This window comes from Ylistrum balloti, unplaced genomic scaffold, assembly GCF_031769215.1.
Source record: "Ylistrum balloti isolate Yb309-2 unplaced genomic scaffold, AGI_CSIRO_Ybal_v1 Utg370418, whole genome shotgun sequence".
NCBI lineage: Eukaryota > Metazoa > Mollusca > Bivalvia > Pectinida > Pectinidae > Ylistrum > Ylistrum balloti.
The window spans coordinates 243871-358294 of record NW_026782283.1 but is presented as its reverse complement, the minus strand read 5'-3'; the positions used below and the strand labels follow the sequence as shown (position 1 = coordinate 358294).

The 114424-nt window shown below is 35.0% G+C and overlaps 6 protein-coding genes across 7 annotated transcripts; 2 read left to right on the top strand and 4 right to left on the bottom strand.

The window, feature by feature from the left end:
- Positions 1-14147: 14147 nt before the first annotated feature.
- LOC132554600 (uncharacterized) lies at positions 14148-33574 on the bottom strand. Its single transcript, XM_060218923.1, has 7 exons — positions 32602-33574; positions 31480-31627; positions 31165-31334; positions 30188-30459; positions 29211-29302; positions 28323-28440; positions 14148-18081 (listed from the first exon to the last, which is right to left on the bottom strand). Exons 1-7 carry the CDS (start codon positions 33572-33574, stop codon positions 14242-14244), a joined length of 5613 nt encoding a protein of 1870 aa, XP_060074906.1. The 3' UTR covers positions 14148-14241.
- A 2065-nt stretch (positions 33575-35639) lies between these two features.
- Positions 35640-39152, bottom strand: LOC132554599 (perlucin-like). Its single transcript, XM_060218922.1, has 4 exons — positions 39101-39152; positions 38498-38589; positions 37273-37363; positions 35640-35938 (listed from the first exon to the last, which is right to left on the bottom strand). Exons 1-4 carry the CDS (start codon positions 39150-39152, stop codon positions 35640-35642), a joined length of 534 nt encoding a protein of 177 aa, XP_060074905.1.
- Positions 39153-41792: 2640 nt separating this feature from the next.
- Positions 41793-64054, top strand: LOC132554613 (lysine-specific histone demethylase 2-like). Of its 2 annotated transcripts, none has more exons than XM_060218934.1 (19): positions 41793-41879; positions 42750-42845; positions 45730-45870; positions 46188-46277; positions 47739-47958; positions 48793-48834; positions 49079-49238; positions 49993-50174; positions 52297-52476; positions 54543-54620; positions 56150-56284; positions 56508-56679; positions 57264-57322; positions 57843-58043; positions 58402-58476; positions 59160-59399; positions 60794-60922; positions 61084-61236; positions 63007-64054. In XM_060218934.1, exons 2-19 carry the CDS (start codon positions 42823-42825, stop codon positions 63106-63108), a joined length of 2382 nt encoding a protein of 793 aa, XP_060074917.1. In that variant the 5' UTR covers positions 41793-41879; positions 42750-42822; the 3' UTR covers positions 63109-64054. The 2 variants fall into 2 exon arrangements, with proteins under 2 accessions (XP_060074917.1, XP_060074916.1); XM_060218933.1 differs by lacking the exon at positions 41793-41879 and adding an exon at positions 42400-42487.
- Positions 64055-66935: 2881 nt separating this feature from the next.
- Positions 66936-77111, bottom strand: LOC132554618 (nucleoporin NUP42-like). Its single transcript, XM_060218940.1, has 8 exons — positions 77027-77111; positions 74939-75128; positions 73901-73995; positions 73581-73657; positions 73323-73409; positions 72077-72114; positions 70655-70671; positions 66936-67700 (listed from the first exon to the last, which is right to left on the bottom strand). The coding sequence occupies exons 1-8, from the start codon at positions 77109-77111 to the stop codon at positions 67012-67014; spliced, it is 1278 nt and encodes a 425-aa protein (XP_060074923.1). The 3' UTR covers positions 66936-67011.
- A 3422-nt stretch (positions 77112-80533) lies between these two features.
- On the bottom strand, positions 80534-98341 carry LOC132554612 (NADPH oxidoreductase A-like). The gene is made up of 14 exons (XM_060218932.1): positions 98264-98341; positions 96818-96993; positions 96016-96163; positions 94308-94438; positions 92235-92379; positions 90382-90586; positions 89600-89699; positions 89385-89507; positions 88112-88248; positions 87276-87437; positions 83574-83808; positions 83188-83271; positions 82078-82202; positions 80534-81408 (listed from the first exon to the last, which is right to left on the bottom strand). Exons 2-14 carry the CDS (start codon positions 96969-96971, stop codon positions 81235-81237), a joined length of 1923 nt encoding a protein of 640 aa, XP_060074915.1. The 5' UTR covers positions 96972-96993; positions 98264-98341; the 3' UTR covers positions 80534-81234.
- Positions 98342-98874: 533 nt separating this feature from the next.
- Positions 98875-112053, top strand: LOC132554622 (dnaJ homolog subfamily C member 27-like). Its single transcript, XM_060218943.1, has 7 exons — positions 98875-98955; positions 102034-102116; positions 106358-106427; positions 107797-107961; positions 109559-109675; positions 110251-110411; positions 111913-112053. The coding sequence occupies exons 1-7, from the start codon at positions 98875-98877 to the stop codon at positions 112040-112042; spliced, it is 807 nt and encodes a 268-aa protein (XP_060074926.1). The 3' UTR covers positions 112043-112053.
- The last annotated feature ends 2371 nt before the right edge of the window (positions 112054-114424 follow it).

Here is a 114424-nt window from a genome sequence, read left to right as displayed (position 1 = left end):
ACTTTTTCTGGTATTTTGTTGCATATTTTAAAAACAGTTTCTTTGATGATTTGAAAGTCAAAGCATTTTATTCTTTAATGTTATACTTAAAAATAGGTTATTGTGGTTTTTATGTGATATTTGTGAACATCTGTCTCAAGAAAAAAAATCTCTTTTATAATGTTGTATTGTATTGTAAGCTATAATTAATTAAAAAAAATTCAGATGAAACGACTTCCTATATAGGTTAGAAATTCAGCTGTTAAAGTGCATCGTTTACAAAGTTATATCCGTTATGTGATAACAGCTTGTTCTTACCTATTTCTTCTGCTTCTTCATCCTTGAAAGGGAAATCTTCTGTGATGGTCGAGAAAGGGGAGATGTGATGGTCCTGTCAGACATTATATACAATAATTACTTAAAGTGATACCTATCTAGTTTAATTAATTAGTTGAGCATATTAATGGCATTTTTATAGTTGGAGATTAAGGCAACGATCAGAAGCCTAGGATCTGTGAAGACCTGTGTATTACTGGACGTTCGGGGTCATGATCTTTTGGAATCCTGGATGGAGTTGTGGTGCTCAGTGGTATAGGTTTTTATTAACATTAGGGTTTTAACCATCAGTATGGAATGTGATATATAGGATAGTTAGCCAATGGTGAGGATTTGTAAGGTGTGAACTTCAGGATAAATTCTATTAAGAAGTTGCATATTTTCGATGGGTTTATATTGATATTGTTGGTGCTGTCATGCTGAATATGTTTGATTTTGTGATAAGGTTTTACTGTTGACCCTGAATACAGGACAAGTTTAATCTAATGCAATGAAGAGTAATGAAGGCTGTTTAGAAATGTGATCCAGAACTTATTTTACAATTGTGTGATAAAACCAAAAATTAAGGCTGGAATTAAAGACTTAAAACAGCAAATTCCTTCAAATAGAAATCACCAGGTGATCGGAACTTGATTCTAGAATATTTTTTGAATTTATTCCATGAATAGAGTTTGATTCTAGCCATGATAATTAACTGTGAAATGAGAAAGTGATAAGGACAAACTGGATATAACATGTGATGTTTCTGTAGACCGAAGTTGTGATTGCTGAAAGCACCTATATAAAATGGTAAGTTAGTTTTGTGATATGGAAAAAGTTGAGTTGATTTAAGTTCTTGAATGTTGGGTTTCAAGTCAGAATGTCAGGTTTCAAATTAAACATTGTAAGAAAAGAAATAAGTTTGGTGATTTACACACTAAGCATGTTGAGAAGATACGTTGTTATTTGTCATTACAGCTGTATCAAATAAATACTTAGTGTGCGAGTGTCCAGTCACAGTGTGTTGTAGGTGACAAGAGTCTCATTGTGATAAATATTACCGAGTGTTTGACGCTCGGTACCAGGACTGTGATGTACAAGTCAGATCAACATTTCCATGAACACTAATTACCAGTGATGTAGAGTGATCCTAATACCCAAGGTCTACATTGTGATACAGTAGGGGTGATAATCCAGGTTCCTGTATGTCAAGGAGAAATGATAGAGATGCACGTTTAACAAAGGGAGTTATCAACGCAGTTCAACTGGAAGGTTTTTTATAAAGACACTTCATTTCAACATTTCAAAACAGTTGCCAACAGAAGCTTAATCAGTTTTAAGTGCATTAGAGAATGATTTGATTGACTAGGTAAAATAGAGAAGATTATTGAGATAAAACTAACTTAAAAAGACTTTAAGGTTTTAAAAATTCTATTTTTTCACAAGTTTGAATGTTCTTGATGAACATTTGTGAGTTTAGAAAACATAGGAGTGGATTCCCAACAATTTATGCAATTAGTGAAAGTGAAAAGGTCAAAAACATGATAATACAGGGTTTTGTTGAACCTAGTCAGAAGTACAACATGCTTTGTGCTTTATAACATGCTATAATCAGCAGTGTTTTACTAGCACTGTACCATTGTATATTGTTGGCAGTGTCTATATATGGTGTAAACTATATTGATGTTGTGTTCAGTGTTGTACGCTCAATGATATAAGTTTTGATAGGTGAAGGCACTAATTAATTCATCATATGGAAGTATGATTTCATATGTCTTATATTTTCACACTAAGCATCATCATTCATTGTACATGTTATCTTCTGAAATATTTTATTTTTGTTTAACATTGATAAAGTATGTTTGGTGAAGCCATCGAAGGCAACAATACATTATATAGATAGTAGATACAAAAGGATATATCGGTTTTAAAACCTATATATATTGTTGATGACCTTTGACCATGGTTTGATTCTACACATTAGACACTAGAAGTATTTGTATAGTAGAATTTCCAGACCAATATCTGCTGATCTTCTTCCTCGCTATAGTACCAGACCAAAGAGTAATTTTTTTCGTAAATCACCTTGTATTAAAACGTATCATCTAAAACTGTTAAAGGGTTTTATCATGCAGTGTTTTTATCTTATCCTCATGTTTCTGTATGGTATCAACATTTGTAACTATTATCCTGTTACCATGGTATCAACATTTGTAACTATAGTATCCTGTTACCATGGTATCAACATTTGTAACTATGTTATCCTGTTGCTAGGGTAACAACATTTGTAATTATAGTATCCTGTTACTAGGGTAACAGCATTTGTAACTATAGCATCATGTTACAATCTTTGTTACATGTTTGTTACTATAGTATCATAATGTTGCTGTTTGGTTATGATGATATGTTATGAGTTACTTTTGTGTCGTTAGTATGGTATCATGTTACTATGATGGTATCATCCTGTTACTAGGTTGTTACTTTTGGTACTGAAATAGTAGACTACTCCGTAGGTCGTCAGATCAGTAGGAGACATGAAGTCACTTTAGTGATGAGAACAATCATGTTTGTTTGGTAGTTGAAGGTACTTTACATATTATGTATATACACCCTGACCAGTAATTCAGACTGACCAATCCCATTCAGACTGACCAATCCCATTCTATAATCAAGCTTCCCTACAATTATCATCTCAATTTCCCCAATTTTTTTAACCAAATCACACAAATTTAAGTCAGGAGCAGCTATGCAATGATTTGCCTTTATTTATCTAAATTATAGGTCACTTTTTATTAGCCCAATATGTATGTCAAATCATTGATTGTTTAGCATTAGAAACATTATCCTGGGTTCGGATAAACATTATCCTGGGTTAGGGTAAACATTATCCTGGGTTAGGGTAAACATTATCCTGGGTTCAGATAAACATTATCCTGGGTTCAGATAAACATTATCCTGGGTTCGGGTAAACATTATCCTGGGTTAGGGTAAACATTATCCTGGGTTCAGATAAACATTATCCTGGGTTCAGATAAACATTATCCTGGGTTCAGATAAACATTATCCTGGGTTAGGGTAAACATTATCCTGGGTTCAGATAAACATTATCCTGGGTTAGGGTAAACATTATCCTGGGTTAGGGTAAACATTATCCTGGGTTCAGATAAACAATATCCTGGGTTCAGATTAACATTATCCTGGGTTCAGATAAACATTATTCTGGGTTCGGGTAAACATTATCCTGGCTTCAGATAAACAATATCCTGGGTTCGGGTAAACATTATCCTGGGTTCAGATAAACATTATCCTGGGTTCGGGTAAACATTATCCTGGGTTCATATAAACATTATCCTGGGTTCAGATAAACAATATTACAGAACTGTACTAGCAGTACATAGAGAAGTCTTAAGTTCTATGTATTTATTGATTGAACTTTTAACATAATTGTTGAATAGTGTTTCTCTTCCCCCGGTGAAATAACAGTATTGTTGTGTATGGACTATTTTACTTGAAAATTACCTGTAAGATTTTAAGGAATTCTCCCAACATCTTATCGGATTGAAAGTTTTAAGAAAACTTCACAAATCTATGCTAAATACAAATACGACTGTAAAACAAAAATTCATGTTTAAAATATTACTGAAATAATTTATTTGATGATTTATAAAGATATCCTTTGGTGTGTGCTTCAGCCTTCAAAAGTCACCTCAATTTTGCTGTTGATGTAAAGTTTATCCATTACTAATTACCAAACATAGCAATGTAACTTTCACAATGCCTTAATATTGTAATTATGTTGAGTTATGAGAATGATGGGGCCATTTTGTACTTAATGTTCACGAGATGTTTTAAGATATTGAATGTTTAATGTGTTCCTGAAAAGATTATTATTATAGAAGTACAGATGGCATGAAGTATTAGAAAAAAAGTACTTGTAGTGTTTGTTTATTATACTTGATTCTGTGTAGTTATCACATCAGTTCTCTACCCTCTCCTTGTTAGGTCACCTGAGACAAAGTCTTAACACTTTCGACTTCTTCTCCAAAACCCCTGATCCAATTTCAATGAAATTTCGCAGAAACCTTCCCTTGCCTAAGATTAACCAAAATTGTGAATTATACAGTCTTCACCTCCCAGGGGCCTGATGGTTGGGGCCAAAAGGGGTCAAATTGACTCAGATTTCAAAAATCTTCTTCTCAAGACCCAGATATGGTAGAATTAAATGCTCCTTATGAAAGGAAGCATATTAAGGTGCTTTAATTACCAAAATGGTCTTACATTTCTTCCTGGGGAGGAATTTTATTTTTAGACTTTACTGTAATTTTCATAGAAAAATTGCATTTTTTAGCATAACTTTGGTTATTTCCGACTGGAAATAACTTTATAAGAATTATCAGTATAGGATGACAGTTCTGATGGTATGCATGTATTGACACTGTCTATATTCAGTGTCACAATTTCTGTTTCATGACACTTTATAACTATTCTTAAATCTATTCAATATTGCTTATCTCGGGTGACCATCAAGGCTGCTAGCCTCTTGTTCATTTTTTTTACTATAGCTAGCTCTCACATTAGTCCTCTGTACCATTTCCTGTTATATTTTATACTATAGCTTGACAAGGTAGGCAGGGTTATTAATATTTTGCACACAAGTGCTACCTAATATTTTTGTTTTTGTTTTACACTATATGAGATTTGCACTTAGGATGTTTTTTCCTTAAAACAAGTTTTATGAAATGTGCTAATAAGTCCCATGTATGGATTAATAATACTTTAGTTCACTTCCCGGTTGATTTCATGAGGTTTTTTGGTAACACTTTCAAAATATTAAAAATGCCTGGCAGAATGAAGATAAGGCTTTAATGCCAGGGTACACATACCAGATGTGTTTACAGTCAAGCTATAGTAGGAATTGAAATGTGAACAAATTAGTGTAATTCTTTCTTTCCCTCTTTTGAAAGTTATTTTTGTTGAAAAAAGTGACGAAATCCTTTGCTAGTGAATAAATGTTATACATTTGTACTCTTTATCATGTCCAGTAGTGACAGATGAGAATGTTGTTAGAGAAATATTGTTTGTGTCTAAATGATGAAGTTTGAATGTTATGAGCAGAAATTAAAAAAAAGAACCTTATTAAATATTGTGATTGGTGTTATTTTTATATATACATTGTGATTGTTGGGTTTATCAGCCTGTGAACAGACACTCCCAATTGAGTATGGATCTCCTGGTAGCAGCTTTTGACTTCTTCGCTGAACGCAATACTATGAGATCCGTCACATTCCATACAGATATATTATGGGATTATCAGCCTGTGAACAGCCACTCTCAATGAACACAATACGAGAGGCACGTCATTTCCATCCAGATATATTGTGATATACTGACCAGTGATGAAAGCTGTTGAATAGTAGGGGTATTAAGTGTATTCAAGGTAGAAGACCGAACTTGGCTGTTATTGAAAGGATACAGTGATAGTGATTTGACCCGATTTCTAGAATTTACAGTTGGGGCAAGAAATACATTCCAGCGCGATTATGATACCAAGCCGTCATCAGTCAGCATTCAGACATTTAGTTCACTATCATTGAATTTTTACTTTCGAGTATCAAACAAGCTGTAAAGTATAAATTTCACAGGTTGTGATAGCAAGATTTGGTTTTAATTTGCTTAACGTTTTATCAACATTTATGATTCTTCAATGACGGGAGTACGCTGGAATGTTACCATTGAGAAATGGAGAATATGACTAAGCGTTACGTTTATATGACTAAGCGTTATGTTTATTTGACTTAGCATTACGTTTATATAACTTAGCGGTACGTTAATTTGACTTAGCGTTACGTTTATATGACTTAGCGTTACGTTTATATGACTAAGCGTTACGTTTATATGACTTAGCGTTACGTTTATATGACTTAGCGTTACGTTTATACAACTTAGCGTTACGTTTATATGACTTAGCATTACGTTTATATAACTTAGCGTTACGTTTATATAACTTAGCGTTACGTTTATATAACTAAGCGTTACGTTTATATAACTTAGCATTACGTTTATATAACTTAGCGTTACGTTTATATAACTTAGCGTTACGTTTATATAACTAAGCGTTACGTTTATATGACTAAGCGTTATGTTTATTTGACTTAGCATTACGTTTATATAACTTAGCGGTACGTTAATTTGACTTAGCGTTACGTTTATATGACTTAGCGTTAGCGTTACGTTTATATAACTTAACGTTACGTTTATATAACTTAGCGTTACGTTTATATGACTTAGCATTACGTTTATATAACTTAGCGTTACGTTAATTTGACTTAGCGTTAAGTTTATATAACTAAGCGTTACGTTTATATGACTAAGCGTTATGTTTATTTGACTTAGCATTACGTTTATATAACTTAGCGGTACGTTTATATAACTTAGCGTTACGTTTATATAACTTAGCGTTACGTTAATTTGACTTAGCGTTAAGTTTATATAACTAAGCGTTACGTTTATATGACTAAGCGTTATGTTTATTTGACTTAGCATTACGTTTATATAACTTAGCGGTACGTTAATTTGACTTAGCGTTACGTTTATATGACTAAGCGTTACGTTTATATGACTAAGCGTTACGTTTATATGACTTAGCGTTACGTTTATATAACTAAGCGTTACGTTTATATGACTAAGCGTTACGTTTATATGACTTAGCGTTACGTTTATATAACTTAGCGTTACGTTTATATAACTTAGCGTTAGGTTTATATAACTTAGCGTTACGTTAATTTGACTTAGCGTTAAGTTTATATAACTAAGCGTTACGTTTATATGACTAAGCGTTATGTTTATTTGACTTAGCATTACGTTTATATAACTTAGCGGTACGTTTATATAACTTAGCGTTACGTTTATATAACTTAGCGTTACGTTAATTTGACTTAGCGTTAAGTTTATATAACTAAGCGTTACGTTTATATGACTAAGCGTTATGTTTATTTGACTTAGCATTACGTTTATATAACTTAGCGGTACGTTAATTTGACTTAGCGTTACGTTTATATGACTTAGCGTTACGTTTATATGACTTAGCGTTACGTTTATATAACTTAGCGTTACGTTTATATGACTTAGCATTACGTTTATATAACTTAGCGTTACGTTAATTTGACTTAGCGTTAAGTTTATATAACTAAGCGTTACGTTTATATGACTAAGCGTTACGTTTATATAACTTAGCGTTAGGTTTATATAACTTAGCGTTACGTTAATTTGACTTAGCGTTAAGTTTATATAACTAAGCGTTACGTTTGTATGACTAAGCGTTATGTTTATTTGACTTAGCATTACGTTTATATAACTTAGCGGTACGTTAATTTGACTTAGCGTTACGTTTATATGACTAAGCGTTACGTTTATATGACTTAGCATTACGTTTATATGACTTAGCGTTACGTTAATTTGACTTAGCGTTAGCGTGATTAAAGATTGCACCGTAGGAAAAAAAACCTGATAGACTTTAAATTGTTTTTCAGTCCTTAACTAACGTTTTGAATAAAGTGTTTATTTGTTTGATACAAACATAGTGATGGTTTTTACTGTGAAATTGTCTTTATCGTTTACCTGAGCTTCCGGGGTACCTTTGATTAGCAAGTTCTGAATAATGTCTGCCCTGCCCGATATATAATTCTAAATACATAAATATAATGCCTTCAAAGCTTCAAATGAACAAATTACTAGGCACGACCCATTGTATCCATAGCAACTGCTAAATAAATACAACGTACGTGTACGCGCGTGTTAAATATAGGTACCCTAATAACACACGAATGCGGGCTACAGTTCAATGTTCTTTTATATACATCGATCTTTTCGTGAGTTTCTCTATATTACACCTTTAGATTAAGACTGTAAAGTCGGAATTTAAATAAGTAATTCAATTTGAATAGAATCGTGGTCCGAGCTGCGGGATATCTACCAGAGACTATTAGCCTTCTTCCAGCCTTGTCAAATGGTCATAGCTGTTTAACAGGACGTTAAGCAATACTAACCAGACTTCTGTAGTATGCATGCAATTAGTTTGTTTTGCATTCCAGACTGGGATTTCAAAAGCAAATGTTTCTCATGACATTATGTTTAAAAAAAAGTCATTTTGTCGAAATCTAACCCGATTTAGATATGCACCCCTTTACCCAAATCAATATTATTATCAAAGCAGATTAGAAAAGAAAATATGAATGAGGGTAAATGTTTGTGTTCGGGAGATGAAATTTACTCAATACTTTGTGTAATAGAATATACGTCAACAAAAAAACTTATTTGTCACGCTTCATTGCATCCAGGGAAAATTCTAACCTTTTAAAAAGTAAATTGGCCCCAAGGTGATTAGTAGACATAATTAGCTGTTGAGAATACGTATAAACCTGACATTATTACATACTTCATTAAAAATTCTGTAAATCAATTGAATTTCACTGGTAAATTAACATAATACTGCAAAGTTTACGTTATATATATATGTGTACATAATTAAAAAGATGAAATTAACACGGAAGTTCACTAACGTTAAGTTCAGGCCTAGCGGCCATCTTCAGGGGGTTGATAGGATGCAAAAGAAAAAAAAATAGTTTAACTTGTAAAGATGCACCGATGCACAACATATTTACAAAACGCAAAATAACTTTAGGGAATGTGTGTCGCAAAATGAAAAATGAAGACAATTTATCATTTCTTGTATTTGATGGAATTACTTATTGCAGAAAATAGCAGGGTTCCTGTAAGTAAAGAAGAAGAAGAAGAAGAAGTTAGAATTTCGGCAGTTTATTGTACTAATTGATGACCGAATTCGTTACTGATTAGAAAACACATCAACGGATTGCAAACTGACCGCTCTTGAAAAAAAGACTCCCTCGATCGCTTTAAGGATTTACATTTATCAATATTTGAATTCATATTCAAAAAGATGAAATATCAATTTTAATAACTTTCTAAACGGAGAACAATATTGCGAAAGTATTTAAAATCATGAAAAAAATACCTACAAAAATATCTTAGGAACATGAATTGAACTTCAGTAAGTCTGCAGTACACTCGACGAGGATGTACACGTTGTATTACGGTTAATAATTTCAACCCACGTGATGGGGATATAAGGCAATCAATGTAGAATATTAAATTGCCATCTATATATGTCATTTAACACCTGGTACAACGCAAAACTCGGTCGTGGTGTGTTCTGTATACATCGTTTCAATAATAATACCAAACTCAAATCACAAAGGCAAGACTATCTTTTGAAAACCAAAATATATTTCAAAGTCCATACCGACATTAAAGAACTTAAACAAATATATATAACGACGGGGCGTGATGAGGTTATCTATAGATAGACATTTTCGTTGTCCTTTTGGCTGCGGACACATGTAAAATGTAACAGACATTTGATTACTTCGCTCTGAGACCATGAGAAATCTACTACAGCCGACGACGAATTTTACAAGTGTAAACGTCAGTGAATGGGAAAATAGTAACGCTATATAAATAACCCATCACTCCGACACGGATGGGTGCCTGTTGAAGTTAAATGTCTGGGGTTGGTTACATGTGTAGTTTAGAAAGGATCATCAGTGATTGGAGGTTCATTTGCAAAGCTGCGACCCCGAATGATTTGTACTTTCTCGGAATATTCTGAAACTGGATTGAAATCAGACTGTCTACACTAAAATCTATAAAACAAAAGTGTGTTGATGAAGTCGTTACACAGCTTTTGAAAATCATTATTGAATCTTATATCAAAAGATTGTGAAAGGGTAAGTTTAATAAAAAAAATTTTATAGTCGTGATACAGAATACGATACATCATAAATAATTTAACTATATACTCTCTTTTTCGTAAAGTACTTCGATATTAATTTTAATCTAACAAAATGGTCACGTGTTCAATAACTATTTAAGGAGTCAAGAGCAATATGACTTTACTAGGTGACGAGTTTTTTTTTTAAATTTTTTAGATGATTTTTAAATATACATAATACATGTGTGAAATACTTGCAGTAAAATGGTAATATTTGCTAAACTGTGGATGTATGCTTGTATCCATTTATGTTTATGTAAATAACAAAAAAATAGCTTTAATTAAAACACATATTTCTTGTTACTCAGTATATCTGCTTTATCTATTTATTGTCATCATTTATTTTCTTTATTTATTGTTTTTGTCAGTGACGACACAGTTGACGAGAAACAGCAGCGTCGACGTCACGTGACAGTCACTCCGGGCACTGCCTGGGTCCAGATCTGCCATGGACAGTTGGAAACCTTACCACAGTAAACTACACGAGTACAAGCCACACACCTATGATAGAGTACACGAGTATCGGAAAGTGCACGAGTACAATCACATCCACGTACACACTTACCAAGAGTATAAGTCATCTTACAGACCTGAGTACCATGACTACACAACGAGTACAAAGAACAAAACTCTAAGACTTACCCACCCTTCCCCGCCACCTAAAGAAGTTCGGAAAAAAGTAAAGAAGAGATATGGCAATTTACACTCGTGTTACACACTGCCCACGGGACCTGATATAAAAGTAAAAGAGCACGTGTATAAGGAGTACCACAAAAGTGAGTATCAGCCGATGTATAGGGAGTACAATACGAGTACCGAACCATATATGAACAAAAAGTGGACACAGTATAATGGTAAGGTTGGATACGTCCTTACATCGTGTAACCATTATCCATTCAGATGGGGACGATATGACAGACGTGCTGTAGACGAAAATGACAACTTTACGAAAGAATCAACACAAACCAGTATATCGAAAGTCAACCCCGTTGTCTATGTGGAAGAACCTACCGCGAAAACTGAACAGGATATAAAAGACGAGACCGTAACAACAGAACGGGATGTTCATACAGAACCGGTGCCATTTGTCGCGGCTGCTGTGTCAAAGGATGATGTAGCTTCAGTACAAGAGAGCGCTATTGAAGAACCCATAGAAGAATCGGGGAGATGGTCGGCTCTCACCTCACATGGCTCAGAGGAAAATGTAGATGGCAATTTGATTCCTGTTGAGGCGTTAGTGGCAGGTGCTGTTGTCGGAGGTGCTGCGGCAAGCCAAGGAGAACCTGTGCCATCTAACGCGGAAACAGTGGATAAGGCCCCAACCACCGAGAGCTCCGCACCGGCCGCTGAAACTGCAACTGTTCTTGTACAGTCTGCGCCCACGGTGGCAACTGTAGCGATGGTAACAGAATCAGCGCCACCTGATGTTTCTACAGGGTCGACTAATTCCGGAAGTAAATTACCCCCAGAGGTTGTGGCGAATATTGAAGCCTACAATTATGTTCATGTTTCAGAGGTACATATCCAACAAACCATGTATTGAATATCAATCTCGTTACTCAAAGAATTACGATCACTTTCGCTCTCCTCATCCATGTAACATTTCCTGGCAAAATTCGAGGCACAAGTGAAGTAAATTGATTGGTATAGAGCGGGTTTCGGGAGAAAAAAAAACTGACCAATCACAGTGTAATACGCACTTTCGAAGATTACAACGGAGCGACACCCAACTTCCTCGTCTTATCCGAAAGGTTTTGCAATGGAACCTCCAATTTTGCCAGGAAATGCTCCGGGGCTGAAGAGAGATGTCCATATCTAGTAAGTAAAATATTTTACATTAATAACCCCTCCTTCTGTTCGATTCCTCTTGAAACCTCCCAGTTTTCTATCGCCTATTAATGGTTTAGCGAATAACATTATTCTACAAAACATTAATGCGTCTTCGACAAGGTCAGATTTGTCAGGAAAAACATTTACCATGTATAATTACAATTTAGAGAAGCCCCGAAGACCACATGAAATTGAAAACATTCAATTTGATTTAAAATTTTAGCATAGCCACATATATTCATTCCGGAACGGGGTGGGTCCTACAGTTATGAATAATTCTACATATTTCTACAATTTCGAATGTTTTTATTTTCATGTACAGAATGAAATGAATCACTGATGATTGGTTCGATACGCCTCAATGACTCGGTACACATTACTTCTGAATTCGCTGCCATTAGGCTATTACCACGTGAAAGGAAACTGTATGTTAATGTGATGTTCTAACGACTTAATCATACTATCTTTATCATTCATAAAATACTCCGAGAGAAAAAATTATTTGATGTTATGTTGTGTACAGTACTGGTTTTCAGAAATCTTAATATTATTTTAACTGTATTTTACGGAATATGTTCTCAATAGACATAAAACACAGCAAACGGATGATTTTAAGTTTTAAGCTTAAAGTTAAGTTGTTGTGTTCGGCATCATATCCAACTCCCCCCGAGTAAGTGAACTTAAAGATAATCCAATGTAGGACATATTTTCAAACAGTTTTGAAATGAAAAAAAGAACAAACAAAAATAAGATTAAACAGATGTAAGGGGACGTAATTCACGATAAAAACGTCTGTTTACATCAAAGACAGATATTGGCAAACCTAGATCAACTTTATTGTGGTTTGATGTAAAGCGATGCAAAAATGTTGATTTATACATTACTATTAGTATTTAGGTATTACAGTCGAACTACGTTATTTCGAAGTCGATGGGGCCGTCGGAAAACTTTGAGTTATCCGAGTATTCGACTTAAATGAGGTGGTGAAAAGTTTGGCCGGAACTTACGAAATACTTCGAATTTAACAAGGTCTTCGAGTTACAAGAGTTTGAGATAACGATGTTCGACTGTATTAGATTTGTACTTAAAATATATTTGTGTTTTGTTTCATTCTAGCAATCATCGATTGGAACGGTGAAGAGAACCCTGGATATTATCTAAAGATATAATCAACCATTCATGATCAACAAAACGAATCTGTGTGTACACAAATGACGGAATCGTACATGTAAAGCAATGCATTGTTGTGTAATTAAACCAGTCTACGTTGGAGTCACAATACTGTTTCGCTCTAATTTGTTCTAGATAAACACAGTGATTTGTTATCTATTCTCAGGTTGTCGAACAAATTGGCCCCTATTTGAGAAAGGAATTATTCTAAGCTTGTTTTCCGATCTCCATTATAACGTTAAGATTAATGAGTTTCTACATTTTGTTGAAACTCCATATTTTATGTGGCAGCAGATTTGCGGAGAAATACGGTTTATGTATTTTTTGTGGTTCAAACTTTCATTGTTTTCCAAAAGGTTAAGTAAAAATGTGTATTTTTGAATCATAAGAGCGACAACGTTGTAAATCGAATGCATTTCCGTGTTTTTTCTTGTGATTTCATTCCGAAAAATACAACACATGAAAAGAAATAGAAAATCAATTTATCTGCTACCGCAAATTCGTGGCGCACATTCGTCTAAGTCAATGAATACATTGTATTTAAATATTTCAAATGTTGGATTAACACCTTTTAATGAAATATAGTAGATAAAGTAGATCCAATTAATAATAACTACATCATACAGCTGTTTCACCATTGTAGGACGCATCAGAGGTGCTAAGGGCCTAAATTTTGAAGCCTAGGAAGCGACTGGGGAAAATCCGAAGCGATCGAAAGAAATGTCAGAATCTAGATGGGGAGATGCACTTCTTCCATAAATCTATCAATTTCGATTTTTTTCCGATACCTGAAAAATTCAGAAGATCAGGTACATGTGTACTCTGAACAATGCCACTATTCGAATTTAAAACATGGTATACAGGTTGCGCTGTATACTCTTGCAGATTTATCAATATAGTTGAGGGTACACGTTTAAAACTTTGTTCGGGCTACACGTCTTCTATTTATAAACTCCATATGTGAAGAGTAGGGGCTATATTAGTAAAATCAGAACACGAGATCTCGTACTTCATATCTTTGTTTATTTTATGGGTATTTCTTCAACTGACTAGACGTAATCGGATCGTTCCGAATAAAATACTGTTTTCGTTATCCTTTTTTAAGAAACATATTGACTCGCTGTATTCGACGTTTGGTGCGACAAAACATGTATACCTAAGTCTGACCTATTACGATAAGTATGTCCACAAATAGAACAGGTATGTACGTTAACCAAGTGTTTCTTCAAAGTCGCCCTTTCCTTGAACGTTTTCTTGCATATCAAGCACGCAAAGGGTTTTTCGCCCGTGTGGGTTCTCGTATGTGCGGTCAGATCGTTTTTACAGGTGAAACCTTTTCCACATTTCACACACCTGTAAGGCCGATATCCTGTATGGAACATTGTATGTTTATGTAAGTACGAGTTCGTACGGAATGTTTTGCCACAAATTTTACATGTATACGGTTTCTCTCCAGTGTGAGTACGAATGTGGTATTTTAGTCCAGATTTATGACGGAATTGTTTGCCACAGTACTCACATGAGAAAGCTTTATCATTGGTATGAATGGTTTCGTGTATCCTACAGTCATTTTTGTTCAGAAATGTGCTGTCACAGTACATGCATTTATGCGTTCGTCGGTCACGGTTATGGATATCCATGTGTTTCTCAAAATGTTCCATTCTGCCGAACACTTTCCCGCAGACGACACATTTGTGGGCTTCCCGTCCATGTGCAGTAATGTGGGATAATAGTTCCTGATTGTCCATGAATTCCATACCGCAGTCATCACATTTAAATGCCTTGTCAGGTGCATGCTGTTTCTTGTGACTCGTGAGCTGGGCCTGCTGAGTGAACCGCATACCACATACATCACATTGGAAGGGTTTATTTCCTGTGTGGGTCCGAATATGTGGTTTTAGCAAGTTTTGACTGGTAAAATCTTTACTACAATACGGACATCGGTAGGGATTTTCGTCCGTATGAATGACCATGTGTCGCCTTAGATACGCTGGCCGATGGAACAGTTTATTGCATACTGGACACGCATGCTCAGTTGCATTGTGCATCCGAACATGAACTTGTAGACTGAGTTTACTAGGATATATTTTACCACATGTCCCGCAACTGAATTCTGTATTGCTCAAGCCAGATGGATGTTTGGACACCATATGTCGCTGTAGGTTTTTTTGACTGGGCAGTTGTTTGTTACATATTGTACATAAAATTTCCCCCCGTTTTTTAGACTTCAATTTAATTTGATTTGTGTTAAGCAATGAAGTACGTTTATTATTGACAACTTCACCAGGAACTTGTGAATCACTCAGGTTTGGTCCTTCTTTGTGGACTTTCTCGTGACTGTTGAGCGCCTTAATGCTACTGTACGACTTACCACAATAGCGACATGCATATATCCTGGAATTAAGACTTGTTTTTTGTTTTCTTTTTCCGTTTGCGAATTTGGGTGTAATACTATCTGTGCATCTATTTTTAGGATATTTTTCTAAAATTTTTACAAATTTATCGACTTTTTGACATGAATTCCCATCACATAGCACAGCATCTGGAGACGTATGTCTATTTTCCGTACCGCCCTCCCTCCACTTAATTGACTGTTTATCCAGCTGGTTATCGTTCCCGTTCTCCGTGGGATCTAGAGTGGCTTCATTTTCACAATCCGAATCCCTGTTTTCCATATCCGTATCCTCGTTCATATTATACTCTTTACGGCCGCCAACACTATAAATAGCACCACGCGGAGAGTTGTCTCTATCACAGCTACCCGTTCTCCCTTCCGATCCAGATATAACTCGTGGCTCTGTTTCTAGTTCTGCCGAAATATCCTGAGAACCTCTTCCTAACGAACTGTCGCGTGCCGGTCTAGCGTCACAAACGTCTCGAGCGCTGCTTTCTGGTACCGATCCACACCTATACATGGATAAATCACCTCGGTTTAGGATTTGATCTCCTACAGACATATCTGCTGAGCAGTTTGATTCATGTCTGGGCGAATCTTCTGGTTGAGCCTTTGATTTACTGTCGAGTGTTCGTTCATTTTCTTTTTGCGGTGAACGTTTTGTGATGGGCGTTACTGGTGTTTCTGAATATTGTAAGGGGACACCCGGTTGTCTTGTACTGTCACATGTTGATACAGAACCGAAATTCATCGCCTGTTCGATGGTTTTATCTCTATCATACTGAACGCCATGGGAAACGGGCATTTCTTGTCTGTTCTCGTTTTCTCCAAATTGTTCCTCGTGTTGGTTATTAGCGAGATAACGTACTGGGTGAAGCGAGATGTTCACGTCACTGCGCAGATTAGATTCAAAATCATTAATCCAACCCGACGTGGTGTCCGCTTGATTACTGGATTGGTACGGGAAAGACACAGGATCTTTTTCACAAGACCCTTTGTTGTCTGCTACAAATGTATCTTTTACGTAACCATATACATTAGCACTGGCGTTATTTGGAAGTACTTCGTATTGGCAGATATTTGAAATTCCACACTCACCTAAAATATTACGGTCGGTACGTTGGACGTTATCTCTGTCAAGATATGACGATATGGGTACATGACTTGAGCTTATAACAGGTATTCCAGGCAAAATAACGGCCGAGTCATCTCTGACGCATTGTTGAAGATCTACTGATGATTGGACGCCAGTATTATCTCCAGCAATCCTATCTTTTATCGTGTTATCACGAACAGAGTCACATGTCGTTGAATCTCTTTGTTCATACAAGGTATCCTTAGATGATTTCGACAGAGTCTTGTCTGCAGCTCTACCATTGACCTGACCACGTTCTACAGCATTCTGATGAACGTTCTTCCGATGTCTGTTCAATTCGGATTGAACAATGAACGTTTTGAAACACTGTGAACACTGATATGGCCTATTCCCCGAGTGCGTTCGTTTGTGAATTACTAAAGCACGATTGTCCCGGAAAACCTTGGGGCACTGATCGCAACTGAACGGTTTGTAATTGGTATGACTCAACATGTGCTTGCTTCTATTCGATGACGTTCGGAACGCCTTTCCACAAATATCACACGTATATGGCTTGACTCCCGTGTGAATCCTTTGATGATATTTTAGCGACGACTTGTAGCTGAAGCCACGCCCACATACATCACAGACATAACCTTGTGCCGTATTATGCGTTTCGAGATGACATTTTAAATCAGAGTTCTTTTTGTAGGTATTCCCACAAATATCACAATTAAACGGCCGAGTTTCCTTGTGAAGATCTTTGTGTTTCTCAAAGTGTTCTTTTGTCCCAAACATCTTACCACATTCGAAGCATTTCAGAATTTTACCATCGTTATGAGTCAAAACATGAGAAATCAAATCTCTGTTTTGCTCGAATTCAATCAAACAAATATCACATTTAAAGATACTTTCTGGCGCATGGACATTCTTTTTGTGTAATCTTAAATTTCCAATCTGTGTAAAATTTCTTCCACAAATATCACACTGGTAAGGTTTGACCCCTGAATGTGTCCTCAAATGCAGAGTAAAACGTTCCTTGGACTTTGAGGTTTTTCCACATGTCAGACACTTGTACGGACTGTCGTCCGAGTGCAACACACCATGTTTGCGTAAAGAACTTTGACGACGAAATACTTTGCCACATGTATCACATTTATATTGCTTTGATTTATGAGCTCGAATGTGTCTGTTTAAACCTAAACTGGAATCAAACACTCTTTGACAAAGATCACATGTATAGTGAATAACTTCGTCAGTTATATCCGAACATTCTTCACCTTTAGCAACAGCCTTGACCTTTCTGTCACCTTTCTTTAATCCGTCTGACCTTCCTCTGGCGCCAACACGTGAGATTCTTTTGGTCCTTGGTCGTTTTCCTTCCCAGTCAACACAATTAGCATATGTTTCCTTGTTTTTCCCTCTCTCCTTCGTTCCCTTTGTCCGATTTGTCTTCATGACTGACTCTTTCTTGTTTCAGCAGTCATCAAACCGACTGATCATCAAATTTCTCTCAACAATGGATGTTCACCAATCCCAAGTCATCACTTTGATTTACATACGTGTAAAGCGCCTTTATGATTCCGGTACACTTGGTACTTTCACTTGAGTTTACATCTCTCCTATGGTCCGACGAGGACGTAGTTTTTACAGGAAACAGACGCTGGTCGTTTCCAGCAATACAGGATGACGTCATTCAATTCTTCTTTGATGTCATACATCATGAGCGACGAAACACTGTATTATCAAAAATTAAAATTAAACAAAATATCTGTAGTCAGACAAAACCCGCCATTTTAAAACGAATCAACACATATGCATTGGAATTTCTCAATCTCTAACTACTGATCATGACTATCTCGGATTTAAAAAAAAACCCACCTGTTCTGATATATTGTATAAATGTTCAAAGCAAATCAAGTTTAAAAGACGTTTTAGTTTCAAAGTTATAAAGTTTCAGTCATTTTTTAATTCAGATATTTTTCTGTGGGACTGGTTCAAATTTACAGAATTCTCTTTATCATATAGCATTGTCATTTGACAAAATTTTGATATTGACATTTGACACCCTTAAAAGCTCCAAAACAGTTTCATCTCTACCACTTCTAAATAGAACTGTCAACCTGATGATAACTAATACTCCCTACAGTACTAACTAGAACTGATGATAACTAATACTCCCTACAGTACTAACTAGAACTGATGATAACTAATACTCCCTACAGTACTAACTAGAACTTATAACTAATACTCCATACAGTACTAACTAGAACTGATGATAACTAATACTCCCTACAGTACTAACTAGAACTGATGATAACTAATACTCCCTACAGTACTAACTAGAACTGATGATAACTAATACTCCCTACAGTACTAACTAGAACTGATGATAACTAATACTAGAACTGATGATAACTAATACTCAGTACTAACTAGAACTGATGATAACTAATACTCCCTACAGTACTAACTAGAACTGATGATAACTAATACTCCCTACAGTAACTAGAACTATAACTAATACTCCAACTACAGTACTAACTAGAACTGATGATAACTAATACTCCCTACAGTACTAACTAGAACTGATGATAACTAATACTCCCTACAGTACTAACTAGAACTGATGATAACTAATACTCCCTACAGTACTAACTAGAACTGATAACTAATACTGCCTACAGTACTAACTAGAACTGATAACTAATACTCCCTACAGTACTAACTAGAACTGATAACTAATACTCCCTACAGTACTAACTAGAACTGATAACTAATACTCCCTACAGTACTAACTAGAACTGATGATAACTAATACTCCCTACAGTACTAACTAGAACTGATGTTAACTAATACTCCCTACAGTACTAACTAGAACTGATGATAACTAATACTCCCTACAGTACTAACTAGAACTGATAACTAATACTCCCTACAGTACTAACTAGAACTGATAACTAATACTCCCTACAGATAACTAGAACTAACTAATACTCCCTACAGTACTAACTAGAACTGATGATAACTAATACTCCCTACAGTACTAACTAGAACTGATGATAACTAATACTACAGTACTAACTACAGTACTCCCTACTCCCTACAGTACTAACTAGAACTGATGATAACTAATACTCCCTACAGTACTAACTAGAACTGATGATAACTAATACTCCCTACAGTACTAACTAGAACTGATAACTAATACTCCCTACAGTACTAACTAGAACTTCACACTAATACTCCCGACAGTACTAACTAGAACTGATGATAACTAATACTCCCTACAGTACTAACTAGAACTGATGATAACTAATACTCCCTACAGTACTAACTAGAACTGATAACTAGAACTAACTAATACTCCCTACAACTAGTACTAACTAGAACTAGAACTGATAACTAATACTCCCTACAGTACTAACTAGAACTGATAACTAATACTCCCTACAGTACTAACTAGAACTGATGATAACTAATACTCCCTACAGTACTAACTAGAACTGATGATAACTAATACTCCCTACAGTACTAACTAGAACTGATAACTAATACTCCCTACAGTACTAACTAGAACTGATGATAACTAATACTCCCTACAGTACTAACTAGAACTGATGTACTAACTAGAACTACTAATACTCCCTACAGTACTAACTAGAACTAATACTCCCTACAGTACTAACTAGAACTGATGATAACTAATACTCCCTACAGATGATAACTAATACTCCCTACAGTACTAACTAGAACTGATGATAACTAATACTCCCTACAGAACTACTAATACTCCCTACAGTACTAACTAGAACTGATGATAACTAATACTCCCTACAGTACTAACTAGAACTGATGATAACTAATACTAGAACAGTAACTAACTAGAACTGATGATAATACTCCCTACAGTACTAGAACTGATGATACTAATACTCTACAGTACTAACTCCCTAGAACTGATGATAACTAATACTCCCTACAGTACTAACTAGAACTGATAACTAATACTCCCTACAGTACTAACTAGAACTGATGATAACTAATACTCCCTACAGTACTAACTAGAACTGATGATAACTAATACTCCCTACAGTACTAACTAGAACTGATGATAACTAATACTCCCTACAGTACTAACTAGAACTGATGATAACTAATACTCCCTACAGTACTAACTAGAACTGATGATAACTAATACTCCCTACAGTACTAACTAGAACTGTCATCCTGATGATAACTAATATTCCCAACAGTACTAACTAGAACTGATGATAACTAATACTCCCTACAGTACTAACTAGAACTGATCTAATACTCCCTACAGTACTAACTAGAACTGATGATAACTAATACTCCCTACAGTACTAACTAGAACTGATGATAACTAATACTCCCTACAGAACTAACTAGAACTTATAACTAATACTCCCTACAGAACTAACTAGAACTGATGATAACTAATACTCCCTACAGTACTAACTAGAACTGATGATAACTAATACTCCCTACAGTACTAACTAGAACTTATAACTAATACTCCCTACAGTACTAACTAGAACTGATGATAACTAATACTCCCTACAGTACTAACTAGAACTGATGATAACTAATACTCCCTACAGTACTAACTAGAACTGATAACTAATACTCCCTACAGTACTAACTAGAACTGATGATAACTAATACTCCCTACAGTACTAACTAGAACTGATGATAACTAATACTCCCTACAGTACTAACTAGAACTGATGATAACTAATACTCCCTACAGTACTAACTAGAACTGATGATAACTAATACTCCCTACAGTACTAACTAGAACTGATGATAACTAATACTCTAACCTGATGATAACTAATACAGTACTAACTAGAACTGATGATAACTAATACTCCCTACAGTACTAACTGAGAACTGATGATAACTAATACTCCCTACAGTACTAACTAGAACTGATAACTAATACTCCCTACAGTACTAACTAGAACTGATGATAACTAATACTCCCTACAGTACTAACTAGAACGGATAACTAATACTCCCTACAGTACTAACTAGAACTGATGATAACTAATACTCCCTACAGTACTAACTAGAACTGATGATAACTAATACTCCCTACAGTACTAACTAGAACTGATGATAACTAATACTCCCTACAGTACTAACTAGAACTGATGATAACTAATACTCCCTTCACAACTAAGTAGAACTGTGTATCTGAGACTCGCTGTAGATGTGGAAACATTACACATTAATTGTTTTTCTTTCAGTCACATTAGACATGTACCATTCTCTTGTCATTTCCCATCTTCTTACAACAGATTACAAAGTCAATTCCATATGTGGCTCATTTGAGAATTAATATTTCCTAACACTTGAGATTAAAAAATCATCCGACTTCCAACCATTAAACACAGATATAAAAGAAAGTAAAATGGAATTGATAAAAGAATCAATCAGACCATGCTACATCATGATATGTACATTGTCTAAGTCAAAAAAAGTTCATTGACAAACAATATCTCATTTCTATCAATCAGGAGCTTCCATTTTGTTTCCACACTAACAATTCTGGAAACATTTGATGTGTCAAACATCCGCTTTGAGAAGTACCACAATTTATTAGTTTTAAAAATACTGTTCTAAAGACTTAAGGACTATTGGCCAATACACAAACACATATGTAAAGAGGATCTACATAAAGAGGCAACCAAACATTTTGCAAACATCTACACACATCTTCATATGATCCATAATATTATTGTATACCTGAAGTTTCATTAAAATTTGTGCCAAAGATGAAAAGAAGTTAGGACAATATCCCTCTTATTGTATGTCTTATATGGTTACCATGACAACCAAATGACATTGGTGTTAAGACAAGGGAAATGGAAGAACCAAGATCACATTAGAGTTTGTGACAGAAGAAAAGGATATGAGGATTAAAACTGACAACAACCTCAATTTCGACCAATATTTTGATGATCTAGTCAATAAAGCCAATGGAATAATGGACACTATCTGTAGTACATACATGTAATCAGACAATAAGTTGTTCTTTCTTTTATACAAAGCACTTGTATGCCCACACTTCAATATGGGGCCTGCTAATGGAACTCTTATCTGCTAAAAGATGCAAGTGAGATAGAAAACATGCAAAGTAGAGCAACAAAACAAATAGCAGCAATGAAATATCTAAGCTATGAAAACCGGCTGCGGATCCTTATTTTACCAACACTGAGGCACAGAAGATTGAGAGGAGACATGATAGAAGTATACAAACTAGATCTAAGTTATGAATACAGGCTAAGGATCCTTAATTTACCGACACTGAGGCTCAGAGGATTGAGAGGAGACATGATAGAAGTATACAAACTAACACATATGATAGAGCTGTCACTGAGGCTTTGTTGATTCCAAACAATAATGAGATAACAAGGTGACACAGTCTGTCACTAATAAAAAGAAAGAGCAGGCTAACATTGAGAAAATATTCTTTATGTGAACGGGCTGTTAACCAGTGGAACTTTCTTCTAAATGATGTGGTAATGTCACCAACTATCAAAACACTTGAAAATCCATATTGGATGAACATGTTCTTATAATCACAAGATGAAGAATAAAAAAACTTGTCAATAATAATAATAATAATAGATTGTAACTCTGATCTGGATATATACTGGCTCAACACCTACATCTTGTGTTATTATTATTATTATGTCATATTTATTTTCAGCATAATCAGACAGTATCTCAATTTTGACCAGTTAGAAGCATCCATTATGTTTCCATAGTAATGTTTCTGTAAACCCTTGATGTGTCTAATTATAAGCTTTAATAAGTTACACCATTTGACCAAAATTGAAAGGGCACTACACGGGAAAAAGTTGAACCTTTACCATTCTATTTTTTCAAGGCATATCTGATGTAAAGTACATGTAGCATTATCAAAATACAAGAAGGCCACTTCTCAGCTACTTTCTTTTCCTGACCAGTCTCAAAATCAGTTGGGCACAATTAAGAACCAAGGGGAGTCAACATGTGAAATTCGACATCAACCTTGTACTTCCCCACAAAAAACAATAACAAATTTTTGTTGCCATACCCCATAGTGGTTACCTGTCGGTCATATTATTTTCTTTGTTCAGTCATGATCATAAAATTGAAAGGGAAAAAGGAGAAATCTCATAAAGATCAATCCTGTACTTTTCCAGAAATAGCAACATGAATCTCTCACTGTCACAAAATCAAAGATGGCCACGTGTCAGCCATATTGTTTTTTCCCTAATCAGCCACAAAATTAAAGAAATATCCATCTGGCCCTTTTCAAAAAGCTATGACAACAAACTTTCATTATAAAAATAAAAAAAATGGCCTTCTCTCTGACAATTATATTGTTTCATCAGGATCAGTATCAAAATTAAAAGCACACAACAGGAAACAAAGAGAAATCTTTAGATGACATTTGAGAAAGATCTATCCAGTATGTTTTCAGAAATAGAGATACTTGTAATAAAGTTTCATTATGAAATCCAAGATAGGTGTGTGTCAGCCTTATTGGTTTTCTTGGATCAGTCTCAAAAAATTAAAACTTTAAAATAAAAGATTTACTTTTAACTTCTACAAGTAGGTACATCTGACTTCTCACCTGTGTAAATAAATTTGTGGTGACAATCCACATTACATGATCTCGGTTTTTATGCAATCATAAAATTTTCTTTTTGATTTAGAAGTTCTATATAATATAACTGACAATGTCTCTCAGTGGTACAAATGTTTCAGTCACAATCAGCCGATAGATAACCTGGTTGGGCACAACTCTGCATGTGGGTAATTGAGGAATGCGTATTGAGGAATAGTTACTGCTTTCAGTAATCAATTATATATTCAAATGCAGATTCGTTTTGAAAACCAAATATACTGAATTGCCTTGTCGTAATATACGTAGACTTCTGGCAAAATCGGGATAATCTCCACTTTCCTAAGGCCCATTCCCAACCTGTTAGCATAGTAGGCTACATGTACCACGGGGACATTTTTTTTATCTTCGATAAACAGTACTTACCTTTGGAAGTATATTGTTTCTAGGCTTGCGTATGCCTGTTATATAAAAGTATTTAACACAGTTAACTCAGCAGAACTGTTTGTACCAGTTCATTTCTTTTTTTAAGTTTTGACAACTAGATACCGGAAGTGAAAAGTAGCAATGAAGCGGTGTATTAAATACTAACTGGACTATGATACCGACAACAAGCGTCAAGAAATTAAAATAATATATGAAATATGTCATAATCACGAATGTTCCGAGCGGCGACTAAGTTGTAATATGTTTATATTAATTGAATATTAATGAAAATATAAATAAAATCAATTGGTGAAAATCGATCAAGCGTAGGTATGACAAAATTTCACACTATCCGTAATACCGCCCTTTACTCAGACTCTTCTGTATAACTTGATCCTAACGTTACATGATCTCCTGACATAGGTGCGACTTTCTACACAATGTCACGCGGTTTCAAGTTGATATTTTTAACCTCGAATTACAATGATACACTTGGTACTTTGCAGATTTTCTTTTCTTTATGTCAACAATGATAAATTATTCCTGACAGACCCTTGTAACCCACCAATGTATGATCTTTATCAATACATCTTTCATGACAACATGCATTGCCTATATATAGCTTCTCCATTAATGGTATATGGATATCTACATTATAAGTACACACAACTTATGAGATTTTTATGAATCAATTTTATTTCACTCTCATCCATTCATTCGACTCAAATTTGGAATCTCCTAGCCTGTAGACTGAAATGTACCGGGATAATATTTCTCAAACTTGATGTACATTATCCATGATCACCATTCACACCCATTCATTTTTGCGTTTTCTAAAGAAAACTAAGTGTCTGACCCAAGTCCATCTGGGATTGTTACAGTTTAATATGTTTGCTCTGAAAGTTCTTGTTAGATCTTTCAAAGATTTTATATAAAGGATTCCATTGAGAAAAAAAACCAGTCTTACATATAGAGTCAATATCATTCAGTGATGGAGGCAAAGATTCATCCAGGATTTCTTTTATCAGATGTAACATTAGAAAAAAGTCGATATCCTTTGGTTGTATATAACCCATTAAGTTCAGAATGTGATTGTTAATCTGAAATATTTACACAAAAGAAAGACTAAAATTATCACATGTATTGTATGTGTTAACAAGAAAATGGCTAACAGATAGCCATGGTTGATTTTTAGATTTTAGATCATCTGATATTGGACCTTTTCATATCATCTTTAATTAGATAAAAATTGTATTGCTCTCTTGGGGTGAATTTGATAATCGATCACAGGTACTATAGACAGGCTTTCCTATCTTATGTAGTTACATATGCATGTAACCCTGGAAAAAAATACCAGCCGCAATATACCACTCGGCTAGAGAGAACTTCTCTTTAGCTCGAAATAAATAATGACCTCTGTTACATGCAGATAAACACGAATCAGTCACTGCTGTTCCTCCAATGTGCAGATGGAGCTTCTGGTTTCGCTATTTCTTGGGAAGTATTAGGTGGTTTCCCTTGGTCCGTAGTTATGCCCGTAGTTATTTTACGACATATCAGAAAAAAATGGCTGACAGACTGCCATCTTGGATTTTATCAATGAAAATTTGTTATCGCAGTTTCTTGAGAAGTTTGGATGGATTTTCTCTGAAATTTCATATGTAGGTCCCCCTAGCTTGGTCCCTGGTTGTGCCTGTTTGTATATACCATCTGGCAAAAGCTTATTATCGATATTTTTTTGTTCTCAAATATCTATAACAAATCAAAACAAAACAAAAATCAGGAATACTCCGTTTAAATTTTCCGCTTAACCAAATACTGACGTCAGTAAGTCCATTTTCGGTAACAGCCTGTAATAATTTAGTTCCTCGTGTCATTATATATAGCAAATGTATGAAATATATAGTTACACATTTGACTTGATTAGAGAAATTTTACTGAAACTCTGGATTTTTTTAAAAATAATTAGATCATGATTTTATGGTTTATTTTTCGTTTTGTTTACCTTGGGGATATCTAGATTTATTTATTTCAACACCGACTGAATCTCTGTAAATCATAGAATACAGTCTTATATACTACAATTTGTCATATTAATGTGATATGGAGGAATACAACACAGAATGTAAATATTACATTTATATCTACCAGGACTACTTTTTTGAGGACGTCTCACCTTGACTACCGAATGTGTATTCGTACGCTTGGACATTCACAGCCTCATGTTTATATAGAACTAAACGGAAAACTGGTGGTAGAGTGGAAACATAACTTTATGAAGCGTAAAATCTAATTTACATTCCAACTGGAAATTACCAGGAAAGTGTATTTACTATATATTCTATATCTAAGTCCATGATTCAGGTATTTTGTGAAATCGCGTGAAACGTCGTCTGCTTTCTGGCTTGCGGTAACAAGATGACGTCGTGGATGTAGAATCCTTGTGAATCGGTAACAAAAGTTTGTTGAGTAGAGGTATTTTCAGTTCATAGAACTTATACATGTATTATATACCCCTTATGAATGATTTCCATGGGACATGCATCAATGACAAGGTTAGGTAATCGTAAAATGAAGGCATAATTCAGATAGAACTGGCGAACTTCGAAATAGCCTGAACGAGGTGACCGGTTGCGACTCAAGAGTTCGATGCTCAGCTGGGGCAATTTTTTATACGTATATATTTTTTCCCTCTTAATATAGTTTTCGAATAAACTGATGAATACATAAATAAAGTACAAAAAAACCCAGTTCATATTCATGAACTGTATCAGAAAATCATTGGTCATTTTCGGAGAAAATCATAGTTTTGCCAGGGACATGTCAAATATTGAGAAAATGAACGATTGTGTGTTATCGGCATGCTAAAGGATGCATTATCTCATAACAAGGTGGCATGACAGTTTGGGATGCACATTAATGTATAATGTATACGGTGAATATTTTCTGGAGGCGTTCTCAGCAGACCCCGATTGGACCGCCTACGAACAGAATGTCTGCACGTGACGTCATGTAGGAAAGATATACGGACGTCATATTTTCGTTATCGGTTTCGGAACCGTTCGATTGGGAAAGGCTAACATCCGCCCTCGACACTTCCCTATCCGTCAAATTCTGCCTCATAATCACAGAGTTACGTGCTAAGCATGATGTAGGAGATTCACCGAAAGGGACAGATCTGAAGTGATATTCACAGACGAGTCCAGATTTGATATTGACGCGTGGCATGAATCAATGCAAATCTGGACAGAACAGTACTGAGCTTGCGGAGATGGATTTGCAACCCTTGCCTTTATGCTGCTATAAATTTTAAGCCCCGAGTGACCGACTGTCTTATTCATTATTGAGATAATGCGTTGTAAAGAAAGATTTGTTACGAAATGTATTATTTTGCGGATGAATTGATAAATTGATACACAATTTCTTTTCTACACTAGTATATGTTGAGGTGAGCATCTAGTAGCCCGCGGGTTTTATGTTATACTTTTAAAAGAAATGAATCTAAGATACTGGTTGAAGTTAGTACATCATTATAGATATTTATTATCATTTTCTAAATAATATATATTTCCTTTGTCTATTTCTTCTTTTTCTCGATCTATGTATTTTTCTTGTGGTTTTTTCTTTATTTCCTCCCAGCTTGTTTACTCTCTTTGGGTTTTGTCACTTTGTAAGTGTAATCTTGGACGTTTGGTAGCCCGTTCACGATGCAGGCACTTAGCCCACTTCTGTCAACATTCATCTCGGTGGCATCAAACCTGGTAAAATAAATAAATAAAATAAGAGAGAAATTTTGTCAACAGTATTTTCCCATTTTTTAAGGTATCACACAAAAACGTCCATCCTGGAGATAGAAAAATAAAATTAAAATTTCTCACTGTCCGAAACCGAACTTTGGCACACCAGATTGATTCTCTCAGTGATAAACGATGGTGATGATAATTTTCTATTTTTCCACGAAGTAAAGGTGTATTATGACAACATGACTATTATGATTAAAGGTATTGTCATTCAATTGCTTCAAGCCTGTCATCAAATAATTATAAAGCATTTCACCATAGGTATGGAAATCAATATATGTATCTATGTCATATGACATTTCCATGAAGCTTTGTCATATCAAATATTAAACATCTCATATCAAATTAATGTGATTTATAAGCTAGTTCGCTCGTTATAGTTTGGTACAGGTTTTCTGTCTCCGCGACGCCTGCCGTTGCCGGGTGTCACCGACGAACGTCAGTTTTCTGGCGACATGCCCCGAACTCGGTTGGTTACAGGGTTTCCGTCTCCCTGCGCGACGCCTCCTGTTGCCGGGTATCGTTTCATTGACGGACGTCAGTGTTCAGGTGACGTGAGATTAATGTGATCTACAGATGTATGTACGACTCTATAGCTGTGTACCAAACAGAAATACGAAATCTACAAGGACCTTTGGCAGTACGAATGGAAGTTTAAACTGACTTGGAGGGGAGGGGGCGATCTAAACAGCTCCGTATTTCACGTCTGGCGAACTTTCGCAACTCACCATTGTTCTGAGCTCTTGTCGAAACACTCCACGTTGCTGATGGACGTCACAGCATTAAAACCTCCAATAGTAAAGATCATGTCGTCGATCACCTTCCAAAAGTAAATGGTTGAAACAATTTGTATATTCAAATAAACATTCGAAAGATTACTTAAAATGTAAAAAAAAAAAAAAAAAACTCGAAACTGTCAGTATGACATTTAGAAAGATCTGATCACTCGCCTCTCACCTAGATGACAATTGATTTCTAATTTACTCACACAGTAACGTTAACCGTTCTGTAATACCGGTACAAACTATAGATATTGACTCACTGGGAAATATTTGTAAAAGAACAGGTATATACATATACCAAACTGTTGATGAAAATGGAATCAAAATTGGAAAGAAAAAGTGTTGCATCAAGTGCATGCTGTATGCACCCCTCTCCGCCTCTCTCTGGTTTGCTGAACTTGGAGGAAACACCAGACTATGGGCATGTTTTAGTTCCTCACGCACGTTTTATTTCTCAGACATAAACATTAATAAGCAAAGTCGATTGAGCAAATCACTTTTATAGAGAGTAAATATTGTACAACTTGTTTTGTTACCGTTGAGAATATATGAACACCCTTTGTAAATTTATTTATTTACGCATAATCAGCCAGCTACCAGATAATTCGTCTACGTGACATTTTTGTGCACACGTCACAAGTGTATTATATCGTGGATATATTTTTCATTGGCCGAGCCAGTCAGAAATCGATTGTGATGTGATAATGTTGATGCGTCATGAAAAATAGGACAACAAAATGGCTGTCTTCGTTTGATTTGATCTTTCACATTTTGACTTTTCTGACTCGTTTCATAATATATCATATGTAAATTAAGATTCTTTATTTAGGTTTGGGGATATAGGTAATCTCCATATGTCTGTATAGAATGGTGTCCTTTTCTGGAGGGAATAACATTTTTTAAAAATTGTTTGCGAAAATTACCTCCACGCCAAAATTGGTTCGCGGGTCGAACATTTCTGGGATAGTCTGCCACCGAGCGGTAGTCGGGTTATATCTCTCAGCCGTGTTCATCCGGGCAATTCCGTTAAACCCGCCAAGCGCGTAGATTTGATCACCATATGCAATCACTCCCACTCCACTACGTCGGTTGCGCATGGGCGTAATCATCGTCCACTGATTTGTCTTCGGGTCGTAACATTCTGCCGAATTCAAACATTCTTGTCCGTTGGAGCCACCACAGATGTAGATCTTGTCTGTATAAGTAAGAGGTCTTAGTTTCAATATCTGGTCAAGTTAGTGTACAATCACATATTTTCGTTTACTCAATTTTCGTGGTTTAAAAATGCTACTTCGTGGTCACTTGATTTCGTGGATGAATATAGCTCAATAAATCTAGTTACACAAATTTCAATTGTGGATCGAGGAAAATAAATCCCCATGAAAATGAATGACTTCACAGTAATTGTCTAGGTGGATCATCAAAATTTGTTACAGCAACTTGAAACATAAAACAATTGTTTCCATAGTTACATCAATTGAGTTTTGTGTTAACTGTAGTGAGCGGATTATATATTAACCAAATACTGTTTTCTGTGACGGCGTATTATAATCATTCGTCTTGTTAAGAAATTCGGGCTATAATTTCAATCAAACTCTCGAAGATTTCATCGTCTTTCGATAATATTGAAGAAGAATAAAATTTCTTTTTTTCCGATTTCCTTCCTTACTTTCTCATTACCACTTTATTTTCATTGGGCGAAAATTTCGTGATTTTAAAGAAAAAATGCATTTCCGTTTGCTCTTCTTTAAGATAAATCTTAAGAAATCCACCAATGCTAAAATCCATGTAAATCTTTACTTGTGGACATATTCCCACGAAATCAACGAAAATGAAACTCCCATTATTGATAGAAATGTATCCGGTGATTACTGGAGGTGTTCCTATAGTTACAAGTTACCATGGAGAGTAGTAGCGCTAGCGTCACTACGTTGGTGGTTCATTGGTGCGATTAGACTCCATTGGTTTCGACCGGGGAAGTATTGCTCTGCCGTATTTAGTCTTACGTGACCGTCATAACCTCCCATAGCATATATGTAGACTCCCAGCACAGCAGTACTAACGTAGCATCTGTGGAAAATAATAATAAAAAACAATTTCGGAAAGTAAGTGTAGGGAACTTCCGGACTGCATGTGCAAAAATCGATAATTGCCATGTGACATTAAAGCTGAAAGAAATCGAAAAATGTTTTTTTATGTTAAAAATTGTACTGACCGTTTTGAGTTCATGGGCGCGGCTTCGGACCAGAGCTTGCTGACGGGGTCAAAGCACCGAACATTGTTGAAGTACTGTGTTCCGTCGAAACCTCCAATGACGTAGATTTTGAGGTCAATTGTTACCGTGCCGTGGTAGGCTCGGGGAACTGAGAAAAATCACAAAAAACCCTTAACAATCCAGTAGTCACGCTGTCGGTATAGAAATCATGGCGCTCTTTGATTATTTAATGGCTAAATATGTCGATATAGAAATATTATTTTCGTCCTTGGTCATTAAATGGATTTTAATTCACTACATGAGTACCTTGAGACATAAAAAAATACCAAAAATCTTACTTTTCTCTGTTATCAAAATACATCAAAATTACGGTCGACCAGCTGTATCGGTATAATACTATACTGACGAATGTTTCCACTTTTATCAAATAGAGTTATCTACAAACTATCTTGGCTCTATTATGACTTATTCCAAACACGAAGGCAAACTCAGTATGCCTTGAACGTGGTTACACTCAAGGATTTCGCAGAATTAATAAGTAATAGATATGATTTAGAAGAATCAGATGAAAAACTCGCCACGAAACCGCTCAGCTATTTTCCCTTTTAATTGTTGAAAATACGTAACTCCAACGGATATTTATTCGGGGTAATATATATGTAGAGGTATTGTGACGTAATATCCAACCGTTGCAACTAATTGTAGCGTGGAACTTCCTCACGGAGTCAAATATATAATACTGTCTCCTGTCTCTCAGTAAGTGTCCTACACAATAGCACCAGACACCAGCCACAATACCCGATTTTAGATAAAGTCAAGAGTGGGTCAATGAAAAATACAATTCAACACCAATCCTTAGTTTCGAACTTCTGTATTCAGAATTATCAACATGAAGGGGAATAGTTACAGTTCATATGTACAGTACGCGCCATAACTCTCGCCGATATAGGGTGATATCCCTCTCTTACAGCCCAGTTCTATCAAACAAAGCAACGCTTCGACATGTCAAAGGGTGTCCGAGACAGCAAATACCAATTGAACTACGAGATATAAATCCAATAAGTGTCACACTGACAAACAGTTGACATATAAGTGATGTAAAGTATGAATTTAAATACTCACCTTCATCTGTGGAATCGCACATAATCCATTTATCTGCACGTGTGTCGTACGTTTCCATGATATTAGTGGGGGCCCCACCGCTCCATCCACCGACCACAAACATGACCTCATGTGGTACCCGAGGGAGCGTGAGCGGATTTGTAATGTCAAGGTCTTTTTCCTCGTTCATGTCGAGCGCATAAAGACATTTAAGAGTTTCGATGACAAGGGGTTTGCATTCTGCATTTTCCTTTACATACGGGTGAGATTTCACTTTCTCAACAAAGAACTGAGTTGAAAGCAGTCCCAGTCGAACAGTCCGAAGTAAAGTGGCGATGTGACACTTCCTGTTTTCGGGGTCGTGATCAATCCAGCGTAACAACGCCGTAAAAGTCATTTCTTCGTTTTTCACATTTAGATCGTCAGAAGACAGTATTTCGCAGACTTCCTCAACGCTGAGATCGTAATATTCTGAATTGGTAGCTAGAACGTTGCTAAAATTGTGCATCAAGAAGCGGTATGCACTCTTAACCAATTTATGACAAAAGTAGGCACGTGCGAAATTGTAAATACCGATACAATTTTCAGCCTCTAATTCACCAGCGAGGAAATCACAACAGCCAGTAACTAAGCCGTGTACAAGAAGCCGATCAGCCGCCGGAAGTAGACGTTCCACATTGGTCTCGTCGATTCTTGCATGACGTGTGTACGCATAGTCGATGATGATTTGCATTATATCTGCTGAAACTCCGGGTATATAGACCTCTCGTTTTTCCACTGAATCGAAGGAGTTAGTAAATAAGGCCCGGAAGTAGGGACTGCAGGCGGACATGATTGCTCGGTGAATCGGAAACTCTCTGTGCTCTACCTTGATAACTGCATCGCAAAGCTGACCGAATCTTCTCATTTCATCGTAAACAAGACACGAATGGATACTAAATCGCTTCCCAAGTGCTCTTCCTCTCGTGTTTTCTTCATATTCATCCGATTCCATTTTTAAGTATTATTTTTCGTGTATCTCATACTTCAATACCATTACAGCTCACACTAAACATGCACCCGTATCTCCGTGTCATAAGTATCTAACCATAGTTGTCAGGTCGGACGTCATAATAGAGATATTTTTGTGACGTCATAATGTTGAATGTTGTGTGACGTCATACTTCTATCACTGTACATACGGTAAGCGTTGTACGATACCATACATCTTCGAATATCGTCTTTGTTCAAGAGAAACCTGTGTGGACACCTATTTTACTGCGATGCTGCCAATTTAGAAGCCATGACTTAATGAACAATGCATTCGTGTCGTATTCTATAAATGTCTAAATGGGTCAAATGTATATCATGTCTTTGCAATTATAGATAAAGCATACGAAATACCTATATATGGCATACAGGGTTAAGATGTTACGATACAGCCGAGAGTATTTGAATTCTAACCATGATCACAGCCGATATGTACTTTTGTTTTTGTTTAGATAACATTTTTTCGCCAACAGACGAGATTTTTTGGACATACTGGGATATCCGAGAAAATCCATATATTTTGTTTTGTTTTTTCCCCCAAATGTGAAAGCGAAATCTTAAATGCATGATGGAAAGGCCGTGCTTTGTGTCAAAATGTGTGTATGGTTCGATGTTTTCCATCTAGAAATCATGGATCCACGACTAAAGTTATTCTATGGTGATATAAAGTTTGTACATTTATTATTAGAATAGACGTGAATGTGACTGGTGCCCGCTACTTATAAATAATTAATGATTGTAAGCTTGTAGTTCATACCTAGGTGAAAGTTTCATATGACACATGTCATTAAGCGGGCAATATTTTACGTAATTTTTCGGTACAAATTAAAGTGGATAATGAAATAACAGAACATGTTTTATTGAAATGAAAGCGGGATACATTGATGTTGTTGTTGTTGTTGCTGCTACTGCTGCTGAAGTCGCCACTGTTGTTGTTATTATTACCGTTGTAGTAGTTGTTGCTGCTATTGTTGTTGCTGTTGTTGTAGTTGTCGTTGTTGGAGTTGTTGCTGTCGCTGTTGTTGTTGCTGCTGTTGAAGTTGTCGTTGTTGTTGTTGTTGTTGTTATTGCTGTTGAGATTGTTGTAGTTGATGTTTTTTGTTGTCGTCATGGCTGTAGTTGTTTCAGTTTTCCTGGTTTTTGTTACCGTCCTATAACTAAACCTGTGTTTGTTTGTTCCTCATCAGGCGGAAGACTTAAAAAGAGACGTCTTATATATAACGATCAATAATATTAAGATTTTTTGATGTTTAACACTTTACCTCAGTGATATTCACAATAATGAGTTCATTATAGATCAACTGTCTCAGTACATCAATATACATCTAATTCACCGCACCAAGACGTGTAATTCATCAGACTAATGCACGTGTAATTCATCATACCAAAACACGTGTACTTTATCATACCAAAACACGTGTAATTCATCATACCAAAACACGTGTAATTCATCATACCAAAACACGTGTAATTCACCTTACCAAAACAAGTGTAATTCATTACACCAAGACACGTGTAATTCATCAAACTAAAACACGTGTAATTCATCAAACTAAAGCACGTGTAATTCATCAGACTAATGCACGTGTAATTTATCAAACTAATGCACATGTAATTCATAATACCAAAACACATGTAATTAATCATACCAAGGCACGTGTAATTCATCATACCAAGGCAGGTGTTATTGTACATTGTACCAAAAAACGTCTAATTCATCACACCGAGACACAAGAAATTCAGTGTAACAAAATATGGGTTATTCATCACACTAAGAAACATCTAATTAATGATATCAAGAAACATGGTATCCATGATATGATGACACGTGTATTCATCACAAGAAAACACGTGCGATTCATCATGTCAGGATACGTAAATTTCGCATACCAAGGCCACCAAATTCAGTTTAATAAGATACATATACCTCATCAAACAAGCCACTTAAAATTATCATACCAAGACACATGCTATTCATCGTCAACACACGTGCTGTTCATCACAACAAGACATGTCTAATTCATCATGGTTCAACTGTTGAAGTGGTGCCTGTACCATCCCATCAACACAAAATTGTATACATACTCTTTGTCGTGTCGTTCACAGATGAAAAATTCTTTCGTTTCACAATCGCCGTCATCCCATCCGAAATCACAGAACTTTCCAAGTCTCAGACAGTCTTCATTGGCATTTGCGTTATCCGGTTGATGTGGGCACCAGTGTGTGTATTTGGTAATTGGTTCCTCGGAGTAGGCCCATGTCCACTCCGTCTCCGTGGCAATATCAGTCCCATCCAGCCAATACATTACCCGGGCGGTGGAATCGTGTACTGATCATACAATAGTATTTATTTAAAAAGAAATAATGAAGTTGTGTCTAAATTGAAACATGGATACATTTTAACAGAAAGTAATAACAGGTATACAGGCATTACGATTAAACTCGCTACTTAACTTCCAGAGATTAAGTCGTGTGTTGAAACACTGCGTCAACAAAGTAAAGTAAAAGATAAGTGACATTCCAGTAAGACCACCTGATAGAACAGCCTCTATCTGAATTTAAAGATGAAACAATGCTTGCTACTGTCCGTTTGCTATTTTATGTATTTAATATGATTTTTTTTTTATATTTATTTCGTTCATGCTATAGAATACCAAGCTTGTTCAATAGTTGTAACTGTACTGGAAAACCACAAATCTTCGTGGTTTTTTATTATTCATGTCGTTGATTTCGTTGGTATTTTAACCCATGAAGCATATTTTCATGAGTAGGAACAAATACAGATTGACATGGATGTTTAGTACAAATGATCATGAATACTATTTATCGACGAATTTTAGTGTCAAACGGACAGTATTTTTGTTATTGACGTGGTTTTCATTTTGAGAACGTTATATTAATCCAACACTTATTTTGATATCCCAAACACTACTGTATCCAGAGATATCGGTCCTTGCAGCTATTTTTGTAAGAAAATGCAAGGAACGATAACTCTGGATTCATATGACTGGTTTTATGGATGTCGCTCACCTTTTTTGACATTCGGTCTTATCCTTATAAATTATCAATAAAACAAAAATGAATTTGTTTTTTTTTACTTAGATTTTCAGCTTTGATTTCATATCGGTATTTTGCACTTTGAAGATATTTTAAACGCATCAAAGTTTTTACTATTTTTCACACCTGTCGTGTGTACAATTATTTATCACATTATATTTAGCAGTAACAGGCTTTCTTTTGTATATTTCAGATGTGCTTTGGTTCTGTGGTTGCCTATCATTCGCTCTATACTATATAATAAAATCATTCGTTCTTTTTTTTTATTTTGCTGACTGTTGAATAATCTTTTCACTCCGAGCGTCAACTTTGAAATAGATCCTAGAAAGGTGTCAGATGACTCAATAGTTACATTATTTTCTTCTTCAACACCGTCAAAAATTTTGCTCTCACCAACTTTATTTGATTCTTATTTTGTGTCCGCCGTACTTTCCATTGCTCCCATCCCAACCGGAACCGTAAGTTTTATACTTTGCGACATAAATCTATGAATGATGTCCAACCAATATTAAGCGTGTGTACGAATGGGTGTATGTGTTGTGTGTATGTTGTGTGTGTGTGGTGTGAGTGTGTGTTCGAGGGGTGCGGTTAGCTAAAAGATAATACCATGAAGTTGATGCAGAGTGTTTCTGAGGAAAACGTCCTCCCTCTCTGATTGTATGGACGCTAGCTGCGAGTCCAGAGCTTCACAGTGAGCCTTCAACAGTAAAAACATATTTACAACTGTTGTCGAAAACGAGGTAAAATCATTGTATCATTATGAAATAGATAAAACACATTAACAAATAACCTGGCGAACGATTCACGTGGTGAAACACGTATTGCATTCTACCATCAGCCCGATAATTGTGAACAATTATGAACGAACCTTATGCGTTTGTTTTTCCCCCAAACAAATAAGAATGAACTTTGTTTTAGCAGAGCAACTCGTCAATAGGTTCATATACATGTATCTGTCTAACTATTGGCCCGTTCCCTATGCTTTAAACCAATCAAATGCATATAACTATATTATCTTTATAAACGTCATATTACAATTGTGTTGTTAGCTCTCTCTCTCTCTCTCTCTCTCTCTCTCTCTCTCTCTCTCTCTCTCTCTCTCTCTCTCTCTCTCTCTCTCTCTCTCTCTCTGATACATTTGTGACTTAAACATGTCATCTTGTATATTTGTTTGTACAATAGTTTTCAGGAAAGGGCTTAATATAAGTTGGCCAACTTGTGCCCAATCCCAATGTATATATTGATACAATAAAATATGTTTAAATAAAAAATGCATGGCTTACTATAAACCCTTTAATTTTCTTCGCGGTACTCAAATTAAAGCTGCAGACAAAAAGCGTATGACAACAATATATCCCATTACATCGCGGTCCCCCATTATAGAAAGGACAGTGCATTGTGGGATATCCCGTCTGTACTGTCAATATGCTGTGACGTGTTCTGTTTAGTAATGATTTATTTCACAATACTGTATTATCTTCCTGGCCCTTGTTGCTCAAAAGTTGAAATTGATCAATGGTTAGTGAAGAATTCAAATTGCTGCCACAGAACTGTTAAATGTAAAGTTTGCGCCTCAACAAACCCACAGCTGTGAAATGATACAAAATTTTTTTTTCCCACAAACGTTTGGTGATCTCTGACTAGTCTTTGAACAACCGGAGTCAGGTGTTTTGAGCTTCAGACAAAAATTTCTTTTAACAAAACAGAATTGCCTCTCGAGTTTTTAAAAGATAAAAACAAATATATGATAAAAAATATAATATATAGATAATATAACCTATTGCATTTGACACTGTTATTTCAAGGCCTATCTCGGTTACAAAGACCTTACAGACGCGTCCTGCCATGTTTCATGGATATCCACGAAGAAATAACAAGATGCATCGTGTCGTGTCCATCCATTGGGACAAGCCTCGCCAGATACTGGATCACAGAAAGAGAAGTGAAACAATCAATAATCACTGACAAGAAAAAAACAAACAAACAAACAAACAAACAAACAAACAAACAAACAAACACACGCACACACACGCTGCCCCCTCCACTCAAACACATTATAACAGGAAAGAAACTTATGACAAAAAAAGTTTACATTAATTCATAGAGCGATATCGGTCCAAAATTTCATCAAATTTGTTTAGATATCATATACTTATCTTATCGTTTGCCGATAAAATATCTGATAAGACACATGGTATCCCAATGAAGATATATCTTAAAAACACTATGAAATGTTGAAAATATGATATATCATCCTCAACCACGTGATAAAATATCTCTTAAACATGTTTATAATCTCCCGTTTCAACTTGTTACGATATCCTATACATGTATAATGTGTATCTTATGACGTATATCACGAGTTGTCCCTCTTTTACGTTACACCTAGTTAAATTGAACAAATTATCGATGCAATCTGATTGAAATAACATACCTTTGACTGTGTACAGTAGCACAAGCAGAACACTGTAGGTAAGTAGCGACATCTTTCTATATTATGTAACAATGTTCTGTTATCTGTACAATTACCACAGGTAATATATGCGCAAGGGTTGTCCGCTTTCGTGTGAAATTAACAGCCGGTTTCATTCTACGAAACACTGAACGATAAAGAAACCCAATGCGATAACCAAAATATTTATAGCATCAAGACATGTACCAAATAAATAGATCAACAAAATTTTAAAAGTAACTAAAAATAAATAAATAAATAAATAAATAAATCGTTTATCAAAAAATTTTTTTTCACTGTTTCGAAACAGAAATTCGTTGTAACGGTAAGACAAAGTAGTTATGATAGGCGTTACAAGAAAAATTCTATTATTTTAAGAAAATACATACGAGATAAGTTGTTATAAAAATGGTCGTTATTGCAAGAATAAATTCGGAAAAAAATCTTGTACAGTGTTTTATAAACGGATATTTTCAAGGCTATTTTGCCGACACAAACAGAGTGGTCCTACTCGACTTGTGTACTTTTCAGATCGAGTGTTCGGGAATACACAACGGTAGTACCATTACCGACATGTGAGACATAGATAAAGCTGTTACTGGCTGGAATTGTCCAGGTTGTTCAAAGGCTGGTTTGCGATATACAGTGACTTGTGAAAATGTTTAAACGTGGATTAATCAAAATTGGAACATTCGTTATCATTTCACATATTTAGATTTGTTGAGGCAGGTCAGATAAATATATCTTGATTGTCACTTTTGACTTCAGTACTCTTGTTCAGTTCAGTGACAGCTATTTTCCACTAACCACTAGTTACTTCTAACTAACCTTTGAACAACCGGGTTTGTGGTTATCCAAGGGGATGAAACCATATCAACATGGCTTAATGTCATCATAATTTCACTATACGATTGATATTTCAAACCTTAAAACGTAGAATCAACATATATAATTATTAGTATGGTGTACACTGTTTGTTACTGGATATATTTACGTAGAAACACTATCAGAAGAAAAAAAATTTAAAATATTTCGTTTCCCATGTCTCAAACTGATCTTCGGAATTTCACACTTTCCAAAGCTATTTCACAATGCCCCATCCCTCACCCCATGGTAATTGCACCGGGGACATATCTCACCAGCTAATGAGCGCCGGAAGGTCTTCAGCGATTCATGGCTATAACTGTATATTTATAGTTTCATTCTGCTGTACGACGGACTAAACGATCGGTCTCAAACCGTCCAGTGTGATGATTACGTACTGATACTGTTGCTTAGCATCCACTGACCGAAGACACTGCTGGTCTGACTCTGGGACATTTAATGTCGATGTGTATAGTCCAACCTCGTTATCTCGATTGACGGTACCACGAAAAACTTTCGAGATAACCGAGTACTTGATTTAAGTGAGTACGAATCTTTGTGTAAAGTCAGACGGGGACAAACGTTTTACGAATTCGACACAGTCTCGCGAGGACTTTACTACCGACTGACGAGCTATAATGATGATGATGATGATGATGATGATAGTTTCGCGACTCCATGACTCTTCCCGTTGCCGGGCGTTATCCAATCGACTCGAAATTTCGATATTTGAAGTAGAAATTTCGACTTATTAAGTCAAAATTTCGAATAAATAAGTAGAAATTTCGAGTTAGTAAGTCGAAATTCGACTGAATAAGCTTGCACATTATCCTTGTGGCGCGTGTCGACAAATATCGTCACATGAATGCACATAATACACATCAAAGGACAGAAATGAATGAAGTCATGACTCGGAGTCTTTGAAGGGTATCGTAGCATGTTAAGTGCGCGACAAAAAGATAAAAATAAAATGTGTTGCACTTTAAGATGTCACTATCCATGACACTTCTCTTAACTTTAATAAACTTATCCTTAAAAAAAAAATAAATAAAAATCGAGGATCTGAAATGACCGTAAATGACTGTACAGAAAGATCAGTTGTAATGACCAGGCATGTAGCAGCTTAGTGTTTTCAACATATAGATTTATAGATTCTTCACAGTGTTTCCAGCAAATATATGTCACAAATGTGGCGAATATTTCTTCATTTACTTATTTATTTATTTATTTATTTATTTATTGCGTATCAGACTCATTGATCGATTGATTTTACAAGATGTATTCGTTCGGTTAATACAGTATTTATCGGTTTATTCACTTGTTTGTGAAAATAACACTGTATTAATTTGATATTTCTTATCTTCATGGAAATTCGATTGAAATTATCTTCGTAAATGTCCTATCACGGACTTAGATATGGTCCAAGTATACCTCTATATATCTGAGTTCGTGTTATAAACCCACTTGCAATCCAATCCAATCCAATCCAATCCAAATCTCTTGTAAGTGATTCTTATTCAATTTTCACTCTCATTTCATAATTTTATTTTTAGATTAGGCCTTCGGATGCTGTATGATAAATATATTCCTCCTTTCACTGTAAATTATCGCATTTATGATAAAGTTATCGAAGTTCAAACAGAGACCACATGTAAATCGTATTATCTTCCACCTAAAACTACCCTATGCGGGTAAGGACTGGCGTACAAGTGACTACATAATCCATTGCTTTCTGAGTTACCCCCCTTCTCAGGAAGTTGACAATATTTTACCGCGAAAGAGAGGCCAGTGCTTTGCTTGATTGCAAGTTTAACTGACTAAAGAGGAATGTAATTTTGTTATGCTTGTCACATAACGTGCAAATTACAAGACTCATTATCTTAAACAGATACACGGGGTAATGCAATTTAAAACTTATGTAAATATTTGTTTGTCGTTCTAGAATTAGTAGCTCGCAGGTCACAGGGACCTCACACATGTACCAATGCATGCAAAGCTTTTTCGCCATGTCCCTGTGTCCTGCAGCTGTTGTGCATTCCAACACCCATAAGCCCCCGTGTCTGAATACGAAAATGTATTATTTGCGGGACTCTACACGGAGTTCAATTAGCAATAAAGTGAGCTAATGCAATGAAACATATATAGCGGCCAATATATTACGTAAACCTGAGAAAAATAGTCTGCAACATTACATGACGAAGCAAGGCAGTCCATTGCGCTGACAAATCTACAATTTATATATAGGAATATTCATTTTTATTGCTTAAGAATTATGGGTCACAAAATATAAACTTAATATTTCCAGAAATTCGTTGAGTCCCATCAAAACATATGAGTGCAGAGCTTGTTTAGGTTCTAACCTAACTGTCTATCATTCGTTAATAATAGCATAATGAACCTGCAATTTCATGGTGCAGTGTTGCTGTCCATATCACCGGTACTGTTGTAATATGAAGTAACCTGTCAATGTTATTTACATTCTCCGGAAAGTCACGATATTGCAAGGTATTGTTGTATTTTACAACTGCATGCACCCTATATTCAACAAAAACATTTTGGAAACTTTTTTTTTCATTATGAGCAATTTCGATATTTGAAGGCTTTTCTTAAGTTTTGAAGCTTAATTCCGGGAATCTGAGATTTTGGAAACATGAAATGATTGAGTTTTTTTTTTACAAATAACAAAAAATTTCATACACTTTGTTTATCTGCATGAGCTGTCATAAACCTTGTGTCTGAAAGAGGGTTATGTTTGTGATTTTAACAGATCCCTAACGTATACCTTGACTACAAAGACAAACATAGAAGAGCTGCTGTCATGAACAGATGATAGAAAAAACATGGATCAGACAACCTCAGCAAGGTAGGATAAATTTGGAAGGTAAAACCATGTCCAGCTATATATGATAAAATAATGTCTTTCTTTGCATAAGTATTTTTGTGAGTATTAGGGTGACCGTGTTAAAACTAACTTTCCACATAACAGTCCCAGTATGTGGTCAGATGACACAGTGGTAACACGGTCACCTTTCTCTATACTGTCCTACAGTGAGTGGTCGGTTGACACAATGGAAACACATTCACCTTTCTCTATACTGTCCCACAGTGACTGGTCTATTGACACAGTGGTAACACACTTACTTTTCTCTATACTGTCCTACAGTGAGTGGTCGGTTGACACAATGGAAACACATTCACCTTTCTCTATACTGTCCCACAGTGACTGGTCTATTGACACAGTGGTAACACACTTACTTTTCTCTATACTGTCCTACAGTGAGTGGTCTTTTGATACAGTGGTAACACAGTCACCTTTCTCTATACTGTCCCACAGTGAGTGGTCAGTTGACACAGTGGAAACACACTCACTTTTCAAAATATAGTCCTCAGTGAGTGGTCTGGTGCAAAGTGGTAACATATATATTTACTCACTTTTCACAATGCAGTCTCCCCATGAGTGATCAAGTGACACAATGGTAATAAGCTCACATTTTACTCTACAGTCTTTCCATGAGTAGTCATTTGACACAATTATAACACACTCACTTTTTACTATACAGTCTCCCCATGAGTGTTCGGGTGACGCATTAGTAACACACATTTCACTATATAATAGTACCATGAGTGATCGAGTGACACAGTTGTAACACACTCACTTTTCACCATATAATCTCCCAATGAATGAATAGGTGACACAGTTATAACACTCCCTCACTTTTTACTATACAGTCTCCCCATGAGTGATTGGCTGACACAGTGGTAACTCAAGATGACCTATAGCCATCGTGCTTCGTCCGTCGTCGTGCGCCGTCCGCCGTGCGTAAACTTTTCATTCAAACAACTTCTTCTCAAATACTAGAAGGTCTAGGGGGCTAATACTTGGCACAGATGATACTGGCATGGAGCTCTACCAAGTTTGTTCAAATGAATGACCTTGACCCACTTTAAAGGTCACAGGGGTCAAATATGTTAAAATCTTTAAACAACTTCTCATTAACCAAAAGGCTCAGAGTGTAGATATTGGGCCTGTGACATGCTGGGATGAAGTGCTACTAAGTTTGTTCAAGTGAATGACCTTGACCCACGTTCAAGGTCACAGGGGCCAAATATGTTAAAATCTTTAAACGACTTCTCCTCAATAACCAAAAGGCTCAGATTGCTGATATTGTGCCTGTGGCATGCTGGGATAAAGGGCTATCAAGTTTGTTCAAATGAATGACCTTGAACAACTTTCAAGGTCACAGGGGTCAAATATGTTAAAATCTTTAAATAACTTCTTCTCAAATACTAGAAGGCCTAGGGGGCTAATACTTGGCCCATAGCATGCTGGCATAGAGCCCTACAAAGTTTGTTCAAATGAATGACCTTGGCCCACTTTCAAGGTCACAGGGGTCAAATATGTTAAAATATACAAAGGACTTCATCTCAATAAGCAAAAGTCTATGAGTGCTGATATTGGGTCTGTAGCATGCTGGGAGGAAAGGCTACCAAGTTTATTCAAATGAATGACCTCGACCCACTTTCAAGGTCACAGGGGTCAAATATGTTAAAATATACAAACAACTTCTTCTCAACAAGCAAAAGTCCATGAGTGCTGATATTGGGCCTGTAAGATGCTTGGAGGAGAGGCTACCAAGTTTGTTCAAATGAATGACCTCAACCCACTTTCTAGGTTTGGCTTGCTTTTTGTCAGATGACTGTTAAGGCCCATGGGCCTCTTGTTCATTATACAGTCTCCCCATGAGTGGTTGCATTACACAGTAGTAACACACTCACATTTTACAATACGGTTCTCCCCCTCTCCTTGTTGGGATGTTGTTTTGTTGGGTATAGTTGGTGACACTTGATCTTCTTTTTTTAAATAAAGCTATGTACAAGATACCTCAATGGATTAGGTTATCTTGATAGAAAGATCCATAAGTATTTGTTTTTTACTGATATTGCATGACCAATGTATATGTACTTTGACAATTAACCAGACATGCCTCAGACATATGACAGTTACCTGAATGACCATGTGGATGTAATATTTAAGATTTCTGAAAAAATATCTTGGCTAAAATGAATGGTATTAACTTATTTATACTTCGTTTTGTCCGTTACACTGCAGAACGAGCTATTAAGTTTGTGAATATTTCCTGAACATTTTTGTCACTTTTTCCCAAAGCACAGAAAAAGCATTCTCGGCCCCCATCAGCTGTCAAGCTTATCACTTTACAATCAGACAAAGTGAAAACAAAGGGCATAACTCTGGAGATCAGAAGAGAAAAAGGAACACTTTTAATTAACAAAGTTTGTGTTAATGCAATTTTTAACTGTTACATGGAAGATATTTATGACAATGAAAAGTTTGACTTCTTATTCCTGTTTTAAATATTTTTTCATGAATATTGTTGTAAGAGGAACAAATGGTGAAATGTTAGACCAAAATTAAAAAAAAAGTATATATTTAGGCATGTGATAAGTGTCAACAATATATAAGTAGGGCACAGGCCTCTATTTAGCATGAGAGATGTCTGATGATGGTAATAATGATATACAAAGGTTAGATTACTTACCTAGACTGTAAATCTGTCTTCAAAAATATTGTTTCACTGTTCTCCATTGAGAATAAAGTGTACTGGGTAATGAATACTAAAAAAAATTAATCTGAAATGAATGAAATATATCTAAAAGCTCATCCAGTAATATCAAGAGGACAGAGTATATTTATGTGAGTATTTGCTTATTTTTGGATTTTCATCCAGGGCCTCTTCTCGAGCCCACAAAAGGAAGTCAAATGAAGAGGAAGATGAAGATGGTGGAAGTTTCCGAAAACAAATTCGAAAGTGTGAGCGTGCTGGATGTCCTAGCAAAGCCCCTATATGTTTTGCAGGTTCTTCTGAAAAGTAAGGAATTTCACAATGGTAACATTGAACAAATTAACATAAAGTTTCATGTATATACACTCAGACATCATTAATTTAAACTCGGCTAACTCAAAGACTGTTTAACTCCAACTATTTCTTCGTGATCAGATTTAATGCGTATGTTTGGAAAACTATGAAATGTGAGCCACACAAAAAATATTTAATTTTACTAATCATGGTTTATCTGGTTTGTGTGCACTGTGCAGATCTCTTGTCCTGGAAAAGTAGTTCTTCCATATTCACTGTTTGTCTAATTACTGTCTGGTTCCTGTAATATTTTTTTTGGTTTTTGACAGGTGTGCAGGTAATGGATACACATCTCGCTGGTATCATGTGTCTGCTGGTGAACATTTTTGTAATGAGTGTTTTGAACATTTTTACAGAAGGTATGTATATAATACAAACCAGTTACCTAGAACTTTACAATTGCCTAGAACTTTACAGTTACCTAGAACTTTACAATTACCTATATACCTAGAACTTTACAGTTACCTAGAACCTTACAGTTACCTAGAACTTTACAGTTACCTAGAACTTTACAGTTACCTAGAACTTTACTGTTACCTAGAACTTTACAGTTACCTAGAACCTAACAGTTACCTAGAACTTTACAATTACCTATATAGCTAGAACTTTACAGTAACCTAGAACTTTACAGTAACCTAGAACTTTACAGTTACCTATATACCTAGAACTTTACAGTTACCTAGAACCTTACAGTTACCTAGAACTTTACAGTTACCTAGAACTTTACAAATACCTATATAGCTAGAACTTTACAGTTACCTAGAACTTTACAATTACCTATATAGCTAGAACTTTACAGTTACCTAGAACTTTACAATTACCTATATAGCTAGAACTTTACAGTTACCTAGAACTTTACAGTTACCTATATAACTAGAACCTTACAGTCACCTAGAACTTCACAATTACCTAGAACTTTACAATTACCTATATAGCTAGAACTTTACAGTTACCTAGAACTTTACAGTTACCTAGAACTTTGCAGTCACCTAGAACTTTACAGTTACCTAGAGCTTTACAGTTACCTAGAACCTTACAGTTACCTATATACCTAGAACTTTACAGTTACCTAGAACTTTACAGCTACCTAGAACCTTACAGTTACCTATATACCTAGAACTTTACAGTTACCTAGAACTTTATAGTCACCTAGAACCTTACAGTTACCTAGAACTTTACAGTTACCTAGAACTTTACAGTTACCTAGAACCTTACAGTTACCTATATACCTAGAACTTTACAGTTACCTAGAACTTTACAGCTACCTAGAACCTTACAGTTACCTATATACCTAGAACTTTACCGTTACCTAGAACTTTACAATTACCTAGCAGTTACCTAGAACCTTACGGTTACCTAGAACCTTACAGTTACCTAGAACCTTACAGTTACCTAGAACTTTACAGTTACCTAGAACCTTACAGTTACCAAGAACTTTACAGCTACCTAGAATTTTACATTTACCTAGAACTTTACATAGCTAGAACTTTACAGTTGCTTTGAATTTTACTTTAAGAAGTATACAACATGGAGTGCTTGTTTATATAATTTTTTCTCAATATTGAATGCTGAATATGGAATTGAAACTAATTTCAATAAGATCCCATGAAGGCAGGGCAGAGGTTTGAATATATGTTACAGCATGTTAATATGTAGTGATGCAATATGTCAACAGCCCCATTCCAAGGGCCACTATCTAACGTTAACTGAGAGATGATAGATGTTGTACCTGTCACTTTCTCTTGTTTATAATCTGATCCAATATGATAATTATTTTTAGAATGTTTGTCTAATGAATTATGTTATTGCATGGTGGACAGTCACAAGAGTGGGTACGAGACTTACGCCACATGGAAACGTGTCTGGTGTAAATATGGACGTGGTGATTCCAATATTCACATCTTCATGTGCGACCAGATTTTACCTTACTGGGTACAATGTTCTATCTGTGCTAAGTGGAGACAACTTTCAAGAGATGCAACTCTGCTACCAGATTTTCTCCGCAACTATGTGTGTGGAATGACAGCCTCAGGTATAAAGGTGTGTTATCAGTATATACATAACACCAGTTAAAGAAATTTCTGTCGTTTCACATTTACTACAACCTACATGTAGCAGCGCTGTGATTGGCTTTGTTTCTATTTTAGCTTCATCACTTCAGAGCATCAGAAACATAGAGTGAGAATCTTTTTATTCAGTCTAATTTAAAGTTTGCAATAGAATCTAATATGTGTGATAAAGAGAATCATGCATTTCTATTTTTAATGAGATTTATAAAACTTTTCATTAATTTTTAGCACACCATTATCAGATGATGTTCTATTCAATTAACTTTTTGTCCATGATCTGTGTATCTGTAAGAGTCTGTTAGGGTCCGTCAAATTTTGTTATCACTATACTCAACAGGTACTTGATGCATCATTCCTGAACTCTATGTTACATTTCTCCTTGGTCCCAAGTTTTGCCCTTTTGTGTTTTAGACTTATCAGAAAAAACAAAAAGGCCAACAGGTTGCCATATTGTCTTTATTGAAAATAGAATTTTGCAGTTGTTAACACATTCTCATATTTCAAATTAAAATTCCCTATTTGTTCATATTTCATTTTTGGACTGATCAAAAGAATCCAGATGGCTTACAGGTGGCCATCTTGGATTTTGTCGTTCTATATTGTTATTGCTATTTTATTGGACACACTGGATTGATCAGTCTCAATTTTGATATTTCTGTTGCAGTTTGGCCTCAGATATTTAGGGAAAGAAAGAAAACAATCCAATTTATAAAGAAGTAATTACTAAGATTATACTGTAGTGAATGCCATCACCTGTGCAGTATTTCCTGTTTGAATAAATTATATCTTTTTTTAAAACTTGTAGAAGATGTGCCAAGAAGATGCATGCAGTTACCCAGAAGATCAGGTAAATTTCCACATTGTCTATTAGGAGCATCCAAGAGTATGTGAGAGGTAGGATGAACTGTGTTTCAGTTGCCAAACTTGATTGATTCAAGGTCAGAATGACAAAGTATTGTGTTTGGAACATTATATGTTTTTTTTTAAGAGATGGCACTATCAGCTAGAGATGGTCATACAGAGTGTAGTGATATATATCAGGCCTATAATGAACATTACAACAAAAACAATGTTTTAATCCTATGTTTTAGCGGGTTGAACTGACGCGAGACGTTACTTGGGTTACTTTGGTTCGCTGTCTATCCTACATGAAGAGCTCCCCAGCCTGGCCTTTCCTTACCTCTTACATACCAAATGGAGTTGGTATGAGTCCCACTGACACTGAAGTCTTCCAGGAAACCAAGCCGCCTGGTAATACCATTTTTTGGATGGTTCATAGTAAGACACAGCAAAAACAGGATACACCAAAAGACGACTGATTTAATTCTATAGTGGTGCAGTAGAGTAGAGGAAGGACCCAATGGGAAAAATCTATCAATTTCTTCAAAATCTGTCTTGTTCTTTAGGAATTGCAGGATTTGTCCAGATTTGGTCTGAAGCATGCTTGGGTGAAGAAAATCAGTTTTTTTTTTTATAAAAATGTGGATCTCAGTCCCAGAGGCTGAAGGGGTAGGGCCCAATAGGGAAAATCTATCAATTCTTTAAAATCTGTCTTGTTCTTATATAGGAATGCTTGGACCATCAATTTTGTATGAACGGTGCATTTCACCCAATTAGGACCAGAGGGCTAGGGCCAAATAGTGGACACAGAGCAGATTCATTAAAATCTCTATTACGTTGAAATTGAAGATATTCTTGGTGAAGGGAACTTAGTTATTTACAAGCAGCTGCATCTTAACCCCATTTTAGGGGAGGGTCAAGCCTAGTACAGGGAAGTAGATACAAGTGTATTAAACACTCTTTCCTTAATTGAAATAGATCAATTTCAGCAAACTATATCAGGTTAGCGATACAGGCCCTATGGGCCTCTTGTTTTCATTTATACATTGTATTGGTATATCAGAGTCTCCAGATACTATTGATTGGCTTTGTCAGGTGAAGATTTGACAATATTTGAGGTTTTTTTAAATGCTGAGTATTTTGAGAAGTGTTTCTGTTTGTACAGTGATGCTGCCCTATTTGAATCCCTTCACTGATGCTGAAAGCACAACAGACATGGCTTGTCGAGTTCCAGCTGATACGTTAGAGGAATCAGAACTAGATGAATTTGTAGAATTCTCTCAAACTCCCACCATCTTCTTAGCCATCAGAAACATTTGTGTTACACTTTGGAATTTAAATATAAAAGTAAGTAGATATTTCAATTTACTGGGATACTAAGATAGAGCTGTCCTTTAAGGAAGAGTTAGGTCAGTTCCTTGTATCCCTGGTTTGGATACCAGTATGCAGGGAGATTGAGAGCACAGGGCCAACAGAGCAAGAGCTGTAGATCTACGAGATGCCTAAACTTTGAATACATTTGAATCTAGGTTTTTCCTATTTTGTTGTCCTAATGAAGCCCAAAAGTTAGTATGAAACCAGTCAACATTCCAATAATTAAAAAGAAATATGTATGCTAGGCTTTGTGATTGCTCTTTATTTCTTTAAATTTACTTTTGATATACAAACTAACAAATACTTTTTTAATAAAATTTCACATCTTACTCTTCACTGTTGTATTAATTATTAAGACATGTTTTGTTTGTTGTCAAAACTTCCATGAAAAGCTCGGTTGGTGGAGCATTGGCCTATGTGAAACTTCAGGTAAAAATCTGCAGTATGTGGGTCAGTGTTTACCATCTTAGGCAGTGTGTATATCTCAGTGATGTCATGGTTGTGTTGTAGGGTCAGTCATTGTACACAAAATGTTCTGGATTGCAAGTGAAAAAAAATTCATTTGTAATCACAGCTTAATGTAAGCATTTCAATTTTTTTCAAATTCAAAATAAAAATAAACGAAAAGGATTGGCATAGTCTTACACGTTGTGTTACAGGACTGACTGGCATCATCTTACACATTGTGTTACAGGACTGACTGACATTGTCTTACACTTTGTGTTACAGGGATGACTGGCATCATCTTACACTTTGTGTTACAGGACTGACTGGCATTGTCTTACACTTTGTGTTACAGGACTGACTGGCATTGTCTTACACTTTGTGTTACAGGACTGACTGGCATAGTCTTACACTTTGTGTTACAGGACTGACTTGCATTGTCTTACACTTTGTGTTACAGGACTGACTGGCATTGTCTTACACTTTGTGTTACAGGACTGACTGGCATTGTCTTACACTTTGTGTTACAGGGATGACTGGCATCGTCTTACACTTTGTGTTACAGGACTGACTGGCATTGTCTTATACTTTGTGTTACAGGGATGACTGGTATCATCTTACACTTTGTGTTACAGGACTGACTGGCATCATCTTACACTTTGTGTTACAGGACTGACTGGCATCATCTTACACTTTGTGTTACAGGACTGACTGGCATCATCTTACACTTTGTGTTACAGGACTGACTGGCATCATCTTACACTTTGTGTTACAGGACTGACTGGCATCATCTTACACTTTGTGTTACAGGGATGACTGGCATCGTCTTACACTTTGTGTTACAGGACTGACTGGTATCGTCTTACACTTTGTGTTACAGGGATGACTGGCATCGTCTTACACTTTGTGTTACAGGACTGACTGGCATCGTCTTACACTTTGTGTTACAGGACTGACTGACATTGTCTTACACTTTGTGTTACAGGACTGACTGGCATCGTCTTACACTTTGTGTTACAGGACTGACTGGCATCATCTTACACTTTGTGTTACAGGGATGACTGGCATAGTCTTACACTTTGTGTTACAGGGATGACTGGCATTGTTTAGGATACCATGGAGTCTGTTATCCATCTGCCCACTGTCAACTTTTACTATTTATTGCATCTTTTCATGAATGACCTAGGAGATTTGAATCAAATTTGGTCTGAAACATCCTTGTGGAAAGAAAAAACAATTTTGTATCAGTGATGGGTCTGGCCCCTTTCCTCCAGGGAAAATATAGGGAAAGTCAATTAATTTCTTTTAGAATCTATCATTAATTCACTTGGATCTTTGGTTCTTTGAAACAGTTTTGATCCCCATGGAATAACTATAGCATTGTTGATCATCAGGAGATTAACTGATTTCTGTCCCCACATGTAGGGAATTTGAAGGTGTATCTGTGGGATGAGGCTCATCAGGGGAAATATTTAACTTCTAAAGAAATGTAAAGTTTTCCTTTATTGACTTAAATCTCTAGGTGAGCAATACAGGCCCTCTGGGCCTCTTGTTTTACATTTTGTTTTACAGGACTTACTGGCATCATTTGGCACTTTGTGTTACAGGGCTGACTAGTATTGTTTTTAATTTGTTTTACACTCTGTTTCAGGAATGGCTGACAAAAGAGAAAGCTGCCCCGTATGTGATATGTCGCGGTGTAAATAGAATTTATTGTGTAGAAAATCTCAACAAAATCTTGTGGTTTCTAACAAGAAAAGGACTTATTAACTTCGGTCTAGTCTCCGTGCCAACGGGAGTTCAATTACCTTGTATGCAAACCTTACCTAAGGTAAGAAAGCAGCTCAAGTACTGTGTTAGTTTTGTGAAAGAAATCATACACATTAACCATTTAATTAATTGTTAGTCTCACAGTGTAGTATAAATTTGTTTACATTGTAAACAGTTTATAATCATAACATTGTTTAACATTTATTAATGTCGAATAATAGTTAAAAATATGTGGAAATGTTGTTGAATTGTAATTGAAGGTTGATAAAGTGTAGACATTTTTGATACATGTAACTATATACACTATACATGTATACAGTATGGTAACTACAATGGACTCTATATAATATGGACGCTGATGGTCTGGAAAACTCGGAAATGTTTGGGAATGGATTTCTGTAATGTTATTTGTACTCGTCAATTTGGAAATTTGAATTTCGGTCTCAGGAAAATGTTTTGGGAACAGATAAGTCCTTTTCTTAGTAATATTCCCCCAATAGTCGGGGAAGTTTTATTGGAGAGTGCTGTTTGACTTGTTCACTCGTGTCGCAGGTGTACACCGGCCAGTTGATTGCTTGACATGATGCGTAATCATAACGACTGCTGCCAGATCATCACCTGTGTAGGTCATGTCAGTTTTATATAGTGTTTGTTATAGCAGTACATTTGTAACTCTGGAATACATTGCCAAATAAATACATCGGAAAGAGTAGTCTTGTTTTGAAGCTTTTGAAAATTAACTCGATATCTATAAATTACAACGTAGATTTTATGTACGTAAACATTTTTGGCCTGTATTTCGCATACTATAATGATGAATTAGTCAGGAAATAAAGGATACTTGTAAGGAATGATACCCAGTACATGGTCTATCAGATTTATAGATGTTAAACATAGTTAGCACAGCATTGGAAATATCCTTGTTATCAGTAATATACCTTGATTTTGAAAGGAGAAAAAAAAAGTAATATTATGTGAAAAATGACATTTAGCACAGATTGTTGGTAAGTTGTTCCTTGTTAAGAAATGAGTAATGATAGTGCTGGACTGAATGTAGTGCTGGTTTATTTTCCCACTTTTTACCATAATTTCACAGGGACATTGGTAAGTTGTACAGTTGTGGGTGCTGGTCACATGGTGGTTGTAACCAACTTACCTGGCTCTGAAAATAGTACAGATTCAGATAATAACAGATTCTGAAATTCATCAGGAAATTTGCCTCAGAAATGTAGCTGCTTTAGATGTAAATACATAATTCAGTGCATCTTGTTTTCAGAAAGATTACTTTGTCAAATATTTTGAGTAAATATCATTAATGTTTCAAGCAGATGTTTGAGAATCGTCTGTGAAAGTAGACTTCAGTAAATTAACAATTAATTTTATTTCTTTAACTTTACACAATACATATATTGTAATTAAAAATACACATTAACAACACATTAATAAACACCTGTATTTGCTGTAAATACTGTGTGTAGAACATGAGTACTCTTGAGAATTATTTGCAGTGTACTGTACATTATAGTACAATGGGAAGTAACTTAATTCATCTTGGCAAGTTGACTGAATTTGTCAGTCCAGAAAACGGCACAACTGTGGCCAGGAATGGTGTCCAGATTATTTAGGGTTCACTGTATTTACAATAGAAATGGCTTTACCACACCAAAGTTCTGATATAGTGTTGTATGTAGCTCGGGCAAAAGCCTGGGCAACCGGTTGTCCCACCAGTGGAGAACCCTCAAACTCTCCCCTCCATCTCTCCACCTGTCCGTAGATGTTAAAAGTAAATACTGATTAGTTTAATGTGGCATAACATGGTAAAGCACTGTAATGTGTACCAGGAACATTTCAGTCATAAATGTCTCTAGATACATGTACATGTTAGGACACTTTGGCCTATAATACTAAAGATGTATTTGACAGAGCTCTGTAGCCATGTTGTAAGCCAGTTAACTGCTATAGAGCCATATGGTCTTAATTTCTAATGTACTGATAAGAAATATATTCATGAACTTTTTCAAATGAATCAATTTCTTAAAAAAAAGACATAATAATGGCTCAATTATCCTGATATCACTGCTTTGTGACACAGTCGTCAAGTCATTCTGTGTATTTTCTGTGTAACAGAACTCATCTGTGATAATTATTGGAGCTGGGGCAGCTGGCCTGTCTGCTGCTCGCCAACTCAGAAACTTCGGAATCAAAGTAAGTGTCCTGAAGAAGTGTGTGTTGTGTTGTCTCCAGATTTAGTATGCAGTGTTTCATCCGTAGGTAAAGTGTGTTTGGCTGTCAGATAAATTGTGTGTTGTATGGCTGTAAGATAAATTGTGTGGTGTTTGGCTGTCAGATAAATTGTGTGGTGTTTGGCTGTCAGATAAATTGTGTGGTGTTTGGCTGTCAGATAAATTGTGTGGTGTTTGGCTGTCAGATAAATTGTGTGGTGTTTGGCTGTAAGATAAATTGTGTGGTGTTTGGCTGTCAGATAAATTGTGTGGTGTTTGGCTGTCAGATAAATTGTGTGTTGTATGGCTGTCAGATAAATTGTGTGGTGTTTGGCTGTCAGATAAATTGTGTGGTGTTTGGCTGTCAGATAAATTGTGTGTTGTATGGATGTCAGATAAATTGTGTGGTGTTTGGCTGTCAGATAAATTGTAGTGTTTGGCTGTCAGATAAATTGTGTGGTGTTTGACTGTCAGATAAATTGTGTGGTGTATGGCTGTCAGATAAATTGTGTGGTGTTTGACTGTCAGATAAATTGTGTGGTGTTTGGCTGTCAGATAAATTGTGTGGTGTTTGGCTGTCAGATAAGTTGTGTGGTGTTTGGCTGTCAGATAAATTGTGTGGTGTTTGACTGTCAGATAAATTGTGTGGTGTTTGACTGTCAGATAAATTGTGTGGTGTTTGGCTGTCAGATAAATTGTGTGGTGTTTGGCTGTCAGATAAATTGTGTGGTGTTTGGCTGTAAGATAAATTGTGTGGTGTTTGGCTGTAAGATAAATTGTGTGTTGTATGGCTGTAAGATAAATTGTGTGGTGTTTGGCTGTCAGATAAATTGTGTGGTGTTTGGCTGTCAGATAAATTGTGTGGTGTTTGGCTGTCAGATAAATTGTGTGGTGTTTGGCTGTCAGATAAATTGTGTGGTGTTTGGCTGTCAGATAAATTGTGTGGTTTTTGGCTGTCAGATAAATTGTGTGGTGTTTGGCTGTCAGATAAATTGTGTGGTGTTTGGCTGTCAGATAAATTGTGTGGTGTTTGGCTGTAAGATAAATTGTGTGTTGTATGGCTGTAAGATAAATTGTGTGGTGTTTGGCTGTCAGATAAATTGTGTGGTGTTTGGCTGTCAGATAAATTGTGTGGTGTTTGGCTGTCAGATAAATTTTGTGGTGTTTGGCTGTCAGATAAATTGTGTGGTGTTTGGCTGTCAGATAAATTGTGTGGTTTTTGGCTGTCAGATAAATTGTGTGGTGTTTGGCTGTCAGATAAATTGTGTGGTGTTTGACTGTCAGATAAATTGTGTGGTGTTTGGCTGTCAGATAAATTGTGTGGTGTTTGGCTGTCAGATAAATTGTGTGGTGTTTGACTGTCAGATAAATTGTGTGGTGTTTGACTCTCAGTTTCTGTATTGGATGAATTGAATTTGAATTTATTTGTTTCCTTTAATTGAATGCATGATGAATTGAATGCCTTTCTTTTTAAAAGGATTTAACTATAATGTTATATAAATTTGTTTTCAGGTGACAGTATTAGAGGCCCGGGACCGATTGGGTGGTCGCATATGTGACGATCACACATTAGGAAGCTGTGTAGGTCGAGGAGCTCAGGTGGTTGCTGGTTGTATCTGTAATCCAATCACAGTCATGTGTCATCAGGTAGGTCAAGGGTCATAATATATGGATCACTGGTAAGGTCTGGGTTCTGCAGGTAAAAAATGAAGGTTAAATATCAAAAGGTCAAGATAGGGTCAATAAGTTGGTTGCAGGTTATGAGGTAGGTCATGCGACAGTTAACAGTTATGGTGACATGTAGTAATATTGGGCGGACAGTATTGGGTAACATTGACACTGGTCATTAAATTTGTCTGGTTTTTTGCAGGCTGGCCTAGGTATGAAGGAAATAGGGGATGGTTGTGACATTATAAGTGAGGCTGGACAAACAATAGCAAATGAAATTGACCGAAGGATGGACTTTCATTTTAATGCACTCCTGGACATAATTGCAGAATGGCGGAGAAACAAGGAGACTGACCAGGATATTAATCTATTAGGTAAGATAGATATGGACAGCTGTGTGTGAGGTAACCTATATATAGACAGCTGTGTATGAGGTGACATACATTTTGAATGAACAGCTGTGAATGAGGTAACATATATATAGACGTCTGTGAATGAGGTAACATATATATAGACGTCTGTGAATGAGGTAACATATATATATAGACGTCTGTGAATGAGGTAACATATATATAGACAGCTGTGAATGTGGTAACTAAATATTGACAGCTTTGAATGAGGTAACTTAATATGGACAGCTGTGAATGAGGTAACTGAATATGGACAGCTGTGAATGAGGTAACTGAATATGGACAGCTGTGAATGTGGTAACATACATATGGGCAGTTGTGAATGAGGTACAAATGTAAATTACATTTTACATAGGGACATTTGTGTATGAGATAGCATAATATGAACAGCTTTGTATGAAGTAACTTGAATATGCTCAGCAGTGTTTACAAAATGACATCTTGGATTGTGTTTCTGGAAACGAGATTGTTTGAGAGTTTAATTTAATGAACCAATTAATTGAATTAAATTTTCTGAGCTAATTAGATTTTTTATTTTTGTTCCAAAGACAAAGTCAAGGAGATGCATCAGCAGTTTAAAGAGGAATCTCAGCTCACTTTTACACAGGTAAATAACTTCACCTAGGATGAATACAACATAGTCTCAGCTCACTTTTACAGAAGTAAATAACATCACCTGGAGTGAAAACAGAATAGTCTCAGCTCACTTTTACACAGGTCAATAACTTCACCTGGTATGAATACAACATAGTCTCAGGTCACTTTTACACAGGTAAATAACTTAAACTTGAACACTATATACAGACCTTCTTATGGATTGTGTATTTTTTACATACGTTCTCTCACCTGCCTGAAGTAAGTTTATGCCATTATGCGGAATCAGTTGTCTGTCATGTATCAGCTTTTTCCTTTAAAATGTCTTTTTCCTAATAACCAAGAAGATGTTGGCATGTTGGTCTTGATTTTTGGAACAGTAGGATGCTGGAAGGAAAGGCTATGATGTATTTTCAAGTGTTCTGCTTTCAAGTCCACTGGAGTCATATGTGTTACAGTCTTCGGTAAATCAGCATCTGACTCTAGGTTAACTGATAAACTGTTGTGAAGGTGAGTTGATGTCCTACTTTCAGGAGGAGGAAAACTTGCTGAACTTCCACATTGGGAACCTGGAGTATGCTTGTGGGTCAAGTTTGCAGCATGTATCAGCTCTCAGCTGGGATCAGAATGAAGACTATCCACAGTTTTCTGGACCCAATCTTTTACTCACTCAGGGATACTCAGCACTGTTACACAAACTGGCTGATGGTTCAGAGATTGTTTATGATACAGTGGTGAGTATGGGGGCATTTATCACCATATGGTATTGCTTGTGTATTACCAGCTCATGAACTGCCAACAGCATAGAAATAATGTAAATATTGTAAGTAAAACAAAGAAAAAAAATGGGGTTGCCTCCCCTTATAAGAAGATTACAATAACAAATGTAAGTATTTAACAGCTTTTAGTTGACAACACAGGGCATTCTGAATATAGACCAATCCACCATAAAAAGCATGCACCATTTAAATTGTCTTTAACCATTTTGCATTCACATATCCAATGAATGCAAACTGAAATCTGTTCAATGCTTAAATAAGAGGTGTGTTCTGTATTGATCCTGTCTATATAAACAGATTTATCTATTTCTAGGTATCTGAGGTAGACTACAGCAATAAAAAGGTTTCTGTCCGGTCCAAATCGGGGAGAATTTGGGAGGCAGACAAGGTAAACACTGGTGGTCAAATTATTGGGGAATTACCCTTCAATTGTGTCTTCACAATAGAATTATTTAGTAATGTCACTGTTTAGCTGACAGAGTATTTCTCTCATCAAGCCTGAAAGAGCATCTGAAAAATGTCCTGAAGGGCAGCATGTTTCAGCTCTCAGCATCCTCTCAAACAACTTATTCCTCAGAGCCTGTTGATGCTGTGTTCTGTTATTTTGCAGATAATTTCCTGGGATGAAGCACTATTTTAATATCACTGAGTCTGTCTCAGGGGTCAAAATAAGTGGAAAAAAAAATAAAAATCTAAACAGAAAGGAATCAACTAAAAACATCTATTTTCAATAGGATTGGGGTCATTTTTATAGATTCAAACAACAACTACTGAAAGAAAGATATTTAAAATCCTGATATCTGACCATTTAGTGGGGGTTTTGAGTATAAAATATTTAAATACATTTATAATTAAAAAATTCTTTGAGCTGTGTTCCAGATGAAAAAGTCTAAAGTAATTTTGTATTCCTTTTATTTGTGATGAGCTTGACTGCAGCTTCATGAATCCCATGATTGAATTAATAAAATTGTTCAGAAAATAAAGTTTTAGTTTAGTCCGTTTTAGGTAAACATGACTTGTTTAAAATATGTGAACGTTATTAATTGTGAAATTGTTTATTGCAATGTTTAGGTGCTGGTGACGATACCACTGGCCCTTCTGAAGGACGAAACCTTAGTATTCAATCCAAAGCTCTCAGGCAAGAAAAAACAAGCAGTTGATGACCTCGGCATTGGATATGTAGAGAAAGTCATTCTGCAATTCAACCGGAAGTTTTGGAAAGATCATGGATCTGATGTATTTGGTCATGTGACACTTAGATCTTCTAGTGCGGGGATGTTCAATGTATTTTATGATATATCACGCTCTGATGTAAGTATAACTGATTTTTACTGATGACCAGTTTGTCCAGTGAGCTGTAATGACCTTTGTGTATTGACCTTCAGCTTAATTTTATATTGCTTTTAATGACTACTGTAAACATACATATTATTTGAGCGGTAATCTTATTTTGGCGCTGAAGATATTGTTCTGTATTGTATTATCTGTTTATTGTTAATATACAAATTGCTTAAAATTCATTTTTCCAAAAACTGATAATGCACTCTAAATTGATCTTACCAAATTAAGTATGTTTACCATTTAAATATTGTGATTTATTCATAATGTATTTTTTTACCTCTGATATTTCTTAACATTGTTTCTTGATGTTTAGATTGAAAGTCAATTATATATACTGATACTGAAAACTTAATTGACCTTTTACCTTTGGTGACCTATATATGTATTTACATATAATTGATGACCAATTTGACTTTTGACCTTTGGTGACCAATTTAGTCTTATGGTAGTGTCAGATGACCTTTGATAAAATTTTACCATGCTATAAAATTTGTGATTTAAAAGTATGTCACATTGATATGCATTGATAAACAATTTACCAGTGACCTTTGTTGACCTTGATAATACTTTTTTAAGCAAATTTCAAAGCTGTGCATGATATGTGTCTTCCTTATAGTGAAGGGCAATGCAAGAATGTCCTGGTCCATTGACCTACATGCTCAAGGCCATCAACCTTTTAGTGATTTGTCAGTCATCAAGTACTTTCCTTTTTGCGAAAACTTTTTCTCTAAAAACCTTCTTCTCTTTCATACCTGGATGGATTTCAACCAAATTTGATCTGATGCATCATTGGGTGTGAAGGTAATCATTTGTTAAATTCAGAATTTTGATTACACCCCTAGGGGTTGAGGGATGAGTCCCCAAAGGGGAAGTGCTGAAATTAGATTTACAACCCTGCTCCTCCTTTCTGCCTGTGTAGATTTCAACAAGTTTTGGTCTGATTCATCAGTTAGGGTAGGCAATTACTTCTGAAATTTAGAGATTTGATTTGACCCCTGTGGACTTTGGGGCAGGGCCCCAAAAGGAGAAATTAGTCAATATTTTGCATTAAAACAATAGTCCTTTTTAATGCTTGAATGGATTTCAACCAAATTTGGTCTAAAACATCACCGAGTGCAGGGAAGCATTTCTTTTAAGGTGTAGAGTAGTTGAGCAGTTTATTTTAGACCAATTTTGCCTTTTTCATAGATAGGTCTTAATAGTCAGATGATCGTGCAGGCCCATGGGCCTCTTGTTTTTCCATGTCCCCCGAAATAAGCAGTCATGTGAATGTTTAGGGCTAAGGCCACTTGTATTACAACATTTCCTGTGAGAGCCATATGTGAACATTATTTGAATTATTTGTGAGGTTTTGTATGTAACAGGAAAATTGTGGACGTTTCATCCTGACAACACACATCTCCGGTGACTCAGTTTGTCACTTGCGGGAGAAATCAGACAAAGATGTGGTGGCCATGTGTATGTCAACACTGAGAACCATGTTCCCTACTGAGGTAAGAACAACACATCATAATGATAGGCACAGTAAAGTGCAATATTTTTCTCTGAACAGTCTCTTCTAAAGTGAAAAGTTTGATTTTCAAACTTTGTATAACTTCTATGTTTCAATATGTATTTATTTCACTGATATCTAGATGTGTTGTCCTATTTTTAGGAAGTACCTGACCCAATTAAGTTTATAGTGACCCATTGGCATGCTGATCCATTTTCCAAAATGGCTTACAGCTTCATACCGACAGGAAGTAGTGGGGATGATTACGATTTGCTGGCACAGGAAGTCATGGATAAGGTCTATTTTGCAGGGGAGGTAAGTCATGGATGGGTCATTCTATATTATACAAAATGAAAAGAAAACATGAAAATCAAGGCCACAGTTTTAGGGGCCCTAGACTCCAAGGCCTCCTCTAGGATTATTCCTGCTTATGGTAATTTTCTCTTCTTGTACAATTAAGCCATCTTGAATTTTGCCTAGTAAAGATTGTTATTGCTATTTCTTAAGAAGTACTGTGAGGATATCTCTCAAGTTCATATTTATGTTCTCTTCGGTCTCTCCTTGTGTGCATTTGATTCTGGGACTGATCAGAAGAAACAAAATGGCTTCCTGGTGGCCATTTTGGATTTGGCAGTAAAGATTATCATCACTATTTCTGCAACTAAAGTATCAACTTTCACAGAGCATATAAAGATCAATCAGTGGTGGGCGCCAAGATCCCTCTGGGATCTCTTGTTATAGATGACAATAACATTTTAATAATCACTAGTGACCCAAAGTTAACGTTTCCATGCACTTTCAATTTCCGACGTGGCATGAGTAGGAAATAAATTAATTGTAACTTCAAATTCATGTATATTGGCCGAATTTTCAAAATCTAATATTGTGTCAATAGAACAGATTTGTACATATGTATAAGTACATGTTTACAGCTGCAGACGTTTACAAATTTTATGTGAGAAGAAATATCTCCAGTTTACACATTTGGTATTGATATATAACTGATTGTAATCGCTTCAATTGTCAAGATGTTTGTATATCAACATGTGTAACGAACTGCATTTTGAATATGATTAACTAGTTTTCTACAATTCTTATTTCAGTTTTATACAAATTATCTTATCATTTCTTACTATACAATCATATTATTCAAATTTTATACATTTACGTGTACTAGATTACAAGTACGATCTCTGCCTTTTCAATAGTAAATTAACCAGGTATGTTTTGTGTCGGTTCATTCATTGTGATATACATATTTATCCTGCAACCGCTTCGTGTATCAGCCGATAACTACTGCCAGATAAACCAGTACCTTTATCCGTCAGTACAAAGAGCTTTATCCGTCAATACGATTCACGTGAAGTTGTTCCGATTTTCACCGGACTATTTTCAAGTTGACCTGAACTTTGACCTATTGTGTCATGCTAACGTAAACAAACCTGAGTAATGCCTATATTTCGTATTTGTCAAATACGATCCATGTGTTTGGTTTTACAAATAAACAAATTATGTGAGACTATGATGAAATTCAGCATGTTTAAGAGAGTCTTTGGTTTTAATACGTGTGTAATTTTTGGTTTTAATTGTAACTTCAAAGGTGAGCCATCTCAATCTTTTCGTTCCGAGTCAAAAATAAACCTTGTATTGTACGATACTGACCATGTATTCTCTATGTAGGTTGGGAAAAATAATTTTCCACCAAGTTTTGATAACAGCTGCCTTGAGCTTTGTAGAAAGTACAATTAAGGTAAAAAGTCCTGATCATTACCCAACGCCCACCCCCACCACTTAATCCTATCCCTTCGCATCCCCATCCCCCTCCATTCCCACATTTTTAAAACAATGTTTAAGCACCGAGTGATCTTCCCGTGACATCGCCCAGGAAAAGAAGGCAGTCTAAAAATCGTGAACGCTCGCCATCGCTGAGGTGGTTTTAATCCCATCCACTGGCCGGTCACTCTGGCAGGGTTTGAATGGCAAATCACCTCAACTGTACTGTATGTTATTAACTATTATCAGATTTTTCTATCAAAGTCTCCTTTAAAGGTATTCTAACAGTACTTTTTTTAACGATTATTTCAGGCCACAAACAGAAAATATCCTCAATCCGTGACGGGAGCATTTCTCAGTGGTATTCGCGAGGCTGAGAAGATCTACAACTCACTGACCACTGTAAATTCATGATGGAGCTGCCACTGACAAGTTTATCCTACAGAGGAAGTATCAGTAATTAGTGAGAGGAACATTTCTCAGTGGTATTGGTCAGACTGAGAAGCTCTACAACTCACTGGCCACTGTAAATATGCGATGTATCATGTCTGTAGTTAGTGACAGGAGTATTCCTCAGCAATATCCACGAGGCAAAGAAAATCTACAGGTCTTCTGCCACTGTAAACATCTGATGTACCTACTACAGACTCTCTCTGGAGGTGCAAAGTATTGATCTATCCATTGATCCGCTTATCCGACAGTATACTTTGGGTATATATTACTCCATTAAATATGAACCAGTTTATACAGATTAGACCCACAAATATATTTAATGATGAATCAATGATTGACATGAATGTATGTTATCTCTGTATAATTGACATGAATGAATGTTATCTCTGTATAATTGACATGAGTGAATGTTATCTCTGTATAATTGACATGAATGTTATCTCTGTATAATTGACATGAATGTTATCTCTGTATAATTGACATGAATTAATGTTATCTCTGTATAATTGACATGAATGTATGTTATCTCTGTATAATTGACATGAATGTTATCTCTGTATAATTGACATGAATGAATGTTATCTGTGTATAATTGACATGAATGAATGTTATCTCTATAATTGACATGAGTGAATGTTATCTCTGTATAATTGACATGTATGTTATCTCTGTATAATTGACATGAGTGAATGTTATCTCTGTATAATTGACATGAATTAATGTTATCTCTGTATAATTGACATGAATGTTATCTCTGTATAATTGACATGAATGAAAGTTATCTCTGTATAATTGACATGAATGAATGTTATCTCTGTATAATTGACATGAATGAATGTTATCTCTGTATAATTGACATGAATGTTATCTCTGTATAATTGACATGAATTAATGTTATCTCTGTATAATTGACATGAATGAAAGTTATCTCTGTATAATTGACATGAATGTTATCTCTGTATAATTGACATGAATGTTATCTGTGTATAATTGACATGAATGAATGTTATCTCTGTATAATTGACATGAATGTTATCTCTGTATAATTGAGACATGAATGTTATCTCTGTATAATTGACATGAATGAATGTTATCTCTATAATTGACATGAGTGAATGTTATCTCTGTATAATTGACATGTATGTTATCTCTGTATAATTGACATGAGTGAATGTTATCTCTGTATATGAAAGTGGTACATGTAAGTACACAATCGGTCAGTTCTTTTTTACAATCCATTGTTGTTATTGTTTATATACATATTAATTATGTTTAATTATCCTCTACTTTTCAAATAATATGGGGATATTAATTTAGGGATATCTGTCTGTCTTGCTTTAGCTTCTGTGAGATTACTTCAATAAATGAAAATGGATTTCGATCAAATTTGGTTTAAAGGCATATCTTACTATCCTTCAGCCAGAGTGTGACAACTGATGTCATTGGTTGGTTGATGGGGATTCCACTGCTGATCGGCTGATTGATTTGTGCGGACTTTGCTTAATGTCAATTGATTTAAAAGAGATAGGTTTACAGATGCATTTTTCTATGCTGTAGCCAGACTTAAGATGTCTTAAAAATCAACCATTGAAAGCAAGCAATTTAACCTACATGAATTTGCTTTTTTCTTATGATTGGTTATTCAAATGTGTCATAACCACCCTAAATATTGTCAGATTAATACATAGTAGTTCTAAGCATCGTGTCTTAAGGAGACGGAGGCGGAAATTGATAACTATGATGTACCCTGTACATACATCTATGCATTTCATGAAGATTTAGTCAAGTGTCAAAATTTTTTTATTTTAAGAATACAAACATCATGATCTGATTTTAAAGACTGTAGATCTATATATAATTTACTGTATTCTGATATATATACAATTTGGTCTGAAACACCTCTTTTTAAGATTTAATTAGACAACCTGATTGATGACAGTGAAGATTTTCCCCAATATATATTATGTATAGATGACCATGACTCCATATAAGGTTTGAACGGGTCATATACTTATCTGATGAATTTTATGAATGTTTGGATTAATTTTTCCATTTGTTATGAAGTACAGTACTGTAAAGTCTTTGGTTATTGTTTCGGGATTCATTTTTGTTGATTTACTGGGTATTCTATCCACAAAAATTAAACTCCTCAAAAAATATCCGATTTTACAGTATATGATTACGCATTTTTGTTGACATGTTATAATTGAAATATCAATATGTACAGTAAATATGAAATAAAACAAGTATTTTTTATTGAAAAATTCTTATTGTCTTTGACTTAAAACGAAAAAATTGAAGGGACAAAATGGTTAGATATTGATTTCAGAACTGATAAAAAGCATTATAACATTTAAATATCTGTTGAAAATTGTGTACTTTCTGTTAATTACAATATTTTAAAATTTGCATAACCATTTTATTAACAATGTCTAAAAATTAAAATGAAAAAGGAGTGACTCAACACTAAATCATATCATTATCATTCAGAGTGTTAACAATGTCTTTGCACAGGCAATTTAAGATTAATTCAAATTCATTTATTTTGCTCTGTCATGCATAAAGCAAGAAACAACTGATCATTTTACAAAGCAAGAATTGAAACATGGCTAGCAAATTAAGTTTTTGCTTATAACATAATTATACATAGTAAGAAATCATATCAAAATGGCAAGTTAAAAGAGATTCTGAAAGTTCACATGATAAACTTGACTATCTCTGATCAAAACAGCGATGGATGGTAGACACAACACCGAGTGTCGACGCATTAGTTTGAAGCTGATAAACTTTATCAATTTCTCTCTTAGAGTGTTATAATCATGTGAAGAGTCTAATTTTAAGTATTACAATGCTCGCCCGAAATCAAAGACAAAAATAACAAAATCTAACCATTTAGTCCCTTTAACAAAAAATTCTATATCATTATGTTGTTGTTCCGATGTTATGTTATGACAGTATAATTTATAATCCTTTCAGTTTTTACTATCTAAGTCAATTTGTATAAGAACATCACTTTTAATATTTGTAGGTGATGGTAGGCAATTTGGATTGCCCATAGCATATTTATATTTCACAATTATGACAAATTTGATATTTTGTCATATGAGTGAAATATATATATAAATGAGAACTCATTAGATTCTCTTATTTGATTTTTTATGGCAGAACAAATTAAATGAGAAAAAAAGCCAAAACACGTGTAAAGTAAATTGAGTGTTCAAAAAACTTGATGTTGGAATTTTATATTTGACAACAAGATGATGCCATTTTGAAAAGGCTTTCTTACATATTCATTGTATTTTACTATCGTATGGTGTTATGTGGCAAGAACTGCTTACAAAACTGTTTTCAAATACCAAATTTGAGAGAATAAGTAATGCACTGAAGGAAAACTAACGATTCAATCTTCATTTCATTTGCATCTGAACAAGAAAATTGACAAAATTTCAAAGCAGTGACGAGAAAGCATTGCTCTGATTAGTCAAAACTACAAAAGTTAAATCATCAATAGAAAAGTTATATTGTCACTAGTGAGGATACATTAAGTTTTCATCAAATTGATACATACCTGTACTTCACTAGCAAAAATATAATATAAGTGAAGCTAGTCAGTTTTTTTGGTATAAATTTCAATGGTATTAACTCAAATATTAATGATCCATACTGTAAAAATAGTATAGTTACATGCGTGGAGTACAATTTCCATGGTTTTTCAAAAAAAAAAAAAAAAAAAATTTGTGGACACTTGATTTCATGAATAAATTTTATTAATTACAACAGTTCATGAACATATACATGTATGAATTGAAATGAGAGTACCTATGAAATCAAAAGGAAGAAGGGGGTCCATGACATCGGGCAACATTAATCAAAACATAATTCTATTGGAGGGGGTTTAGTTGGGATTTTGCCGAGGGTGAATGTTGTTGCGTTGTAAGCAGCCAACTCCTCTTTGGTAAGGTTTTCCATTGGTGTATACACTGTAGCTTGGGATTTGTCACTTGGTGTTGTCACTACATTTCCCCCTGTTGTTGTTCCAAATGTGTTGTTAGAGGCACCAAAGGCACCAGCGTTCCCAACATTAGATCCACTCTGAGAGGAAACATTAAATGAATTAGCTGCTTGGGAAGTCTTCCCGAAGGTGTTATTGAATGTTCCTTGGCTACTTGCACCAATTGTGGTTCCACTAGTATTCCCTCCAAAGGAATTTCCAGAACTTGGTTGGGAGGCCCCAAAAGGATTCCCAGAACTTGGCTGGGAGGCCCCAAAGGGATTCCCAGAACTTGTTTGGGAAGCCCCAAAAGGGTTTGTGTTCTGAGCTTGACCTATAAATAAATTACTTGGTACATTGGTTCCAAACTGACCAGAGGTCTGACTACCAGAGTCAAAAGCTCCTGCACTTGGAGCACTGAATGCTCCTGTGTTCCCACCAAATAATGATGTATTCCCACCAGTGGCAGAGGAACTGCCAGAAACACCACTGAACAGTCCATTTGTACCACTGGCTCCAGAACTTCCAGCTGAATTACTAAATAGAGACATGGTCGATGATCCTGCAGCAAAACACAAATACAGGTATTGTTAAATACATATATTTCTAAATTAACCTTAGATTTCTATCAATTCAACTACATATAAACATTTTTTTTGGAACATTTTCTTTAGGTAGGTAATGTCAATACGATGGAAGTTCTTGTAACACAACCAATAAAAGATTAGAGTATGATGTTTTGATGACTATACAGTCCCCTTCATCAGACAAATTACCATTGTAAAGCATACAAACACTGACATACGTAGTGTACAAGATGGTACATAATCGACCAACTTACACAATGTGTAAGGTAGCATATAACCTTAACTCTTAATGCAAATCACAGGTAAAATGTGCAAGGTAGCATATAACCTTAACTCTTAATGCAAATCACAGGTAAAATGTGTAAGGTAGCATATAACCTCAACTCTTAACACAAATCACAGGTAAAATGTGTAAGGTATCATATAACCTTAACTCTTAACGCAAATCACAGGTAAAATGTGTAAGGTATCATATAACCTTAACTCTAACACAAATCACAGGTAAAATGTGTAAGGTATCATATAACCTCAACTCTTAACACAAATCACAGGTAAAATGTGTAAGGTATCATATAACCTCAACTCTTAACACAAATCACAGGTAAAATGTGTAAGGTATCATATAACCTTAACTCAAACACAAATCACAGGTAAAATGTGTAAGGTATCATATAACCTCAACTCTTAACACAAATCACAGGTAAAATGTGTAAGGTATCATATAACCTCAACTCTTAACACAAATCACAGGTAAAATGTGTAAGGTATCATATAACCTCAACTCTTAACGCAAATCACAGGTAAAATGTGTAAGGTATCATATAACCTTAACTCAAACACAAATCACAGGTAAAATGTGTAAGATGCCATATAACCTTAACTCTTAATGCAAATCACAGGTAAAATGTGTAAGGTAGCATATAACCTCAACTCTTAACACAAATCACAGGTAAAATGTGTAAGGTATCATATAACCTCAACTCTTAACACAAATCACAGGTAAAATGTGTAAGGTATCATATAACCTTAACTCAAACACAAATCACAGGTAAAATGTGTAAGGTATCATATAACCTCAACTCTTAACACAAATCACAGGTAAAATGTGTAAGGTATCATATAACCTCAACTCTTAACACAAATCACAGGTAAAATGTGTAAGGTATCATATAACCTTAACTCAAACACAAATCACAGGTAAAATGTGTAAGATGCCATATAACCTTAACTCTTAATGCAAATCACAGGTAAAATGTGTAAGGTAGCATATAACCTCAACTCTTAACACAAATCACAGGTAAAATGTGTAAGGTAGCATATAACCTTAACTCTAACACAAATCACAGATAAAATGTGTAAGGTAGCATATAACCTTAACTCAAACACAAATCACAGGTAAAATGTGTAAGATGCCATATAACCTTAACTCTTAATGCAAATCACAGGTAAAATGTGTAAGGTAGCATATAACCTCAACTCTTAACACAAATCACAGGTAAAATGTGTAAGGTAGCATATAACCTCAACTCTTAACACAAATCACAGGTAAAATGTGTAAGGTAGCATATAACCTTAACTCAAACACAAATCACAGGTAAAATGTGTAAGGTATCATATAACCTTAACTCTTAATGCAAATCACAGGTAAAATGTGTAAGGTAGCATATAACCTCAACTCTTAACACAAATCACAGGTAAAATGTGTAAGGTAGCATATAACCTCAACTCTTAACACAAATCACAGGTAAAATGTGTAAGGTAGCATATAACCTTAACTCTTAACGCAAATCACAGGTAAAATGTGTAAGGTAGCATATAACCTCAACTCTTAACACAAATCACAGGTAAAATGTGTAAGGTAGCATATAACCTTAACTCTTAACGCAAATCACAGGTAAAATGTGTAAGGTATCATATAACCTTAACTCAAACACAAATCACAGATAAAATGTGTAAGGTATCATATAACCTCAACTCTTAACACAAATCACAGGTAAAATGTGTAAGGTAGCATATAACCTTAACTCTTAACGCAAATCACAGGTAAAATGTGTAAGGTAGCATATAACCTCAACTCTTAACACAAATCACAGGTAAAATGTGTAAGGTAGCATATAACCTCAACTCTTAACACAAATCACAGGTAAAATGTGTAAGGTAGCATATAACCTTAACTCTTAACGCAAATCACAGGTAAAATGTGTAAGGTAGCATATAACCTTAACTCAAACACAAATCACAGGTAAAATGTGTAAGGTAGCATATAACCTTAACTCTTAACGCAAATCACAGGTAAAATGTGTAAGGTATCATATAACCTTAACTCTTAACGCAAATCACAGGTAAAATGTGTAAGGTAGCATATAACCTTAACTCTAACACAAATCTCAGGTATAATGTGTAAGATGCCATATAACCTTAACTCTAGCACAAATCACAGGTAAAATGTGTAAGGTAGCATATAGCCTTAACTCTAGCACAAATCACAGGTAAAATGTGTAAGGTAGCATATAGTCTTAACTCTAGCACAAATCACAGGTAAAATGTGTTAGGTAGCATATTGCCTTAATTAGAATCTAACATAAATCACAGATATAATGTGTAAAGTATGTGTGTAAGCGGAGTAAGTTCCAATAAAGAAAGAAAAGCATAGTGAATACACAGAATGTATGTTCCATATACAAGTTTGCAATAAAAAATGTCAAGGGCATAACTACATTTACATAGGTCAAAGCATTAGAGAAATCTTTAAAAAATACACTGAAATATAAATAAATGCATAGACAGAGAAAATACTGTTTACAAATGAATGAACAGAACTTGATGAGCTTGAAAGAATTTTACTGAAATCTAAAAATTATTTCCGTGAAAATTCAAAGAAACAAATTGTATTTTTCTTTTGTTGTTATGAAAGTTTTCTTATAATTACCTCCCTTGTCACTGCTTCTGAAAGGCAAAAGTAGCGAAAATATAAAATCTTATATTGTAAAGCTGAACATTGTTATAATATAAAAACAGTAGGGGACCACATAGAGAATACATGTTCAGTGTCTTAAAACAAGCTGTATTTTGGCAAGGGTGAAGAAAGACAAAAGCATCCAGCCACTTTTGTCTTTCTGTCCCAAACCAAAATGGAGTTTATATTTTAAGACACTATCAATGTATTCTATTTATCCTGCAATACTGATTGAAAATCAGACTATTGAAACTTCAACTTTTGTTGTTCAATCTTTGTTAACCTGTCATTTAAAATAATTGCTCCATGCAGAAATGTAGTTCCAAACTTCAACAGATATGACAGCAATTTCAGGAATTTTCATCAATAAATTTGTAAATGACAACACATAAATTGCTTCTCTCAACAGATATTTTTATTGTTATAAGTATTTTTTGAGTAAATTCAGAAAGTAATTCTGTCATATTTACACACATGCTAAAATACAGCTGTTTCCCATCACTGTCGAACACAACAGAAATATGTAGAAAGATTATTTCCACAATGGCAGTGCCAGTTGCAGGATAGAATTTGAAAGTATGATTCTATGTAGTGAATATATGAACTAAGCTAGTTATGGACTTATTGAAATACCTTGTATACAAGATTTCAAAGAGAGGTCAAGGATGACCTTTGACCTTTAAACTTGACTGAAGACCATCAAAATTGAATCGCTATAACACCAAGTTTGGAACAGAAAGCATATGGCACAAAATAGCTAGCTTTTTAACCATTATTTCATTAAATATTTTTACATAGAGAATAAAAATGTTAAAATTTGTCGAAAAAAAAACACAAGACATGGCAGTGAGATCTTGACATCCACCATTGTTTAATCTTTACTTGTTCTTTAAAAGTTGGATCTTTTCCCTTTTTTTTCTCTGCCCAGTTTTTGCTCTCACTGATACGAGATTTGGACATTATTTTGCGGCAATAGCGATAATAAACTTTTCTTCAATTGCCAAATCCAAGATGGTAACTTGTCAGCCATTTTGTTTTTCTAATCAGTCCCAAAATCAAACCGACACAACTAGTGTTCAAAAGGAATCTATACAAGAAATTTGAGAGAGATCTATCGAGTACTTTCGAAGAAATAGTGATAACAAACTTTACCAGGCAAAACCAAGATGGACATCTCTTGGCCAGTTCGTTTTCTGATCAGTCCCAAATTTAAACTGGCACAAAAAGGGAGCAAGGGGAACCTATGTGTGAAATTTGTGAAAGATCCATCTAGTACTTAGAAATAGCAATTACAAATTTTAAATGTTGAAATAAAAAATAGTGATCTGTTGGCCATTTTGTTTTCCTATATATATTGAGAATGCTAAATACATGTACTAAATGCAGACCACTTACCTTGCTTTCTTGTTTCTGTATTCCTCTATCAATGACACCTGTCAATTAGAAAATTTCGCTATTAACATTTCTCTTTCAATGACACCTGTCAATTAGAAATTGTCACAATTAACATTCCTCTATCAATGAAACCTGTCAATTAGAAAATGTCACAATTAACATTCCTCTGTCAATGACACCTGTCAATTTGAAAATGTTGCAATTAAGATTCCTTTGTCAATGACACCTGTCAGTCAGAAATTGTCACAATTAACATTTCTCTATCAATGACACCTGTCAATTAGAAATTGTCAGAATTAACATTTCTCTATCAATGACACCTGTTAAGGAGAAAATGTCACAATTAACATTCCTCTATCAATGACACCTGTCAATTAGAAATTGTCACAATTACCATTTCTTTATCAATGAAACCTGTCAATTAGAAAATGTCACAATTAACATTCCTCTCTCAATGACACCTGTCAATCAGAAATTGTCACAATTAACATTCCTCTATCAATGACACCTGTCAATTTGAAAATGTTGCAATCAACATCCCTCTATCAATGACACCTGTCAATTAGAAATTGTCACAATTAACATTCCTTTATCAATGACACCTGTTTAGGAGAAATTGTCACAATCAACATCCCTCTCTCAATGACACCTGTCAATCAGAAATTGTCACAATTAACATTCCTCTATCAATGACACCTGTCAATTAGAAATTGTCACAATTAACATTTCTCTATCAATGACACCTGTCAATTTGAAAATGTAGCAATCAACATCCCTCTATCAGTGACACCAGTTATCAATTAGAATGTGACAATAAATATTTCTATATCAATATCACCTGTCAAATAGAAAATGCCTGGCGCTTAATCTGAGGGACCAAATCCAACACTTAAAAGTTGGGAATTTCATCCATTTTCATGTTATTACCTACATGTGTTTGGACAGAATCTCGTGTGGTTGCATGATTATAACAGGTCCAAGTAGACCTTGTAGTATGGTGTTGTTAGACTTCACAAACTTCATGGGGTTTGTTGGACTTCCTGGTTAATTCTTGCTGAAACCGTTTATGATCTCATCATGCCAAGCACACAGATGGTTATAGGGCAAGAATGTTATTACAAGTCCTGATCCTCACAGCAGGACTGAACTTTGTGACTAAACGAACTAGCATGATTTTGCTTGCAAGATGATATCAAGCAAGAAATTAAGGAATATGATGCCTGTACTATACTGGAAGTTTTCTTACCATTTTCTGTTTAACTGACATTGTAGCATTTTTGAGGACTTGTCGTTTGGAGGAATATTCTTGGACTAGATTCTGGACATGGTTCATCTGAAATAGGACAATACTTCATCACACATTTCATTATATAAAAGTTGCTTCATTACACATTTCACTACATCAATGTTAAATCTTTACCTGGAAACAAAGCACAAGCTTATAATCCAATACTGAACGGAACTAAAATGCTATCATTTACAAAGAATTGTCACCAATACATACATAGCTTTGTAGCCCTCCCGTTTTCTGAGCCTCATAGGCTGCAAATCGTAGCTCCTCAGTTGACATGTCTGTGAATTCTGTAAAAAGAAATTACGAATTTTGAGTCTATGATGAAGAGCATTTTCTCTAGAATAACATTGATGGAATTTGCCACAAGTCCAAATATAATCCTACCGATATATCATTTATTGTGGTGGTATGATTCAAGCTCATTTTCCTTTGATCAAAAATCTTTTGGGACTTTATTTAATTATTTTGCTTTGAAACTCAATGGATTGTATCCCATAATCCTCACTATATATAAAACCTTTAACGCTTACCTGGAACACATGGTCCTTCCTTCTCAAACGCGATACATGAAAAAGGCCACATCTTGCTCTGTTCCCATGTTTTTATCTCCACCACCAGTGTGTTTCTGTAATTTACAAGTACAAAAATATGTCAATTATCAGTCACAATTAAAACCTTACAGAAAAAGACAAGAGGGCCATAGCCTTAAATGGTCATTTGACAACTGACAGATGGATGAACAAACCACAGAATTTGCTGATGTGGGCTGACAAATCTGATAAATTCAAATTTTGTACATTCCTTGAAAGTATTAGAAACTCATAAAGTTCTGTGCATGAAAAACATTTGTGCAATCATGTTACAAAATAACTACTGTGGTTACCATGTTGTAGTTTGATCAGACTGAGAAATAACAAAACAATTCTTTCTTTTCCTAAAAGAATCAAACTCCAAAATGTCTTTCTCATTGGTGTAAATGAAACATGACATGTTCTTCAGACTATTTATTCTAGATGAGTTATGTGTAATGAGTTAAAGTGTAAAATAAGATTTGGTCAGGACAATCTCAGGATCACTTCATGCATGTTTAATATCAATGATGTTTCAAACCAAATTTGGTTGAAATCTGCTTAGGCGTTAAGCAGAAATAGTGTTTTGAAGGAAAAGTTTTGGACAGCAAATGGCACATAGCACAAGATGACAGATGATACATGATAGCAATAGGTTGTCTTGACCTATTGGGTCAGATGACCTAAAAATAACCTGAAACTTACCTGACCTCTGTTGGTGAAAACTAAACTTGGCACTCACCTGACCTCTGTTGGTGAGAACTAAAGCTGGCACTCACCTGACCTCTGTTGGTGAAAACTAAACCTAGCACTCACCTGACCTCTGTTGGTGAGAGGTGAGAACTAAAGCTGGCACTCACCTGACCTCTGATGGTGAAAACTAAACCTAGCACTCACCTGACCTCTGTTGGGGGAACTAAACCTGGCACTTACCTGACCTCTGTTGGGAGAACTAAACCTGGCACTTACCTGTTCCTGAGAAATGTATCTGACACTTACATGACCTCTGTTGGGGATGTTTGTGCAGCTGTCTGCTGTTGATTTTGTTGACGTCTGTCCCATTTGTACTTGTTTCCTCCACCAACCCCTCCTCCTCCTCCTCCTCCTCCTCCTCCACCTCCTCCTCCCCCTCCCCCTCCTCCTCCTCTCCCACCTCCAAACAACTGGCGCTGAGCTGTATATGCAAATCCTGAAATAAAGATCATTTGTAATCACCATAGGGATGTATACTTGATCTGATGTGATCAAATTTTTGTGTCTCATCACTTTTTTGGGAAAAAATAAAATGACAAATTTGCATAACCACAATAATAACTTCATAAACAGAAATTGTAAATAGTGGAATCATATTTCAGCACAATAATTAGAGTCATTGTCATGTCATCCGTTCCGGCCCATTATATATTTTGACATGGCCATTTCGTCAAGCCGTATCACATGAACTATTGACCTACATGACCTTGCGCCTAGATAATGTTGGTTGCTGTAATAGGTCATGCTTCCAGAAAGAATTTGTGATTTAAACCATTCACCATTATATTATGATTATATATTTCATGGGCAAATTTATGTATTTTTTCTTAATACAGAATTTTACATGTCAAACATCCTCCCAGATATGATGAAATGACCTATCAATCCACCCTCGGATGTCAATGTTCTATTGGAGTCTGTTGTGTGAACAACAATCAACCATGACTAATAACTAGGCCACGCCTTCTTGCAACTTTTTGGCAACAATAGTTCAAACATGCATGACTTATGTTGAACAAGAGGGACATGGCCCTTAGCAGTCATCTGACAATCGATGAATGGCTGGACAAAATTCATTCAGGTATTAAGGAAGAACACCATTTTGAAGTAAAGTATTGACTAATTTCCCCATTTGGGGTCCCGTCCCTAAGTCCCTTGGGGTTGAGTCACATTTCTGAATTTAAGAAACAATTGCCTACCCTAACTGATAAATCGGGCCAAAGCTTGTTGAAATGCACCTGGTCAAAAGAAGGAGTAGGACTTTAAAACTAATTTTAGCACCTCTTGCTTTGGGCCCTGTTCCTCAACCCCTAGGGGTCAAATAAAAATTCTGAATTTGTGAAATGATTTCCCTCACACATTGATGCACCAGACCAAATTTGGTTGATATCCATTGAGGAATGAAAGAGGAGTAGGCTTTTAAAGAAAACATTTACGCAAGATGCATTGCACATGACAGATGAAGCATAATGACTAAAGGTAATCTTGATCCTTTGGGTCAGATTACCATAAAATGATGATTTTTATATTATCACTTGTGTTGACTCATTTCTGATTTAATTTAACAACTGGTTGTAGACAGCGAGATGAAAAATTAACTTTACCAAATAGGTTGTGTTGTAAACAGGATCAAACAATTGAAACTTAATTCTAATCCTTTAGTATATGAATATGTATATGAACTTATTTTGATTTTGATTAAAAAGTCATTCCTGTTAAAAGGATGATTTTATGGAATATATACAGTACTTCTGGATCACTGTAAGCACTATATATAGTGCAGTCACATTTCCTATACAGCTGCCGGTCATTTCAGGAGAGTAAATTTGAGGTCGAATCTGTGGATATCTTTTAAAAAATACTGGTCAGTTTCATCTTATGGCATGACCCCATATGAATTCCTTTATGTATTTATTTGGTGGTAATTTGTCGACAGCATAGCTCGCGGGAAATCATTCTTATGGGGTCCAAAACTAATACATTGAGGATATTGGGAGTATTTAGTGGTTTCCATTTAAATTTCTACAAAATTCATGGGTGAAGACAGTGATACATTATTTCATACAATAAAACATTGTGTAGGTCCTAAATATGATTTTTGGGACTAGGATATTTGAGTTCATTTTTCCGCGAGTTTTTAAAAGCACCGATTTAGATGAGCACTCAAATAATAAACACGTTGAGAAGCTTTTGTCGTGCGAAATATCACTTATTATACCTCAGTGGTATATATAGGTCTTCTTATGGGCGCGTGTGATTGTGATTGCACATGACCGATCTGTTAAGAAAGGCTGTCAACGCAAAGAATTACAAAACAGATACAGTATACACTACCTTGGCTGTCCCCACTTGGATGTTCATAGTAACACTTGTTGCCATACCGACAATTTCCTTGCATAAAATATTTACAAACAGTCATCTTTATTGTTTCTGTCTGAAACAGAAAGTAATCTCCAAACTTTCGGTTATAATAATTACAGCGCGGCACCGCCCGGTACTGTCCGGCACCGTCCGGGAACCATATATTGACAACCCGCAGTATGGCAGAGGATGTAAAGCAACACCCCAAACGTTTTTGGAAGTATGTAAACTCCAAAGGGAAAATAAAAAGCCCCAACTATTTCAGACTTAAAGTGACTACATGGAGATGAGCAGCAGATGGCAGTACAAGACAGGGACAAAGTCGAAGTCATAGCCAAATTCTTTCGTGGTGGTTTTACAGAGGAACCTCCGGGAACGTTACCTGTATTTGAAAACAGAACTCCAAGCCTCCCTTTCAAGGAAATTGTCTGTAATCAGAATGTCGTAGAAAAATTACCCGAGACTTCACAGGGACCACATAGAATGCACGGGAACCAAATAGAATACACGGGGACCAAATAGAATACACGGGGACCAGATAGAATTCACGGGGACCAGATAGAATGCACGGGGACCAAATAGAAAGAACAAAGATCACATAGAATGCACAGGGAGGAGATAGATTGCACAAATATCACATAGAATGCACAAGGATCTGATAAAATGCACAGGGACAAGACAGAATGCACAAAGATCACATAGAATGTACAGGGACCAGATAGAATGCACAAGGATCTGATAGAATGCACAAGGATCTGATAAAATGCACAGGGACAAGATAGAATGCACAAGGATCTGATAGAATGCACAGGGACAAGATAGAATGCACAGGGACAAGATAGAATGCACAGGGATCTGATAGAATGCACAGGGACAAGATAGAATGCACAGGGATCACATAGAATGTACAGGGACAATATAGAATGCACAGGGACCAGATAGAATGTACAGGGACCTGATAGAATGCACAGGGATCTGATAGAATGCACAGGGACAAGATAGAATGCACAGGGATCACATAGAATGTACAGGGACCAGATAGAATGCACAGGGATCTGATAGAATGCACAGGGACAAGATAGAATGCACAGGGATCACATAGAATGTACAGGGACAATATAGAATGCACAGGGACCAGATAGAATGCACAGGGACCAGATAGAATGCACAGGAACCTGATAGAATGCACAGGGACCAGATAGAATGTACAGGGACCTGATAGAATGCACAGGGACAAGATAGAATGCACAGGGACCAGATAGAATGATCAGGGATCTGATAGAATGCACAGGGACCAGATAGATAACTAGAGAAACACCATTTAGAACAATATAGACTGAAGTCAGCACGTTCTATAAAAAGGATGCTGGAAGTATATGGCTATGTATAGCGTTGCACATTAAAAGGCTTTATGTATATAAACTTAAAACATGTACTATTTTGACATGCATGCTTAGTGTGTAATTTTCATAACATTCACGGAGAACATGTATCATGTTCAATCAAACGTAAAGTAGAATTAACGTATTCTATGCATAATCATGATTTGTGCAATTTACATTATTTTTCACTTTAATTGCATGTTTTTCATATTATATTTGTATGCTCTTCATATTAGGTGGAAATAAAGACAATAATAATAAGTTTGGCAGATATATTCAACAAACTACTTCAAGCTTGGAAACAGGCAAACAGTTTGGGTTTATCTCTGGGAGGTCAACCAAACTGCAATTGCTAACAGTACTTGGAGAACGGACAGAAATTATAGACAAAGGTGGAAAGTTAGATGTCATATACATGGATTTCATGAAGGCATTTGATACAGTAACACACCAACATTTACTAAAATATGACCAGGATATGGTCTAAGTATTCAGGATAATAGACTTTCTTATAAACAGATGTCAGCGAGTAATATTCAACGGCAAGTCATATGAAACATACCTGGTAGTGAGTGGTATTCCCCAGGGAAGTGTATTGGGCCCAATATTATTTGTTGTTTACACCAACGACCTTCCACTTTTTGCCGATGGTATTAAATTATATAGACCGATAAGCAGCAGCAAGGACATTGGAACACTTCAGAATGATTTGGACAATCTTCACAAGTGGTCTAACAGTTGCAAATGTTAAACCTGCTGACTACAACATCGCAAGAGAAGAGGAGATATGATAAACTTTTTCAAATTACTTACTGATAGATATGATAGTAGGGTAACAAGAAACTTTTTTCCAAATGGACAATATGAATAGGACCAGAGGTCACGATCAAAAAAATTATTTAAGGAGCGATGTCATCTTGATGGAAGGAAGCATTTCTTCAGCTATCGAGTTGTTGATTTATGGAATAGCTTACCCCAAAACGTTGTCTATGCTGAATCTGTTTATACAATTTGAAATGATTATTAACTTTTGTGAAGCCATTGTAAAGAGAAATTATTTACATTGTAATCTGTATTGATATTGATATGAACATAGAGGCTACAAGCCTGCGTCCATTATTTATGCTAATGAATATAAATTTAAAATCTCTTGATTTTCAAATAGATCTATACGACCGCAAGGCATTCCGGCCTCCCCTGGTTTGGTCGTCTAGTCGTGTCGGCCCCAAGTCGATTAAACTATTGAGTAATTTTAAATGAAGATAAGATTAAAAACGATACTTATTTTTATGTTAAATGTACAAGTATGTTAAAACAAACACCAAGGAGTTTGACATTTTAGATGTATACTGTTACTGGTTAGTTTGTAATTAAATAAGTATATCTATAATATTATACATATATAATAATACTTAATTACCAATATCCGTAGTGACTAAACAACAACTGATGTGGATATATCTTGGCTATATGCTATCTAAATTCCAATCCAAGCTGTCTTTATATTTTTACTCTAAATATCCTTAATTATCATTCCATTGTCATATTTATTACCTAATGAAATACAAGTATCATAATTCCTTTATCATATCCCCCCATTTAAACCAAATGGAAATAACACAAATTTTCACAACAAAATAAAAAAATTATTAGGATATGCATGTCAACGCTTATAAGTAACTGTAACTAGAAAAGGCATTTAATTATTATATCGCTACCTGTACCACAATTTCGATGTGTCCATTTTCCAATGTACTGCAGCATATTGCTTCCAGTTGATGCCGTACTTTCTTCTTACATTTCTTAAATTCGTCCGCCATGGTGTGTGCGAAATGAATTATGGTGGAAATTATCAAAATATCTCCCTTATAACGCAAATTCATATTTCGTTAGATTCCAACTGTCTGTTCAGCTGAAATCATAGTTTTCTTTTTTGGTATGTACGTGAACTTTTGAAGACTTGCACATGTGGTGTCAGTAAAATAAATATTCCTTCAATAGTTGTTAGAAGCAAGCCCTGAGAAGCCAAAGCATGCTGTGGAGTGTCATTGTAGCAATTATACGTCTTCCAGTGAAACAACAGAGACAAAACCAGTGATTGTGTAAACAAATTTTATTGGGAAAAATAGGGGGCTGGAACGAAAATGGCCAGATCGGGCTGGGGTCAGAACTACTTAGGTCCGATCAACTAAGGACGAAACTATTGCAGCGCTGAAATGACCGATTACCACCTCTCATGAACCTACTCCTTTAGAATTAGATACTGCAGAGCCAAATAATGAATTTAACTACATCATACAACTGTTTTGTCCATGTAGGATGCCTCAGTGATGCCTATGGCCTGAACAATTAAAATGTACACAACACTTATTATTTCCATTGCAGTGTTCTTCAGACTTAACACAGACCACACATCTTTCTGATCAGGCCCTCCATCTCTGTGTGTCTCTCAACACTCTTCAGATTTCGAAGTGACCGTACACCTTTCTGATCAGGCCCTCCATCTCTGTCTGTAGTCACTCTTCAGTTGACTGAGTGACCAAACACCTTTCTGATCAAGCCCAGTATCTCTGTTTGTCTGTAACCACTCTTCAGTTGACGTAGTGACCAAACATCTTTCTGATCAGGCCCTCCATCTCTGTTTGTCTGTAACCACTCTTCAGTTGATGTAGTGACCAAACACCTTTCTGATCAGGCTCTCCATCCCTGTTTGTAGCCACTCTTCAGTTGACGTAGTGACCAAACACCTTTCTGATCAGGCCCACCATCTCCGTTTTGCCGTTGACACCCTGCCCTTGTCTAAGTGACCCACACATCTTTCTGATAGCGTCCTTCTCTCTCTATCTTCCTGAGGTAATCTGTAGCCTTGTTTCTCTCCAGCTGACCACAGGACTGTATGATATCGGTCAAGGCTTCATGAACATCTTTTGCCATACGTCTGGCGTCTCCACAAACATACACATGACCATTTCTCTGTAAGTGCGAAACATTGATGCAACTGATATTGATAGTATCTATTTCCTGTGTGTGTTGGATGTTGATTTCACTCAGTCGAGGGTCCACATTAAGCAACAAGAACAAGGTGTTACAGAATATTAGCCTTAGATTGAAATAAACCAATCTCTAACATCAGATTCCAATTCTCATACATAATTTTTTCAAAATTTGAACAAAACTATTTTCATTTCAGCATTCATCTATTCAATTAGATTTTCTGCCTTTACAGTTATATACGAGACATACAAATAAATACGACATTTTTATCATGACGTCACTTGGCCCAAAATTTGTGAAAAGGTACCTGGTAGATCAGACAAGATAGATAACTGTAGTAGTAAGTACTATGTGAGATTTCCCTTGTCTTGCGTGCAATACATAGTTCATCCTTTATCATAAGCTGATGAGTGACCCAGCCTAGTTTGGGGGTAAGAAATAAGACAGTAACTGTTATCTAATGCTACCACAGAGAGCAGGTGGGTGCTTTTCAAATATTGCACTAAACTGAACTTTTAATTTCTGATAAGTAAAAATCAAATGGTTTCCATTGACAGAAATGTCGAAACTGTATTACAGCAACATCATTTATATACAGCCAATCATTTGGTCAATTAGAATTCAATGTTACCACATTTGTTCCGTTACCTTGGTAACAAGGTCCCAGATCAGGGTACTATCATCCCTAAGAAGATGCTGGACATATATTTTCTTGGCCTGGTCTCGGGAGAAAGCCACTCGTAGGCAGATCACTCCATTTCTGCTGTATTTCTCTACAACAAAAAGGAAATTTGAGAATTTATTAACATGTTTGGTAGCGAAATACAGGAATTAATTGATCAAATTGATAAAAACTCATATCATCAGTAATGCCGATAAAACTTAGTCACTCCAATGATAAATAATGCTTCAGAGTGTGTTATACTAATGACATACAGGCAAAAATCTTACAAGGGCAAAGTCATTGGATAACAGGCTGATAATGTGATATATATATATACATGGTCCTTGATGGATGTGTTTCATGAAAACTGTCAAACATTTTAGTATATGTAATTAAACTGAATTACATATTCCTATCTTATGTCAAAAACAATGTTTTAACAAATTAACATGCAATAGGTTTATGAATGACGTTTTTTGTCAAAATAATTTTTTAAGTGAAATTTAATTACATAGCAAGTGGGTCATTTACTGTCATGTGATGAAATGTATTAAATACTTCAAATTCAATAAAAATATATGTGGTATATTACACAGAATAACATTTATTCATTTTATTTTGAAAAAATGTTTTTATAAAAATGTAAATACTGAGAATTCAGATCATGTCTGTACAGTTTTCAGCATCAATACTTGAAACAATTTTTACATCTGAACACTTATTGCAGTATGTGTGCTTAGCACAACTGAATTTGTGACAGCAATTTTTCATGTAATAACTAAAAATATTTCAGAAAAATTTCAGTTAAGATAAACATTTAAACATAAGTCAACTAGAAAATTTATGCATTCAAGTATCTAATTTACATTATACTGATATACTCTCTTGAGTCATCAACACAAATATCAAAAGAAAATGTATGAGCACACATTCACAGAGCAAGTCAAATGGCAATATATGTATTAATATATTTTGTACATGTAAAGTGTCAGAAACAGTTGCAAGCACATGTAGAGAGGGGAGATAATTAGCAAATTTTTCCTACAATGTAATTACAGATGACATGTATTAAATATATATTGTTTTATAGTTACCTAATTCTTCTTTGTACAAGAAATCTCCAAACCGATGTCTGCAACCATAGTATAGATGAACCTCTCCTCTGTCACAATGTTGTTCTATATGCAGTATAGAAAGTATTCTGAGGATAAGTCTATATACAGTTACATTAATCTAGTTATACAACACAAAATATTATCATCTCACATAATATAATACTGTACATGTACATAATTCATCAGCCACAATATTCCTATTGTCTATGAGTCATATGTACCTGTTTTAATTGATTTAAAAAAAAAATGATGAAGTTTAAGATTAAATCGCATGAATTTGAAAAAAATAATAATTTAGGGTCTTAAAATATTAGTAAAGTATTAATTTGAAAATTTTATCCTAAATCAAGTTCAAAATGATGTACCTCTTTCTTGTATAAATGCCCTGAAAGGAGCTATCCCTGTACCCGGGCCAATGAGAATAACGGGAATGGCATGGTTGTCAGGGAGACGGAAGTCTGGGTTATGACTCATAAACACTGGACACTCTTGACCAACATGGATACGATCTTGTAGGTATGTGGTGGTCACGCCTTCCCGACCTACTGACAGGGTTTCGTAGCGTAACACAGCCATGGATAAACATACAGTGGTAGCATCCTGCAATCACAATCAACTACATGTAAGTGCTTTAAAAAGGGAAAGAAGTGGAAAGGTTCATTACAAACATTTGACTGATAGATTCTTAGGAATTATGCAATCACAATGAACTAAGTGCTTTAAAAAGGGAAAGAAGTGGAAAGGTTCATTACAAACATTTGACTGATAGATTCTTAGGAATTCTGCAATCACAATGAACTAAGTGCTTAAAAAAGGGAAAGAAGCAGAAAGGTTCATTACAAACATTTGACTGATAGATTCTTAGGAATTCTGCAATCACAATGAACTAAGTGCTTTAAAAAGGGAAAGAAGTGGAAAGGTTCATTACAAACATTTGACTGATAGATTCTTAGGAATTCTGCAATCACAATGAACTAAGTGCTTTAAAAAGGGAAAGAAGCAGATAGGTTCATTACAAACATTTGACTGATAGATTCTTAGGAATTCTGCAATCACAATGAACTAAGTGCTTTAAAAAGGGAAAGAAGTGGAAAGGTTCATTACAAACATTTGACTGATAGATTCTTAGGAATTCTGCAATCACAATGAACTAAGTGCTTTAAAAAGGGAAAGAAGCAGAAAGGTTCATTACAAACATTTGACATAGATTCTTAGGAATTCTGCAATCACAATGAACTAAGTGCTTAAAAAAGGGAAAGAAGTGGAAAGGTTCATTACAAACATTTGACTGATAGATTCTTAGGAATTCTGCAATCACAATGAACTAAGTGCTTAAAAAAGGGAAAGAAGCAGAAAGGTTCATTACAAACATTTGACTGATAGATTCTTAGGAATTCTGCAATCACAATGAACTAAGTGCTTAAAAAAGGGAAAGAAGCGGAAAGGTTCATTACAAACATTTGACTGATAGATTCTTAGGAATTCTGCAATCACAATGAACTAAGTGCTTAAAAAAGGGAAAGAAGCAGAAAGGTTCATTACAAACATTTGACTGATAGATTCTTAGGAATTCTGCAATCACAATGAACTAAGTGCTTAAAAAAGGGAAAGAAGCGGAAAGGTTCATTACAAACATTTGACTGATAGATTCTTAGGAATTCTGCAATCACAATGAACTAAGTGCTTAAAAAAGGGAAAGAAGCAGAAAGGTTCATTACAAACATTTGACTGATAGATTCTTAGGAATTCTGCAATCACAATGAACTAAGTGCTTAAAAAAGGGAAAGAAGTGGAAAGGTTCATTACAAACATTTGACTGATAGATTCTTAGGAATTCTGCAATCACAATGAACTAAGTGCTTAAAAAAGGGAAAGAAGCAGAAAGGTTCATTACAAACATTTGACTGATAGATTCTTAGGAATTCTGCAATCACAATGAACTAAGTGCTTAAAAAAGGGAAAGAAGTGGAAAGGTTCATTACAAACATTTGACTGATAGATTCTTAGGAATTCTGCAATCACAATGAACTAAGTGCTTAAAAAAGGGAAAGAAGCAGAAAGGTTCATTACAAACATTTGACTGATAGATTCTTAGGAATTCTGCAATCACAATGAACTAAGTGCTTAAAAAAGGGAAAGAAGCAGAAAGGTTCATTACAAACATTTGACTGATAGATTCTTAGGAATTCTGCAATCACAATGAACTAAGTGCTTTAAAAAGGGAAAGAAGCGGAAAGGTTCATTACAAACATTTGACTGATAGATTCTTAGGAATTCTGCAATCACAATGAACTAAGTGCTTTAAAAAGGGAAAGAAGCAGAAAGGTTCATTACAAACATTTGACTGATAGATTCTTAGGAATTCTGCAATCACAATGAACTAAGTGCTTAAAAAAGGGAAAGAAGTGGAAAGGTTCATTACAAACATTTGACTGATAGATTCTTAGGAATTCTGCAATCACAATGAACTAAGTGCTTAAAAAAGGGAAAGAAGCAGAAAGGTTCATTACAAACATTTGACTGATAGATTCTTAGGAATTCTGCAATCACAATGAACTAAGTGCTTAAAAAAGGGAAAGAAGCAGAAAGGTTCATTACAAACATTTGACTGATAGATTCTTATGAATTCTGCAATCACAATGAACTAAGTGCTTTAAAAAGGGAAAGAAGTGGAAAGGTTCATTACAAACATTTGACTGATAGATTCTTAGGAATTCTGCAATCACAATGAACTAAGTGCTTTAAAAAGGGAAAGAAGCAGAAAGGTTCATTACAAACATTTGACTGATAGATTCTTAAGAATTAAAAGAGTTAATGATTTTGTAAAGTACAATCATAACAGATATCTAACATGTCCATGTGGTTTTAACTGATCATGTCAAATAGTGCAAAAGGAGGATGGATGGGAAATTAAAGACTTTGACAGACATCTTAGATTTCAAACTGCCCCAAAAGAATTAACCCTAATATAAAAAACTTTGGCAGCCATCTTAGATTTCAAACTGCCCCAAAAGAATTAACCCTAATATAAAAGACTTTGGCAGCCATCTTAGATTTCAAACTGCCCCAAAAGAATTAACACTGATATTAAAAATTTTGGCAGCCATCTTAGATTTCAAACTGCCCCAAAAGAATTAACCCTAATATAAAAGACTTTGGTAGCCATCTTAGATTTCAAACTGCCCTTAAAGAATTAACACTAATATTAAAAACTTTGGCAGCCATCTTAGATTTCAAACTGCCCCAAAAGAATTAACCCTAATATAAAAAACTTTGGCAGCCATCTTAGATTTCAAACTGCCCCAAAAGAATTAACACTAATATTAAAAACTTTGGCAGCCATCTTAGATTTCAAACTGCCCCAAAAGAATTAACCCTAATATTAAAGACTTTGGCAGCCATCTTAGATTTCATACTGCCAAAAATTACTAAGAATGGGATAGAATCATCTCAATATGACTTATTTAGATTTATGTGTTATCTAAATGGCATGGGTAGAACTTGAAAAATTAAATAAGTATTTTGCTAGATGGTGGAAATGGTGGCCATCTTGGATGTTTTACTGAAGAAGAAAAATGAAAAACAAGAACACTTCTACTACATCTTTTGATTATTTCTGACGAATATCAACCATGTCATATTGAAGAATGGTTGAAATACCCATTGTTACATGAAAATGGACTATTCAGCAATCACGTTTCAAAAATAGCTGACGTTGCCATCAGCCATTGTGCCAACTTTTCAAACATACTGAAATTCACAAATTTTTGCCAATCTAACGAACATTTCTCCAAAGGTATGGCTGAGAAGATTTGAAATTATTTGAATTTAACATAAAAAGTGTCTGTCTACAAGACAGCCCTTGAGGCAATCCTTAATATCATGACTGGACTATATCTGGCTAGGTCAAACAAATCCGACAACTTCTGGATGATCTGAGTTAACAGGAAAATCCCAAAAGTCTCATTTGACAAAAAATTTAAAATAACAAAAAACTTCCAATTTGTCAATCCTGCAGTCAGCAGTTATTCTTATTAAAGATCGAGTGAGTTAAAATCAGGACAGACCTTGAGAGGAGACGATGATATGGAGTAATACCGAGGTTGAAGTGGTTTCAGGCAAGGCAGCAGTTGTTGTGGAGACAACCTTATTGACCTATATTCCTGGAGGACATCTCTCACTTCCCTCACTGACATGTACTCCTGTAAGGCTAGGTTGGACTTCCCTGTCTTAAAGGTCATTGAAATATATGAAAAAGGGAAAGTACACATCATATTGACATGCTCAAAGCCCTGTCTGAAGTAACAGCACACTACGACCAATATCTATAGTCACCATGACAACACATAATTATCACTCTCTATGGTTATCAAGACAATAAATGTACAAACAATTCTTGTCTACAGTGACCATGACATCAGCCATTTCTAACACCTTTTGTATAAGCACTCTTACAATATTGTCATTTTTCCTGTCTGTTAATAGTAGTGCACAATGACACTGCTAATTTCCAATTTTTTCAAAGTCTATATTTTTCTTGAAAGCATTTCATTAATCCTGCCAAATATCAATACACTGTGGAGGTAACCATAACTACATGACATCTTCTGTTGTATGAAGAAACCATTAAAATCTGCCACCTACCCCAGGATGAAGTTGTCATGAATTCATGCCACTTACTCCTGGTATGAAGTAACAAAATACATGAAAATATGCTATCTATCTTAGTATTAGTATTATGGTATCATGCCTGTTAGCCCAGTATGATGTAACCATGACAACATGCCACCTACACCAACACAAAGTCACCATGATGTCATGTCACTAAACAGAGAATAAATTGAGTAACTTTGAAAATATGCCATAGCATGGTATGTAGTCACCATGATTTCATGCCACTTACCCCAGAATGAAGTAACCTTGACAACATTTCCCTTTGTGTTGTGTTTGTGACCACCGTCTGTAAAGTCTGCAGTAGTTCCGGTTTGATGGTTTTGATATCGTAGTACTTGATTAACAGTGTCCTCATGTTTGCTGTATCTGATAATGAAGAATCAAATTTACTGTGAAATAAATGATAGGGATTAATATAGTCTGTTGTGTTGCATTGTAAAGTGGGGATTTTGTTTGGGAATCAGCACAGCAACACGTGCCATCTTTTTCAAAGTTTTATTTGTTTTCACTTTTTGTTCTTCTATACAAAAGAGTTCCCACTAAGGGAATGAACACTAACTAAAAGTTGAGTTTTACTTCATGTTTGACCATGACTAGCATCAATTCATCACTCATAACCATGCAATACAATAACAACCTCAGCTTTTCCAGCTACACCAGACAATAGAAACTTTGACAGAGATGATAAAGCTAGCCATCTGTCTGTCAAAATGTCTAATGTGTGGTGTTAAAGGCAGAAGAAACTTCAGCTACATCATGTTGTTAATATGAATTTGTTCTCATTTCACAACAAATTTATGATTTTTCTGATAAATAAATATATATTTTCTTTAATAATAAAAAACTTGTCCTTCCTGTTACAGATAAACAGTGTATACCCCTATAACACAAATGCTAGTTGAAGTTTTTATCCATTTTGATGTCTGTTGACTGATTAAAGATGACCATCGTAAAACTTTTTTTTTTCATACCTAGGGGAGTTGTTTAAAAATATAATACAAACAAATGGTTGACTTGTTCTGAGACAAAGGTCTTTTCTAAAGTAACTACTTAATTAAATACGATAAAAACCTAACAAATCCAAAGTTTCCGCTCTAAATACACACTGTGACTTACAGAACTTTAATAAAAAAAATCAACCATTGAATGTTATAACAAAACTTACAAAGTTTAATGCAGCAGCCACATCTCACTATCTGCTGACATCAGAATCAGTCAAATGTTTGAATTGTGCAACATACCTCAACAAGTATAATTAAGATACAGGGGATATTCGAAACCTGTTGATTTTTAATCAATCACAAATAACGAAATGGTTGTTAAAAAAACAAGTACAACCAGTGCTTGTTAAACATTTTAAGTGTGAAGATAATTTTGTATGCTGTTCTTTTTTTCAATTCTGGGGGACAATATTACATGTGTACCTTATAATGAAGGAAACCTTTCCATGCTATAATCTTACAGGCTAAGTGTTATGGAGTTAATGTGTTACAAGAGTTTACCAGAATGAGGCTGATAGGCCCAGTGTGGCACTGTCAGCATCTCTTTGTCTACCCAGGTCAACAAATCCAAAATGGCTGCCACATGACCAACATTGTTTTCAGGATATATTCCCAAAGCATCACCTAAAAAAAAGTTACAAGAATTGAATCCATTTTCATAATTTACAACTGAATGAACAGTAACTAACTGATAATTATTATCATAATTAATATACCTGAAGTCCAGGCCATGTTGCTACCTGTGATATCAAACTCGCAGTGGATAACCTCTTTGTCGTCAGCACATTTTGGGGCATCAGTCAACAGGTTTTTCACCTGAAAAATGAGGCAAAATTCATGAGGTAATAAGCCCATACCTTGTGGCATGAGAAATGAAGACGGGGGAAAAAGGAAGTGTCTCTATTATGACATGAGTACTTAAGTTTCCATGTATATAATCATAAATGTTTGATGACATTTTTAAAGTTGTCAAATGTGTAACTTTTGACCCATTGACCATAACTTTTGTAAAAAATGTTGACCAGTACTTGAAAATTCTGTTTGTTACCAACATCAATAATATTGTGGTTGTTCACTGTGGAAAAAATCTATCCTGAGATTTAGAGGGAGTTCTTACCAGATTTTTTAAGATATGGAATAAGTGAAATTTCCTGTTACTCCAGGAAGAATTTTGAAATAAAAAGTTGACATTTCTTCTGAAATATTACAACCAATTATCATATACTTTCAAAAAACAGTTTAAAAGATGCTGCATTTATAATGGTTTGTCACAGTGTAAAGCTCCAAGGGGTGTAATTGTGATTTGTGCATTCACAGTAATTGCTATATGGATGACATACAGAGACAATTATAATTAAACACTACATCATTAGCCTGAAAATTGCAAAAGTAGGATTACCATTAAAATATGTACAAGTACATTACCCCTTACCTACAAAGTGTTGGAAGAATAGAAATATGATTATAGACAAAATCAAATTTATGTTTGTCAAAGAACCTTCAATGTAGCCATAAATGGTTGATGTCTGTCATGTTCTTCACTGGAACCGTCAGTCATTATTTGTAAATAGTCCATACACACACGAAGATTGCACGTCCTGAGGTATTCTATAACATCGTTCATCCAACAAGTGATGACGGACCAGTCTTCCATGTCTACATCCCTGGACTCTACAACTGGGTCAGCAGAGCGTTTGGACAGCCTGGTGAAAAGACATTTATCCAGCAATAAGCCTTGGTGACCTACAAATTATCTTGACACAATGTCAGGTTTGGGCTTTTAACAGCACAATTGAATAATAATTACTTTAGATATATCAAAATGAAAAATCTACCAGGCATTACTTTTATATCTTCAATTAAATATAAATTTCTGCAGCAATGATATATTGTGATTGCAGGAGAAAAAAATGCAAACAAGTTACAAAGTATACAGCATTTCATATACATTATACATGTATAAGCATGGTGCAATATCAGATTTTCAGACAGAAAGTTAAACTTTTGATATTTCATCTTAAGAAAATGTCAGTGAAATAAGTACTGTAGTTAACATTTAATAATCATAAGGTAACATTAACTAAAAAATAAAGGCTTAATTACTTAATTAAAAATGATGAGAAAACAGCTGGTTTTGTTTGAGGTTTATAGCCCAGTGATCAGCCACAGAAGATGAGTCTTGTACTAACTGAGATCTGACCTCACTAAACAATATATAAGTGACCCTGTTACCTGGTCACCTGATTGCCTGTGTGAGGATTGTCCACTCTCACACGCTAAAGATCCTCCTTTGACTGTTCGAAAAAGAGTAGGCATGATAACACCAGTCAAAGGGTCTAGGTATAGTGTCAGACTTTATGAAATTTTTTAGGCCAGTAAGACAGACTTCAAAATTACTTAAATCAAAACTAGATAGGCCCCCAACTCTTCCTTCCAGCTTCTGGACATGTTCTAACTGCTAGAGTTAGGATAAGGCAATATTAGGCCCTGAAGCCATCTCTTAAAACTAGTATGATCAACTATCACAACTACAAGCAGTTCCATCCCACTGAGGGGGATGCAGGTCATCCCCTCTTGTTGCCAGAACACTGACGTTTGTCGGGAGATGATACTCGTGTAACATAGGTCATTATATATTTCAATGCCTCCGCTAGGAATCAAACCTGAGACCCCTGGCTTACTAGTCTGAAGCTCAACCAATCAAGTTTAAGATGAAATCTCTCTAGCCGAGTGGTATATTGCGACTGCTATTTTACCAGGGTTACATACTCCCCCTCCAGGAAATAACTTGTCCTCGGGTTTCCAGGGGTCACAGCAATGCTGGTGGGGCATGGGTAAGTAATATTCCCGTTGGTGACAATGTAACAGAGGTCATTATTCATTTCAATGCCTCCGCTAGATAGAAAATACTTTTCTGATATACAATCTAGATTTCAAGGTGTCTTTTAACAGTGACCATGTGATTATCATTAGATGCTTATACAACACAGGTGAGGTAACCATTCTGATGGATCAATATATGTTGGTAATTTTCAGAAACCTGGCCTCAGATGCTGCAACTATTTCTCATACTTTGACAAATGGTATATATAAGTGTGTTTATTAAACAATGGTCAACACTGAATTGTTGTATGTGTTGTATTTCGATGCCCAACAACAGGATTGAGAAATTTTGAATTACTCTGTGTGATTTGAGTGTGAAGGTGCTAATATTAGAATACCATTAAAATGAGTACACACACAGTATTTCCCTGATAAATACAGATTTAATTTCAATAAATGCATTTGTGAGCAGTGATGCATTATTCATTTTTGTAGTGATTGTTAATAAATCCTCGAGGATGGCCTCACCTCCTGTTAATGTCACGTCCCACCTTACAGAAATGGGGATAGTTCGAGTCTCCAAGAGCCAGAACAGAGTATCTACAGTGAGATAAATCCTCCTCGCTTGACATAAGGTTGTCATAGAAACCACGCGCATCAGTGGGAGGGACACCTACAACAATATTGTGGTTTAAATTTTCCTGAATCAAACACATCAAGCTTCATATCTCACAAGGTAATATTTCGGAACATTTTCTTCAGGTTGGTAATGTCAGTAGCATAGAAGTTCTTATGACCAGTACAAGATTTCAGTGTGATGTCTCAATGACTAGACAGTCACCTTCCTCACATGAATGATGTATGTAGTGTGGAACGTACTTGCACTGACGTACATAGTGTACGAGATGGTAAGGAACTGACCAACTTTTTCGGTTGTACTATTATCCTATGTACACTAAGGTCACAATGAGTGTCACAAGATGGTAAACAGATAACAGACAAAAAAATCAACCAGATGGTAACAATGTACTATAGTCAATTAGGCTATGCCTTTTTCACAAGGAAATAGAATATTTCACAATATATGATAGATGTTATATATATAATAGGTGTTATATATATGTATACACATAATAGGTATCATACATATAAAAGGTGTTATATATATATAATAGGTGTTATATATATGATAGGTGTTATACATATGATAGGTGATATATATATAATAGGTGTTATACATATAATAGGTGTTATACATATAATAGGTGTTATATATATGTATACATATGATAGGTGTTATACATATGATAGGTGTTATATATATAATAGGTGTTATACATATAATAGGTGTTATATATATGTATATATATAATAGGTGTTATATATATGATAGGTGTTATACATATGATAGGTGTTATACATATGTATACATATAATAGGTGTTATTCATATGTATACATATATATAGGTATTATATATATAATAGGTGATATATATATGTATACATATGATAGGTGTTATATATATGTAATATATATAATAGGTGTTATATATATAATAGGTGTTATACATATGATAGGTGATATATATATAATAGGTGTTATATATATATATATATATATAATAGGTGTTATATATATAATATATATATAATAGGTGTTATATATATGATAGGTGGTATATATATATAATAGGTGTTATACATATAATAGGTGTTTAAATATAATAGGTGTTATATATATGATAGGTGTTATATATATAATAGGTTTTATACATATAATAGGTGTTATATATATGTATACATATGATAGGTGTTATATATATGATAGGTGTTATATACATATGATAGGTGTTATTCATATAATAGGTGTTATACATATAATAGGTGTTATACATATAATAGGTGTTATATATATAAAAGGTGTTATATATATGTATACATATGATAGGTGTTATATATATAATAGGTGTTATACATATGATAGGTGTTATATATATAATAGGTGTTATATATATGATAGGTGTTATATATATGTATAAATATGATAGGTGTTATATATATGTATACATATGATAGGTGTTATATATATGTAATAGGTGTTATACATATGTATACATATGATAGGTGTTATACATATAATAGGTGTTATATATATGATAGGTGTTATATATATGTATACATATGATAGGTGTTATATATATAATAGGTGTTATACATATGATAGGTGTTATATATATGTATACATATGATAGGTGTTATATATATAATAGGTGTTATACATGTGATAGGTGTTATATATATGTATACATATAAAAGGTATTATATATATAATAGGTGTTATATATATGATAGGTGTTATATATATAATAGGTGTTATACATATAATATCAGATCTGGCATGTTTCATGGCTTACTATATTATGTCATAATGATACTTTAAACTAATGACTTGGTTTCTACATCCATAAAACCTCTATATTTGTGTGTCAGGCTTAAACTCAAACCATTTTCTTGACCTTAGTAGAAAGTTATATACAAGCATACAGACTATATATATATCCATGATTTAGTTTATAACAATTAGAAATTCTTTGACGTACCATCTCCACTTGTTGAGATGACAACAAATATTATCTGTTCCTTGCTTAAGTCTACGTATTCGTGATGTTTCACGTTAACGAGTCGAGGCTGAAGTGGACCATCATCATCTGGATTGGACATGGAAATAATCCTGTGAAAAAAAATATCAGTAAATAAAAATATTGATACATTTTTCATGACCTGATTAAGGGACAAACTGGGTCAAGTTTAAGATTTCCTTATATTTTTTATCTGTCACATCCCTCATCATCTGACTTCTATCAACACTTTTCCTAAAACTCTACCTCTTGGGAATATCTGATAAGATTTTATCAGAATTTTATCTTAATTGAACAAAATGGAAGAACCATGTGTAGCCTCTATTATGCCTGAGAACTCTTTGTACAAGACATGAAGTATCTTGCATTTCTTCATAAACTACTAAATCATTTCATTCCTGTTTATAATATTTTGAGGGGATTTACAATTTTTTTTATTTTCGTTACTTTCATATTTCTTGATTCATGACTACATATGTCCACAAACTATCAAAATTAGTAGAAGTACATTCATGTAGCTATGTTTCTTATGGAAATGTCTATCCATGAAATAGTGATTTTATGAGAAATCACAAGAATTGCAGCCCACAAAATTGTATGATTTCACAGTAATTCATGAGTAAATCTTGTTAAAACAATCCATTTGTACTTTAATCCATGCCATTGTTTATCTATAATATCACAGACATGTAAATTTGTGGATTAAGAGTAACCACAAAATCAAGGAAAATAAAATCCCACAAATATTAATCACTTTCTAGTATATACATCAAATCCATGGTACCTTTTCATGGCCATCAGAGTGAAATTTTATATTTTATCCTTATAAACTATCATTTATCCATTGCTGTAAGAAGTTTCAAGATCATGAATTTCAATTTAATGATAAACAGTATTGAGAATCTTTTCGCTGATAAATATTTTAAAGTTATGAACATGAAATCAATTTTCAAAGAAGATTCATTTGGTGGGCTTATTCACCAAGGACAGCTTTACTGAAGTGTATGATTTGGTGGGCTTATTCACCAAGGACAGGTTCACTGAAGTGTATGCTTTGGTAGGCTTATTCACCAAGGACAGGTTTACTGAAGTGTATGATTTGGTGGGCTTATTCACCAAGGACAGGTTAACTGAAGTGTATGCTTTGGTGGGCTTATACACCAAGGACAGCTTTATTGAAGTGTATGCTTTGGTGGGCTTATACACCAAGGACAGCTTTATTGAAGTGTATGATTTGGTGGGCTTATACACCAAGGACAGCTTTACTGAAGTGTATGATTTGGTGGGCTTATTCACCAAGGACAGGTTTACTGAAGTGTATGCTTTGGTGGGCTTATACACCAAGGACAGGTTAACTGAAGTGTATGATTTGGTGGGCTTATACACCAAGGACAGCTTTACTGAAGTGTATGATTTGGTGGCCTTATACACCAAGGACAGGTTAACTGAAGTGTATGATTTGGTGGGCTTATTCACCAAGGACAGATTTACTGAAGTGTATGCTTTGGTGGGCTTATACGCCAAGGACAAGGATAAATACATTAACTCACTGCATGTCACAATAAGTGTTATGATAATTTGAGTGTTCAATAGACTAGTTATCAGAGATCCATACCAGCATAGTGTGATCCCTAAAGAGGTAGGATCTGAATATGAATATATAACTTACCTATCAAACAATTTACCAGCTACCTCCTCACTGAAGCCATACTCTGTTCCATACAAAATCAATACTTGTTTTCCTTCTGTGTCATACGGCTTCATGTAACGGCCATCTTTGTGTTTATCCACTGTATTTTGTGTCTCACTTGCTGAACCTGAAATAAATGTTTAAATTTTCTAACCTCAAAACATCATCACTTTTCAATCATTACAGCAGTATTCCATTTATAAATAAACTATGTATGTACAAGCTGAGAGTGCAGGTCATCTTATTAGCCTCAGCTAGTGAGAATTTTCCTTTAACTGAGCAGTAGAGTGTCCAGCTAGAGACAGAAAGGTCACTAGTTGAAACCCCAGCAGTGACAGGGTGTTTTTCATTACTCTTTTCTATTGCACATATGAACTATCTAATAAAATGATCTAACTATTACCAAAACTGCATATCAGATTCACTGTGTATTACAAATAACAAATCTATCAGAATTCTTCACTTGAATTTTAATTAAGATATACAAAAACATATATACTTAATTGAATTATGAATAGATATCTGTATATATCACCATGAATTATATTTAATTTCAAAATTCAGAAACAATAACTTAAGGTCAGTGGTTATCTATTCTCTCTCACAGGAACCAGAAGCTTCATACTGGCTCTGCTATATCATACTCTAAATTTGTATCAAAAGGTGTATTAGAAGTGTGTTTATCACCAGGCCTGGGTTTACTACTGATAAATGTAAATAATAAAAGATAGATCTGTGTCATAGAAATGTACACAGAAATTAACATTACAAATAACTCTACCTTCCTGTATGATGAATGCATCTATACTGTTGTCCTCAAAGTCACTGCCAGAGCTAGATACTAGTGTATAGACAATGTATCCAACAAGTCCCACCAGAGATGTTAGGACCCAAGTCCACATTCCATCTGGTAACCATGACAGCATCATCCACATGTACTTTTTTGTGCATACTTATCTAAATCAAGAAAACAATTGCATTAAAACAGTAAAAAAGGAAACTTCCATTCCCTCATTTACAGACTATCAAACAGGCTTAATTAGCCCAGTTAAATCCTGGATCCTGGGAATTTGGAATATTTTCAAACTGTACATTGTACGATACTGTTATTTTGTATGGAATCACCCTTAAAATATCTAACATCAAGGTTTAGTGGCATAAAATCTTAGGAATGGTATACAAGTTCAGAGTTCCTTTTTTTTTTGTTTTTTTTTTTTTGGGGGGGGGGGGGTATATTTCAGTCGAATTAGTTTGCTCTGGCTGTACCAAATAATACTAAGATTTTCACAATTTTGCTAGACACAAATGTTTGTGGTGTTGATAAATCTATCTGTCTATTATTAATTCTAAATATCTAGTGTTCAAGTTGATCAGGGTTGGTGGTTCAGTCTGACTGTTAATTCTAAACTGTCTATTAATGTAATTGCGAAGTATACATGTACACAGTACATACTTATTGCTAGCACCTAATCTTTCTAGAATCTGAGCGAAGGAGTTTCTGCCATTGAAATTTGATTATTAAAAACTTTCATCAAATCATTCAAGATAAGCAAATCGCAAAAAATGATATCACAATTGTGCACCTATTCAAAATTACATATTCATCTCATCAATTTGATAATATGCATAGTTTTATTGTACCTGCTTTATTGCTCACAAACAGCTGTGCATGTACAAATGTATTTATCCAGTAATTATACACATACTGTTTAGTAATATCTAATTATGATCATAACAACCTCTTAGGTAAGTGTCAGTTGGTTTAAAACGGTGGCAGTATTGTTAACAGCAATCTGGTGTTTGTAGGTTAAAGGTCAGAACCTAGCTTTGTTAGGATTTATCAGGAAAATTAATAGATGCAGGCTGAAAGCTTCTACATTGTATACCCATATCAACAATACATACAATGGAATACATACAGAATGTAAACTTACAACGTCTGGTACAAAATTTCTTCGCCTTAAAGTTTCTTCAACTAAATGTTTTGTTAACATATGTATATATATATATTAGCAAACTCTAGACCGCTAGACTCAAGACATGCATTTTACATGTATATGTATGTACCGCTTGCACTGCATACATATTGTTCATGTACATGAAGCTTGACCTTACTGCCAAATTTATTCAGTTTCGAATCACATAATTAGGTCAAAATAACCTGTAAGTAATCCTTGATTTTTTTTTCTTTCTTTACATTTTAAATCCATGTCGTGTATAACTGTACCTGTTATCCTGACTACATAATGTACTGTAATTGTCAGCTCCGCCCACTAAAATCCTACTTTCATTTTCGGAAATTCGGAGCACATCTAGACTTATTAAACAATTCTAAAAATAGATACCTTCCGATAGGAATATTTACAACCAATGAGAATCCACTATTTTCATCAGTGCTGTACAAAAATACCGTGATGGCGAGTTGCTACAGACGCGTTTACACACACAGGAGATATGTTATATGATAATCAGTGTTTATGCAGACAAGAAAAGAAGATAAACATGGATTGTGTGTACAAATATATAAGAGGAAACGATTTGTGTTCAGATCGGAATCTTTGGGGAATTTGTTTGTTCGACTAAACGTATTGTTTGATTTTCATTCATTAGTAATGATCACATAGCCCATAAAACATTATTGATGAATACACAATCTGTGTGAAAAAAATTTACTCAAGTAAGCAGACGTTCACTTTGGAAAAAGAGACGGTTTTTATTGTGTATCTCAAACCATTCGCGAAGAATTTCAATTGTGTTAGTGTGTCCGAGTGATTTTTACAGTGTTCATAATATTTACAAACAGCAAAACATCAAGTTTGAAACTAAGCAAATCACCAAATGCCTACTGCAATGGATAAAAACAAAAAGCGGTCTCTACGCATCAAAATCATCAGTATGGGAAATGCAGAGGCCGGAAAGGTGAATATACTTCAAGAGTTTTATTCTAAAACTGTATAACCCTGTACTGTAAATATCTATGTACAAAAACAATGAGGGGATGGTGAAAACAGGCCCTGTTTAATTTGTAACATGCCATAGAACATTAGCTGGGCACAAATGTATATGTACATTTTGTAACGTTATTCTGTGACAATTTCCATGTGTGCTCTCTAGTACATTGTACATATATGCCTGGTGGTCCTATTGTTCTTTATTATATTCTCCTATGGAAACATGACATTAATTCCTTTGATTGATGTTTACCTTTCTGAAACACCTGGTTTTATTCTCCTTGTACTTTTTCAAGAGCCTGTGTGTAAATTCTTCTTTTGCTCAATATTTGCTGTAAGATCCTTGAATTTAACAGTAAGATTCTTTATTGGTTACATGTGCCTCTATCTGTATAATTCACAAATGGAAGTCATTTTGTTGGTGCTTGGTCATACAATTTTAGATAAGATGTACAGGGAAAACATCAAGATAGACAAAATGGGTAAAACAGCGGTCTCCACATCTCGTTATAAATTTTAGAGCTGTCTCGCTGAAAAAAAAAGAGGAAAGTGAAAAAATAAATAGGCTAAACAAAAAAGTAAGTTTGTTTCCTGCTACAAGCTTGAGCAATTTAGAGTAGGTAGATTTAGGCAGCAGGAATATTTTGTTACTTTGGAAATGAGGCCAATGATATTGAATTGGGGGCAGGTGGGGTGGGGTGGGGTGGGGGGGGGGGGGAGTGTGACAAAATCTTAAATAAAAACAAAATAACAAAATACAATTGAACTGCCATTGAGTTGGGAAATTTAGAATTTTTTGATTGGAAAAAATAAAAAGATTTTAAGGTTTTGTTTAATGGGAACGGGGTGGGAAGGAACGAGTGTATGTGATCACTGCAATCAAAATTGTACTGGCAAAGGGGTCAGTAGGGTAATGGTGAAACACAAATATATATGAATGTAATGATAAGGGATATGCACTTAGGCTTTATTCCCAAATTATAAATGATGTGTGGCTTGATCAACAATAATGATAGAAAACATTTAGTATGTTTTATCAGACAATTACAAATCATCATATACTTTTATTGCTACAGTTAGTCCACCATCTTTATGTATATATTTATCTATAACAATAAGACCATTTATTTCCTCTACTAATTGTTGTTAGTTGAGAACAAATGCTTTTTAAATGTCATGGTAAGTCCTGCACCCCATGGAGTGAGTGAGAGACAATATATATTTGTTGGCTTGGTCATTTTTTGTACATGTACTTCAGTAAGTTACTCTGAAGAATATTTATATACATCAGACAGAGAATATATATATCCTCGTAACTTTTGCCAACACGAACAAAATTTGTAGCAATCAAAAGATTCGAGAAAGATCCATATTGAACTATTCTGAATACCTGGGTCGATGATATATATTGATTTAAAGATTATATGTCTTGTTTCTTGTTTATATAAGTTATAATATTCTGTAATGTGTATCATGGTTTGATCAATATCATGGATAATTTACGACAGGTATTTAAACACCTGATTTTATGTAGAAGAGATGGTAAATCTGCCAGTCACATAAGTATAAATATGTGCTTAGGTTGTCTTAGTGCAGACAGTGAATGGGATATTGATTCTGGATATGTATAGAGACAGAATTTCCTAGTAACCAATATGACTGATGCCACCATTTGCATATCCAAGAGTAAACCATCGAGAAAAAAAAAGAAAACTTAAAAAAAAATCATGATTGAGGTTTGAATTCCTGTCCTCCTTAAAAATGTAAATAACATTGATTTTATATTAGAATATCATTCATTCTATACACATTTTCTTATGTTCTGTTTATTTTCTTCAAATCTGTCATTAATTTAAGATAACAGTCTTATTTTACAAAAGTTAGGGGGGAAAGAATTATATGCGTATTGTGTGAGTATATATAGTCATTAAAATGTGTGATCTAATCAATTAACTCATACTTTGAAAAAAAATTAATTCTCAGTGATATTGTAAATCTATTGACATCATTGTTGGACAATCCAAAGGCAAACTGCGCGCCTCGTAAAGGTAATTCAATTTACTAGACTAAGGTAGGAGATTACGAATTAAAACACATTTCTTTGGTTGTAAAACCAAGGAGCTATTGTATTAGTTTTGTTCTGAAAAAGTAAACACAATACAATTGTAAATAGTACTGTATTATATATCATTTGATTGACTTTATAAAATATTGTAACAAATGTAGGGCTGTGTTTACATTGTATAAATATTTTTTTATTTACAAAGATAAGTTATAAACATCTTTGTATAGGTCATTTAAATTTTGGTGACCCATGTTATTTCATCTTTAATCAAATCACATACAATGACTGAAGTTCAATTCTGTAAGATAAGCTTAGATTTATTTATTTAATAAATGTAAATTTGTATGAATCATAAAAAAATGAAATGTATGTGTATAACATATTAATTGCTTAGAACTGTTTTATCCAGGGTGGTACAATATTTAATTCTTTCAATTTTAAAGTCATTTTAAGCAATACGATCAAATTGCTCAAATATATTTGATACATGAATCAATTAAAGATGTCTTCACTGTTACTTAAAATGTTTTACATCAAACTGGATCATAAGGTAATATATAACTTTCACGTAAGGAGATATAAATAGAAACAGTCACTAAAGATGGACATTTAAAATGTTTACAGTGTAGCATATGTAAACTTGATAAATCAAAAAAGGGAAGAATGCCAAGGTTGAATAATTGAAATAATTATCTTAAAATAACAAAACCTGGAAGTGTTCAAATTACTTGAAGAATTTATATTATGTTGGGAGTTGGGGTCCCTACTAAACAGAGTAAAAAGAAATAATTTTATCCTTAAGAAATCTAAATGTTAAGAATTTCGGAATTAATACACATTTTTATAGGTTAAATGTTATTGGCTGTAAAGTCAATGAAGTTTTATAGATTTTGTGTTTGAAAATCAGTTTATGTGAAAATAACATTATTTTGGTATGTTTCTTAATTCTGTTAATAATCAATATTATTTCTGCTGTTTCAGAGTTGTGTGATAAAGCGATTCTGTGAGAAACGATTTGTCCATAAATACTTAGCCACTATTGGTATAGACTATGGGGTGACAAGGTAAGTGTAACACAGAGTAACAGTTTATAGATTGGCCTGTTACGTTCACCATTCATTATCATATTGACTACAAGAGAGTCGATAGGGAGAACTTTGAATTAGGTAAAGCTGAACGATCATTCCACACGAAGTACTCTAACAAGCCACAGGTACATATCACTTAACAATTTAACAGTCGGTGAAAAAAAAAGTAAAAAAAAAATAGAATGCTTCTCTTTTCCATTGCCATGTAAACTTACTCTGCCTCATCCTAAAGGAGCAGTGGTGGTCTAGTGGTTAGGGTGTTTGGCACCCTTAATCACATGCCCTCCAGCTTTGGGTGGCGGGTTTGAAACCTTGGTGGGGCAGTCACCAGGTACTGGCTGCAGGTCGGTGGTTTTTCTCCGGGAACTCCAGCTTTCCTACACAACCCAAACCTGGCACATCTGTAACTGACCCAGGCTTTTTATAGGATATTAAGCAAAAACTAACCTCAACCTGAATTTCCCAAACCTATAAATAATTTCTGTTCTTTTAATATGTATAGATATGATTAAAACGAAGTAAATTAAATTAAGATTTTGTGAAAAAAAAAATTAATGAGAAATAAGATGGTGAAATGACTTATATTATAAATTATAATCCTGCGGACAGTAAAATGAAGCCCCAGCGAAATGAGACGCAGTTCAATATACCATGGCCTTTACCAATTATGACACTGAATAGAATTGCGGGAATTGAATATTCAAAATAAAATTCAATATGACTTTCTTATTTGACCACATCATACACTACTCCACATTTATTTCATATCTGCCCTGCCTGATAAATTATATCATCTACCAAGCAGCAAATATTACATATCTGTCCAGCAAGTGTTTCATATCTGTCCAGTCCATTGGTCATATCCTACCAGCTGATACCACCCCTGGATGTGCCAATATTTGCCCAGGATATGTTTGATATAAGCACCCTATGTGTGCCAAATTTTGTCATGTGTGTGTAACACAACTTTATCGTTTTGTAAAACCATAGTGTACATAATTCCCAATCTGGTGTACGTTACACCCATTTTGTTTAATGCATCATGTATATGTCAATATCATTACTTCGTTTTGAGATAATCAATTTTGATATACCATTTCAAGATGGATCCCGTTTTTCAAATGACTTTAAACTGCAGGAAATTGCTTTTATAATATATGCAAATTAATACGCGACTTCTGTTCATTAGCCTTAACAGATTTCTTAAGTCACTTTCTTAAGTTTTCTAAATATATACACACCGTACATGTATATATGTATAGTAAGTAATTACGCATTCAGTAAGGAATTGTTTGTTTCGGTCTTTAGATTGTGCCTTTGTTGATAATAATGGACCCATACTGTTGATCATTATTCCACATATACAGTTGTAATGATTATACGAAAGATACACCAGCCTTTGTGATTGACAACAATGTTTTGGTTTGAGACAATAAAACCATACCTTGAATTATTAGTAATAATTTTATTCATTGGAAAAATTTTGTCAAAACAGATGATTTAGATTTTCAGAATAATTGTAGCTGGGCTTGTACAATGATCTGTTTTTTCAATCACAGCGTATGTCATATTCTGGTTTTAGAATCAAATCTGCTATTAAGGTCACTCTGTCCTTGCTTATCATTAATGTAATGTATCACTGTAATTATACTAGATTGTTGAAAATTTATTTGAAAAATTGGTTATAATGGCCATGTATAGGCTATAGTGTAATTTGATATGAAGTTTGATATTTAGTATGATAAGAACAGTTGAGACCTAGTTCTTTATGCATATATATATATATACATGTATTGTTCTGACCAAACATTAACCAAGGTCAAGGTCACAGAGTTACACAAGTTAAAGGTATGATGGATATTATACATTGTACAGTGTCATATTACAGTGAATATAATAAAGGTGAATTCAGTCTCGGGTTGTCTATACTTGATACATGTAGGTGACATTGCATACAATTCAGTCCAATAAACTTGTGAAAAAACTATGTTACTTGAATTTCCCGGTAGATGATCTATACAGAGTTTGTAACACACAGATGTGCAAGATTTATGCATTCTACAATGACGTGTGTAATTATACCATGTTTTCTCACAATAAGCCCATGCCTGATAATAAGCCCACCCATGTCTATAGCTGTTTATTAGAATTAAAAACAGATTCTATATCCTAGTTCTATGATGATATAACTCTGTTATACTCCAGTCGTATAAAAGATAATACTCCACCCATGTCTATAGCTGTTTATTAGAATTAAAAACAGATTCTATATCCTAGTTCTATGATGATATAACTCTGTTATACTCCAGTCGTATAAAAGATAATACTCCACCCATGTCTATAGCTGTTTATTAGAATTAAAAACAGATTCTATATCCTAGTTCTATGATGATATAACTCTGTTATACTCCAGTTGTATAAAAGGTAATGAAGAATAGGAACTTCATTGACAATCACATGATGATTGACAAAGTTGGAAATTTATCAGTACATACATGTATATACTAAGGTTCATGGTAATTCATGTGGTGCTGGTGGTCTTGTGACTTTAATGGAAAGGTTATCTAGTACTGGTGGTATCATTGGAAATGTCACTGGATACTGTTTGTAGTAATGTACTTGATCTTTAGTGAAAAGTCACTTAGTGCAGGTGATGTTAGTGTATTTGACCTGTATGGAAAAGTCACTTGGTGTTGGTGGTGTCAGTGTACTTGACCTCTATTTAGAGGTCATTTGTTTTTGGTGATGTCGGTGTACTTGACCTAAATATGGAGAGGTCACTCAATGTCAATGGTATTAGTGTACTTGACCTCTGTGGAGAGGTCACTCAGTGTTACTGCTATAATGTACTTTACCTCTGTGGAGAGGTTATGCAGTGTCACTGGTGTTAATGAAGTTGACCTCTATGGAGAGGTCACTTAGTGTTAGTGGTATTAGTGTACTTGACCTCTGTGAAGAGGTCACTCAATGTCAGTGGTGTTAGTGTACTTGACCTCTGTGGAGGTGTTATGCAGTGTCACTGGTGTTAATGAAGTTGACCTCTATGGAGAGGTCACTTAGTGTTAGTGGTATTAGTGTACTTGACCTCTGTGAAGAGGTCACTCAATGTCAGTGGTATTAGTGTACTTGACCTCTGTGAAGAGGTCACTCAATGTCAGTGGTGTTAGTGAACTTGACCTCTGTGGAAGGGTCACTTAGTGTTAGTGCTATATTGTACTTGACCTCTGTGAAGAGGTCACTCAATGTCAGTGGTGTTAGTGTACTTGACCTCTGTGGAGAGGTTATGCAATGTCAGTGGTATAATGTGCTTGACCTCTGTGGAGGGGTCACTTAGTGTTAGTGCTGTTATGCACTTGACCTCTGTGGAGGGGTTATGCAGTGTCAGTGGTGTTAGTTAACTTGACCTCTGTGGAGGGGTCACTTAGTGTTAGTGCTATAATGCACTTGACCTCTGTGGAGAGGTTATGCAGTGTCAGTGGTGTTAGTGAACTTGACCTCTATGGAGAGGTCACTCGGTGTTAGTGGTGTTAGTGAACTTGACCTCTATGGAGAGGTCACTCGGTATTAGTGGTGTTAGTGAACTTGACCTCTATGATGAGGTAATGGTTCATTTGTGTAATCAGTAACTTTTATGGAAATGTCAAATATCGAAAACATTACATGCCACAATTCATGCCTAATGATTTCAAGAAAGGAGATATTGAAGTAAGGTTTGTGGTATTTTGTAATCTCTGGCCTCCAGGTAAAATTGAATGTGTACATAAAAGATAAAGGTGTTGTGAACACAATGACATAAAAGGTAGTGATTAATCGATAGATATCTCACTTCTGTGTAAATGTTCAGCACTTTTATCCCAAATCATTTTCATGGTTATAATTTATTCTGTGACAAATCCTTTGGACTTACACTGAATTGTTTCAATCACAATTTGGTGGAAGTATGATATATAATGGAAAATAATATTGATATGTAATTGTATTGAACAGCAATAGATAGGGATGGATTATCATTATACCAGACATGATTTAATGGTCAGACAAAACATCCAAGTATTCCTTACATGACACTTTTACAAAAATATATTCCTTAATATCATTTTTTTTTTCAGTCAGATTGAAAAATATGAATGCAGGAATATATAAGAATTTGAGTTATGAACTCTCTGAATGAAACATTAAGTCACATTGCTATTTCAACTTTAATTTTCTGTTTCCAGAGTAACAGTGAAAGATCGTGATGTCAAAGTGAATATATTTGACATGGCGGGACATCCAATATTTTATGAAGTAAGTAACTTGACTAAAATATACACGTATAAGTTATGTAATGAGATTTCATTTCTGTAATAATTACCATAACTTTAGTATGCGAAAGTGAAAGTGCAGGCTCATGAGGTCAGGGCCCTCGCTGCGTCCTGGGCCCTTCTCAACGGGTCTTCCTTTCAGGAGTTCATGTCTGCAGCATTCTGGTGGAGCAGGGATACCTTCACAGATTTTTATCTGTGGTCCCTAGCTTCCCACTCTGAAGGTCTGTATTAGATAGAACCACTTGTGGTGGCGCAGTCAGTGGCTGTGCCTCCTCAGTAGCCCCAGGGCATGTCTTTCCATTAGGCAGAACTTTCTGGCACTCCTTTTTCCCTTCCCTACTATTTTCTGCTGTGCTGGATGGGCTGTCTGGCTTCAAGTCACCACTACAGTTACATGAATTAACATACTAAAGTTATGTTATTTATTACTGAAATGGAAGTGAGTTCCCCTCCTCCCTATGATGTAATACTTACCATAACTTTATGGAATCCCACCCTAACCTCCCCTCTTCCCTTTTTGCCTGGCTGCCCCTCAGTTGGTTTCCATGAATGCTTTTCGAGGACGAAAGATCACTCTATGTCACTGCCATGATGGCTCATTGGATTGTAGGGAGGGCAGGACTTTTTAATCTTTTATTTTTGGGATACAAAGATGGGTGTAGGTACCATATATGGAAAAACCTCAATTTGATGAAATCGGTGTTAGAAGTTTTCATTTCTGAAGTGCTAAGTGGTGTAGGAGACAAAGCAAACTTCTGTGTTAATCAAAGTGGCCTATTTTTGATATATGCCGACCCACTCTACTAGGGTCAAACACGGAAGAATGAATGTCCAGTGACAAGTAGTGTAAGAGATAAAGCCCATACAAGATTGTGCAAGGAGGAACAGACACAATGCAAAACTTACTGTATAGACCCTTCCCTCCCCCTACTCCTACCCCTTCCCTCTCCTCTCCCAACCCCCTACCTCCTCCCTCTCCACCTACCTCCTCCCTCTCCCTCTACCCCTACCCCTCCCCCTACCCTCTCCTTCTCCCCCAACCCCCTACCTCCTCCCTCTCCACCTACCCCCTCCCTCTCCCTCTACCCCTACCCCTTTCCCCTACCCCCTCCCCCTCCCCTTCTTGGTAAGGAACTAAAAATAAAAAGCAGATACACATGTATATAACTTTGTTTATTAATCAATTAATTACATAACTTTGTTTATTAATCAATTAATTACATAACTTTGTTTGTTCCATTGTTACAGCATGCTGTTCAGTCCATATACCAGAAATTTCCTCGAGTTTTTCCTGAATATTTAAATAGATCTGAATGGAAACAAAATTTTGTTTGTATTCTTTTTTCCAGGTGCGAAATGAATTTTATAAAGACACCCAAGGTGCTATCATAGTGTATGATATATCAAATAGATCAAGTTTTGATGCTCTAGACTCATGGGTTCAGGAGATGCAGAATGAAACTGGAAATCAAACAGATGCAGAAAATGTGGTTGTATGTGTGTGTGGAAATAAGGTAAGAATAACTTATGTCTGTGGGGTGTTATTGATCGATGTTTCAGACATTATATTCAGAAAAGAGTTATGTGGGACCCACAAATTGGTTAAACTGAAATTTGAATTTTGTGACATCCCATGATGTACCCGTACTTAAAGTTGCATATTTGCCCATCAAATTTTTGATGGGATATAAGCTTGCATGCTATGGTGTTCATGGTCTGTCCATCCGTCCGCTGTAAACTTTTATTATACCTCTCATGACAAGTTGTTGAAGGTGTTTTAGGATCCATCATTATAAAGATTCACATGTGTCCCAAACAGAATCTCTCTACAAACTGCATTTATTATCTGATTGTCACGATACTTCACGCATGTCCACAGACATCAGACCTTTACGATTATATGGTAATAATTCAGACATTTAACATATATTTCCAGTGGAGAAATTGACCCATGAAACAGACCAAATCACTCTGCATTATTCTTTACCCTTGAATTTTGTACAACTTTTTGGGCGCAAGGATTTTTGTATTGTTTGCCCAGGGATCTCCGGTAGTTTCAACTGATCTGGATAACATTTAGATCTGACTGTTTTTGGATGAATTACTGCATTTCAAAAATTTTTTTTCTCATTCTCTTAAACTTGTTTGGAAACCATCGCTCTGATTTTAAACAAATGTCTTTCAAACTTGTGCAGACTTTATAAATATTACATGAAATTGTGTTTTCTTGAATAGCATTTTGATTCAAATATTTTTTTGGAAGAGTTATTGCCCTTTGTTATTTTTACCATTTTAATCTTGTCAACCGGTATTAATCTTATTCTAGTTTTACACCATGATTCATAACTGATTCATAAAACTCAGTTTTCTGCCATTGAATTTAACTCAACAAATCACTTTTGATTATTTTCAGATTTCTAATCTTGTCTGGTCTTTCATTCATTCTCTCAGTTTACTTTTTCCTCTTAGACCTTATTGGTCTTATAATGGAATGTGCATAGAAATGAAATTGTTATCAATGTAATAACACTTATCACATAAATACATGATCTTACATGAGTGTCACTGTAACATGGAATTTATCTAACTGATTTCAATTATTTGAGTGAGCCTTGCTGCCTATAGGCAGGTGACATATGTCAGTTTATTTTATGAGTTCAGTCAGTTCTGTATAACTTAGTCATAAGTGTAAAATGAAAAGGAGGCAAAAACTTTTGAGATTAATTTCCCTATGAAACAGACTTATTTTGATAAGTCTGGTACATTTTTCACTTCAAGACAGTCATGTGACGTCGTCATGACATGACTTATTCATGACATCACATCAGTCTAGTGATATAACATGTAAGGGTTGCTAAATTTATAAAAAATTGATACCTGCAAAAAATTCCTGATATACGGTTTGTGATAAATTGTGTTAAACATACATGATAATACCTAGTGGGGTAGTGATTGGCTGAAGTTTTTGATTACATGTATTATAGTGGTGACATATAATATAATGCATTATGACAAAGAAGGACACTCACAGATTTCTCATCTCACCTCCGATGAACCCAAAATTGGAATTGTCTTATGGTAACTGTATAAACCTTGTGTGCACCATTGCAGACTGACAAGAAGAGGTCTGTGGATGAAGTAGAGGGACGTTTATGGTCAGAAACTAAAGGCTACATGTTCTTTGAAACATCTGCACAGACAGGAGAGGGGGTAACAGAAATGTTTCAGGTAAACCTACTTTTGATCGTTGAATGAAGAAAATATCAATTAATTATTATTAAATGTGATATTATTAAATAAAATATCCTTATCTACATATCTACAATGAACCATGCATTTGCACTCTGCCTCTAAATTCGAATAATCCTGGTCCTTTTTTTCTTATTGGTAAAAACTGAAGAATTTGAAGGACTTAAAAATCACATGTAATACAAAACAGGTTAAAGAATTTCATACTGCCCGGCAAATTCCTACATCCGCAGGTTTGTACAGTATATGTATATTGTGGAAATCATAATTTCAAAGTTGTGTTGTGTTTGCAGTTTTCTTATTAAATTGGTCCGTACCTCACTTGGACTACTTCTATAATCAGTATGTAGATGGAGTGAAAAATCCACTGATAATAAATTTTCCTGAGGGGTGAGATCCTCTCAATAATCTCAAACACAAGGGAGTAATCATGAATGATCATTTTTCTTTTCTAACGACTTGTGACCTAACCTGGTGTACAATGTATGATATGTCATTATGACAATGCTTGATATTATGACATCATGTAATGATTTAGTATGACCTATTTGCAGGCACTATTTGATGCAGTGGTAGTAGCAGCAGAAAATGGTGGTAAAAAGGTCCCCATACAGACACAGCTGGGCTACTCAAAGGAACAAGCAGATGCCATACAGAAACTTAAGTCTGCGAAATCAGACTATGAACGACTTGGGCTGATACCTGGGGCTACAAAGTAAGTATATATACCATCTTACATCAGTCTCCATCTATTATGTGAATTTATGAAACAAATCTTCAAATTTTTCATTTTAGCAAGCCTCTGAAAAATTTGTGACAGGTTTCATGAATCACATGTAGTCCTTTTTATCACATGACTGATATTTCAATTAAATATGATAGAAATTGATCATTTCTACATCAAACATGTCTGTTGTATATCAATGGTCTCCAATGTTATATCACAATGCGCTGTCTACGAATGTGTGATGTCATTTCATTATTTAAGGTGACATCACAAAAAGCTGAATTACACATGTGTAATATACACACAAACATGACATTGGAAAACATTGTAGTCATGAAAGCAAAATTTCTGCAAAAAAAAATGGATAAATATCTTTATTTGTGATGTCATGAAAGAAATACAAACTAAACGTTATATTACATATACAAAGTTCCCAGTTCCTATTGCCATAGTTCACAATCATCACAAACACAGTGTAGGGGTTCTGTTGCAGTGCGGTAAAAAACTGAAAAATACAGAAATTAACCTGTCCTTAGTACATATTTCAACAAGATTAATCAAACTTCAAACGTTTAAACCGTATTAAAGTTACCTCATGGGTCACCTAAGCCTTGCTAAATCCGTAAGTCTGTTTCCTTTGGACTTTCACGTAAACATATCCCATGATGCATTTTTCCACGATGTACAAAGAATGAACTCTGAACCCTGACCTGACTACCAGAGCAGACGGACAATATAAAACTAGCGTTTTACTACATTATTCCTTGAAGGAAAAGAGAAGAATTTTGAAAAATGGGAGAGGAAAGAAATAGGTAGAAATTAGATGAAATACAGCTACACCTGTCTATAAAGACCAATAAGTGGGAGCAGAGAAAAATGGCCTTTATACATAGGTAAAGTGGCTCAATTTGCATTGCATTACATTACATGGGAACCAACGAGTGACCTTTATAGAGAGGTGACCTATATATAAAGGTTTTAAGACAGGTTTGACTATTTAATTTGGGATCCGAAAAATGAAGAAAAGTACCTCCAAGATACTCTCATTTGACATCTACAATTTGTTGTCCTAACTTGATTGAACTCTTCCTAAGTCTTCCAGAACAGAAATCACCAACAGTAGTTGACAAGAAAATATTCTACAAACATCATATGAAGCCCCCTCATTTCACCTTAAGTTACGAGTGCATCTTTACATCTGACAAAAGATATAAAACAGATGTCTCAAGATATTACTTTCGAGCCCATTTTGATGATTTTTTTTTATTGAATTGTCGTCAAAGCAGACATTAATTCAGGATACATATACATTGCATACTAGCCACATCCAAAAGTATTTAAGAATTAATAAATCCCCAAATTTCCTGTACTCCATGTTAATCTTAGAAGATGACGTATGTCTTGTGGTATTTGATTTTTGTTATTTTTTAAAAACTTAAGAATTTTTATTTCAAATTGTTTTAGTGATTAAAATGTTTATGTTTTTTAGGGAGGATGTCAATCGAGCGTACAGGAAGTTGGCTGTGCTCCTTCACCCTGACAAGAGTGTTGCTCCAGGAAGTGAAGAGGCATTCAAACTATTGGTAGCATCACGTACGGCTCTATTGAAACGTTGCTAGCAGGACTGACAACCGGCGCACTGTTTGTTTACAATTATGATATCTGTAAACAAGATTTTGAAATTTAATTGAGATGTATGAAAAACAAATTCTTGGTTGCTTCAAACTTCAGAACATTCTGACATTCCATCCAACCCATTATTTTTCAATTATTGATCTGCTAATAAAATCACCAAAATAGATTTGTGAATTTTGGTATCTGTACTCTGACCTCCGGCTCCTGTCAGAGATACATGTGTGGCAGAAGTAATTATTTATTTCAATGCTTCTGCTAGGATTCGCACCCAGGACCTCTGGCCTACTAGTCTGATATTCCACAGATCAAACTAAAGAGAAATTGTCTCTACTATATCGTGACCAGTATTTTCCAGGGTTACATAATTGTATGTTATACACTTCTACAGACATATGCGTAGAATTCTTACTTACATTTAATTCTTATAAACCTAACAGTTGTCAGCAAACATAGATTTGTATATAATGGAGTATATATTTATTGGTGGTATCACACCTTTTAATTCTTTCTGAACCAATAACAATTAATTGGGAATTTTTCAACAGGTGTCCAAATGTTTTGGATGTTTGTTCAGAATGGAAACATAGACTGACCAGTTTATGCTTGGTCAACATACAATATTATCAAGAGGTCAACTATCATGCAAACAATGATAAATGTTACTGCAATAATATTTTAATGATGAGTGGAAGTGGTCAATGAAATATCTATTTGGATTTAGAATTTTTATTCTGAGGAGGATGACAATGTAAAAGTAAATATCAAACTGTTAGGGAGTAGAGTGATGACAAGATGCATGTGTTACAGATAGTCAAATGTATATATGGCTGGCTAGATAGGCCCTGAACATGTCCACACAGTTTACAGTTGTCAAGGTCCATACACACAGTAAGCTGTTGTCAAGGTCCATACACACAGTAAGCTGTTGTCAAGGTCCATACACACAGTAAGCTGTTGTCAAGAAATGTTATCCTAAATGCAGGTGGAATAACTCCTGAAGCAAGCTTTCAATGTGTTGTACTGCCCTTGAATATGCTGTTTTTGGTGGAATATTTAGTTCTATAGATTGCCATCAGCAGGACATTATGTTTTGATGTCAACAATTAGTTACTGAGGACTGTAAACAGTAGTGTCAGGATCTGTAAAGGTTCTGAATATTACCATGAAAACAAAAAATCTGAAACAAACAAAATCTAACACTAATATTCTCGCAAATAACAGATTTTTTTAAGGTTAGTGAATGTAAATACTACAGTTGTGATATGGATGTGTGAAGTATTTATGATTGACAGTTATATTGATAGATTTCATGTTTAAAAAAGTTAGATTTATGAATTATGTGTGTTAGATGCCAGGTATGTAATATACTGAATAATGTGTGCATGATTTGTAAAATTTTGTATGTAAGTACACCAATCTCTACCCAGAGTTATCTTTCCTTACTGTCACTGAAATAGTGACAGGTAAGGGAATGGAACTGTGGATAATGCTATGGCAAAGATTTTGGTTGTGTGTATGCTGGTAAGGATGTCTTTGGGGAAACAGAAAGATGCTGGGAACTCGGCTAAATCGAAAAATATAAATATCAACCTCTTACTTCATCTCCATCTTATTTTAATTCTAAGATAATTGTGTTACTGCTTTGCTAATAAATGTAGTTTGTTATACTCGACTTGTTTTTTTTGTTGTAGAATATCAACAATCACAAATTAGTGACAAGATATTAATGCTTGTCATTTTTCATCACAGTTGCTCGGGTTTCACATGAAAACAAGAATAATACCAGAATTTAATGTTTGTAAGGGAAAAAATAAAGAAATCGTGGACAGCTTGGATATAACTACAGAATTTGTTTATGATGGGGGTCAGATCCTGATATATGTCCAATTTGTATGTTTTAAAGCACCTGGTCCAGAGGACCAATCAGTTTGTGCAATAGTGTGGCATCTGTTAACTTAAAAAAAATGCTTTTAATCATTAATGATGCAGCAGAGGTTGACCACATTTGTACAGAAGCATCTTTGGGGAAAGATGACTTCATTTTGTATAAACCTGAGGTCTGAAAGTGGAAAATAAACAAATTATTTAATCCTTCTTCATCTGCAGTATTTTTTATCTGAAACATGTTTGGGTGTAGGGTACAGTTTTGTGTAGAAGGTGATTCTGGTTCTGTTGGGGGCAGAAGGGGCAGGTCATATGACAGTAATTTGTCCTGTGGCTTGAAGCATCCTTAGGTGAAGTGGACACAGTATTGTATAAATACTGGATCTGAATCTGCAGGGACGAAGGGGCATGGCCAAACTGGAAAATAGACAGAAATTTTTTTAATCATTTTAATTTAGTTTTGACAAATCAATATCTGAAAA

Excerpts from the sequence above, each read along its gene's own strand:
- LOC132554600 (XM_060218923.1), bottom strand. The coding sequence starts at position 33,574 with ATGGAATCGGATGAATATGAAGAAAACACGAGAGGAAGAGCACTTGGG. Across the intron at positions 28,441-29,210 it reads GACAAGAGCTCAGAACAATG|GTTTGATGCCACCGAGATGA; the intron begins GTGAGTTGCGAA and ends TTATTTTACCAG. Across the intron at positions 18,082-28,322 it reads AACCCAAAGAGAGTAAACAA|AAAGAGTCAGTCATGAAGAC; the intron begins GCTGGGAGGAAA and ends TGCTGAAACAAG.
- LOC132554613 (XM_060218934.1), top strand. The coding sequence starts at position 42,823 with ATGGATCAGACAACCTCAGCAAG. Across the intron at positions 45,871-46,187 it reads TTTGCAGGTTCTTCTGAAAA|GTGTGCAGGTAATGGATACA; the intron begins GTAAGGAATTTC and ends GGTTTTTGACAG. Across the intron at positions 58,044-58,401 it reads AGATTGTTTATGATACAGTG|GTATCTGAGGTAGACTACAG; the intron begins GTGAGTATGGGG and ends ATCTATTTCTAG.
- LOC132554599 (XM_060218922.1), bottom strand. The coding sequence starts at position 39,152 with ATGTCGCTACTTACCTACAGTGTTCTGCTTGTGCTACTGTACACAGTC. Across the intron at positions 38,590-39,100 it reads GCTACTGTACACAGTCAAAG|TATCTGGCGAGGCTTGTCCC; the intron begins GTATGTTATTTC and ends TCTGTGATCCAG. Across the intron at positions 37,364-38,497 it reads AAACATGGCAGGACGCGTCT|GCTCACTGTGAAGCTCTGGA; the intron begins GTAAGGTCTTTG and ends TTACTGTTGAAG.
- LOC132554622 (XM_060218943.1), top strand. The coding sequence starts at position 98,875 with ATGCCTACTGCAATGGATAAAAACAAAAAGCGGTCTCTACGCATCAAA. Across the intron at positions 102,117-106,357 it reads ATAGACTATGGGGTGACAAG|AGTAACAGTGAAAGATCGTG; the intron begins GTAAGTGTAACA and ends TTCTGTTTCCAG. Across the intron at positions 109,676-110,250 it reads GGGTAACAGAAATGTTTCAG|GCACTATTTGATGCAGTGGT; the intron begins GTAAACCTACTT and ends ACCTATTTGCAG.
- LOC132554612 (XM_060218932.1), bottom strand. The coding sequence starts at position 96,971 with ATGTGGATGATGCTGTCATGGTTACCAGATGGAATGTGGACTTGGGTC. Across the intron at positions 94,439-96,015 it reads GCTGGTAAATTGTTTGATAG|GATTATTTCCATGTCCAATC; the intron begins GTAAGTTATATA and ends TTTTTTTCACAG. Across the intron at positions 89,700-90,381 it reads CATTTATGGCTACATTGAAG|GTGAAAAACCTGTTGACTGA; the intron begins GTTCTTTGACAA and ends CTCATTTTTCAG.
- LOC132554618 (XM_060218940.1), bottom strand. The coding sequence starts at position 77,111 with ATGACTGTTTGTAAATATTTTATGCAAGGAAATTGTCGGTATGGCAAC. Across the intron at positions 75,129-77,026 it reads TCCAAGTGGGGACAGCCAAG|GATTTGCATATACAGCTCAG; the intron begins GTAGTGTATACT and ends TCTTTATTTCAG. Across the intron at positions 73,658-73,900 it reads GGAAGGACCATGTGTTCCAG|AATTCACAGACATGTCAACT; the intron begins GTAAGCGTTAAA and ends TTCTTTTTACAG.